At 53.8% G+C, this 141,303-nt stretch overlaps 1 protein-coding gene and 1 pseudogene across 2 annotated transcripts; one reads left to right on the top strand and one right to left on the bottom strand.

Annotated features, from left to right (window-relative positions):
• The first annotated feature begins 38,997 nt into the window (after positions 1-38,997).
• On the top strand, positions 38,998-57,279 carry LOC309675541 (electroneutral sodium bicarbonate exchanger 1-like; annotated as a pseudogene). The gene is made up of 24 exons: positions 38,998-39,041; positions 43,536-43,617; positions 44,329-44,463; positions 44,867-45,002; positions 45,194-45,354; positions 46,306-46,494; positions 46,658-46,746; positions 46,878-47,035; positions 47,409-47,496; positions 47,934-48,080; positions 48,245-48,336; positions 48,825-48,999; positions 49,134-49,267; positions 50,152-50,397; positions 50,500-50,605; positions 51,489-51,650; positions 52,352-52,465; positions 52,819-52,980; positions 53,342-53,593; positions 54,408-54,476; positions 55,758-55,931; positions 56,033-56,167; positions 56,584-56,681; positions 57,192-57,279. The product of its transcript is annotated as an electroneutral sodium bicarbonate exchanger 1-like (transcript).
• Positions 57,280-74,918: 17,639 nt separating this feature from the next.
• On the bottom strand, positions 74,919-134,666 carry LOC309675613 (acrosin-like; the record flags this gene model as incomplete). Its single annotated transcript, XM_082487940.1, has 4 exons — positions 74,919-75,278; positions 75,752-75,897; positions 76,164-76,361; positions 134,606-134,666. 4 exons carry the CDS (start codon positions 134,664-134,666, stop codon positions 74,919-74,921), a joined length of 765 nt encoding a protein of 254 aa, XP_082344066.1.
• Between the last annotated feature and the right edge of the window lie 6,637 nt (positions 134,667-141,303).

Below are 141,303 nucleotides of genomic sequence, written 5' to 3'. Positions count from 1 at the left end.
ACGCCTGGGAGAAATCTCAGATGCATCCCAGAAGACGGAGCATTGTCCAAGGAGAAAAATCATCTCGGGTATCTTCCCTGGAGGAGTCTGGGGTTGCTACCCGGGATTACAGGGACCCAAACCACAGGAAAAATGTCTGCAGGAGACGCCTGGGAGGAATCTCATATGCATCCCAGAAGATGGAGCATTGTCCAAGGAGAAAAATCATCTCGGGTATCTTCCCTGGAGGAGTCTGGTGTTGCTACCCGGGATCACAGGGCCCTAAAGCACTGGAGAAAACTCTGCAGGAGACGCCTGGGAGGAGTTCTGGGTAGATCCCGCAGGATGGACCACTGTCAAGAGAGAAAAATCACATCGGGTGTCTTCCCTGGAGGACCCTGGGGTTGCTACCTGGGATGACAGAACCCTAAACCGTGAGAAAAAAGACTCGGGGACATAGCTGCGACAAGTCTCAGATGCATCCCAGAGGATGGAGCATTGCCCAAGGAGAAAAATCATCCCGGGTATCTTCCCTGGAGGAGTCTGGGGTTGCTACCGGGATTACAGGGACCCAAAACACAGGAAAAATGTCTGCGGGAGACGCCTGGGAGGACTCTCAGATGCATCCCAGAAGATGGACCATTGTCCAAGGAGAAAAATCATCTCGGGTATCTTCCCTGGAGGAGTCTGGTGTTGCTACCTGGGATTACAGGGACCAAAACCACAGGAAAAATGTCTGCGGGATACGCCTGGGAGGACTCTCAGATGCATCCCAGAAGATGGAGCATTGTCCAAGGAGAAAAATCATCTCGGGTATATTCCCTGGAGGAGTCTGGGTTTGCTACCCGGGATTACAAGGACCCAAACCACAGGAAAAATGTCTGCGGGAGACGCCTGGGAGGAATCTCATATGCATCCCAGAAGATCGAGCATTGTCCGAGGAGAAAAATCATCTCGGGTATCTTCCCTGGATGAGTCTGGGGTTGATACCCGGGATTACAAGGACCCAAACCACAGGAAAAATGTCTGCGGGAGACGCCTGGGAGGAATCTCATATGCATCCCAGAAGATGGAGCATTGTCCAAGGAGAAAAATCATCTCGGGTATCTTCCCTGGAGGAGTCTGGGGTTGCTACCCGGGATTACAAGGACCCAAACCACAGGAAAAATGTCTGCGGGAGACGCCTGGGAGGAATATCATATGCATCCCAGAAGATCGAGCATTGTCCAAGGAGAAAAATCATCTCGGGTATCTTCCCTAGAGGAGTCTGGGGTTGCTACCCGGGATCACAGCGCCCTAAAGCACTGGAGAATACTCTGCGGGAGACGCCTGGGAGGAGTTCTGGGTAGATCCCGCAGGATGGACCACTGTCAAGAGAGATAAATCACATCGGGTGTCTTCCCTGGAGCAGTCTGGGGTTGCTACCTGGGATGACAGAACCCTAAACCGTGAGAAAAAAGACTCGGGGACATAGCTGCGACAAGTCTCAGATGCATCCCAGAGGATGGAGCATTGCCCAAGGAGAAAAATCATCTCGGGTATCTTCCCTGGAGGAGTCTGGGGTTGCTACCTGGGATGACAGAACCCTAAACCGCGAGAAAAAAGACTCAGCACATAGTTGTGACAAGTCTCGGATGCATCCCAGAAGATGGAGATTTGTCCAAGGAGAAAATTCACCTCGGGTATCTTCCCTGGAGGAGTCTGGGGTTGCTACCCGGGATTACAGGGAACCAAACCACGGGAAAAATGTCTGCGGGAGACGCCTGGGAGAAATCTCAGATGCATCCCAGAGGATGGAGCATTGTCCAAGGAGAAAAATCATCTCGGGTATCTTCCCTGGAGGAGTCTGGGGTTGCTACCCGGGATTACAGGGAACCAAACCACGGGAAAAATGTCTGCGGGAGACGCCTGGGAAAAATCTCAGATGCATCCCAGAAGATGGAGCATTGTCCAAGGAGAAAAATCATCTCGGGTATCTTCCCTGGAGGAGTCTGGGGTTGCTACCCGGGATTACATGGACCCAAACCACAGGAAAAATGTCTGCGGGAGACGCCAGGGAGGAATCTCAGATGCATCCCAGAAGATGGAGCATTGTCCAAGGAGAAAAATCATCTCGGTATCTTCCCTGGAAGAGTCTGGGGTTGCTACCCGGGATCACAGGGCCCCAAAACACGGGAATAAACACTCAGGGACATACCTGCAAGGAGTCTCAGATGCTTCCCAGAGGATGGAGCATTGTCCAAGGAGAAAAATCATCTCGGGTATCTTCCCTGGAGGAGTCTGGGGTTGCTACCTGGCATGACAGAACCCTAAACCGCGAGAAAAAAGACTCAGGGACATAGTTGTGACAAGTCTCGGATGCATCCCAGAGGATGGAGATTTGTTCAAGGAGAAAATTCACCTCGGGTATCTTCCCTGGAGGAGTCTGGGGTTGCTACCCGGGATTACAGGGACCCAAACCACAGGAAAAATGTCTGCGGGAGACGCCTGGGAGGAATCTTAGATGTATCCCAGAAGATGGAGCATTGTCCAAGGAGAAAAATCATCTCGGGTATCTTCCCTGGAGGAGTCTCGGGTTGCTACCCGGGATTACAGGGACCCACACCACAGGAAAATTGTCTGTGGGAGACGCCTGGGACAAATCTCAGATGCATCCAAGAAGATGGAGCATTGTCCAAGGAGAAAAATCATCTCGGGTATCTTCCCTGGAGGAGTCTGGGGTTGCTACCCGGGATTACAGGGACCCAAACCGCGAGGAAAAATACTCAGGGACATAGCTGCGACAAGTGTTGGATGCTTACCAGAGGATGGAGCATTGTCCAAGGAGAAAAATCATCTCGGGTATCTTCCCTGGAGGAGTCTGGGGTTGCTACCCGGAATTACAGGGAACCAAACCACGGGAAAAATGTCTGCAGGAGACGCCTGGGAGAAATCTCAGATGCATCCCAGAAGATGGACCACTGTCAAGAGAGAAAAATCATATTGGGTGTCTTCCCTGGAGGAGTCTGGGGTTGCTACCTGGGATGACAGAACCATATACCGCGAGAAAAAAGACTCAGGGCCATAGCTGCGACAAGTCTCGGATGCATCCCAGAGGATGGAGCTTTGTCCAAGGAGAAAATTCATCTCGGGTATCTTCCCTGGAGGAGTCTGGGGTTGCTACCCGGGATCACAGGGCCCCAAAACACCGGAATAAACACTAAGGGACATACCTGCACGGAGTCTCGGATGCTTCCCAGAGGATTGAGCATTGTCCAAGGAGAAAAATCATCTTGGGTATCTTCCCTGGAGGAGTCTGGGGTTGCTACCCGGGATTACAGGGACCCAAACCACAGGAAAAATGTCTGCGGGAGACGCCTGGGAGGAATCTCAGATGCGTCCCAGAAGATGGAGCATTGTCCAAGGAGAACAATCATCTCGGGTATCTTCCCTGGAGGAGTCTGGGGTTGCTATCTGGGATTACATGGACCCAAACCACAGGAAAAATGTCTGCGGGAGACGCCTGGGAGGAATCTCAGATGCATCCCAGAAGATGGAGCATTGTCCAAGGAGAAAAATCATCTCGGTATCTTCCCTGGAGGAGTCTGGGTTGCTACCCGGGATCACAGGGCCCCAAAACACCGGAATAAACACTCAGGGACATACCTGCAAGGAGTCTCGGATGCTTCCCAGAGGATGGAGCATTGCCCAAGGAGAAAAATCATCTCGGGTATCTTCCCTGGAGGAGTCTGGGGTTGCTACCCGGGATTACAGGGACCCAAACCACAAGAAAAATGTCTGCGGGAGACGCCTGGGAGAAATCTCAGATGCATCCCAGAAGACGGAGCATTGTCCAAGGAGCAAAATCATCTCGGGTATCTTCCCTGCAGGAGTCTGGGGTTGCTACCCGGGATTACAGGGACCCAAACCACAGGAAAAATGTCTGCGGGAGACGCCTGGGAGGAATCTCATATGCATCCCAGAAGATGGAGCATTGTCCAAGGAGAAAAATCATCTCGGGTATCTTCCCTGGAGGAGTCTGGTGTTGCTACCCGGGATCACAGGGCCCTAAAGCACTGGAGAAAACTCTGCAGGAGACGCCTGGGAGGAGTTCTGGGTAGATCCCGCAGGATGGACCACTGTCAAGAGAGAAAAATCACATCGGGTGTCTTCCCTGGAGGACTCTGGGGTTGCTACCTGGGATGACAGAACCCTAAACCGTGAGAAAAAAGACTCGGGGACATAGCTGCGACAAGTCTCAGATGCATCCCAGAGGATGGAGCATTGCGCAAGGAGAAAAATCATCTTGGGTGTCTTCCCTGGAGGAGTCTGGGGTTGCTACCCGGGATTACAGGGACCCAAAACACAGGAAAAATGTCTGCGGGAGACGCCTGGGAGAAATCTCAGATGCATCCCAGAAGATGGAGCATTGTCCAAGGAGAAAAATCATCTCGGGCATCTTCCCTGGAGGAGTCTGGGGTTGCTACCCGGGATCACAGGGCCCCACAACACCGGAATAAACACTCAGGGACATACCTGCAAGGAGTCTCGGATGCTTCCCAGAGGATGGAGCATTGTCCAAGGAGAAAAATCATCTCGGGTATCTTCCCTGGAGGAGTCTGGGGTTGCTACGCGGGATTACAGGGACCCAAACCACAGGAAAAATGTCTGCGGGAGACGCCTGGGAGGAATCTCAGATGCATCCCAGAAGATGGAGCATTGTCCAAGGAAAAAAATCATCTCGGGCATCTTCCCTGGAGGAGTCTGGGGTTGCTACCCGGGGTCACAGGGCCCAAAAACACCGGAATAAACACTCAGGGACATACCTGCAAGTAGTTTCGGATGCTTCCCAGAGGATGGAGCATTGTCCAAGGAGGAAAATCATCCCGGGTATCTTTCCTGAAAGAATCTGGTGTTGCTATCTGGGATTACAGAACCCTAAACCGCGAGAAAAAAGACTCAGGGACATAGCTGCGACAAGTCTCGGATGCATCCCAGAGGATGGAGCTTTGTCCAAGGAGAAAATTCACCTCGGGTATCTTCCCTGGAGGAGTCTGGGGTTGCTACCCGGCATTACAGGGAGCAAAACCAACGGAAAAATGTCTGCGGGAGACGCCTTGGAGGAATCTCAGATGCATCCGAGAAGATGGAGCATTGTCCAAGGAGAAAAATCATCTCGGGTATCTTCCCTGGAGGAGTCTCGGCTTGCTACCCAGGATCACAGGGCCCCAAAACACCGGAATAAACATTCAGAGACATACCTGCAAGGAGTCTCGGATGCTTCCCAGAGGATGGAGCATTGTCCAAGGAGAAAAATCATCTCGGGTATCTTCCCTGGAGGAGTCTGGGGTTGCTACCCGTGATCACAGGGCCTCAAACCAGAGGAAAATTGTCTGCGGGAGACGCCTGGGATGAATCTCAGGTGCATCCCAGAAGACTAAACATTGTCCATAGAGGAAAATCATCTCGGGTATCTTCCCTGGAGGAGTCTGGGGTTGCTACCCGGGATTACAGGGACCCAATCCACAGGAAAAGTGTCTGCGGGAGACGCCTGGGAGGAATCTCAGATGCATCCCAGAACATGGAGCATTGTCCAAGGACAAAAATCATCTCAGGTATCTTCCACGGAGTAGTCTGGGGTCGCTACCCGGGATCACAGGGCCTTAAACCCCAGGAGGAAAACATTCAGAAACAGAGCTGGGAGGAGTCTCGGGTGCATCCCGCAGGATGTACAATATTCCAAGGAGAAAAATCATCTCGGGTATCTTCCCTGGAGGAGTCTGGGGTTGCTACCCAGGATTACAGGGCCCTAAACCACCGGAATAAAGACTCAGGGACATACCTGCAAGGAGTCTCGGTTCCTTCCCAGAGGATGGAGCTTTCTCCAAAGAGAAAAATCTTCTCAGGTATCTTCCCTGGAGGAGTCTGGGGTTGCTACCCGGGATCACAGGGCCCTAAACCCCGGGAAGAAAACACTTCGAAACAGAGCTGAGAGGAGTCTCGGGTGCATCCCGCAGGATGGACAATAGTCCAAGGAGAAAAATCATCTCGGGTATCTTCCCTGGACGAGTCTGGGGTTGCTACCCCGGATTACAGGGCCCAAAACCACCGGAATAAAGACTCAGGTATATATGTGCAAGGAGTTTCGGATGCTTCCCAGAGGATGGAGCATTGTCCAAGGAGAAAAATCAACTTGGGTATCTTCCACGGAGGAGTCTGGGGTTGCTACCCGGGATCGCAGGGCCCTAAAGCACTGGAGAAAACTCTGCGGGAGACGCCTGGGAGGAGTTCTGGATAGATCCCGCATGATGGACCACTGTCAAGAGAGAAAAATCATATTGGGTGTCTTCCCTGGAGGAGTCTGGGGTTGCTACCTGGGATGACAGAACCCTAAACCGCAAGAAAAAAGACTCGGGGACATAGCTGCGACAAGTCTCGGATGCATCCCAGAGGATGGAGCATTGTCCAAGGAGAAAAATCATCTCGGATATCTTCCCTGGAGGAGTCTGGGGTTGCTACCCGGGATCACAGGGCCCTAAAGCACTGGAGAAAACTCTGCGGGAGACGCCTGGGAGGAGTCAGGGGTACATCCCAGTGGATGGAGCATTTTCTAAAGAGAAAAATCATCTCGGGTATCTTCCCTGGAGGAGTCTGGGGTTGCTTCCTGGGATCACAGGGCCCTAAACCCCAGCAAGAAAACTCTCAGAAACAGAGCTTGGAGGAGTCTCAGGTGCATCCCGCAGTATAGACAATAGTCCAAGGAGGAAAATCATCTCGGGTATCTTCCCTGGAGGAGTCTGGGGTTGCTACCCGGGATCACAGGGCCCTAAAGCATTGGAGAAAACTCGCGGGAGACGCCTGGGAGGAGTTCTGGGTAGATCTTGCAGGATGGAGTACTGTCAAGAGAGAAAAATCATCTTGGGTGTCTTCCCTTGAGGAGTCTGGGTTTGCTACCTGGGATGACACGGCCCTAAACCACCGGAAAAAACTCTCAGACACATAATTGCGAGGAGTCTCGGATGCATCCCAGAGGAAGGAGCATTTTCCAAGGAGAAAAATCTTCTGGGGTATATTCCGTGGAGGAGTCTGGGGTTGCTACCCGGGATCACAGGTTACCAAAACACTGGAAAAAACGACTCAGGGCCATACCTGGGTGGGGTGTCGGGTGCATCCCAGAGAATGGAGCATTGTCCAACGAGAAAAATCATCTCGGGTATCTTCCCTGTATGAGTCTGGAATACCTTCCTGGGATCTCAGGTCCCTAAAGCAGTGATCAAATGGCTCCAGGAGTTGCCTGGGAGGAGTCTTGGGTGGACCCTGGAAGATACATTTTCATAGAAAAAGAGTGTTTTGGTAGAGAAAACCATGTCAGGTTTCCGTGCTGGGATTGCCCTGAGGTGCCCCCAGTGGAAGCAGAGGAGGGGTTGGGCAGTGCTGGTGTCCCCTGGAGCCACGGCTGCACCGGGGGCCGGGGAAAAGGTCTTGCTCAGGGAACAGCCCATCGCCACTTTTGGGGTCAGGAAGGAATTTTTCCCCTGGGGCACACTGGCACGGGCCCCCGGGGGTTTTTCGCCCTCCTCTGCAGCCCCGAGCACGGCCCCTTGCCAGGGCTCCTCGGGGCCAGTTGTGGCCAGCGGTTCCCTGTCCTGGCAGGAGCGGGAGTCCAGCGGTGCCCTCCATCCCTCCGCCTCTCCTCCCTGTGCCAGCTTGGCAGGGGCACCTCCAGGACCTCCCTGCACGAGCCCCCCGGGGGTCTTCTGCCCTGGGCCGGGCACGGCCTGCTTGCACAGGCTGCAGGCGCCATGCTGCCTCAGGACGGAGCGGGCAATCGAAGCGGAGCCTCCGTCTCCTCTGCCAGAGCCGCCGGCTGTGCCTCGTCTGTCCCGGCCGCAGCCCGAGAGCGTCTCCACCGGCCCGGGCCCGACCCTGTGCCCCGGGGGAGCCCCGCAGCCTCTGCCCCGCCGCCAGCCCGCCTCTCCCCGTCCCCGTCCCCGTCCCCGTCCCCGTCCCCGCCGGCACCGGGGGCAGCGCAGCCAGCGGCCGCAGCCCGGCCCCTCTCCGCACCCCCGCTGCCCGCCGACGGCCGCCCCGCCAGACCCCCGGCAGCCGCGGGCAGGGGCGGGGCCGCGCCCGGGGGACGCCCGACGGCTGCGCCGCTGCCCGCTCCCGCGGGGACCCGCTCCCGGGCCCGCCGGCCCCGCGCTTCTGCCCTCAGGCCCCGCCGCGGCCTCCGCAGCCTCCGCGGAGCGAGGCCCACACGCCCCCTGCCCGCAGCCCCCGCACGCACCCACCGGGACCCCTGGCCCCCTCCGCGCCCACACCTGCCCCGCCGCTCCGCCGGGGCTCCCGCCGCACGGCCCGGCCCGGGCCCGCAGGGCCGCAGCCCACTCGAGCCGAGCCCAGCCGAGCCCAGCCCAGCCCAGCCCAGCCCGGCCCAGCCGATCCAGCCAGCCGTGCGGGCAGAGCCGGGCCGAGCCGGGCGGGGGGAGCAGGCGGCAGGCGCGGCCGGAGCGAGGCAGTGCCGCCTCCCCGGGACTCCCTCCCGCCTCTGCCGGGGATGGGGGGCGGGTGGCCGAGCAGCGCAGCGTCCCCGCAGGGCCCTCCCTGCCCTCTGCACCTGCGGGAGCAGACAAGTCCCCCCCAGGAGAGGCACTCCACGCTGTTCCATCCTTCCCCCGCTCTCTGCCCCCCTGCCCATCCCCAGCGTCTTCCCGTCCTTTGGGACCTGCTCCTTGCTGCCCGGCCAGCTCCTCTGGGAAGCCCCTTCCCTTCCCGGGCACTCTTGGGCCAGCAGGCAGTGCCAACGGCGTCCCTGGCAAGGGCCTGTGGCCCAACGCCTGTGGCAACCCAGCCCCGTCCTGCTGGGGAGGGCGAGGATGGGGCTGTGCTCGTGGCCGGGCGAGAGCAGTGTGGGTTGGGGGGATGCTGCCATGCCCCCAGGGATGCCACACCCGTGGACATGCTGTGCCCGCAGGGATGCCGTGCCCGTGGGGGTTGCCATGGCCATTGGGGTGCTGTGCCTGGGGGATTGCCATGTCTGTGGAGATTCTGTGCCTGCAGGGACGTAGGTGCTGTACCCATGGGGATGCTGTGCCCCTGGAGATGCTGTGACCATGGTGGTGCTGTGCCCGTTGGGATGCTGTGCGTGCAGCGTGCTGGCACTGTGCGAGGTCTGCTGGTCCCTGCTGCAGGACTGGGTGATCAGTGTGACCATCAGCTGGAACTGCAACCTGGACCTGCCCGACAGCGAGTGCCACCCTCGCTACTCCTTCCACTACCTCCACCCCAAAAGGACTTCGGCTTCCCCTTGGCTACAGCTACAGGTGATGGCCCTGGCCCTGCCCTGGCCCCGCATCCTTTATCCAGCCCTGCCCCACCATCCCCACAGCACCCATTGGTCTGAGGATGCTCTGTGGTGGGGGGGCATCATCCTGGGGTGCTCCAGCCTCAGGCCAGCCCATCCCGTCCCTGCCCGGGTACCGCCGGAGCTGCAAAGGGCCATGGTGGCAGGCTGCGGTAACACTCGCTCTGCCCGAGACCATCCAAGTCCCCCCCAGCTCTCAGTGACATGCTGCCCCCAGAAGGAGTTGCACCCCTGCCTGGGGGGGACATGTCCTACAGCCCCCATGTGTCACCACTGCCAGCCCCAGGCCTGTCAAGAAACCCCCGTGCTCAGCATCCCTGCCTGGGGCTGCTCCCTGCAGGCAGAATGGAGGGGGGGGACGGGACGGGACAGGACGGGACGGGGGGGGGTGTCGTCCCCATCCTTGAGCCCTGCAGTGCTGACGTGCGGAAACAAACTCCACAACTCACGCAGAGGTATAAAGCAGCTATGTCTATTGCAGCGCTGGGTGCAAGGGGGATCGCTCCTGCAAACTTGCACACCGTAAAGGGTTAGTTATACAGCTTATAGACATGCCATATATACACATTCACAAGAGTTTCGGGGAAATGATTAACATGTTCATGACTTTTCCAGGAACTCATTACCATAGGCTACTACCCACCCCGGTATGCGCATTATAGTCTCTCGGTGGTCCTTCAGAATCCTCTGGGAGTCGTTGACTCCTTTTTAATCACTGTATTGTTTTGGTCAACTGTCCTTATCTGGTTGCCAAAGCCGCTGCTCTATGGCTCCAGATGGCTCTGCTCTCTGCCACTTCCAAGGTAGAGCTGCCCCAGGGTCACCATTCAGGAGCCTCTCAGCTACGACTCTCGCTATGCATTTTGCCATGTTGCAATGTCTCACTGGATGTTGTTTCCCCGTAGCGGTGCCATGGTGGGGACAGGCACATCCCCCAGCGCTCGTGGGGAGCTGGAGGGTCCTGGGGCTGCTTGCCCTGCTGCAGGCATGTGGGAAGAGCGCGGGGTCCCCCCAGCCCCCTCCGGGCACCGTCCCTGCCCACAGGCTGCCTGCAGAACCTGACACAGGCAGGCACCTTGGTTCGGGCGGCATTGCCCCCCCCGCTGCTACTGCAAGAGGAGGTCGCCCCTGACGGCACCTTGGCGTTGTCCCGAGAGCCCCCGGGGAGCACAGGAGGGGCTCTGCCCGCAGCCCCGGGGACCCTTTTCCCCCGGAGGGGGGCAGGAGCAGGAGCCGCCTGTCCGACGCTGGCAGCCCCTTCCCCTAGAGCTGCAGGGGGACAGCCGGGGGGGCTGCAGGGGTCAGACACGGACGGGTCCGTGGTCCTTCCTGCCCAGCAAGGACACAGCTCCACCCCCTCAGCTGCATGCACCCCCCCACGGCCACAGCTCCTGCTTCTCCCCTCCCCAAATCTACACCTGCCTTCTACAAGCCAGTTCTTTACAGAAATTCCACATTAAAACCACACCTGGGGGCCAGCACAGCCCTGCGGAGCACAGCTCCAGCCCTCGGTGCCCCCAGAACCCCGTGCCCGGCAGCGGGGGGCAGGACAGCCCCATGGTCCAGCTCTTCTCCCGCAGCTCCTCCGCGTTCGGCTCCCCTTCCCCCTCCTCTTCTGCCCCCGCCACCTCCTCCTCCCACACTCCTCTCTTGCCGCTGTCCTTCTGGAGGGAGACAGGGACGGCGCAGCAGTTCCTCCTGCCCGGCCAACACCTCCCTGCTCAGCTCAACCCCCCCCGCTGCTGCCGGGGTACGGAGCGCTTCCCAGCTCTGACCTCCCCGTAGCGGACGCGAGAGTCCAACTTCCCTCGATACCTCCATAACCGGCTGGATCCATCCAGAGCAGGAACTCCCCGCAGCGGGAGCAGGAGATGGTCAGAGAGCGGAAGATCCCCTCGGAGTGGGTGCGGGAGGGCAGAGACTGCAGTCCCCCCCCGCGTTGGCATCGTCCCGAGTTCAGAGCCTTCTCTGGGGGACACTGTGGGGAGGAGGCGGTGCTGGCAAAGAGGGGGGGTTCCCTTCTCCCCTCCCACCACTGGGGGATGGATGGGCCGACCCCATCCGACCCCCGCCGAGCGGAGCCGACCCCATCCGAGCGGAGCCGAGCCCCGCCGGTGCCCGCGGGCGCGGTGCGGCTCCTCCCGCCGCGGGTGACGGCGCGCAGGAACCGGCCCCGCGGCACCGGGCGCTGCAGCTGCTCGTCCCGCTGCGCTCCGGCGGGGCGGCGCGGGCTCGGGGAGCTCCTGCCCAGGGCGGGGGCGGGCGGGCGGAGCGGGGCGCTGCCGGGGCCGGGGGGCGGCCCGCGGGGGAGGGGGCGTGCGGCGATGGGAATGCGCGGACTGCGATATGCAGGATCGAAACCGGAATCCGCTGTATTAAGCAAGCGTGCTCTTTACATACTTTTCTACCAAGGCAGTAATTTTCTACTGTACTTGTTTACACCATCGCGTACTCCAAAAGATCACGTTCCCACCGAAAAGGGAATCTCTCTTCCCTGTGAGCAGCACCTCCTTATCTCGGGAGGAGCTTCACACAACTTCGTAGTCTGCCAGAACAGTGCTGCAGCTGCTTATTCCTCCCGATTAGTTCTACCCCACTTAACCCTTCTTTTGCCTCAGTCCCCACATCTCCTCCTTTTTTGTTTTTCAATTAGAAACGCCGAGTTTATCATCTTCTGCAGGGCCCTTTGCAGACAAGAGTATAAACATGGAACAATTAATGCTATAAAAAAAATTGTGATCATGTCTTAATAATTGCAGCTATCCATCCTGTAATTCCCCAACCAGATAACAAAACGTTCAACCAATTCCATTCATTGTCTACTTGCAACTTTCTGACCCCCTCCTTTAACATGTGAATGCTTTTACGCACAGATTCTGAATGATCTGACAGATTCACGCGACACACTTGTGAAAGACCAAAGTAACCGCTGGGCTATAGCCGGCCCACACAAAAACCAACTTCCTCGTACTTTCACCACTGCAGCAAAAGTTGTCGCCAGCATCTCCATGTTATGAGAGTTAGAACCGATTCTTTGACATGCCTCAATCATTTGGACTATCGTTGGATTTTGTAACGAACGCAAAATACACTGACATTCATAATTAGCATTTCCCACAACAAGCTGCGTTAACAAAGACTCTTTCGCAGCAGCATTCGCTGCTTGCAAGGGCTGCCACTTGGCAAGCAGATTTCCACGTTGACTCAAATAATACCATTTGCGTAGGAGTAAGTATTAAACATGTAATTTGCCAAATATCATAGGGTGTTAACTCATTCCCCCCAAATATTCCTTGTAGCAAACTTTGAGTATGTGGTGCACTTAACCCATTTTGCATAACAGTTTGTCTCAAGTCTTTAATTACTCCATAAGGAAAAGGCGAGTGCTCATTAGGCTGATCCGTTCGTCGTAAGACGGGACACGCTATTGCATTTCCACATGCTGTATCTCCACTGTCCAGTGCCTTTTGCTTTATTTGCCTCCATTTTTCAAGTGGATCATATCAAAAAGGGACATCTTCATTAAAGTCTGCTAACATAGTACCTTCCCCTGTGAAACTTGCAGTATTAGACTTCTTCATAGGTGATTCATAAAATCCTGGCAAATCAGAGGAGGCTGTCACTTAAGTTTTGAAGCATCTGCGTTAGATTTTGTTGGATCAGGGCAATCTCGTAACTCTGAACTTTCCTTAACCACGAACTCAGTCTGAGATGCCCGATCTCCTGGACTCTCGTGCAGTTAATGCTGTTTTAGCAATTTCCGCTATGGAATCACGGAATCACGGAGTTTTCAGAGTTGGAAGGGACGTCTAGAGATCATCTAGTCCAGCTCCCCTGCTAAAGCAGGATTGCCTAGAGCACATGACTCAGGACTGCATCCAGGTGGGTCTTGAAGATCTCCAGAGAAGGGGACTTCACAACCTCCCTGGGCAGCCTGGGCCAGTGCTCTGACACCCTCACCGTAAAGAAGTGTTTCCCTGTATTTGAACGGAACTTCCTGTGTTCTAACTTGTGCCCATTGCCCCTCGTCCTGTCACTGGGAACCATTGAAAAGAGTCTGGCTCCATCCTCCTTCAACCCACCCTTTAGATACTCATATGCCATAATAAGGTCTCCCCTCAGCCTTCTCTTCTCCAGGCTAAAGAGTCCCAGCGCTCTCAGCCTTTCCTCATAAGGGAGATGCTCCACCCCACCCAGTTTGGTATCATCAGCAAACTTGCTGAGGATACACTCTGTCCCCTCATCCAGGTCATTAATGAATATATTAAACAAAATTGGACCGAGTATTGACCCCTGGGGGACACCACTGGTTACAGGCCTCCAACTAGACGCTGTGCCGCTGATCACAACCCTCTGAGTTCTGTCCCGCAGCCAACTCTCAATCCACCTCGCTGTCACCTCATCTAGCCCATACTTCCTCAGCTTCCTAATGAGGATGTTATGGGAGACAGTGTCAAAAGCCTTGCTAAAGTCAAGGTAGGTGACATCTACGACTTTCCCCTCATCCAGCCAACCAGTTATAACATCACAGAAAGCTATCAGATTGGTCAAGCATGATTTACCCTTGGTAAATCCATGTTGACCACTTCCAATAACTTCCTGTTCCTCAATGTGTTTGGATATGACATCCAGAATGAGTCGCTCCATTACCTTCCCAGGGACAGAGGTGAGACTAACTGGTCTGTAATTCCCTGGGCCCTCCTTCTTGCCTTTTTTGAAGATCAGAGTGATGTCAGCCTTCCTCCAGTCCTCAGGCACCTCTCCTGTTCTCCATGACCGTTCAAAGACGATGGAGAGTGGTCTAGCAATAACATCCGCCAGCTCTCTCAGCACACGCGGGGTGCATGCCATCAGGGCCCGTGGACTTATGAATGTCCAGCTTGGCCAAGTGGTCTCTGACCCGGTCCTCCTCAACTGAGGGAAAATCTTCCTCTCTCCAGACCTTCTCCTTTGCCTTCAGAGTATGGGATTTGTGAGGGACAGCTTTAGCGGTGAAGACCGAAGAAAAGGCGGCATTCAGGAACTCTGCCTTCTCTGTGTCTTCCACCACTAGGGCACCTGTCTCATTCGCCAGTGGGCCTACATTTTCCCTAGTCTTCCTTTTTCTATTGATATACTCAAAGAATCTCTTCTTATTGTCTTTAACTGCAGTGGCCAAGCTGAGTTCTGAAGTTCACTTGTGCTGTTGTCTGAAGTTTACTTGTGCTGTTTTCTTCTCCTGGCAACGCCAGCAGCAGAGCGGTCGGAGGAGAAGGGTGAGTGCCAGGCTGGTGGTGTGGAGGGGCGTGTGAGTGTGATGTGCGCGGTGGCCCCGGAGGGCACTGAGAAGGGTTGGTTGGTCTGGCCGTGCGGGAAGATGCTCTGCCCGCGACGACCGCACGAGCAAGCGCAGCCTTGGGGAAGTGTCTGTTTGAGCGTTTGTTGGTGTATTGGAGAAGAGCTGGGCAGGTGTCCCAAAGGTCAGCGTTTGGTGGGACCCCCTTCAGCCCAAAGCTTTGTGGGACCTTTTTGAAGCCACCCTGGTGAGGCCTCTGCTCCTTCCACCCAAGTACGTTTCACACCATGGAGTGGTCATTTCTGACTGCATCCTCAGCAGGACCTGGGGCCGGTGGCAGTAGCTTCAACTGTGGAGCTGTAGAGACCTGGCAAGGATGGAGGAGAAGGAATGAGGCTCCTGGTGAAGGGAGGGAAGTGAGGAGGTGCGGTGTCCACGCTGGCGTTGAGGACTGGCTGGGCAGGAGAGGACATGTTGGTGTAGGAGCCATGGAGCAGCCCATGGCCAGAAGCAGAGGGTGGACACGGGGAGCATGGGCTCAATGTGAGAGGGAGCACAACCTCGGCGCAGCGGGTTTAACTAGAGGGCTGGGAGCGAGAGCGGCGTCCAGCATGGGCAGGGGAGCTGGGTCTGCTCCTTCTCCACGTGAGAAATGGTGGTTTGCAGGTAGCATCTGGTTGCACTTGCTGGAATGCAGAGCAGGAGAGAGTTGTGTCTACTGCCAGGGGAAGTTTCTGATGGATTTGAGACATGGAAGAGTTGACGAGGCTTTGGGCTGGGTTGACTTGAGTTGGAATGCTGGCACGCACCACTTGCTGCTTTCCCCCCTGTCCCCAGCCCATGTCTTGGGGGAACATCTTCCTCAGCCTTGGCTTTCTCTTCTCTTGGACCTGGAAAAGTGAAACGATGATGGAAATCAGAGCCAAACCAGACATGGTGCTCGGTTCTCGCCAATCCCCTACTTTCTGCGCAGGGGACTGATGGTGGTCACAGCACGGTTTCAGCTTTGCGGGATTTTGGCTGCTCTGAAAGGCCGTTGGGGCCGGTTTTCCCCTACAAAGGCAGGACACAGGCAGAAACATGGCATCGGGGAACTGGGGGTACCTGGGTGCCCCCATCCGCCTCCCAGCCCCATCGCGCTGGGTCGGGGCCGCAGCTCACCCCAATGCACCCTCGGGTGCCTCCGTGCTCTGTGAGGGGGGTTTCAGGGCCTGAAGGGTTGTCCCTGTGTCCCTGCCGGGCTCACGGTGGTGGCACGCTGCTCTGCGTCTGGCTGGGGGTGGCGGGGAAAGGTCTGGCAGGCTGGGGCCGTCACTGACCCTCGTTTTCTCTCCCACCATGGAGCTCCTGGGTGTACCTCTCGGGTCTGTACGGAGCCCCCCCAGCCGGCACCTGCTCCAGGCTGAACAACCCCAACACTCAGCCTGTCCTCCCAGCAGAGGGGCTCCAGACCTCACAGCATCTCCAGGGCCTCCTCTGGCCCCGCTCCAGCAGGTCCATGTCTTTCCTATGTTGGGGGCTCCAGAGCTGGACACAGTACTCCAGGTGGTGTCTCACCAGAACGCAGCAGAGGGGCAGAACCACATCCCTCGCCCTGCTGGCCCACTTCTTCTGATGCAGCCCGGGATATGGATGGCTTTCTGGGCTGCGATCATGTGTTGCCGGCTCATGTTGAGCTTCTCATCAGTCAGCACCCCCAGGTCCTTCTCCCCAGGGCTGCGCTCCATCCATTCTCTGCCCAGCCTGGATTTGTGCTTGGGATTGCCCTGACCCAGGTGCAGGACCTTGCTCTGGGCCTCATTGAACTTCATGAGGTTGGCATGTGCCCACGTCTCCAGCCTGTCATTAGTAGAAGGCCAGGCCTGCAGCACCCCGGTTATCAGCCTGGCTCGGGTGGGAGGGGATGCTCCTGCATGGGGGTGAACGTCCCACCGAGGGAAGGTCTCGCCAAAGTGGGGGCCGCGCTCATGCTCCCTTCCCCCATCCCTCCCCAGATCGCCCCGGCAGAAGGTCCCGAGGACAGCGAGCAGATGGTCATCATCACAGGGCCGCCCGAGGCTCAGTTCAAGGTGCGCTGGGTGGGGGCTGTGGGTGGGGGGGACAGTAAGGGACAAGTCGCGGGAGTCCCTGTGGTCACCACTGTGCTGCCAGCCTGGCTTGGCCTCCCTCAGCGCCGGGGGGGCTCTTTGCTGGGTACAGTGGTTTTGATGCTGCTGGACGTGGGGACATTATCAGCTTTGGGGATGGAGAGGCACAGCGGGTGCTGCCTGATGGTTTTCCTTCCCGTCCGTCTCCTCCCCAGGCCCAGGGGTGAATATTTGGGAAGCTGAAAGAGGAAAACTTCTTTAACGCAAAAGAAGAAGTGAAGCTTGAAGCCCACATCAAGGTGCCTTCCTTCGCAGCCGGCCGTGTGATAGGCAAAGGTGGCAAAACGCTGGGGGGTGGTGCCCCGGGGATGCAGAGTTGGGCATCACCCATCACCCCTGCCCACCCCATGGGGACAAATCCCGGGTGCTCAGTGGTTTCAGCGACGCCTTGACCCTCAGCCCCCATGTTCTGGTGGTGGTTCTCGTTGGTCCCAAGGAAGGGGGAGACACACAGGGTGCCTGGTGCCGTGGTGACACCGACAGTGGAGGATTTTGGCTCTTCCACAACAGAAGCCTCTTGTGGTTCGCTCCAGGTGAATGAACTGCAAAACTTAACCAGTGTGGAAGTCCTTGTGCCATGAGACCAAACCCTGGACGAGAACGAGGAGGTCATCGTTAAAATCATTGGGCATTTCTTTGCCAGTCAGGTACGGTTTGGCTGTGGCTTTACCTGATCTTCCCCGGCCGCTTTCATCCACCGAGGAAAGGTGTCGGGCTTGCTGAGCCCAGCACCACCCGAGCGACCTGCTGCTCTTCCTTTGGGAGGTCCCTGTGCCCCCAAGAGGCACTGAAGGTGTTTTGGTAGCTCCCCCCGGCTGTGCGAGCGCTGAAATTGAAGATTGGCTTGATTGAGCTAAAAATGGGTGTTTTGGATGCTGTGCAGAGCAGCACCCAGGGTGTGAATGGACTCCCCAGTGCGGGCAAATCCATGCGCATCCCACCTGGGTGCATCTTCCATAACCTTGTCTCTTGTCCACTTAGGCGGCATGGCGACCCCCCAAAAAATTCAGGCTCTCTCGAGGAGTGAAGCACAAGTTAAAAACAAACAAACAAACAAACAACCTGAAATTAATTACAGCTTGTCCAGAGTGACAAGTTGGGAGCATTGAGATGCTCGGTGGGGGCTCGGGTGTGGTTGGTGGGGGGAGAAGCAGTGCCCTGACCCCCACCTCTTGCTTTTCCCCTCTCCTCCCCAAGACTGCACAGCGCGAGATGAGGGAAATGCTCCAGCAGGTGAAGCAGCAGGAGCAGAAACACGCTCCGGGAGCCCTGGCCTCGCAGCACAGCAAGGGAGGCTCCCGCCGTGCCGCCCAGCACCGCCCGATGAATGTAACCCTGCCGCCGGACATCCCCCCCTCCCAAATCCTCCTCCTCCACCCCCAGGGTGCTCAGGGGAGCAAACCAAAGACCCCCCCAAACACACAGCCCCCCATTCCCCGCGGCGCTGCGAGGATGCACAGCCGAGGGGTACGGGGAGGGCTCTCTCCATCCCACAGCCTCCCCCTTCCTCCTCCCTCGCCTCCCGACGCTCTCCCTTTAGTTGGACTAACGTGGGCAGGTTTGGGTACCTCAGCACCTCACGCTTGTGTCTCCCTTTTAGAGATTCTGTGTGCCTTGGAAACCTGAGAGTTGGAGATCTTTTTTTTAATTAATTTTCTAATAAAAAAAGAACCGAGTTGGAAAAGCGATGGGGATAGGCAGCACTGTGGTCATTCTCTCCGGGGCGTTGTGGAGGAAGGCTGCCAGTCTTCCTCCCAGTGTACTTTTCCCCGTTGGCTCCAGACTGCTGCTGGGGCTGAGCTCTGAGCCGCCAGAGCGGTTCTCAGCAGACGGTCACTCGGCGCAGACAATGAGGCCCTGAATAGCCCTTCCTGTGCTCTTGATGGCTCCGGATGGCTCTGCTCCTCTGCTGCTTCTAAGGTGGGGCTGCCCCAGTGCCCTCACTCAGGAGCCCTTTGTCTGTGCAGGTCTCACTTGTGACAGGCTGTGGGGGTGTTGCCAAACTAACTGCTGTGTTGCGATGTGTGAGTGGGTGTTCCTGCCCGTGTCAGTGCCAGAGCTCTTCCGTAGGCTCCTTCTGCCAGCGGAGAGCCAGGGGCCGCTCCTTCGGGAGAGAGCTTGTTTAAAAAGAGAAAAAAAAAAAGGGAGGGGGGGGGGGGGAAGTGGGGAAAGAAAAAAGGGGAAAAAAGAGAAAAAAAATGGGGGGTGGGAAGGGGAAAAAGAAAAAAGGGGGGAAAAGCAAAAAAAAAGGGAAAAAAAGGGGGGGAAAAGAGAAAAAAAGGGGAAAAAAGTGAAAAAAGAGGAAATAAGGGGAAAAAAGGAAGGGGAAGTGAAAAACAAAAGGAAGAAAGAAGAAAAAAGGAAAAAGAAAAAAAACCCCACATATTAAAAAAGAAAGGTAGAAAAGAAAAAAAACCAAACAAACCAAGGAAGGAAAGTGAGAACAGCCGCCGGGCAGGAGGAGGGACAGGAGCCGGGGGAGGGGGGGCCGTGGGGGGAGGTGGCGGTGCCAGCGCCGGCCCCGGGGGCTGCGACACCACGTTTTTGTCCTCTACTGCAAAGTGTTCTGTGAAAAACAACCAACCAAATCCCACCCAACGACAACATCAAAACCCAAAGAGAAATCTCTCCAGCTCACAAGAGCCTGAGCTCGCTCTCCGTTGCTCTCTTTCCAGTGTCTCGGGGAGGTGTTGGCATCAGGAAGCCTGTGCTAAAGCGGGGTGGGGGCCTCGCCGCAGTTGGTTAGCAGAGCCAAAGTGGTTATTAATGATTATTAACAGCACAGTAATTAGGCCCGTGTAATGGGGAAGCTCAGATGCCCCCTAAGCACCCCCCGGTGCTTCTCTAGCCAGGCAAGCGCTGGGCGTCCCCCCCCGCAGGAGAGGAGCGCACCTCCGGGGTGGGTGGAAGGGCATCACCCAACGGGGAGAGGATCAAGATGGGGCTTGGGTGTCCCTTGGGGTGGCCGGGTGACGGGGTAGGGCTGCTGGGGCTGCCACGATGAAGGACACCCCCACGCCTTTCTCCATGGCTCCCACAGCTCTGCTCCCTCCCTCCCTCCCTCCCACCCATCCAGTGCCACCGGAGAGGTGGTGTCCCCCTCCCGGGGCGGGCAGGGGCTGTGCCACCCCATCTAACACCTCAACGCACCAAAGCACCTCACTGGGGGAGGGACTCTGTGCCTGGTAGCCCCGTGCTCCCCAGCACTGTAAGGATGGGGCTGAGCCCCCACCACAGCCACCCTGTGCAAACCAAAGACCCCCCAAACACACCCCACCCCCCCCATTCCCCGCGGCGCTGTGAGGATGCACAGCCCAGGGGTACGGGGAGGGCTCTCTCCATCCCACAGCCTCCCCCTTCCTCCTCCCTCGCCTCCCGACGCTGTCCCTGTAGTTGGACTAACAGAGGCAGAGAGAGAGAGAAAGAGAGGTTTCATTATTCTTTTTTTTTTTTTTTAATTTTTTATTTCCTAAAAGCCACCCGGTTTTCATCCCAGGCATGGCCAGAGGAGCTCGCCCAGCATTGAGGGGGGGAGGTTGGGCTGCGGCACACAGCGCATCGGCTCATCAGCTTTTAGAATTAATGTAACAATAAGGAAACTAACGGCGATTTTTAAGTTTTATAAGGATTTTATTTATTTATTTATTTCATTTCAGAGGGGGTGGGGGCGGGAGAAGGATGTTTGTTTTTTAGCACAAGCCGGCTTTTCTAGAGGTTAAAGGAAAGGCTGTGCTCGGCCGTAAACGCTTTGCGGAAAGATCCTGGTTGCAAGGAGAGAAGGGGGGAAAGAGGGGCAGGGGGGGAAAAACAGATTTCCAAGAGGTTGTCAGCCCAGGGCTGGGGGGAAAAAAACCCAACACTAGCAAAAATATTAATTTTTTTTTTTGTTTCAAAAGTAACACACACAGAACCCCCAACCCCCGATGAAACACACACATCCACACACAAAAACTACCTCAGGTTTTCATACCTCAGCACATTGCGCTTCTGTTCCTTTAGAGAGATTTTGTGTGCCTTACAAAACTGATAGCTGGAGCATTATTTTTGTTTATTTTCTTAATAATAATAAAAAAAAAGAGTTGGAAAACATGCTCTCTACTGAGTGCGAGGCGGGAGAAGGAAAGCAATCCCACGGGTGCCAGAGCTCTTCCATAGTCTCCTTCTGCTGGCTGAGAGCCAGGGGCCGTTCCTTCGGAGAAAGCTTGAGAGATGTTTAAAGAGAGAAAAAGAAAAAAACCCAAAGAAAAAAATGGGGGGAGAAGAAAAAGAGGGGAAAGAAGAACAAAGAGAAAAAGAGATAAAAGTGGGGAAAGAAAAAAGGGGGAAAAAGAAAAAAAGGGAAAGGAAAAAAGGGGAGGAAGAGAAAAAAAAAGGAAAAGGAAACAAAACCCCCAAATATAAAAAAAAGAAAGGTAGAAAGGAAAAAAAAAACAACCAAACCAAGCAAGGAAAGGGGTGAAAGCCATTGGGCAAGACGAGGGACAAGAACCGGGGGTGAGGTGGCGGTGCCAGCGCCGGCCCCGGGGGCTGTGACACCACACTGCAAAGTGTTCTGTGAAAAAAACAACCAAATCCCACCCAACGACAACATCAAAACCCAAAGAGAAATCTCTCCAGCTCACAAGAGCCTGAGCTTGCTCTCCGTTGCTCTCGTTCCAGTGTCTCGGGGGGTCACAGCCGAGCTGAGATTGGGGGTGGTGGTGGTGGGAGTTTGCCCCATGGCTGTGATGGGGGGAGAAGGGGTGGGTGGGGAGTGGGGGATGTGGTGTGGGGTTTTTGCGGGGTGGTGGTGTTTTTTTTGAGGTGGTGGTGGTTTTTTTGCCAGGTGTAGCTTTACCCAGTGGCTCGGGGAGTGTGACAAAATGGGAAAAAGGGCTTCACTGAGAGGTTCAAATTAACAATTTCTTTGGACTTCGCTCACAGGTCCAATACATCACTATTGCAAGTTCTGTGTGTGCGATGGCGATTACACTATTGCAGTTTAGAAGCAATTAGCGGGATCCACTACTGTGAGCTACAAATGCCCCTGACAAGTAGCAACACAAACCACAAGGGCGCTAGATATTAATGCCTTAGAAGAGTGCACCAGTCACAAACTCAATCGCATGCCCTATACCATACGGATGTTTCTTAGTCACTTACCCTCTCTCTCTCAGGTGAGGTCACTCCATCCCGGGGAAGTTACCCTGTACAGCGTCCTGGATGGGGGGGACAGATCTCCTAGGGGCCAGCTGTATCCTTGGAGGATTCCCCATTTGTCTCCCCAGACCCCGCGGTTTATATTTCCTGACTCGGTGAGGGTGCAGGATTATGCCCGAGTGGATTACACTGTCTGGGATATTTCCCTCTGGTGGTGCCATAGCGAAGTCTCTGTTGCCAACTTGTGATGTCCGGCGCTCACTGTCACGGGAAGAGTGGTGGGATGGGACTCAGGGCATTTTGTTTGTTAAGGGCCATTTGGTTTTGGTTGTTCTGTGCCATCTTGAGATAAGCCCGGGCTGAGCTGTTTTGCAGCTCCCCCCAAGTTCTCTCTGCACAGCCAAGGCACGGCAGGGATGGAGCTGAGTGGGATGGCAGCTCCCTGCCTCTCACCTCTTGTGCTCTGAAACCGGCTTGGCTGGCTGCTCCCACACAGTGTGTTACTGGCTTGCCCAGCAGGTAAAGAACCCAGATTTGGGACGCCACTGGGGTGTCCGTAAGGGGTCCTGGGCGGCCCTTATGGGGTCCTGGGGGGGGACTCCTGCAGGCCAGAGGGAGTCTGGGGCAGCCCTTCAAGGATCTGGGGGTCCCCTCTGGTGCCTCTGGGGAGGGTTTTGTGGCTGGAGAGGGCCGAGCTGGTTTCAAGAGGTGCTTCCTCCCTTTCTCCAGCCCACCCAGCTCCCCCAACACCACCACCCCCAGGTTGGTGGGTGCCCGCAGTGCCAGCCTGTCCCACTGGGTCGGGCACTGAGGGGGGCACAGCCCCAGCCGCGGGATGGGAGGATGAACCACAGCACCAGGGATAGAGACCAACATTTTATTTCTTTAAGATTTCCCATGGGGGCACCCCAGGGTTGCGCGGCTGCACCGCAGCTGGTGCCAGGAGGGACTCCAACATCCCTCCCTGTCGTGGCCTCAGCCAGCAACAAAGAACCACGCAGCCGCTCGCTCGACTCCCACAGCTGTGGAAAAATCGGCAGAAAAGGGGCAAAACTGTGGGTTGAAATATTATAATTTAACAGAACAGACAAAGGGAAGAAGAAAGAGAAACAATAACACCGGTAAAGGAATATAAGAACGCAATTACAGTACTGCCGTGCAGCACACCGACTGCACCCGCACCACCGCAGCCCGCCCCCGAGTGGCGACTGACTCCCTCTATCCGGCTAGCGCCTCTTATCCCTGGCCATGGGTCACGTGGTATGGAATACTTGCCTCCTCTGCCGGCTCCTTGGGCAAATTAACCCCATCCTTGCCGGAACCAGGACACTCCCACAGCTCACCTGGCTCCGCTCGTGATGCTTTTGATGGGGCTCAGCGCGGTCTCTTCTGTGCTACGGACCAAGTGGCTCCAGGTAGGCGACTGCTGCACCGCACTGTGCCGCAGCGTGGGGTGGGGTGGGGGGCTGCGGCGCGGGGCTGGGAGCTGCTCCCGTCTCACCCAGCTCCCGGGGTCCTGCAGAGGGACTGGAAGAAGCCAAAGCAAGGGACGACAGACATGAGAGCCCACCCAGAGGAGCAGAGTGGTGAGTGGCCCTGGCACCGAGCAGCTTCTCGGCTAGCGGATGAAGGATGGGAGCTCAAGTCAACACAGGAGAAGCAGGGAGTGTGGGGGAGACCCCCAGATCCTGCCCCAGACCCTCAGCCCGTGCTGGGCAGACCTGCCCGCCTGCTGAGGAGGGGGTGCTGCCCGCAGGCCCCAACGGAGGAGACGGGGTGCAGTGGGTCTCTTCTCTCTCCTCCTCTGCAGGGCAACCGAGGAGGCAGCAACGGGCCCCGCAGGACCCACTGGGCTCCCTGCCAACCATATACCATCTGAGCAGTGATGCCTCTCTCTACCCTCTGCCCCCCCCAACCCCCCACGTCCCCCTGCCCTCCTCTGCCGCCTATAGCTCCTATCAATGGGGACAGCTCCTTCTGGTCCAGGCACCCCCCGGGCTCCTGGGCCCCCCGAGGGCCACCGCAAGAACCCCTGCAGCCTGTGCTCGCTGGCCAACTCGGAGGACTGCAGCAGCCTGTTGAGGAGCAGCTCCTCTTCCCAGAGCTCCCTCTACCACTTCCTGGAGCCCTGGCCCAGTGCAGCAACAGAGCCAGTGGTGCTCACACACTCAGGACACCCCCGCTCTCCCATGGCTGCTGGTGGGGCAGTGGGGAAACTGGGGCTGGTCCTCAGCCAGGAGCCTCCACAGGAGCTGCCAGCAGGGACCGAGAAAGAGGGGGTTCCCCAGCAGGGGATGGACAGGACACAGAGGCCCATGGACGAGCACCTGTCCCCTGGAAGCCCCCCACCGATGGACATGGACAAGGTGGAGCGGGTGCAGGAGATCACCCGCGCTTTCCAGGCCTTGAAGGCAAAGACGGAGGAGTCCTGCAAGACCACGGGCAGGGAGTGTGGCCAGGCAAACCCAGGGCTGTGCAGGGCAGGAAGGTGCCCGTGGCAGGGCTGCGCCCGGCTGTGGGGCTACCTGAAGGGCTGGTGGAGATGCCACTAGCTCTGTCTGCTTCTGCCAGCCCTGCGAGTGGTAACAGCGCCAGGCCCAGAAGACCAACAATGCCCCTAATACTGAGCGGCTGTGGGGCCGGGAACCCCTCTGGGGTACCCTCTATGTGAAACGTTAAAGAAATAAAATGTTTGTCTCTAGCCCTCGTGCTGTCCTTCCTCCTCCCATCCCACGGCTGCGGGTGCCCCCCGAGGGAGCAGGCTGCAATCAGCAAGCACTGTGTGTTGAGCTCCCCTGCTCACAGCCATGCTCCGCCTGAAGGCGGCGAGACAGGAGCAGTCCCCAGCCGACTTGGGCGCAAAAAGGTTCATCTGACTCAACGGGTGAGGAAGGGCCCGTTTCAACTCCGTACCTTTGGCATTCTCAGGTCGGAGGATTTGATGGAGCCAACTGAGAGCGGCAGCATACGCTGTGGGGCTCTGAGCTGCTGCGTGGTGCCAGGTCTATCCAACGTCAGGCAGTACGTTCCCAGGAGACGTCACCGCTAACAACTCTTCCGAGGAAGTGGGGCCGTTTCTGTAGTCGTAGCCTGCCTGGAGAAACAGCCCCACGGAGCTAATAGTCTGCTGAGCAGCAAGGGAGCAGAGTCGCTGACTCTCAACCCAGGACTGAAGTACAGCAACTCACTCTATTGCCTTCCCCCTTCGCCCGCTGCCTCCCATAGTTTAGAAGAAAAGAACCAGGGAGCTCCAAGTGAGGGGACCCCTCCCCCACTCCCCCAAATCTGCCCAACATCCCCAAAGCTCCCCAAAGATACGGGACTCCTCCCACACACCTCCACTCCCCACACCGACAACCCTCCCCCTCCCCCAACGCTCCAAAAAGCAGCAGTCCTTAGGGCAGACTCCTTAAGCTGACTCCACAGCTACGGCTCCCCGTGGGCTCTGGGGGAGACAAGGCGGCCCCGGGGGGTCTCCGTGGGCTTTAAGGGGGTCCCAGGGCTGCCCACGGGCTCCCAGCAATGCCCGTGCCCACCACCCACCCCCGCTTCAGGGGGCCCAGCGCTGACACCCCCCACCCCATCTCGGGGGTACCTGGGGGGACTCGGCCGTGGGCTGGAGGCGGGCGAAGGGGGCACGGCCGGGCTGACCTGCCGGGGGGGGCTGAGAGCGGAGCCCAGAGCGGAGCCAAGCGCCCGGCCAGGCCGGCCCCGGGCACCCTGCGCTGCGGCCGGGGCTGCCGCCACCTGCGGGGAGCGAGGGGGGGTGAGGGGGCGGCAGCGGGGGACGGGGGGGGGGGGGCCTGAATCGGCCCTGTTCCCCCCGGGGACCCCCCACTCGGCTCTGCCCCCCCCAAAAAGGCCCAGGCTGCCCCCCGAGCCCCCCAGCCCGGTCCCGACACCCACAAACCCCCGAACTGGCCCTGGACACCTCCGCGCCGCCGCAGCCGCCGCCGCCCCGCCCGCCCGCGCTCCCGCCTTCCTCGGCTCCGGTTCCCCCCGTCTCCCCCCGTACCGACCGTCGCAGCTCCCGCGCGCCACCGCACATCAGAAGTGCTCCCCTTCCCCTCAGCCCAACCGCGCATGCGCCGAGGGACAAACCCGGGCCACGCCCCCCAGCGTCGCCGCGGCAAACGCGGGCGAGAGGAGCGGGGCCGCGCCGAGGAAAACGAGGGGGCGGGGCCAGGTGGGGACCCGCGATCAGCCCCGCACAGCCGCTTCTCTCCGCCTCGGGCAGTGCGAGGCTGAAACCAGCCCGGCCCTCCCCAAAATGAGTCGGACATCCGCCTGCTGAGCTCCGCCAGCCCCCCCGACGGACATCACGGGGATGGGGGGAAAGAAAACAACCAGAAAGGTACTGAAAATAACGTGGAGACGGTGCTTAGAGATCCTTCCGAGAGGCAAAACCCGGCCTTTGTTCTCATTTTTGAACACGGGGTTTCGCAGTGCTTCGCGGGCAGTGGTTATCCAGGGGCATCAGCTATCCCGCGAAGTGAAAGTTCCCATCCCGTGTGGCAAAAATCCACTCGCATGAATAACTTAGACAAAACCAGCCCACAAAAGGACAAGAGGCACCTTTGGTCACCCTTTGCTTGAAGCTTCGCTAAAACTGTATACTCAGATTAGCCCTGTCCTGCAGTTTCTTTCCCAGAGTTTTGCCCCAAACCCACGCTTCTAGCCCCGCTCCCCAAGCCCTCCCTCAGGGCCCACCACCTTTCCCCAGCCCAGCCTGTCCTTAAAGCTTTTCTTTTCACACACAGCCCTTTCCACTCACCTCCCTCCGGGGCCTCCTCTCTCACAGACACCTCACAGCCCTGCAAACCTCCTCTCCTTCACCTCTCCCGCTCACGAAAACCCATTCCCCCCTCACAAACACCCATTCCCCTCACTCCCTCCTCACACAGTCGCTCCCACACCCCCACCATCCTCCCTCCCCCTTCCCCTCCCCCTCCCCCTCCCTCTTCCTACCCCCAACCCCACTCCTGGGCAGCCTTTTCCTCCCTCCCACCTTCTCCCCACACCTCTTCCAGGGCTGGGAAAACACTCCTGCCCTTTCTCTTCCTGTGGGTTTTGAGAAGAAGAGCCCCCTGTCTGCCCAGCCCACACGTAGGGTCTGGGCAGCTCCACGCCTTGTGTTTGAAGCGGGAATTGGGATATTTCAGTTTTCTTCTGCGATCAGGCATGGTTGTGAAAGGGCCAGTTGTAGTGGTTAGGCTTTGGTGGGTGAGTAACAGCAAATCTTATTTAACTTTTCCTTTTTTCAGATTTTGTGTAGGGGGCTCGTTGTCCTCACGCCCTCGAGTTCTGCTCCAGGTCAAGCGAAGCTCCATGGAACTGGCCCTAAGGGCGGCGGCGGCCATGCACCAGCGCCCCTTCGGCATTGAGAACGTGGTTTATTTTGAGGTGAATCTCCCTGTTTTTCTTGAAAAGCGGGGGTCTGGTTTGTAGCGAGGCTTAAAACCCCGGGTTGTGCCTAAACGTGAGGCTGATTTCAACCTCAGGGGCTGCGACTCCGTCCAGCTCTGACTCACAGCCCTGGCAGCACCGTCAGTGCGCCGGGCTCAGCGTTCTCTTGTATTTTGTAGGGTTTCTTACGGATCGGCAGCAGCCGGGGATATTTAGCAGCTGTGTATTGGTGGTGGAATCCGTGTGGTGAAAAGATCTTTGGGGTAAAGAGGTGAATAGGTGATTTTTTTTTTGCACCTCGAGAATGTTTCTTGTTTCCTTGTACCTGTAAAAAGATGTTCAAATCGTTAAGGTGTTCAAATCGTTTCATAAAATTACCCCCTAGACAGGAATATGTTTTGTGGTTGGTTTGGGTTTTTTTTATGAGTCCTTTCAGCCTGCTCTCCAGGTGGAAATGGGCAATGCAAAGGCATTACAATGATAGATTTGCTAAATATGTTGCCAAGGTCTCTATTAGTGGCTTTCCCTGAAGCGGGGAAAAGACGTCCTGTTTAATTATATTTTGCATTTGAAGTTCTCTGTGAAATGGATTAAGCAGAGAGGGCTTCTTTTTGTGGGTCTGCCCTTGGAAGGAGAACGCCTTTAGGAAAAGACTTTTCTGGCAGGGCCGGAGAACTTAATTGCTGATGGCTATAAAAGCACACCCTGTTTGGGTGGCTTGAAAACAAAACCCGTGAAAACCCATGACTGAAAAATGAGACTTTCTCCTAATGATTGGGGCTGGTGTTTCTACTGATTCGCCAGTTAGTAACGGCTCGTTCCTTACTCGTGGCTGGGGAACCTTGAATTGTTTCCCAAAGCCTAATCCAGCGGGAAGTACTGGGGTTGTCGAATCGCTGCAGGTCAAATAAAACAGCGGTTTGGAGTTGTCTCGTTCCCTCTGTCTTTTCCCAAGAAAGAGGGGTGGAAAAATGGTAAAATGTTTTGCAGCAAAGTTCAAAATGGCAAAGGATGTACCGTGGGGGGGGTGGGACGTGGGTTTAGGTGTTGGTGGGGACCCCAGCAATAAACCGTAAGAGGTAGAGCAGCTTTGTGGGACTTTTGGGGCTTGTTTTTGTGTGGATATTCGCTCGTTGCAGACCACGGACCGGAGCCCTCCAACAGAGGCGTTAGAAAAAGAAGTCTTTTTATTAGTACTAATGCTTTGAATTTTCCAGTGTGGGAAAAGCCTCAGAAGTGTGTATTTCTGTCCAGCTGCAGAGAAATGGGTAATACTGAGCCCTACAATAGCTTGGTTGGTTTTTTTTCCCCTGTGTGATGACTGGTGTGGAGGGAGTTTGTACCATAGAGTCAATTCCTGATTGTGGGCAGCCCCTGTTTTAGGAACTGTTGCGCAGATTGCTTATCGATGCAACTGCTGCCGCGACTCCCGCACTCCCTGCTGCTGTCAAGCTTTTATTACTTGTTCTGAAAAGCTCTCAAAATACGTGCTGAGCTGCGCGGCTCCCCCGAGCCAGGTGGCCATGGCCACTGCCTCCTCGGCTCCTGTTGGCCATGGCTGACTATTTTCAGCAGGATTCGAGTATGTCTGTGTGCTCCTCCTTCCCTTTTAGCCATCTGTTATTTGAGTTTGGGACTCGGAGGCCTTACTGTCTTCCTGCACTCTGTTTTTTATCACTGTTGACAGTTCTGGATTCACCAATAACAGTACTCAGCGCTTACATCTGGAACGCCCTGAAAACAATGAACTCATTAATCCAGGGCCAAAGGTTTAGAAATAAATGGAACAAGGTCAAGCCTTGGGATCTTTAGTAACGTGATTCGGAGCCTTTTACCTGGCTTCTTGGTGGAGCTGGCACAGAGTTTGGTGATAATCCAAAACTGCAGAGCGAGCTGGGTGCCCGTGGAAGGGGAACTGCACTCTCAAGTGGCAATACTTGGGGTCTCGTTGCCTGTGGGAGGGAAAGGGACGTCAAGAGTCAACCTAAAGGAACTTCTCACCTTCAGAGGTCGCACTCTGGAGGTGACGGTTAATTGAGGGGAGTCGTGGAAGCGTGCCTTACTGAGCAACATGCTGCTGCTGGCCCGAGACTAAATGTCTCCAAAGTTTGGGGTTGGTTTAAGTGCTCTTTGGTTATTAGCGGGATGTCACTCTTACAAGCACCTCTTGCCCTGTCTGGAGGGGTTTGCTGCTGCCTCCTGCATTGGGCCAAGGGGACCAGCAGCCCTCAGGACAGGGACTTTCTCAGGCGTGGAGGTTAAACCCAGTGTGTGCTGCTTAAAACCTGCTCTGGGTGTTAGTGCGGCGGTCACGGTGAGAAATGTGTTGGCTTAGGGGAGCCCGAGATTTGCATTCCTCTTAACTGCGGGGGATTTTGGGGAGCCTGGGTGGTACAATCCCCTTCCTGCTCCCAGATTCCTGTCACTGACCCGGCAGCGGGGTGTTAGCAGAGCTGATGCCCGCAGCGGCTGAGGGTCGGCATGATCCCGGCATCGCCGGAGCTCTGGAGCCAAGGAATGGGAGCGTGGCCCATTTCCATCACAGCTTGTGCACGCACATGTGTTACGCGGAGTGTTTCTTAATGCCTTCGAAGCTTTATGAGATTGGTTAATGAGCATTGCTTTGCTGTGCAAGTGCAAAGTGTTATTTTCCTGGAGAAACCAGCTCAGATGTTCCGTTTATTTTTCTTTTTTTAAAGGCAGAATGCCTATTTTAAAGCTTTCCTTGCAGGCAGAATAACATCTGCTTTTGAGGATTGTTTCTTTCCCTGCAGGGTGGAAAATTCTATAGCCTGGCTAAGGCCGCAGAGGAAGAAAACTTGTCAGTTTGCTAGAGCAAACTGCAGTTTGGAGAGGGGGGTGGTTTGCCAGAGCGCCTTTTAGCCCCTCGTCGGGCACATTTCTTTTCCCTGGGGGCTGAGGTTTAACATGGCCTTTTCATTTGCCTAGCTTTTGGTTGTATGAATTAATGGGTGTTTCAATGGGAACCACAAGACCTAATTTCTGAGTCGCTGTCTTAAAAATTGTGCAGGGACGGAAGTGGGACAGGGAGGTGACCGGAGTGAAACGCTGAAGGCTGTTAAGGCTGGAATAAGGAATGGCAGGGCTTGTTCTGGTCACCCAATATGACAATAAAAGGCCACGAGTTCCTCGTGGAGGTAAAGAACCGACAATCTGGGAGGGCGTTCAGGGATTTGCCTCATCGAAGGGTTTCCAGGGGAATATGGGGGTCACTCTCCATCTCATTCCTGGTGAGCTGCCTGCCTGTTAAGACCATTATTACATTATAATCACGGAGGCAGGCCCTGAATTCAGGTTTGGGAAGCCATTAGCTAATTTTGTGGTTAATGCTTTTTTTTTTTTAGAGTGAGTCTGACTCGGTTCTCTCTGCTGAAGATGAGACACGTCCTTCCCTCTGCTTTGGCAATGGCTGCTTTCCTTGGGCGCAGGGACCGCACACCCCTCTGGTCCTTTCTCTGTAAGTAAATCGTGGCTGTGCCGCCTTCCTGCCCGGCCTGGGGAGCTTGTCCTTTACTGAATGAGAAAGCAAGTTTTTCCCTGGAAGAAAAAAAGAGATTTAAAAATCTCTGTCCTTCTGTGCAGCACTGCCATCCCAATGCAGCCTCGGGAGAGGCACCTTTCCTCCAGCACTGGAACCATGGCAGGGAAGGGACCTGCTATATCGTTAGATGGATGAATTTTATCGTTCTTTGGCAAGAAACGAATATGGTGACAATCGTTACCCGGTCCAGCCGGCCTTGGTGGTAAGCCCCCTCCTCCCTTTCCCTGTGGGAAGGCTCCGAGGATCTCCCGGGCTATAGGAACAGGCAGGCAGTAAGGATGCTGTGCTGGGAAGCTTTTACCGGCTTTGCTATCTTCCTCCTGTGAATGGAGAGATGGATCCGCAGCACTTTGGAGCTCACCTTCCCCAAATGCCGAGTTCGCCATTTGTTATCCACAAATGATGCAATTTTCTGTGCAGGAAACAGGATTTTTCAGAAATTCCAGCACAGTATGGGAAGAAAACGCTCCTGGAACTTTTAATGCAGGTCATTCCTTTTCGGTGTCGCAATTAAAAAGTGACGTCTGTAACTTTGAAACAAATATTTGTACGTATTTGTCAATGGGTGCAATTCACGTAGTCGCTGGAAGGAGAAGGGATCTTAACCACCTCTCTTATTTCAGGCTGTATCCTGATAACGCCGGGGATTGATGTCCCGCTGGGGATTTTTCTCCAGTTCCCATCTTTTGCGGCTAATTGAGCGGCAGAGATTTCCCAGCTAGACAGGCAGTGAGCTCTACGGAGGGAATGCGAGCGCGGATCTAACGTTGACGGTGATTGTACTATATTGTTAAAAGACTCGTGCCTTGCAAAGAAAGTCTGGAAAAGTGAAAAAGGAGGTGCCTTTCTCCTTTGGGATTGCTTTTGTGGCAGAGGGGATTGAAACAGCCCACCAGGGTTTTGCTCCGCTCCTGGCTTTGGCTTGGAAAAAGCCCCAAACGGCTCAATCCCTGCGGGGCCGACTGTAACCCAGGTGAGGGGCAGATGTGCCAGGAGATCCGGAGGGTCCATCGCCACACCTTCCGTGTCCAGTGAGAGATTTCCCCGAAAAGAGGGAAGTTCTGGGAGAATGGGGAGTGGTGCAATGATGAGGGTGGCGAGGAAGGCTAAAGGATGGTCTTGATGATTTTTACCGTGAGCGGGTTTTTTCATATATCTTTTGGGCAGAATGGCCGGGGACTTTGTGTTTAGGCCGATGAAGGTCAACTCTAAAATCCGCATTGGGCCATGAGTTCCAGCCCAGCGGTCAGAATAACTGCAAACCCTGGGGAAAGGGGGCTGAGGAATGGGTGCGTGGTTGGTTCGGCGCCGGGGCTCTGCCAGCCCTCGCTGTTGCCGTTGACCTTCTCCCCATGGCTCGGCCACTTCTCCCACTGCCCCACAGCACTGCGGAGGGTAATGGAGGGTTATTTTTGGCTGGAGTATACCCCTGTGCTTGCCATAAATGGCCAGAGCTAGCCCAGGCTGGGCTTGCCACTCAGGCTGACCTCATGATGCCAGTTGCCGGCCTCCCGCCTTCTACACAACATTCCGACGGTGGTCTTGGCCCACCGTCGCAGCTCTTCTGCTGCTGGCTGTGGCTCTCGGAGTGAACCTCGCCAGTTTGCTCAGGGTTTTGAGGAAGGAAGCGGCAATTTTCTTGCCTGATGGGGCGCAAAAGGGCTCACGTGGTGGAACGGTAATGCTGTTGGTGGCGAGAAGGGGCTGTGGGAGTTGTCAGAGGGCAGTTGGTGATGCTGTGCTGGGAAATAACTGCCGTACCTGACACGTCCCCTCCTTCGAAGCGGGTGCGTGCTATCGTGCTGTTCCCAGCTCTGCTTTCTCACCTCCTCTGCCTTAACAATTTCAGACACGTCAACATTGGCAGCGACTTTCAGGCAGAGATCCCAGACCTGCAGGAGAGATCCCGTTTGGAAGAGGAGGAGGAGGGAGCGTCGCTAGTGTGGAAGCCCTGGGGAGACATCGCAACGAACCCGGAAACACAGGACAGAGGTTCTCTTAACGCTTTTCTTCCCAGGTTCCCCCCAAGATACTAAGGGTAGAAAACTGCACGTTTTCACAGCAGCTGTTTGTCCGTTGGGACCCTCTCCCTCCTTTCCTTGACTGCCTTCGTGGCTGGTAGCACCCAAGGGTGCTCAGATGTGGTGGGACAGTGAACAGATAACAACCGGTGGCGCTCTCAGTCGCGTCCTCTGGGAGAGACGGTCAGGGGTGTTTGTAGCTGTCCCACCTCAACTGCAGCGACCTCGGGAGAGGGGAGATCTGTCTCTGGAGCTTCTGGTCCCAAAGCTGCTCTGAAGGGAGAGAGAGCGATACCGGATAACCTGCCTTTTTTTCGGTGCCTTTTCTGGGTCTCCAGTCTGTCTGTTCTGTTTGCCCGCTGCCCTGTATCGTACCTTTTCCTCTTTCTTGATGGGAACTGACTTTCTGTTGGTTTTTGTTGCATTTCTAGTGACAAATCTGCTCAATTTCGCCTGCTCCAATGTGGTGCCGGGGGGAAGAGCCAACCTGGAGCACGCCTTGCACCGCCTGCATGAAGCTTTGGTAAGAAGCAGCTATTGTCGAATTCCTGCTGGAGTAGGGCAGACTTTGGTACTGGGGTGAGCTGGGAGTCGCTCCCGAGTTTTCTGTTCCGCAGGCTCCAGTCCCTTTGCTAAAGGGGCAGAGTTCTTGCGTGCTGCCTGTTGGCCGCCCTCTGCATTAAGGTCTTGTGGGATGACAGACCCTGTGTATCAATAAGAGCTTGTTCTGTCTCTTGTCAATTCTGACAATTTGGAGAATAGAAGTCCTCCTACTCCTGCAGGCAGCTCTGCCTGCAGCAGGGACGAGCCCAGAAGGACTCCAGCAGCGAGCAGTGGCCGTTGGGGTGCCACAGCTTGGTCCCCGGAGATCTGCGCGGGTTCTGGTTTCTTAAAACACATCAGTGTGGATTGAGGAAATATTCCCATTGACTGCCGTGGGCGGAGGTGACCCCGACGCGCTGTTGCTGAGCATCGACTGAGCACCGTGTTCCCACAGTGGGCTAAAGAGTTGAGGTCCCTCCTGAGGGAGAATCTAAGTCTTGTTCTCTGAACTCCTGCAGGAGGGTCTGGAGATGCTGCAGTCTGGGGCACCCCAGGGACCTGAATCCCATCCCCTGGCTGATTATCACTACGCAGGTAAAGCGGAAGCAGAGCTTGTTGCTTCTCCGGGAATGAGAGCGGGTACTGCCGTTCCCTTTGTTCTGATTGAAAGAAGTGATTTTTTAGAAACGTGCGAGCAGCGGTTCGTGTTCTTCGGGGCAGGGAAAATAGTCGTTTTAATCTGTTCCGGGGGTCTTTTGGCATGGGGAGTGCCTTGTCCCTGTGTTCCAGCCCACTGCTGTCCTGTGCAGTGATGCCCCATGCTGCCGTACGCTCCTCCTTTTGCACGCCGGCTTCACGGCAGCTCTGCTGGCAGCCATAACTGCTCGTGCTAACGAACTCCCTGCGGCATTGGCTAATCACTTTCCAAAGGAGGAGAGATGTGGATGTGTGATGAATAACTTGTGCGGATTTCAGGTAGGCTGCGAGTGGTCTAATCATTTGCACGTGGCTGTTTCTTCCCAGGCTCAGACACTTGGACGCCCCTGGAGGAGCAGTTGTTTAAAGAGGCTTTTTATGTGCATAAGAAGAATTTCCACCTGATACAGAAGAAGGTAAAGCAGTTAGTCCGAGGCAGGTCACGAGTTGGTCGCGTGGAGGGGAGTTTTAACCCAGAAAAGTCTTTTGATCGGCGTGTCAGAATCCTGTCTTTGGGATGCAGCTTCATGCTAAAAAGACACTGGTACAAAACATAATTTTCCCTAATGTGTAATTACCAAACAATATTTAATCTCTCCGGTACAAAATATGGGAAATATTAAAAGAATAATGACACGTTCCGCTGACCATCGGCGTGTAATGCACAGTTCTGCTCTCCCAAGGCTTCTTTACAGCCCTTTCAGAAGAAGGGGGCTCGTTTTCGGCCTGATCTCACCTGTGGGAACTGCAGATGCAGGGGGGGACAGACAAAGAGCACTGGATAGATCCGTCCTGGGTCTGTGCCTTCGGTGTTTTGCTGCGCTATTTCCCTCATCGATCGCTTCTGGTTTTCTCCCGACAGATTCAGACGAAGACCGTGGCCCAGTGTGTGGAATATTACTATACCTGGAAAAAACACGTCAGGTTTGGCGCCACCCGACCTGGACGGATAGCCAAAAGGCTCCAGGGAGGCACGGATGAGGTGGAGGAGGCTGAAGAGAAGGTAGGAAAACCGCTGGGGGTGGGTGCGAGATGCCGCTCCTCCATGATCGCCTTCTCCCGGGCTCTGGGAAACAATACCCTTCGCATTAAACTTGCTGCTGATGATGATTTTCGGGGATGTTTTGTAATGTCCCAGTGCTCTGGAAGAGGAACTGCCGGGGACCCGCCTCTGCGCGGGTGTTGCCAAAACGTTCCTTGCCAGGAAGCAGAAATGTGGCTCACAGAAATATATATTATTTAGGGGTTTTTTTGGTGGCAGCCACTGGGTAAGCATGTCACTTCAGTTCTCAGAAATTCTACTGTTCTGCTGAGGACAGTGGAAATAATACGGTTTTTCTTTCACCATCTGTCTTTGCACCCCATCCTCCCTGTCGAATTTCGGCATTGTTTTGGCTGTTTTAACGTTCAGAGGAGCTCAGCGGGGCAGGCTGGGGCTGATAGAACGCATTCCACCCAGCACACAAATAAACCCCTCAGTGTCTGGGCCGTTTGGGGATGTTTCCAGCCAGTTTTTCACTTTAGCTGTCCCCCTTGCTGAGGAGATGGAGAAATGAGCACAGGCTGTCTGCTTTACAGGCTGGTTGCAGCCTGAAGAAGAGGCGCCGGCTCGGGCCGAAGGAGGATGCCCAAAGAAAGCGGAAGAGCAGCGAAAAGACACCCCGTGGCACAGGCAGTCCCTCCCGCCATCCCGGGGACGCTCCGCGTGGGGCTGGAGGCGCAGGCGATGCAGCTGGGTTTCCCTGCGGGCAGTGTGGAAGGTGAGCTGCTCGCTTTTTCTTCTTGAAACTCACTGCTTTGGGCTCAAACAGATGGAAACTCTCCAAGATGGCTGGGGGGAGCAGAACTAAGGGCAGCTGGAGGATTCCCCCTGTCCCGCCGCCACCTGCTGCTTTTGTTGGACTTTTAGCCGAAACCGCTGCGTTTTCCTGTGCCTTTGAACGCCTCACGGTCTCTTCCCTGAGGTGTTGGGGCACCTGTCCCACGCCGCACGCTGCCACGTGTTGTCACCACCATTTGTTTAACAGCCGCTTTTCCTCTGTGCCCGTTGGAGCAACGAACCTGTCGGGATTGTTCCTGCTCAGTTCCATCCTCCTCCCGTCTCCCCTGCACTCGGGGCTCCTCCGTCTCCCGCTGACTGCAGCCTCAACGGTTTCTCTCTCTCTCTTTGAAGGCCCTTTCCTCCCATTACAGGCTCAGGGTGGTTCATCTCCTTGGGTGAGAATCCCAGCGTTTCTCCTTTGTTTGGCTGAGAAAAAGGTTCCACTGAAGTTTCTTCTTGCGGTTTGCGGCCCGAGGGCTCCCGCGCTGCAGTCGCTCGTGCCAAGCGACATCACTCGTGCCACGCAGAGCCACTCGAGTTTCAGTCCGACCCGATTTTAATCCATCGTGATGTTAATTCTCCTATTTTAATCCCCAATGATCTGCCGTGTTTAACCACCTAGGTCCCACCCAGCTGGGGGTACCGGCAGAGACTGTATGGCACCACGCAGCAAAACGCACAAGAAACTCACAAAATTAGAAGTAATGAAACGTCGTCTAACGAATTTTTTTTTCTTAGAAAAGGAGTTAAAAATCCCCGTTTGTTTTTTCCCTTCCAGGGTGTTTGGGACAGTCAACGGGAGGAACGCGCATGTGAAATACCATCGCCCACGGGAGGATCAGAAGGCCCTGGAGATGTCTTCAAAGGGCAGCGAAGCCGGCAGAAGCCCAGAGGGTGACCTCCTCCCTTTGGCAACTGGGCAACTGCCGGTGCAGCCCAGCAACCAGGTCCCTTTCCACCACTAAGAAAACCCCACCCACCATCTCTCGCCTCCGGCAGCGCCTGAGCTCTGCGGAGGGTCCACCACCATGAGGTCGCCCCCGCTCCAGAAAGACCCAGAAGATAAGAACAGCAGAGAATAAGGTATTGTATTTAATAGTGTTTCCCCCTTAGGTGATAGTGACGTGTAGATTTTCGGTCTTAGTTAGGCATCTTTTAGCTCTTAGTTTTAGGCTTTAGTGTTGTTCTGATAGGAGTAAGGTTTGTTGTTCTTCTGAGAGGAGTAAGTTTTTTTTTTTTTTATGTGTTCTCCTCAATTTATTAAATTGAGCTGTTGAACGTTCAAGTCCTGGGGCTGCTCTTGCTGGGTTTGAGCCAGAAATAATCGAAGCCGTCAAAACCCGTTCTGTGCGGTTGGTGGTGCGAAGCAAAGGAGAACCTGGGCCTGCGCCGCACAGTGCTGTTCCCCAGTTGGTTTTCCCACCGGAGAGCGCAGCGGCACTGCCATGACAAAGCCGGCAGCAGGATTGGGGCGGGTGAAGGCGTTGGATGTCTGCGAGGCCTCTTGGTTATTTGCCAGAGTCGGCGTTGGCCTTTCGTGCTGCGCTGTAGCGCCCATCGGTGTTTGTTTGCACAAATAACGCAGCGTTTGGCAGTGACAATGGTGGTTGGGTTAGTTCAGGGAATGACATCTAAAGAAGGGGGCTGGTCTCTGCCGGCGGTGTACCGGGAGGGAGAAAAGGTTTACTTTTCGTTGCCAGGCCACCCGATTTTCATGGCTTTGGTTTTTTTTTTTTGTTTGTTTTGTTTTTTTTTGTGTGGCTGAATATTCCCGCCTGGTTGAAGCAAATCTGTATTTTGGTTCTGTTTTGTCTTTAAAGGATTGATCTTCAGGTCTGGGCCATGGTAAACTTCTTTCCCCGAAGCGCCCGCTTTGCAGAGCGGGTACGAACATTCTCCTTTTGTTTCCCATCACTTGTATTTATAAAAAAACTACCCTAAAAGTCAGAAGAGCCATCGGCATGTTCACACCTCTTCCCTAAGCCTGCTCCTCACTGCCGGTGCTGCCCAAGCGATGCCAAAAAGGCGGGAGTTTGGGAAAAATACCCGGCACCCTATCTAACTGTGGTGTCCAAAATCCCGCGGGTCGATTTAACCCCCCACTGACCCAGGGAAGGGCTCCACGTGCCAGTTCCTGTTCCAAGTCTTGTTGCTGTTTCACATTGATTCTAAAAAATCAGAATGCGGATGCAAGAACAGAATTTGGACCAGATTCTCCGGCGCCAGGACAGTGCACCGATGCTCCAGGGCGCTTTCCCCGGCAGCGAAGGCCTGGTCTGGCAGGAGGGCGGTGGCGGGGATGGCGAGGTACTGCCGGCTCAGCCGCCCCACGGCCGGGAAGCGATGCTCGTTCTTCTTCCACCAGCTGGTGCTGCGCTTGCAGAGGGGCTCCAGGATGTAGTTTTCCAGTTGCTGATGGATCTCGGGCATGCTCTCCATCGGGTCCTACCCCAGAAGGATGTCGTAGCTGCTCTGAGACGGGGCGCTGGCGCATGGGTCCTTGCGAGCAGGCAGCTGGCTGCCGGCATCTGCGCCCGTGGCTTTGGAATCTGAGTTTGGCACCCCAGACTGGGTGGCAGATGGGGACTGGTGGTTGCAAACCTGCAACAGCGTGGTTCTCACTGGCTGGTGCAGCTCGCTTCTCAGGCTGGGGCTGAGAAACTGCATCTCCTTGAAGCGCGGGTCCAAAACAGAGGCGATAACTGCTGGGCTTTCGAGCACTTTCTCGAATGCAGTTCCCTTCAGTTTGGAAGACGGCAGAACATGGAGAATGGCATTACATGCGATCTCCTCCTTGGTGTATTGATTGGACAGGGAATCAGTCAAAAGAGAAAATAAGAAAAATTAATTTGTTTTCTACTTGGATGGCAGAAATCTACGAGAGGCAATAGAAGTCAGATGGTTGAACAAAATCTTGCATGGCTTTGAGTTTGCCCTGAGCTGACAGCTGCAAAGCCTATTGTGAAACCTACTCATTTTTGTGATCGTAGTGATTTTTGTTCGTGTTTTGTTTGGATGTCTTAAGAGTATCGTAATCAAGCAATTATCTCCCCCCAGCCCCGTCATGCCCGCCGGCAGCAACGGGCCGATGGGATCCTCAGCTGTCAGGTGGGGAGCAGTGGCACCAGGGCAGGGAGGGCGATGCCCGGTACCCCCGGGCGGGCCATGCCGACGGTGTGGCTGGAGAATGCTCCATGGCTGCTCACTGCGGCATTTCTCATGGCTGGGGGGAAACACGTTGGGAGCAGGGGGTGGGGGTGAATGGGGGAGGCAAAGCATCTGCAAAGGGGTAGGCTGTGAGGGCCGTGGAAAGGGGAGTGAAGGGCATCTGCAAGGTTGGAGGGGGTAAGATGGGTGGTAGGTGTCTAAAATAGGGTGCTGGGGGTGTGCAAGGAGAGGGGACAGCAGGCCACTGAAAGGGGGTGTAAGGCATCAGCAAGGCATCTGCAAGGCAGAGGGGTGGGGGCTCAAAGGGGGAGGCGAGGGGTACCCAAGTTGGGTGCGGGAGGGATGTGAGGAGGGGAGGAAGGCACCTGGGCAATGCCTGTTGGGGGTCTCCCCACCAGACCCCCCCTCCTCCGCATCTCGATGTGACCCCCTGGTGATGCTGTGGCCCTTCAGAGCAGGGGGACAAAGGCCACTGTCCCCACAGAGCCCCATGCCACCCGGTCACCTCAGCTATTGTCCCACCGGGCGCTTGCAAGGATGCGCCCGGTGTTGGGGTGCAGGCAGGAGGTGGCTGGGTGGTCCCCCCCTCTTTCTGCATCTCCTTGGCCCGGGGGAGGGCCTGTCCGCCTCCCCGCTGCACCCATGGGACCCGGCTGCAGGAGCTGCTCTCGGGGGCAAACGAGAGGTGGGGAATTAATTAATCTGCCCTGAAATTACAGCTCACGGGAAAGACTGAGAGGAATTTGCGTCTCTGCCAGCAAGGGAAGACGGTCACGTCCTGGTGATGCTCAGCTGTGACCTGCGTGTGTCCCCCCCTCACAGCCCCACTTTGGGGCTCTGGAGATGTGTCCTCTCCCGGGTCCAGTCCCCGTCACAGCCCAAATCCTGGCTCAGGAGCCGGAGGGGTCCCTGCAGGGGATGGTGCTGACCCCCACGATAGCAAAGGAGGGAGCCACAGGACCGGTGGCTTCGTCTGGGTAGGATGGAGATGGAGAGGGGCGAGGAGGGGAGTCTCGTGCTCCGCCACCAAAGCAGCTCCCCCAGTTTGGCCCCTCATCCCCTTATAACACTGGGATCAGTGTTATTAATTACACTTTGCGCGAGATTAATTCCATCAATCCTCCCTCCTGCTGCTAGTGGCCAGTCCAGCTTGCGTGTGACGGGATGAGGGGGCTGAGGTGGGAAGTTTGCCTGCTCGTGCTATGCTTTTGGCCTCCCCCGGCACCGGGAGGACTCAAAGCCGGACCTGAACCTCTGCTTTGTGCTTTTCCTCATCCTCAATTACACCAAAGCTTCCCCAGGGAAAGATTTTTCTTTCTAACCGGAGGAGTTGCACTGAGACAGGTAAACTGAGGCAGGACAGTCAAAAGTCCCTCTCTCTCCTGCTGGGACAAAAAAAACCCTGCAGCAAAATAATAATTTGGAGAAGTTTTCTTGAGATGGAACAACACCCTCTGCTCCGAAAGTCAAAAGTGAGCTCGCCATCCCCTTTCCCAGCCGAGTTTCGATGATTTGATGTTTTCCAGGCGCCTGGTAGTGGCGGCAAAGGACAAAGAGGGAAGGCGAAGCATCTGTGAGTGCTGGTACCCATCCTGGGATGGGATAATTCGCTTTCTGGAGGCATCTCTCCATCCTGCTCCATCCCATCCCAAGCCCACGCGTCCACAGATCCCATAGACTTATTAAATCCTTAAATCCTCCAGCGATTTCCTCAATGAAATAACCTTTCTGAGTCCATTTGAGTGGCTTAATCAGGAAAAAGAGGGTTTTGAGTGGCACCGGTTCCTTCGGTGGCATCTCTGTGCGAGGTTTGCCGCGATTTCTGCTGCAACAACTGGGGAAGGGCGATGGGATTCTCGGAGCGTCTTGCCACGGACCCGCTTGGCTTCTTTCTCCTGTCTTTGCGCCTGAAGCTTTAATACTAAATAATAAAAAAGCAGCAGAGATCTGAGCTTGGATCCCGATGGGATTTTAACGGATTAGACCTCGGTGTCACCCTCCTTCGCTGTGTTATTTTACACCCCGTGTCACCTTTCAGGGCGAGCCGGGGCCGTTAACCTTTGTGCTGAGCAGCGCCGGGGAGGAAGTTCATGACAGCAAATGGATCTGTAGGCTGGAAATGAGGGATTAGCTCCGCTCGGAACATAAAGTAGGGCTGGAGATAGCTGGCGGAAGCGAGGAGAGTAAAACATGGGGCTTCCCTGGACATTTCCGTACGACGTAGGACTTGGTCTGGCTAACGAGGCTTTATGGAAGCCGCGAAGGGATGGAGGCTGTGCCGAAGGGAGACCTCCCTGAAACACCCTGATTTGATGCAGGAAATGTTGATGAAAATCAGGGCTGCCCCATAACGGGCATTTCCCCAAGGGTTTGTGCCTCACGTGGTCTTTTGGCAGTTTGGGCTTTCAAATACACCCAAACACTGTGTAACACCTTTTGCCCTGCCGAGATGCAGCGTTTCCACCCCTTTTCTCTATTCTGGAGAGTTTTTCCTCAAAACAGAGCAGGTTTCTCCCCATCCGCTAAGTTTTCCAAGCGGGATCAGTATTGGGGTGTATGGCTTTAAATAACTGCCGGGGTCACCCTGAACATTCCGATCCCAGCAACGGTCGCTGTTTATGTGCTGGAGATGGTGCAGACTGGGAGTCACTGGTCTGCAGTCGGAGGGTTTGGTCCTCTGATTGATCTGGAGGCTCAGTTATCCCCCAAAACCGGTGACCGACTTGAGGATGAAGCAGGACGAGGGTCCCAAAATGACACTTCTGGAAGAGTTACAGGTGGGAGGGCTGTGCCGAGGGGCTGTGCATCCCCCAAAAAGGGGGGGAGACTTCCCAAAATCCCAGTGGCATGTCGCCAGAGCAGGGAAGGATGCGGGGGGACGATGCTTTGTGCCCTGCTGGGGGCAGGTTTAGCATCGTGGGTGGGAGCACGGAGCCAAAATGGTTTTTGAGAAAGAAGCAGACTTTCCCCACGTCACTCGGGGGGGATTTGGGGAGCTGTGATGCCCAAATCGCTCCGTTTATTCCCACTCTGACACCCCTGTAACACACTCAAGCTCGCCGTTGTATTTAAATTGCAATTTTATTTCAATTGTGATTGTATCTAAGTTGTGATTTAATTTAAATAGCGATTTAATTCAAATTGGTGTTTTATTTAAGTAACGATTTTACTAAAATTGCCATTTAAAGCGATTTGATTAAGCCCCTTTTGTCCCGTGCCTTTTCTGAGGATGGGGTTTGGGTTTTTGGTTTTTTTTTTCTGGTAAATCTGGAGGGGAGCAGACACATTGCTAAGAAGGGACAAAGGGTGGCGGAGGTCGGCGTGGGAGAGAGGACGGGAAAGCCACAGGCGCGTCATAATCCGGCTGCCGGGTGACGCGGGCGAGTGCCAGGAGCTGGCGGGGAGGTCGCAACAAGTCAGCTTTGAAATTAGTACTCGGGCGCCAGAAAAAGCTCATTCCCAGATGGGAACGTTTGTTCCTTTTGCTCGTTAAATTGGCTGGTGAGCGGGAGGTGTGAGCTTCCCGAGCGTCGCTGCTCCACAGCGGCAGGTGATGCCATTCGGTCGAAGCAGGAATTCAGGGGATAAAAAGCAGATTTCCGGTATTTTGATCTTCTCTAAAGAGAAGGGTTTCTTGGAGGCCCTTTCAAAGCTGCAGTTGCGATTCGAGTGTGAGGCGTGGTTGGGTTTTTATTTCTTTGAGCGTGGTGATCCCGGTGATGCCCTTCCCCAGCCCAGGGGCAAGGGGAGAAGAGAACTCCTGTAGTTCTCCTTCAGCTTTTAAGGCACAGATGCTCTTTGTGCAGCGCTGGCAGTGGTATTTCAGCCAAGGAGGGCATTAGCTGTCAGCCCTTGGCTTTTCTTTTGAGGAGAAAAATGCAGTTTTGTGTGGAAAGCGGGCTTGCAGCAAGAGAAGCCCGAGCCTGGTTGGGCTGAAGTCGAAGCTTCACCCTTGCAGGTTCTTGAGGGCCTTTGGAGGTTGGTGGTGGCCATGTCCTGTGGCCAAGCGCCATCTAGTGAGTCCTGCAGGTATCACTTTTGGAGAATGAAACTGGCTGTGCTCAAAAGTGTGGGGTTGGGTTCCCCCACCCCACCCCCAGTTTGGAAATCCCTATTTTAGCTTTTTGAAAGGAAACACAAGAACGAAGCAGGAGGTTTGGTTTTGGTTTGAAACACTCAACTGTCTCCCCTTTTAGTAAATCCTTCCAGACTCACGGTGTATACAATACAGGTGACGTTACAGGTGGTTTTATTTGGGTATGGGAATAAAAACCTCCTCCAAGTCCGTGTTTTTAGGGCTGTGCCTGGAGGAGGAGACACGCAGAGGTGTGATGCTCGTGGGCTCGCATGGCCGCAGGGATGGGTGATGGCTGGGAGGATGTAAGGGAGCTCTCCTCACCTGGTCCCAACTTGTATCTTCTCCTCACTAAACAGAGACACGACGAGGAGGCGGTGATTGACCAGGGAAGAACGAGCACCGTTGCCAATATTCACTATGAGAAGGAGGAGCTGGAAGGTGAGTCGGGAGAGGTGCCACCAGCCCCACGCGTTTTCCCGTCGTGCAAAGTCCCTGCCGCGTCCTGTGCTCAGCATACGCATCACCTGCAGCAAAACGTGGTGTGCTTCTAAATAAACAAGCACAGTTTTTTTCACATTTTTTTAATGTTGTGGCTTTTAGACAGAGGGGAAAAAGCCCTCATGGCATCTGCGGTGTGAGCGTTGGCCACAGAGCTGGGTAGTTCCCAGCTTGTTTTCTCAGAGGCTGCTCTTGGCTTGGAGAGGTCAGGAGAATAATTTGATGGCTGCAGACACAGGGCTGTGATTTTCTTTTTTTTTTGTTCCAGACTTCATTATCACAGGACTGATTGGATCTCCTCTTGTTGCCTTGTGCCATACAAAGATTTTAAAAATAATTACCTTCTGTCGCTGCTTAATGAGCAGGTCTGAATGTTGTCCAGCCGAAGCTGGAATTTTAGACAAGGGTTGATACTTTCAGGGCACTTTTAGGTGACCCGGAGCCATCGCTTGTTGTTGCTCTGTTGTTGCAAAGTTAGAGTAAAACAGGCTTGGAAAAAGGGAGGGGTCTCTGACATTCAGGGATGCAGTGAAACTAAAATGAAGAGAAGTTGGTGTTTCCTCCTGGGATGGCTGTGCTGGTTTAGTCATGGCATCAGTGTCAACCATCTCCGCAATATTGGGAGTGATGCGGACACTGCTTTTTTTGCAGGCCACCGCACCCTGTCCGTGGGCGTGCGGATGCCGCTGGTGAGGCAAAGCCACCGGCACCACCGACCCCACCGCCAGAAGCATCGGAAGAAGGAATGGGAGAAGGACTGTGCCCCGATGGAGCAGGGCTACCACTGTAAGTCCCGCCGCAGTGTTCACGAGCCTCCTTGGGGCTGCATGGGTGCCGGGGTCCTCTGCAAGCAGGTCCGTGTGGCTGATTGGTGTGGTTTGCTGTTCTTCTGAGGGAAAGTGGCGTTATTTGGGAGGCAGGTGAAGGCACAATGGATTGAGGCTGGTCTTCCTTAGAGGGATCCTGCCTTTAAAAATGGAAACGTGGGGAAGGAAAGTGGCCCGTCCTTATGCAGAGGTGCAATAGATGGTTCTCCTTCTCCGTGGCTCTGTGCAAGCCTGGCTAGACCTGGGGGAGAGGGGCCAGCCCAATATTTAGGGCTGAACTGGTGCTGATCGATGGCCACTTTGCGTGTGAGCGTGACGGGTCGAATGCAGGTGTGGTAACGGGATTTATCTTCTGCCCCCAGACACCCCATCCCAGCGGGTGCAGTTCATCCTCAGCACGGAGGAGGACGAGCAGCATGTTCCCCACCACTTGTTCACCGAGCTGGATGAGATCTTCCTGAAGGAGGGTGAAGATGCCGAGTGGAAGGAAACGGCAAGGTAAATCCCTGCCGCCGGCTGCGGTGGCAGCTGTGGGCTCTGCCTTCCGCTCTCCGGGACGTGAAGCTTTTGCAGCTGCAGGTGCCGATGCGCGGAGCCTTCTCCTCTTGCCACCCCGTAGCTGCACCAAAGGGGTTGCAGAGCTGAGGCCGTTTTCTTGCAACGGGACTGATCGTGCCCGATGTCCGCAGGTGGCTGAAGTTTGAGGAGGACGTGGAAGATGGTGGCGAGCGCTGGAGCAAGCCCTACGTGGCCACGCTGTCCTTGCACAGCCTCTTTGAGCTGCGGAGCTGCATCAGCAACGGGACGGTGCTGCTGGATGTTTGTGCCAACAGCATCGAAGAGATCGCAGGTACTGAGCACGCTGCGTCCCGCCGGGAACGGCCGAGCTCAATTTGCCGCAGTGCCCTTCACTCCCGTATCAAGCCCTGCCCCAATGGCACGTCCTTTTCCAGAAGTCGTGCTGCGTTTTTAAATCGTGGGTTGCTTTTTGGATGTAGACTGGGTGTACAACAGTCACATCAGCTTTTTCTCCCAGTATGGGAGCCTTTTGAAAGCAATTTGTGGGGTCAGAGAGGCGATTAGAGAATATTCTCTGGCCAGAAAGGAGTGTCAGGGCTTGGCAGGCTGCTCTCAGGAACACGGAGTCTGCCTAAGAGCTGAACCTCCTTAAATAAGCTACTTACTACAAGCTGTTTCCTCCTGTTCTTTGTTGTTTTTTTTTTTCCTATTGCCTTAACATCCAGGATTTAAGAGCTTTAAAGGCAGAGTTTATCTGGCAGGTGACCAAGCAGCATATTTCTGTGGGGAAGATAATTGAAGTTAATTGAAAAAGCGGCTTTGGAGAAATTATCTTTGATTGGCAGGTCTCCATTCAGCCCTTGCAAGAGCTGGAGAAGTCGGAGCCGTTCTTAGCACGTTTCTCCCTGGGCTTGGCAAATTGCAGTGGATGGGCAAAAGAAACTCTGGGAAAGTCTGCGCTAGAGATTGCTTATAATTTGTTGAAATGTGTCGAGTCTAGAGAGTCTGTCTAGAAACGCCAGATCAGGAAAAAAAATGGCATTATCTAGGATGGGGAATAATTATCTGAGCGGAGTGATGAATAAGCACTTTGATGATGGCTTTTAGCAAAAGAGAATTCTTCCTTTCGCTGCAAAGGCTGAACTGCGTTAAAACGTCTTGCTAAGCAAGGCTGAGCCCGCGTTAGGTTATCCTGCGTGGTGCAGCCTTCGCCGGGGGCTTGAGGGGTCGGGGCTTGGGGACTTTCTGCTCTGACGGCTTCGTTTCCCGTTGCCATCTCCAGATATGATCCTGGGCCAGCAAGAGCAGTCTGCAGAGTTTGATGAGCGCATGCGGGCGAAAGTTCGAGAAGTGCTTTTGAAGAAGCATCACCATCAGAACGAGAAGAAAAGAAACAACCTTCTCTCCATCGTCTGCTCATTTGCTGACACGAGCAAGAAGCAGTTAGATGTGCATCCCCTCGACAAGCCAGGTGAGGGTTCCTGCAGGGTTTGGTACCCGGTGAGGGTTTCTGCCAGGCTTTGGCACCAGGTGAAGGTTTCTGCAGGGCTTTGGCCCCATTAGACTTCTCCCGGCAAAGGAGAAGTGTCCCGATTGCTCCTTGCCTGTCTTTCTGAGTGTCTTTCTCCTCCCAGCCCACTCACTCACTCCTCATCCATCTCCCACCACTGCAGAAGCTAAAAATGGGGTGAACCGTGACACCAATGCAGTGGATCTAAGCAAGGTGAGACACTCGTAGCTTTCTTACGCTTTTAGGCCAGATTTGCTCTTGCAAACTTGGCTGCAGAGTGTTCTGCAGAGTGCTGTGGGCTTTGCTTTTGGGGTAATGGCCTGAAAATCCCTTGTCGTGCCCAGGCGGAGCTGCGCTTCATGAAGAAAATTCCCACCGGGGCTGAAGCGTGCAACGTGCTTGTAGGAGAGCTGGATTTCCTTCGCCAGCCCATCGTGGCATTTGTCCGCCTGACCCCAGCTGTCCTCCTCTCGGGCATGACGGAAGTTCCCATCCCAACGAGGTCTGAATGAGAAGCGCAAAGTTTTTATTTAAAAAAAAACCACCACAACAAAACACCAAATTCATGCATCAGTTGGGCGTCCCAGGGGAACACGGCCAGTGGGAGCAAGCAGGTTTCTCCCACCCACATCTCCGTGCTTTCATTTCTCCCTTCCCTGCTGGAGCTTTTAAACCCATTGGCCAATTTTAATGAAAGTTTGCCCAAAACTCAAATTTGCGTTTGGTTTTGATGCGTTTCAAATTCATCACCGGAGTCGGTGAGCCTACACGTCCCCCCTGGAGCCACGCTCTGGGGTGGGAGCTCCCAGGGATTTCCTTGGGCGCCCTTTGAGTGAGGCCATGTTCTTCTCTCTCATTTTGGTTTTCTTGCCTAGGTTCCTGTTTGTTTTGCTTGGACCAGGAGGAAAAGCCCATCAGTACCACGAGATCGGCAGGTCCATGGCTACTATCATGACGGATGAGGTGTGACGAGATAAGAGATATCTCCGGGTCATTTTTTTGGGGCTTTCTTCACCTCTTCCTGTCTCTGTAGTAGTGAGGAAGAGGGTTTGTTGTCCCTGTTAGCTGCCTGCTGGAGGCTAAAATCCCACCTGGGCTGCAGCCCGCGCCTCATCCTTCTCCCCAGGGTCCCCAGCATGCTGTCCCCAGTGGTGGCATTGCCAGGGCCAGTGAAACTTCTCCTCTTGAAGCAGAAGGCTGTGGTGTGCCATGGGGGACGGGAGCCTGGTGGAGATGGTTACAAATACTGTGATGCACAGATTTTTCCTTTGGGGGAATATTTCCTGCCACTTCCAACAGGCGATTTGGGGGAAATGACCTTGCATTTAGCCAAGAGCTTATTGCACTGGTTAGGACATCCGAGATGGGTCATCCTCTCACCAGGCTCTCTCCTACGGCAGGTTTTCCACGACGTTGCCTATAAAGCCAAGAACCGGGCTGACCTGGTGGCTGGCATCGATGAGTTTCTGGATCAGGTCATGGTTTTGCCACCAGGAGAGTGGGATCCCTCCATCCGAATTGAGCCCCCGAAAAACGTCCCTTCGCAGGTGGGTGCTGCGGCAGAAGGAGGCACAATGGGGACGGGCAGGAGGGCAGCACGGCTGGGGGTGCTGCTCAGGGGCCCAAATTCACAGGTCACGTACCCAGCCCAAAAAGCAAAACAAGCCAGTGGCTGCAAAGACATATCTTTATCTTATTTCCATTTTAACAGGAAAAAAGGAAGGTGCCAGAAGCTCTTGATGACAGCGCTTCTCACAGCAAGCCGGAGAAACACAGCGGTCCTGAACTGGAGCGGACAGGAAGGTGTGAACTGAAATAGTTTGGTGGGGTGTTTTTCTGTTTGCCCCTAAAATCTGAGTGCGCACCTCCCTTCTAGCAGAGTTTTGGGGTTAACTGGGTCAGTGAAGGGGCTCCAGGTTCCCAGCTTGGTCCCCTGGGCTGGGTGGGTGGGAGATTTGGGCAGCTGGGCTCAGCTGCAGTGTGGTTGCACAGAGGTTTTCTTGCTTTGGGGTGGAAGCAGATGTGTAAGTACCTCCAGGTAGAGCTCTGCTGCTTCTCAAAGTGAGGGACTGTTGCAATAAGAGGGGACGGGCTCTCAGGTTTGGTCTCCTTTTCTTTTTGTTGGAGGGGTTTTTTGTATGCCTCAGTTTCTACTGGGGCTAAAATGGGAGAAGGAGACTTCTTTTTAGCAACGGAAGTTACTCTGTGCTTGTGATTGTCCTTCCTCAGCCAAGAAAATTTAACGCTGTCTTCCACGAAAATGTTGTTGTTTTTTTTTTTCCTTCCTCCAGGCTCTTTGGCGGTTTGATCCGGGATGTGAAGCGAAAAGCCCCCTGGTTCTGGAGTGACTTTCGGGATGGTCTGAGCCTGCAGTGTCTGGCGTCCTTCCTCTTCCTCTACTGTGCCTGCATGTCCCCCATCATCACCTTCGGGGGACTGCTGGGGGAGGCGACCAACGGCCACATAGTGAGCACCTCTCTCTGTTGGGTGGCACGGGGGAGGACAAAACTCATGCAAAAGTCCTTGCTGCAGTGAATTTGCACTTGTTTTTTTCCCCCTAATGATTTAATTACTCGCTGCTGCCTCTCTTCCCCGGACAGAGTGCCATGGAGTCGCTGCTGGGCGCATCCATGACCGGCGTGGTGTATTCCCTCTTTGCTGGCCAACCTCTCACCATCCTCGGCAGCACCGGCCCCGTCCTCGTGTTCGAGAAGATCCTCTACAAATTCTGCAAGTAAGGCTGGCTGCTGCAGCCAGGTGCTGCGAGCGCCTTTGGAAGAAGGCAGGGATGGAGAAAGGATGTTTTTCTTAGTGGTAGTTGGTAGATTTAAGTTGTCTTCTGTGTCACAGACATCACGCGCTGCTGCTTTAGTATGTGACGGTGCAGGAGCCCTCAGTCTCTGAAGGATGGATGGGTGGTTCGGGGTTTTTAGGGTTAAAGTGAAAGAGCAGGAGGAGGAGAAACCACAAGGATGTGGATGCCCGAGCTGGGCTGCACAGGGAAGATGAGACAAATGACTCTGGTTTGGGAATGAGGGAAGATTTGCTTTCCTCTCAGTACAAACTCGGGCACTTTTTTGCATGATTTTTGCTGGAAGTGGAAATATATTTTACCCACATATCCAAAGAGTTTTCTGGTCAAATGTTTTGATGATTTTTGAGAAAGCAGAAGCTTTTCAGGCGAAATGGATATTTTCCATGACAGTCTTTTTGTTGTGGCAACTGTGATGGGAGATTAACCCCCTTATTGCAATTAAATTTATTATGAAGCCCCAACTTGCTGGCAGCAGGTAACTGGGTGCAAACCCAGCCGGTTTCGCTGTTAGGGCATCGGGGTGATGTGGGAGAACACCACCTTCCACAACAGGGACCTGACCTCAATTAGCCTCCGAGGCATTAACACAAGGTCATTGTTAAATAAGGATTCATTAGCCTCTCCTCCTGCGGGCCCACACCCTGTGCCGCAGCCCCGAGGCTGTCTGTCGTAGGACCGGAAACTGCATTTACCATCCGCAGCCTTGACACGCTCCTGAATTGCTGCCGACTTTCCCCGAAGGAAGGCAGGGCTCGGAGCCTCTTGCTGCCCTCTCCACCCTGCGTTTTCTTTTGCTTTCCCAGGGACTACGCGCTCTCTTATCTCTCTCTCCGGGCATGCATTGGTCTGTGGACCGCCTTCTTCTGCATAGTGCTGGTGGCCACTGATGCTAGCTCTTTGGTGTGCTACATCACCCGCTTCACCGAAGAAGCCTTCGCCTCCCTCATCTGCATCATCTTCATCTATGAGGCTCTGGAGAAGCTGAGTCACCTGCGAGAGACCTACCCTGTGCACACGCACAGCAAGCTGGACTTCCTCACCATCTCCTAGTGGGTTTCTTCCTCCTAAAGTGCCGCTGCCCCTTGGCAGGAGCTCAGGGCTGCACCTCCATCGCCTTCCCCTCACCCCTGTCTTGGCTTCTCTCCTCCCAGCTGTAAGTGTGAGGCACCGACCCATCCCAGCAACAGAACCCTGCAGTTCTGGGAGAGCAACAAGATCAATGTGTCTGGCATCACCTGGGAGAACCTCATGGTGACTGTAAGTGCCCCGAGTCACTGCTTCCTCATGCCGCGGCCGCGGGGTCCAGGGGCACTGGCCTGGTGCAAAGCTCAGAGCCCTTCAGGTGATGGTGGGCTTCAACTTGTGCCAGTGCTGCTCTGAAAAGTCATTACTTCAGTGTGTTTAACCTCCTTGGGCCTGGGAAGGAGAGTCCACCTCATCCCCGACATGGTGGGCAATAACTGTTATCATCAGGACAGCGGTTCTGTCTGGGAGCAAGGTTCAGTGGGTGCTTTGGTTATTGGAGAAGTTGGAGGACTTAAGTTCATGCTTGAAGGCTGTAATTAGCTTCCTTCATTGGTTCCTAGTAACTCCAGGCCTTGCTTTCTTACTCAGCGCTGTCTGAAGGTACGTGCATAAACTTGCATGTCTGAGCAGCCCCTTGGGCCATTGTTGCTGGAAGCAGAGCTCAGGCACAGGGTGGGATGCTCTTATGGACATCTTCACCCCCCTTGGCCATGTCCTGTGAGCCCGACCCTGGGAAGGGACAATTTGTCTCTTCTCCTTTCCTGTCACTGTTGTCTTAGCCCTCCTTCCCCGTTCCCTCTTTCACTCTCCCCAAGAGTTCCCAGTGTTTCCTTCCCCTCTGGTGTCTTCTTCAGCCACGGTTACCTGCCGTTCAAGCGGAGGATGTGCCATGGGTCTGTGGTACAGTGTCCCATCACATCTCCTCTCTCCGCTGTCTGTGTAGTTCCATGTGTCACTTATTCAGCTGCTGTTGATCGTTAAATATAAATCTCCGCTAGCTGCAGCAGTCCCGAGGTCACGGATCTTGGAGCAAGATCCTCCAAACCCCCTAGTTATCCGAGGTTTCCTTGCCGCATGTGCACTACCTTTGTGTCCTGATGCTCTGTTTCCCCAGGAATGTCGGTATTTGCATGGAGAGTTTCGTGGACCTGCCTGTGGACACGATGGCCCCTACACGCCCGATGTCCTCTTCTGGTGCTGCATCCTCTTCTTCTCCACCTTTGTCCTGTCGGGCTTATTGAAGAAGTTTAAAACCAGCCGCTACTTCCCGACCAGAGTAGGTAGAAGACGGTGGCCAGCAGCAGTCTCCACACTCATTTCCCAAAATGGCTTTCCCGGAGCACTAAGCAGTGTTTGCCACCGCTTGGTCAAACTGGGAAATATTGGACCTTGAAGGCCAAACTTGGATGTCTCTCACTCATTTCCAGGAGTGCAAAACGATCGTAGCGTTTCCCACCTGCCTCGCGACCTGCCCCGGAGTGGTTTTTTCCCCAGGCAGTGGGAAATCGGTCTTCCAAAGTTGGTTGTTTGTTGTATTTTCATTTGTGTTTTTTTTCACCTGGTGTGCCCAAGGGGAAAGTTGATTCAAATGCGGAACTGCCATAGAAAAAGACACAAAAGACACTGTTTCTTCCTTTTGAGGAGCAAATGATGCCTCAGTGCCTTATTCCCATTGTAGCTGTGAGTGCAGCTGTAGTGGCAGACGTCTGTTTCGTTATTTTTTAATATTTATTGGCTTTTTTTTAAGTTTGAATTTAAACCACCCTTTTCCACCTAATTAAACTTTTTTTATTGCCTGACACCAGATCTTGCAGGTACAAACACAGCAACACTATCCAAACGAGGGATTTGGCTGCATCTTCTCAGAGTGGTGGGAATTTGTTAACCAGCCTTAATGCTGTTGATGTCTTTAACTTTTCCATCTCACGGTATGGCCCCGTTTGTGCTGTCCCTTTCAGCTCTGCTTTCTTGCCCCAGGTACGGTCCACAGTAAGTGACTTTGGTGTCTTCCTCACCATCGTCATCATGGTCCTCATTGACTTCCTGGTTGGGATCCCATCGCCGAAGCTCCACGTCCCCCACATGTTCAAGGTAATGGGGTGTTTTGGTGTGGAGCCGCTTTCGGCCCTTGGGGATGCCACAGGGTGATGCTGGGACAGGACAGGGCTGAGTCTGGGGATGCTGGTGGTGTTACCATCTCCTCTTCCACCTCCGAATGCATCGTTTCCTTCTGGAAAGAAGACGCCAGCCCCAAAACTTGATACCTACAGAAGTATCTATAGGTGCTTGCAACGAGGACACTGGCACTGCTGAACCCCGTAGGAGAGGGTGACACGAAGGCAGGGCCAGGAGATGAGGCGGCACAGCGATGGAGAGGAAAATCAAAGCCAGTGAAGTGGCTGGGCTGGGAGTTGATCCTGATGTGTGGTTTGGCTTTGTTGCAGCCTACCAGAGACGACCGCGGGTGGTTGGTCAACCCCATAGGGCCCAACCCTTGGTGGACAGTGTTGGCCGCGCCCATCCCAGCTCTGCTCTGCACCATCTTGATATTCATGGACCAGCAGATCACGTCTGTCATTGTCAACAGGAAGGAGCACAAGCTGAAGGTAAGGGGCTGCAAGAGCTGACCCCATCCCCACCCCACTCTGGGCTGCAGGTGTGGGGAGAAGCTCCTATGCCAAGTGCTTTGTGAAGGCATTGGTTTGGGACAAGGTCAGGCTGTGTGGCAGGATGCTCTGCTGGATTAGTGATGTCACAGGGAGCAAACGAGGGCAGTTCAGATGAGCAATCTTTTGGAGGAACAAATTAATTTGTTAATTAAGACCGGATCCATCCTTATTTTTGCCAATTCTTCTCTTAAATTTTCAAGAGGGTGACTTGCGCCCAAGTAGGGTTTGAGTCTGAGTCGCGACGTTGTCCTCGCTCTTGTGCTGTGGGATGCTCTGTTCCTTGTTTTGCTGCCCACAGAAAGGATGCGGGTACCACCTGGACCTTTTCATGGTGGCCGTGATGCTCGGGGTGTGCTCCGTGATGGGGCTGCCCTGGTTTGTGGCTGCGACTGTCCTGTCCATCACCCACGTCAATAGCCTCAAAGTGGAGTCTGGCTGCTCAGCTCCAGGAGAACAACCCAAGTTTCTGGGGATACGAGAGCAGAGAGTCACCGGCTTGATGATCTTTGTGCTCATGGGCTGCTCTGTCTTCTTCACTTCGGTGTTAAAGGTAAGAGGAAAATGCAAAACGCCCAACGAGCGTGAGCTTTTTGCAGGTTTGACAAAAACCATCCCCTCCCTCCAGGCCTGAGTAGGTGTGGAGCAGAGGAGGAGGCGATCCCAAACCTTGAGGCTTGGCCCATGGTGGGAACCAGCCTCAGTTACCCTTTCCACCAGTTTGGTGTCCTCGAGGCAAGCGAGCAGGACAACTGCTTTAATTCCCAGGTGTCTCTCAGGCCCACCTGTGTTTATGGGTTACGACAAAGCGGATTCAGACCAGTACACTGCTGTCTTTCAAGCAGGCAGCACCTTATGGGATGCAATTGGCTCCCCCAAATGCCTCCCAACAGCCTTTCCCAGTAGCTAAACACACCAAAATCATCCCCGTGGGCTTCCTTGTGTGCTCCTCCCACAAAGTCACCGCAGCTCTAGGCTAAAAGGAGGCACTTCGCTTTTGCGTGTTGCCACAAAAATGTGTAGAAATGTTCTTCTGCCGTCACAGAACGTGGCGTACAGTTTCATGGGTGAAATGACCTATTTTCCTCCAACCTTTCAGGAAAACAGGAGTATTCTAATGAAACGTAACTAAAAATTTATTAGATTATTCTAATGAAACGTAACTAAATGCTCTGCCTAAAGCAGAGCATACACTCACTCACTCGCACGCACAAAACCTCTACGGGTTGAGAGCTGAAACATCTCTAACCCTGTGGAAACTGGAAAGCTTTAGGCAATTTTAGGCAGTGCCTCTAGAAGAGAGCAGTAATACTGAAAAAGCAATTAAAAAAATAAATTATTGCATTCTTTTTTTTTTAATTTCCCAGTTTATACCCATGCCTGTGCTTTACGGCGTCTTTCTCTACATGGGTGTGTCGTCGCTCAGAGGGATTCAGGTACGGACTCTTACAGCGTGCAGCTCCCTGCTGTGTCATCTCCAGAGAAGCAGGAAAAAAGCAGTGGTGTGGGAGAAAACCTCCCCAAAAGCAGGCAGTGAAAGTATTTTGTATAAGGAAAAGATTGGTGGGGGCACAGGAGGTACGTAGGGCGGGAGGACCAGGCAAGTTCAGCGCGCTCTGCGTCACGGTTTGGGACAGGGCAGTGTTTGGTGTGGTGAAAATGGGGGAATTCAGTGCAAAGCGAAGGCGATTTCTACTGCCAGTGGGAATCCTCACTGGGGGATTGAGTGGGCTGAGAAATGCCAAATAACAAACAGAAGAATAGAATATATTAAACATATACTTTTATAGAAGAACAGGGAGGGGGAGGGGGAGATGGTATGAGGAGAAGGACCTGGGGGTGCGGACTGATGAGAAGCTCACCGTGAGCCGGCAATGCGCGATCGCAGCCCAGAAGGCCGACCGCATCCTGGGCTGCATCAGCAGTGTGGCCGGCAGGGCGAGGGGGGATTGTGCCCTCTGCTGTGCTCTGCTCTGGGGAGACCCCCTGCAGTGCTGCCTCCAACTCTGGGGCCACAGCACAGGAGAGCCATGGACCTGGTGGAGCGGGGCCAGAGGAGGCCCTGGAGCTGCTGGGAGGGCTGGAGCCCCTCTGCTGGGAGGACAGTCTGGGAGAGGTGGGGGGTTCATACCGGAGAAGAGAAGGCTCCGGGGAGTCCTCAGAGCCCCTTCCAGTGCCTAAAGGGGCTCCAGGAGAGTTGGGGAGGGACTCTGGATGAGGGAGGGGAGCAATGGGAGGAGGGGGGATGGTTTGACACTGACAGAGGGCAGATTGAGATGAGATATCAGGGAGAAATTTTTCCCTGTGAGGGTGGTGAGGCACCAGCACAGGTTGCCCTGAGAATCTGTGGCTGCCCCATCCCTGGAGGTGTTCAAGGCCAGGTTGGACGGGGCTTGGAGCAACCTGGGCTGGTGGGAGGTGTCCCTGCCCAAGGCAGGGGGTGGGACTGGATGATCTTCGAGGTCCCTTCCAACCTAAACCCTTCTGTGATTCTATAATAGAAGGACGTGGAATAATTGCAATTTGGTGGGCAGCTCTCATGGACACACTGGTTTATAGATGGAGCAAAGGGAAAACGGGTGCTGCTCCTGGGAGGAACAAAGTGGGATCCAGGATTTCTCACTGCACGCGAGATCCTGAAAACTCCTTCCACGTCCCAACAGGGCCGGAAACTTTCCGCAGCCCCAAGGGGTAACTTTTCCGCTTTTATTTTGCAGTTCTTCGACCGCTTGAAGCTCTTTTGGATGCCGGCAAAACACCAGCCGGATTTCATCTACCTGCGGCACGTTCCCTTGCGGAAGGTGCATTTCTTCACCGTGATCCAGCTCATCTGCCTCGTCCTGCTCTGGGCCATCAAGGTGTCCCGTGCTGCCATCATCTTTCCCATGATGGTAAGAGCCGGTGCCGCTCGGCAGCGGGACGTTTGCAGCATCGGAGTGAGACGTAGCATCATCTCACACCTCAACCCCCTCTTCCTTCTTATTTTGTGAAGGTTTTGGCTCTCGTGTTTGTCCGGAAAGTGATGGACTTCTGCTTCTCAAAGCGGGAGCTCAGCTTTTTGGATGACCTTATGCCAGAAAGCAGGAAGAAGTTGTCCGATGCCAAAAATGAAGCCAAAGAAGAAGAGGTGATGCTTGCTGGGTGCTCGGGGGTGGATGTCTCCCTCGGGCTCTGAGATTGCCTCTTTCCGTCACAGCTTCTTTTGAAATGTTGGGGGAAGATCCGAACTCAATAGAAAGAGATCCTGACAGCCTGGATCCCGCATCATAACCTTGTTTTTAAATTAGCAGTGTGCTTAACACTTGAATAGCGGTATAATTTTTAAAGGTGCCATTTATAATCAACATTATAATTATGATGGAAAGATTTGCTCGTAAGGGTGGTTTTAACCCCCCCCCAAAATGTTTGGAGTGAAAGGTCTTTCCCCGGCTGCGCTAACAGAAGGTCAGAAGGAGAGGGCAGCACGTGGGCTTTGCTGGGTGTTTAGTTTATCTCCACTTCGATCATAGACAGACAACTTTGATTTGTCCCTTTTTATGTCAGGAGTCCCAGGAGATGATGGAAGCTGCTGCTGCAAACTCCGTTCGGCTGCAGCTGGGCAAGACCAGCAGCGCGGATATCCCAAAGCCAAGCAGCGACAGGTAAAGCCCCACCAAGCAGCAGGACCCCCAGCAAGATCAGCCTGAAGGGGGTTGGCAGAATTTTCTCCACGTTTATCTTTGCTGAGCATCCCAGCGCCATGCACTCAGCTTGGCGGGAAGAGCAAATTTATGGGCAGGGCGGGCGGCAGAGTGCTGGCACAGGCTGCCCAGAGAGGTGGGGGAGTCTCCCACTCGGGAGCCATTCCAAACCCGCCTGGATGTGTCCTGTGCCACTGCTGTAGGTGCCCCTGCTCTGGCGGGGGTGGGACTGGGGGAGCTCCAGAGGGCCCTTCCAGCCCTGACCAGTCTGGGATTCTGTGCAGAGCCTTTGCACAGAGCTGTAGCTCTGCGGCTCTCCGGCTCGCCTTCCAAACCTCCTCATCCCGCCCAACCCGCTGTGCTTATGCGCAGCTTTGGTTCTCCTCCCCCCCGTTCCTCTTGCTGGTGCTGATGCGCTGGGTGGCGTCAGTTCCCGCAGTCACGGATTGCTGTCTCAAATATTTATTGCAGGACTGATCCTTCGGAGATTAATATCTCGAATGAGGTGTCGAAAACACCCATGTGGAAGGCTCTCACTATGAGCACGGAAACAGTCTGAATCTGGGGAGGAAAGAGGTAAAGGATCTCGTGGGAACGTGGCCGTGCTACTTTGCGAGCGGTGGCACGTGCCTACGGCTTTTTTTTTTTTTGCCGGCAATGCTGAGCAAGCGGCGAGGGCTGCGGCACACGAACCAGCTCCTCTCTGCCGGCGTGGTCCCATGAGCGGGACAACAGCCCCACTGATGACGCTCTCCCTCTTTTTCTCTCTCCTCCTCCCCCCCAACTCCAGTTTTCATGTTTAGGAATCTTGACTTTGAAGGAGAGGCGTGAGAACATGACTCGGGGATGTGCCCACGCAGACATGGGCAGAAACCGCTTTTATTTTGTTTTCCAGTTGGAGGATTCCCCTTTAAGCCATGGCGATGGTTTCAGCTGTCCTTGGTGTGCTTCAGGCATTCCCTCTCTCCAGAGCAGCAAACTGAGGTGCACATGACAGTCAGTGGGAGTTCGGTGGTGTTCCGCCTCCGTGTGTTCGTGTGTGGGTTGTTGCCATTTTGTAGCGGTAGAGGGACTGCTACTGCTTCATCGTTCAGTGCCATTTTTTTAATATCTCACTCCTCCTCTTCTGTTTCTCTTTTTTTTTTTGTTCCCCAAAAATAAACTCTGAATGTTTCTGTTGTATGTGACGCATTCTCCACTTTCTTCTTCATCGCGACCAGGTTCTCGGGTCTGGTTTGGGGTCCTGCCTTCAGTTCGCCCTCCTGTCTCTCCCTGGCAGGAGAGGGATGCCCTCCGTGGCGGGGCAGCGCGGAGCGCCCGAGCGGTTGGGCCGAGGCGAAGGAAAAGCATTTGCTCCCTGTGCTCCAGTTTTACACTGGAGTTTTTTTTTTTAATTTTTGTTTGTTTGTTTGTCTGTTTTATGATAATTATTTTTCTTGCTTTGGCTCTGCCGTCAGCCTGGAAGCTGCAAAAGGCAGAAATGGCGCCTTCTCCTCCCCCGGCTGTTAAATTAATATAAGGCAGCACTTCAGATCAAACCCCTCCAATCCGCCGGGTGGTGGCGGGAGCGGCCAGGCGAGACCTGGGGCTCTGTGTCCCCGGGCTGCCCCTCCGCTGTCCCTCCGCTTTCCTTCCTTTTCCCTCCCTGGCTCTCTCTCTGTGGTGTTTTTTCCTCCTCCCCTCTCCTCACAAAGCCGCGTCTCTCTCGCAGGGTGGGATGAGCCCGGAGGCAAGTGGGAAGGTGCCTTTTCCTCCTCCTTTTGAGGAGCCCTTAAAAAGAGGAAAAGAAAAAGGCTCGGAGGAAGGGAAAGGTGCAGCACCGGGTTTCCTTGCTGCTGTTCCTCCGGGATGCCCGTGCGCGTCCCCTCCACGCTGCCCTCCGGGCAGGACCATGCTCGCTGCTCCGGCTCTGCCTCCCTGGAGGGGAAAGGTCCCGGCGCAGGAGAGTCCCTGTCTCTCCCCCCTTCCCAAAAGAAACTTTAATTTAATCGTTACGCTGGTGACCCGCAGTGGCTGTGGGACTGGGGGCTGTGGTACCAGCCCTATTGATGCCCTGCCCTTAAAATGGAATTATACACTTCTAATATAGGACAATTTGGGTTTTTTTTTCCATTTTGTTTTCCTCCCTGTAAAAGGAGGGAGTGGGGCTGAGCTTCACTCCCTCCTGGCCGGGACCAGGGCCAGAGCCTGGGATTGTTTTCGGCACGTGCCGGGCATCACTCCAGCAGAGACAGAAAGGAAGAAAATCACCCTGGAGGGAAAACGCGGCCGGTTTTCGGGCAGAGCGGGCTGAGTCCGGCTCTGCATCTCCCCCCTCCCCAGGGGCCACAAAACCTTGGCGGCTGCCTCCAAAAGTCCTTACTTAAAAAGCAAAGCAGATTTCCCCGGCGCGGCCCTCTTCTGCATTCGAAGCTCAGGGGTTTTTGCTGCTTACGGGGTGAGATTTTTTATTTATTTATATATTTATGTATTTATTTTTAATTAAATGAAAGCTGAGGTCTTGGTTAACAACGTGACTCTGAGCCACCTAAAAGGCGGCTGTAACCCCCCGGGCTGACTGTGGGACACAGTGCTGCGCCTGTCCCCCAATTTGTGCCCCGTAATCCCACAGCCGGCTCTGTATTTCGGGAGGATTTAATATTTCCCTGTGCAGAGGAGAATTTTATGGGGAGGAGTCGGGAGGAAAAATCCCTCTCAAAGCTGCTGCTGGAGTCGCTTTAGGAATCAAAAGAGATATCCCTGCAGTGACCCGCAATGCTTTAGTTGGCAGCAAAGCCCCTTCCCAGCGAGGCGGGACGGGGGCTGCTGTGCGCTTCGGTGCCTTCAAACAGCTCCTCCCACCCCCGGGGGCCCCTCAAAAGAAGTTTCCTAAAATGATGCGCATAATAGAGATCCTTAAGCGGGGTGGGGGGAATGTAAAAAGGTAATTAAAACGGGTGTTTTTTTTTTAAATTATTTTAATTCCCCCTCCCCCAGTGCGCTACATGTAGAAATACAGTAATTATTTTTGTTGCGCAGATGCTGAAATATATTTATTTTATTGTAAGAGATGATCTAGTTTGGAAACGCTCCGTGTTGTAAATAAAACTGGGGGTGGGGGGTGGGGGAATCCCCCAAGCGAATCTGTGTTATTTATCACTTTGAATCTTTGTGTGGTTTTGTGTTTGGTTTTAGTTTTTTTGTTTCATTGGGTTTTTTAATTTATTTTGGGTTCATTCTGTGGAACACAAATGACACAAATCCCTGTCGCCGTCGCGTGGGTCCCGTCGGTGGAGCGTCACTGTGGACTGAGGGGTTCCCCCCGCCGGAGCCGGGACTGTCGGCCCTTTTTCTCTTGTTGCCCATTGAACGTAATGGGAAAAAGAATGGAATAAACCTCTCGTTTGTCTCACTGCGCCGCTGCCGTGTCTTTGGGAGGGCGGGGAGGAGGCGGAGGGGGCTGTGGAGCTTTTTGGGGGGGGGGCTGGAGGGGATGGGGGAGTGGGCAGCACTGATTTTTGGGGGAAAGCCCATTTGCCTGGGGCTGGGGGTGAGGAACCAGCTGACTGGGGAAAGGGCTGAAATTAGTGGGTTTGGGGGTTTGAAAAATTTAATGACTTCACTATGTTTTGGTTTTTAAATTTTGTTGTTTTGGTTTTTTTTTTTTTAATTTGGGTTATTAAATTTGGGGGTTTTAAATTTTGTTGTTTTCTTTAATTTGGGTTTTTAAATTTTTTTTTTAAATTTTGTTTGTTTCTCTGTGCAAGTAATTGCAATGAGCTCTGTGTTGCAGGAGGGAGGGGACAGCAGTGTCACACGTGTCCCCTCTGCCAGACCGTGGGGTGCTCAGGGAGCTCAGAAAGGGGACTGGGGGGAGGGAGGGGCCGGCACACAACAGAAATTGAGCATTTCTTCCTCCCTACATTCTTGGGGGTATATTTTTGCCCATCTGCAATACAGTTAATCAGCATTACATTAAATCCAAAGAGATTCTAGTTATCTTTCATATAGTATTTTTTTTTATTCATTTCTTTCAAAATCCCCTCTGGCACAGGTCTGTGGGGTCAGGCAGGCGCATCCCCAGTGCCCTTTTACCTAAAACTTGAGGAATTGAGTGAAAAAAGAGGGCACCTGAGCCAAGCCAGGGGTCAGAGCCTGGAAATCCCGGGGGACCAGCGGCTTGCGGGATCCCCATGCGATGCTCGGAGGCGTTGGAGACGTCAGAAACCTGCTGCCGGATTTAGGGAAGGTTTTATTACGATTTAGGGAAAGCTGCAGGATCCGCGGTGCTGTGGGAGCAGTTACAGAGAAAACTGAGCCAGAGAAATCGAGGTTTGAAGGGGCGGTCGAGCCGCGGGGGCACTTACCTTCTGCGAAGACAGCCGTTCCCCTAAAAGCAAGATCCTCTTTTCCTCCTTCGAGCTGGTTGTGGCTGAACTCTTCTCCTCACTGGTGCCTTTAAGCTGGTTAGCAGGATGCTAAAAGCTGACGGGTAGGTCACCGCTACTCCTGGTTTAAGTCGGATGGGTCGTTATGAATCATTACAGCATTTTTTAAGTGGGGCTGTTGCAAAAAATACAGTTGTTGCAGTATTTCCCACCTTACGCCTTCAGCGAGGGGCTGGTTTGGTGGTTGGGGGGGGTGGGGGGTGGGGGGGGGTAGGGGGTGGGTGGTGGTGGTGGTTCTCTTTTCTATTTTTTTCCACTCTTTGGACCAAAAGGAGTGACCTGTGGGTTTCCTCCTTTCAGGTGAGATGGCCCCGTGGTGCCACAGCCCATCTCGCAGGGAGGAATGATTTCTCTGCCCATGGGGCCACCCTTTCCAACACCTTTGGTTTGAGTTGAAAAAGTTAAGATACAAAAAAGAGGAAAAATGTAAAAGAAGCCTTTGGGTACCCAAGCACCGGCTGCTGCTTTCCGCTGAGTGAAACTCGGGTGGGAGCTCATCAGCTGGACAGACACCATCATAGACTCACGGAACGGTTTGGGCTGGAAGGGACCTTGAAGGTCATCGAGTTCCACCCCCCTGCCATGGGCAGGGACACCTCCCACTAGACCCAAGCCTGGTTTCATCCCCCAAGGTCAGATCTGAAACTGGGGCCGTTCCCCACCAAGTGTCAAGGACCGGCGCAGGAAGTGCAATTCCGGGGGCTCTGGTGGATTAAAGGAGCTGCTTCGGACCCTCAAGATACCCTAAAAAAAACAGAACAGGGGCAGAATCCACCCAGTGTGAAGGAGTTACAGCAAGTTCTAGGAACTTTAAGCTGTTGGCGTAAACACTCCCCTGGCTTTTCCATCATTGCTCGTCCCTTGATAATTTGCTCAGGAAGGGAAAATCCTGGGAATGGACTGACCAACATACCAATGCCTTGGAATTGCTAATAAAAGAGCTGAGGTTATTCCAACAACTTGGTCCTATACATCCAACTGACCCTGTCCATGTAGAATGGGGGTTCAGTGAATGTGGTTCTCACTGCACTTTGGCAGAAGGGACCCACACACCTCCACTCCCCACACCGCCAACCCTCCCCCTCCCCCAACGCTCCAAAAAGCAGCATTCCTTAGTGCAGACTCCTTAAGCTGACTCCACAGCTACAGCTCCCCGTGGGCTCTGGGGGAGACAAGGGGGCCCCGGGGGTCTCCGTGGGCTTTAAGGGGGTCCCAGGGCTGCCCACGGGCAGAGAGAGGGGTAGGAGAAGAAAAAAGGAGAAGAGAAGAGAAGAGAAGAGAAGAGAAGAGAAGAGAAGAGAAGAGAAGAGAAGAGAAGAGAAGAGAAGAGAAGAGAAGAGAAGAGAAGAGAAGAGAAGAGAAGAGAAGAGAAGAGAAGAGAAGAGAGAAGAGAAGAGAAGAGGTGGGTCGAGGGGGGAGGGGAGAATGGTGGGGGGAAGGGTTGGGGGTGTGGGAGTGAGCGTGTGAGGGGGGAGTGAGGGGAATGGGTGTTTGTGAGGGGGGAATGGGTTTTCGTGAGCGGGAGAGGCGAAGGAGAGGAGGTTTGCAGGGCTGTGAGGTGTCTGTGAGAGAGGAGGCCCCGGAGGGAGGTGAGTGGAAAGGGCTGTGTGTGGAAAGAAAAGCTTTAAGGACAGGCTGGGCTGGGGAAAGGTGGTGGGCCCCGAGGGAGGGCTTGGGGAGCGGGGCTAGAAGCGTGGGTTTGGGGCAAAACTCTGGGAAAGAAACTGCAGGAAAGGGCCAATCTGAGTATACAGTTTTTGCGAAGCTTCAAGGAAAAGGTGACCAAAGGTGCCTCTTGTCCTTTTGTGGGCTGGTTTTGTCTGAGTTATTCATGCGAGTGGATTTTTTCCACGTGGGATGGGAACTTTCGCTTCCCGGGATAGCTGATGCCCCTGGATAACCACTGCCCGCGAAGCGCTGCAAAACCCCGTGTTCAAAAATGAGAACAAAGGACGGGTTTTGCCTCTCAGAAGGATCTCTAAGCACCGTCTCCACGTAATTTTCAGTACCTTTCTGGTTGTTTTCTTTCCCCCCACCCCCGTGATGTCCGTCGGGGGGGCTGGCGGAGCTCTGCAGGCGGATGTGGGGCTCATTTTGGTGAGGGCTGAGCTGATTTCAGGGAGTCCCGGCTCATTTTGCGGAGGATTGGGCTGGTTTAGGGGGTCCCGGCGCATTTGGGGGAGGGCTGCGCTGTTTTCGGCCTCGCAGTGCCCGGGGCGGAAAGAAGCGGTGGTGCGGGGCTGAGGGGGCCTCGTCCTCCTCGGCGCGGCCCCGCCCCTCCTGCCCGCCGTTGCCGCGGCGACGTTGGGGGGCGTGGGCCCGGACATGCCCCATGGCGCATGCGCGGTTGGGCGGACGCGAAGGAGAACGTTTCCGTTGTGCGGCGGTGGTCGGGAGCTGCGGCGTTCGGTACCGAGAGAGATGGGGGGACCGGGGCCGAGGGGGGCGGGAGCGGGGTGGGGTGGGGTGGGGGTGGGGGTGGGGGTGGGGGTGGGGATGAGGGTAGGGGTGGGGGTGGGGGTGGGGGTAGGGGTAGGGGTAGGGGTAGGGGTAGGGGTAGGGGTAGGGGTAGGGGTGGCGTGGTGTGGCGTGGCGTGGCGTGGCGTGGCGTGGCGTGGCGGCGGCAGCAGCTGCAGGAGCGGTGCGGAGGTCTCCGGGGCCAGTTGGGGGGGTTTGTGGGGTGGCAGGACCGGGTTGGGGGGCTCGGGGGGCGGTCTAGACTTGTTTGGAGGGGGCAGAGCCGAGTGGGGGGGTCCCCGGGGAGAACAGGGCCGATTCAGGCCCGTCCCCCGTCCCCTCACCCCCCGCTCGCTCCCCGCAGGTGGCGGCAGCCCCGGCCGCAGCGCAGGGTGCCCGGGGCCGGCCTGGCCGGGCGCTTGGCTCCGCTCTGGGCTCCGCTCTCAGCCCCCCCCGGCAGGTCAGCCCGGCCGTGCCCCCTTCGCCCGCCTCCAGCCCACGGCCGAGCCCCCCCAGGTACCCCCGAGATGGGTCGGGGGGTGTCAGCGCTGGGCCCCCTGAAGCGGGGGTGGGTGGTGGGCACGGGCATTGCTGGGAGCCCGTGGGCAGCCCTGGGACCCCCTTAAAGCCCACGGAGAGCCCCGGGGCCGCCTTTTCTCCCCCAGAGCCGACGGGGAGCCGTAGCTGTGGAGTCAGCTTAAGGAGTCTGCCCTAAGGAATGCCGCTTTTTGGAGCGTTGGGGGGGAGGCAGGGTTGTCGGTGTGGGGAGTGGAGATGTGTGGGAGGAGTCCCGTGTCTTTGGGGAGGTTTGGGGGTGTTGAGCAGATTTGGGGGAGTGGGGGAGGGGTCCCCTCCTTTGGAGCTCCCTGGTTCTTTTCTTCCAAACTGTGGGAGGCAGCGGGCGAAGGGGGAAGGCAATAGAGTGAGTTGCTGTATTTCAGTCCTTGGTTGAGAGTCAGCGACTCTGCTCCCTTGCTGCTCAGCAGACTATTAGCTCCGTGGGGCTGTTTCTTCAGGCAGGCTACGACGGAAGAGTTGTTAGCAGTGACATCTCCTGGGAACGTACTGCCTGACGTTGGATAGACCTGGCACCACGCAGCAGCTCAGAGCCCCACAGCGTATGCTTCCACACTCAGTTCCGTCCCCTACCTGGGAACCCGCTCTTTCTCGGTCCCTGCTGGCAGCTCCTGTGGAGGCTCTTGGCCGAGGATTGGCCCCGGTTTCCCCACTGCCCCACCAGCAGCCATGGGAGAGCGGGGTTGTGCTGAGTGTGTGAGCACCACTGGCTCTGTTGCTGCACTGGGCCAGGGCTCCAGGAAGTGGTAGAGGGAGCTCTGGGAAGAGGAGCTGCTCCTCAACAGGCTGCTGCAGTCCTCCGAGTTGGCCAGCGAGCACAGGCTGCAGGGGCTCTTGCGGTGGCCCTTGAGGGGCCCAGGAGCCCGGGGGGTTCCCTGGACCAGAAGGAGCTGTCCCCACTGATAGGACCTATAGGCGGCAGAGGAGGGCAGGGGGACGTGGGGGCTTGGGGGGGACAGGGGGTAGAGAGAGGCATCACTGCTCAGATGGTATATGGTTGGCAGGGAGCCCAGTGGGTCCTGCGGGGCCCGTTGCTGCCTCCTCGGTTGCCCTGCAGAGGAGGAGAGAGAAGAGACCCGCTGCACCCCGTCTCCTCCGTCGGGGCTCGCGGGCAGCACCCCCTCCTCAGCAGGCGGGCAGGGCTGCCCAGCGCAGGCAGGAAGGGCACAGGCTGAGGGTCTGGGGCAGGATCTGGGGGTCTCCCCCACACTCCCTGCTTCTCCTGCGTCGACTTGAGCTCTGATCCTTCATCCACTAGCCGGGAAGCTGCTGAGGGAGGGGAAGGAGTGAGCAGCCAGCAGCCCCCGGCTCAGGGCTGCCGTGGGGTGTGGGCTGTTTGCATGGTGCTCGGTGCCAGGGCCACTCACCGCTCTGCTCCTGCGGGCAGGCTCTCGCGTCCGTCATCCCTTGCTTTGGCTTCTTCCAGTCCCTCTGCAGGACCCCGGGAGCTGGGTGAGTTGGGAGCAGCTCCCAGCCCCGCGCCGCATCCCCCCACCCCTCCCCACGCTGTGGCACAGTGCGGTGCAGCAGTCGCCTACCTGGAGCCGCTTGGTCCGTAGCACAGAAGAGACCGCGCTGAGCCCCATCAAAAGCATCACGAGCGGAGCCAGGTGAGCCGCGGGGGGGACATTGGAGTCCCTCCTGGCAGCAGCTTCGGTGCAGCCGCGCAACCCTGCGGTGCCCCCCATGGGAAATGTTAAAGAAATAAAATGTTGGTCTCTATCCCTGGTGCTGTGGTTCATCCTGCCATCCCGCGGCTGGGGCTGTGCCCCCCTCAGTGCCCGACCCAGTGGGACAGGCTGGCACTGCTGGCACCCACCAACCTGGGGGGGTGGGGGTGTCGGGGGAGCTGGGTGGGCTGGAGAAAGGGAGGAAGCACCTCTTGAAACCAGCTCGGCCCTCTCCAGCCACAAAACCCTCCCCAGAGGCACCAGAGGGGACCCCCAGATCCTTGAAGGGCTGCCCCAGACTCCCTCTGCCCTGCAAGAGTCCCCCCCAGGACCCCATAAGGGCCACCCAGGACTCCTTACAGACACCCCAGTGGCGTCCCAAATCTGGGTTCTTTACCTGCTGGGCAAGCCAGTAACACACTGTGTGGGAGCAGCCAGCCAAGCCGGTTTCGGAGCACAAGAGGTGAGAGGCAGGGAGCTGCCATCCCACTCAGCTCCATCTCCGCCGTGCCTTGGCTGTGCAGAGAGAACTTGGGGGGAGCTGCAAAACAGCTCAGCCCGGGCTTATCTCAAGATGGCACAGAACAACCAAAACCAAATGGCCCTTAACAAACAAAATGCCCCGAGTCCCATCCCACCACTCTGCCCGTGACGTTGAGCGCCGGACATCACAAATTGGCAACAGAGACTTCGCTATGGCACCACCAGAGGGAAATATCCCAGACAGTGTAATCCACTCGGGCATAATCCTGCACCCTCACCGAGTCAGGAAATATAAACCGCAGGGTCTGGGGAGACAAATGGGGAATCCTCCAAGGATACAGCTGGCCCCTAGGAGATCTGTCCCCCCCATCCAGGACGCTGTACAGGGTAACTTCCCCGGGATGGAGCGACCTCACCTGAGAGAGAGAGGGTAAGTGACTAAGAAACATCCGTACGGTATAGGGCATGCGATTGAGTTTGTGACTGGTGCGCTCTTTTAAAGTATTAATATCTAGCGCCCTTGTGGTTTGTGTTGCTACTTGTCGGGGGCATTTGTAGCTCGCAATAGTGGATCCCGCTAATTGCTTTTAAACCGCAATAGTGTAATCGCCATCGCACACACAGAATTTGCAATAGTGACATATTGGGCCCGTGAGTGAAGTCCAAAGAAATTGTTAATTTGAACCTCTCAGTGAAGCCCTTTTTCCCGTTTCGTCACACTCCCCGAGCCACTGGGTAAAGGAACACGCAAAAAACCACCACCACCCCAAAAAAAAACCACACCACATCCCCCACTCCCCACCAACCCCTTCTCCCCCCATCACAGCCATGGGGCAAACTCCCACCACCACCACCCCCCCACTCTCAGCTCGGCTATGACCCCCCCCCCCGCCCGAGTCACTGGAAAGAGAGCAACAGAGAGCGAGCTCAGGCTCTTGTGAGCTGGAGAGATTTCTCTTTGTTTTTTTATGTTGTTGTCGTTGGGTGGGTTTTGGTTGGTTTTTTTCACAGAACACTGCAGTGTGGTGTCACAGCCCCCAGGGCCAGCGCTGGCACTGCCACCTCACCCCCTGGCTCTCGTCCCTCCTCTTGCCCGATGGCTTTCACCACTTTCCTTGCTTGGTTTGGTTAGTTTTTTTTTTTCCTTTCTACCTTTCTTTTTTTTATATTTGGGGGGTTTCTTTCTTTTTCCCTTTCTTCTTCTTTCCCCCCTTTTCCTCCCCCCCCTTTTTTTTCTTTTGTTTTTTTTTTTTTTTTCTCTTTTTAAACATCTCTCAAGCTTTCTCCGAAGGAACAGCCCCTGGCTCTCAGCCAGCAGAAGGAGACTATGGAAGAGCTCTGGCACCCGTGGGATTGCTTTCCTTCTCCCGCCTCGCACTCAGTAGAGAGCATGTTTTCCAACTCTTTTTTTTTTTTTTTTTATTAAGAAAATAAACAAAAATAATGCTCCAGCTATCAGTTTTACAAGGCATAGAAAATCTCTAAAAGGGAAACAGAAGCGCAATGTGCTGAGGTATGAAAACCTGAGGTAGTTTTTGTGTGTGGATGTGTGTGTGTCATTTGGGGTTGGGTGTTGTGTGTGTGTTACTTTTGAAATTAAAAAAATAATAATAATTTTGCTAGTGTGTTTTTTTTTTCCCCCAAGCCCTGGGCTGACAACCTGTTGGAAATCTGGCTCTTCCCCCCTTCTCTCTTTGCAACCGGGATCTTTCCCTAAAGCATTTATATCCAAGCAGGGCCTTTCCTTTAACCTCTAGAAAAGCCGGCTTGTGCTAAAAAACGAACATCCCCCTCCCACCCCCACCCCCTCTGAAATGAAATAAATAAATAAATAAATAAATAAACAAAATCCTTAAAAAACTTAAAAATCGCCGTTAGTTTTGTTATCATTAAATTAATTCTAAAACCTGATGAGCCGCTGCGCTGTGCGCCGCAGCCCAACCTCCCCCCCTCAACGCTGGGTGAGCTCCTCTGGCCATGCCTGGGTTGAAAAACGGGTGGCTTTTAGGAAATAAAAAATAAAACAATTAAAAAAAAAAGAATAATAAAAACTCTCTCTCTGCCTGTGTTAGTCCAACTAAAGGGAGAGCGTCGGGAGGCGAGGGAGGAGGAAGGGGGAGGCTGTGGGATGGAGAGAGCCCTCCCCGTCCCCCTCGGCTGTGCATCCTCGCAGCGCCGCGGGCAATGGGGGGCTGTGTGTTTGGGGGGGTCTTTGGTTTGCTCCCCTGACCTGCTGGGGGTGGAGGAGGTGGGGGATGTCCGGCGGCAGGGTTACATTCATCGGGCGGTGCTGGGCGGCACGGCGGGAGCCTCCCTTGCTGTGCTGCGAGGCCGGGGCTCCCGGAGCGTGTTTCTGCTCCTGCTGCTTCACCTGCTGGAGCATTTCCCTCATCTTGCGCTGTGCAGTCTTGGGGAGGAGAGGGGAAAAGCAAGAGGTGGGGGCAAGAGAAGGGCACCGCTTCTCCCCCCACCACCCACCCCCGAGCATCTCACCGCTCCCAACTTTTCACTCTGGACAAGCCGTAATTAATTCTGGGGGTGTTATTGGGGTGGGTTTTTGTTTTTTGTTTTTTGGGTTTTTTTAACTTGTGCTTCTTCCATCGCTCCTTGAGAGCACCTGAATTTTTTTAGGGGGCTGCGATCCTGCTTGAGTGGACAGGAGCCAATGTTATGGTAGATGCACCCAGGTGGGATGTGGGTGGCGTTGATGGCACCAGGGAGTCCATTCATACCCTGGATGCTGCTCTGCACGGCATCCAAAACACCCATTTTTAGCTCAATGGAGCCAATCTTCAATTTCAGCGCTCGCACAGACGGGGGGAGCTACTGAAACACCTTCAGTGCCTCTTGGGGGCACAGGGACCTCCCAAAAGAAGAGCGGCAGGTCGCTCGGGTGGTGCTGGGCTCAGCCACCCCACGCCTTTCTTCGGTGGACGAAAGCAGCCGGGGAATATCAGGTAAAGCCACAGCCAAACGGTACCTGACTGGCAAAGAACTGCCCAATGATTTTAATAATGACCTCCTCGTTCTCGTCTGGCGTTTGGTCTCGTGGCACATGGACTTCCACACTGGTTAAGTTTTGCTCCATTCACCTGGAGTGAACCACAAGAGGGTTTGGTTGTGGAAGAGCCAAAATCCTCTGCTGATAATGTCACCACGGCACCAGGCACCCTGTGTGTCTCCCCCTTCCTTGGGACCAACGAGAACCACCACCAGGACATGGGGGCTGAGGGTCAAGACATTGCTGAAAGCACTGAGCACCCGGGATTTGTCCCCCTGGGGTGGGCGGGGGTGATGGGTGATGCCCAACTCTGCGTCCCCGGGGCAAAGAGTCGGGGGGCACCCATGCACACACACACACCCCTACTGTCTTGCCACCTTTGCCTATCACGCGGCTGGTCGCAAAGGAAGGCACCTTGATCACAGTATCACAGTATCACAGTATGCTAGGGATTGGAAGGGACCTCAAAAGATCATCTAGTCCAATCCCCCTGTCGGAGCAGGAACACCTAGATGAGGTTGCACAGGAAGGCGTCCAGGCGAGTTTTGAATGTCTCCAGAGAAGGAGACTCCACAACCTCCCTGGGCAGCCTGTTCCAGTGCTCTGTCACCCTCACTGAGAAGAAGCTTCTTGATGTGGGCTTTTTGATGTGGGCTTCAAGCTTCACTTCTTCTGGGTTAAAAAAGTTATCCTCTTTCAGCTTCCCAAATATTCACCCCTGGGCCTGGGGAGGAGACGGACGGGAAGGAAAACCATCAGACAGCGCCCGCTGTGCCCCTCCATCCCCAAAGCTGACAATGACCCCAATGACCCCACGTCCAGCAGCATCAAAACCACGGTACCCAGCAAAGAGCTGCCCTGACGCTGAGGGAGGCCAAGCCAGGCTGGCAGCACAGTGGTGACCACAGGGACGCTCTCATCTTCTCCCTTAGTGCCCCCCCCACCCCCACAGCCCCCACCCAGCACACCCTGAACTGAGCCTCAGGCGGCCCCGTGATGATGACCATCCGCTCGCTGCCATCGGGACCTTCTGCTGGTGCGCTATGGGGAAGGATGGGGGAGAAGGAGATTGAGCGTGGCCCCCACTTCGGCAAGACCTTCCCTCGGTGGCATTCCGCCCCTCAACGCAGGGCAACCCCCCCATGCAGGAGCATCCCCTTCCACCCGAGCCGGGCTGATAACCGGGGTGCTGCAGGCCTGGCCTTCTACTAATGACAGGCTGGAGACGTGGGCACATGCCAACCTCATGAAGTTCAATGAGGCCCAGTGCAAGGTCCTGCACATGGGTCAGGGCAATCCCAAGCACAAATCCAGGCTGGGCGGAGAATGGATGGAGAGCAGCCCTGGGGAGAAGGACCTGGGGGTGCTGACTGATGATAAGCTCAACATGAGCCAGCAATGCATGATTGCAGCCCAGAAGGCCACCTGTATCCCAGGCTGCATCAGAAGAAGTGTGGCCAGCAGGCGAGGGAGGGGATTCTACCCCTCCGCTATGCTCTGGAGAGACCCCCCTGCATTGCTGTCTCCAGCTCGGGGGGTTCCAACAGCAGCAGGACATGGACTTGTTGGAGTGGGGCCAGTGGAGGCCCTGGAGATGCTGAGAGGGCTGGAGCCCCACTGCTGGGAGCACAGGCTGAGAGAGTTGGGGAGGTTCAGCCTGGAGCAGAGAAGGTTCCGGGGAGACCTTAGCCCCCGTATCCCGGGCTGCATCAGAAGAAGTGTGGCCAGAAGGCGAGGGATGTGGTTCTGCCCCTCTGCTGCGCTCTGGTGAGACCCCACCTGGAGTACTGCGTCCAGCTCTGGAGCCCCCAACAGAGGAAAGACATGGACCTGCTGGAGCGGGGCCAGAGGAGGCCATGGAGATGCTTTGAGGGCTGGAGCCCCTCTGCTGGGAGGGCAGGCTGAGAGAATTGGGGAGGTTCAGCCTGGAGCAGGCGCCGGCCAGGGGGGCTCCGTACAGACCCAAGAGGTACGCCGAGGAGCTCTATGGTGGGAGAGATAACGAGGGTCAGTGACAGCCCCAGTGTGCCAGACCCTTCCCCACCACCCCCAGCCCGACGCAGAGCAGTGTGAAACCAGCGTGATCCCGGCAGGGACACGGGGACAACCCTTCAGGCCCTGAAACCCCGCCTCACAGAGCACGGGGGCACCCGAGGGTGCATTGGGGTGAGCTGCGGCCCTGACCCAGCATGACGGGGCTGGGATGCGGACGGGGGCACCCAGGTACCCCCAGTTCCTCCCCGATGCCATGTTTCTGCCTGTGTCCTGCCTTTGTAGGGGAAAACCGGCCCCAACGGCCTTTCAGATCAGCCAAAATCCCGCAAAGCTGAAACCGTGCTGTGACCACCATCAGTCCCCTGCACAGAAAGTAGGGGATTGGCGAGAACCGAGCACCATGTCTGGTTTGGCTCTGATTTCCATCACCGTTTCACTTTTCCAGGTCCAAGAGAAGAGAAAGCCAAGGCTGAGGAAGATGTTCCCCCAAGACCTGGGCTGGGGACAGGGGGGAAAGCAGCAAGGGGTGCGTGCCAGCACTCCAACCCAACTCAACCCAACCCAAAGCCTCGTCAACTCTTCCATGTCTCAAATCCATCAGAAACTTCCCCTGGCAGTAGACACAACTCTCTCCTGCTCTGCGTTCCAGCAAGTGCAACCAGATGCTACCTGCAAACCACCATTTCTCATGTGGAGAAGGAGCAGACCCAGCTCCCCTGCCCAGGCTGGACGCCACTCTCGCTCCCAGCCCTCTAGTTAAACCCGCTGCACCGAGGTTGTGCTCCCTCTCACATTGAGCCCATGCTCCCCGTGTCCACCCTCTGCTTCTGGCCACAGGCTGCTCCATGCTCCTACACCAACATGTCCTCTCCTGCCCAGCCACTCCTCAACGCCAGCGTGGACACCGCACCTCCTCACTTCCCTCCCTTCACCAGGAGCCTCATTCCTTCTCCTCCATCCTTGCCAGGTCTCTACAGCTCCACAGTTGAAGCTACAGCCACTGGCCCCAGGTCCTGCTGAGGATGCAGTCAGAAATGACCACTCCATGGTGTGAAACATAAAGTACTTGGGTGGAAGGAGCAGAGGCCTCACCAGGGTGGCTTCAAAAAGGTCCCACAAAGCTTTGGGCTGAAGGGGGTCCCACCAAACGCTGCCCTTTGGGACACCTGCCCAGCTCTTCTCCAGCACACCAACAAACACTCAACCAGACGCTTCCCCAAGGCCGCACTTGCTCGGGCTGTCGCCGCGGGCAGAAAATCCTCCCGCACAGCCAGACCAACCGACCCTTCTCAGTGCCCTCCGGGGCCACCGTGCACATCACACTCACACGCCCCTCCGCACCACCAGCCTGGCACTCACCCTTCTCCTCCGACCGCTCTGCTGCTGGCGTTGCCAGGAGAAGAAAACAGCACAAGCAAATGAACCCACATGAAAATAGAAGTTAAAGAGGACCGGCCAGTAAGGATACAACAATATCCCGTATCTTATGAGGGGAGGAAAGGTCTATAACCAGTAATCGATTCATTGTTGAAGGATGGATTGTTGGAACCCTGGATGTCACCTTACAATAGTCCAATTCTACCGGTCAAGAAGGCTGAGGGGAGATAGAGATTAGTCACAGACCTACGAGAAGTCAATAAATGAGTACAGACTCGGCAGCCTGTGGTTTCGAACCCATATACCCTCCTGAGTAAAATATCGCATAATCGTAAATGGTTTAGTGTAATAGACCTTAAAGATGCCTTTTGGGCCTGTCCATTAGCAGAGGAGAGTAGAAACTTATTTGCCTTTGAATGGGAAGATCTGGACACCGGGAAGAAGCAGCAACTCCGCTGGACCTCCCTGCCTCAAGGGTTCACAGAATCCCCAAATCTATTTGGACAGACGCTAGAGAAAATTTTAGGGGAGTTCCAGGCAGAACCCGCAGTAAGAATCTTGCAATATGTAAATGATCTGTTGGTATCGGGAGAGAAAGAGCAGAAAGTCAGGGAGACATCGATACGTTTGCTGAATTTTTTAGGAGAACAAGGATTAAGAGTGTCAAAGGCAAAACTGCAGTTTGTACAAAAGGAAGTAAGGTATTTAGAGCATTTAATTAGTGGAGGAAAAAGAGAAATCAATCCAGAACGAATTTCTGGGATTACAGCTTTAAGTGTCCCAAGAACAAAAAGAGAAATAAGGAAGATTTTAGGGTTACTAGGGTACTGTAGACTATGGGTTGAGGGATACACTCAATTAGTAAAATTTCTGTATGACAAACTAGTAAAAGAAGGTCCAATACAGTGGACAGAAGACAAACAGGAGCCATTACAAAAACTGAAACAGAAGCTAATAAAAGCCCCGGTTTTAGCCCTCCCCTCCCTAGAAAAAAAAAAAAAAAAAAAAAAAAAAAAGAAACCAAAACCATTTCACCTTCTTGTAAACGTGGAAGAAGGGATAGCGCATGGAGTCCTAATGGAGGGATGGGGCGGACAAAGGAAACCAGTGGCATATCTATCCAAATTAATGGACCCAGTACATCGGGGGTGGCCCACATGCATGCAGGCAGTGGCGGGGACCGAGGCAGTCCCAGGCGACCGAGCTACCAGCACCTGAAACACCCCATCTCTTCAGCGATGGAGCAAACCTTCTTCTGTGGGTACTCTGCTATTCCAGCACCACGTTTGGCAGGTGGTCAAGGAGGAATGATGAGAGTGGCCACACTGCACAGACAACTGGAGGAATGGTTGGGGTCAGTGTGGGCAGAGGCATCTAGCAGGGACAGCAGTGCCCAGGAAGCCGCATCAGTAATGCCATGGCGGTCCCAGGCGACCGAGCTACCAGCACCTGAAACACCAAATCTCTTCACCGATGGAGCAAACCTGGGAGGAGAGGGAGGAAGTGACCTGGGGTAGGTCCCTTGTTTGGGAGGAGAGACAAGGGAGGAGAAAGGGAGGAGTCAAGGAAGATGAGGGGGATGTTCAAGCAGGGAAAATGGAGACAAGGGGGGATCGATCCCCCGTTAACTACCCCTGAAATCCGGCTCTTCCTTCTGGGACTGAGAGCCCTGTTGGCTTCTCACTCTTTGCTGTGGTCAGCAATTTCTCTTGTCACACTCAGGAGTTTCACACCGTCTGTTCAATTAGCTACGGCTTACGCTGGGCCCTAATCTCCAGCTGAGTGCCTTAATGCATAGCCCCAAAGTTGTCTGCAGGTCACATCACTGTTTCCTATCCTCCACGTGCCAGTATTCTCCGTCCCATGGTGGCTCTGAGCACCCTCCTCTCTGACCAGGCACCGTTTCAGCCCTTCGGAGTCACTCTTTCCCTTCGTGCCCTGCTGTCTGCCTGCAGCCTCATTGGCAGGCGCCGGGCATGCAAGTCCTTGCCTTGCACCGGAGACTGAATTGGACTCAAGCACGCTCAGCTGTGAAAATCAGGAACTTTATTTCTACAACCGAGTCAACATCAGCCCTTCTGCGCTCAGAGGAGCGCGGGCAGGACAGAGCAGGCCTTGGCACTGAGGCTGCCTTTGGCTCAGCAGGCATTGCCCCGGAAGGAAATGGTCGTGGAACAGGGCGGCCTGCTCTGGAGCCTCTTCGTCACGCTGCTCAAGCCTTTTTCCCCCACAGGACCTGCAGCAGCTCCTGCAGCCGACTAAAGAATTCCACCAGCTTCTGGAGTGGAAATGGGCAGGAGCTAATCGTGCCCGGTGGTGTTGGTGTTGGCCTTGGCCTCTGATAAGGGGTTGAGGCGGTGAGAAAATGACTCCAAGCCCGTGCTGTTGGAGTACCCCTTACTGCTGGGCTCAGTCCCATCTGGACCAGGATCCAGTCATAGAAGTGCTGGGTGGAGGTGTAGACTCCGGGCCGTTTGGCTCTGGCACAGCCTCTCCCCCAGCTGGTCACCCCAACAAGCCAGAAGTAGTCCGCGTTGTTGTCTTTGCACACCAGAGGACCACCGCTGTCACCCTGCAGGGGAGGAGAGAGGGTTGAGGTGGTGTTGGGTGGCTGCTGTCAGCGCTCTGGCCGGCTCCTTCTCTCTCCCAGCACCTGCCAGAGCTCTGCTCACTGCACACAACGGCGCTGCTCCGGCGCTGGAGCCTACAGAGCCTCATCTGGGAGAGGGTGGAGGGCCTGTAAGGTCGGGCGCTCTCTCATCTCTGCACAGTGCTCCCGGCTGTGTGGAAGGGGGATGCTTTGGGATCTGGACCTATGGGCTGCCGGGAGCACGGGATGGGCTTTCTGGGCAGCGTCCCCGGGCTCTGGGACAAGGTGGGCACTGGGCAAGGACCTGCAGCTGGGGAAGGGGAGGTGAGCCCCAGCAGCGGTGGAGACCCAGCGGTGGCAGGGTGACTTGCCAGGCCAAGCACGTGCCGGGCGATGTTTGGGCGTTGCGAGAGGGCTGCCGGTGCTGCCGGGGCTTGACTTGCAGCACGTCCTACCTGGCAGGTGTCGATGCCACCCTGCGGATAGCCAGCACACAGGTTGTGGCTGTGGATGGCCCCTCTGTACCACCCGCTGCTGTTGCAGAGGTTGACATCAATGAGCTGGACCTTGGCCTCCTGCAGGACATCCGTTGACCCTGCAGCTGTGAGCACAGAAAGCAATGAAGCCCCAGCAGCTCCCCCCCTGCCTGGGTGAACCCCTTCCCTAGGGCTTGGCTTTGCGTCCTGAAGGCACTGTGCCCGTGTTTCCCCTCTGTCTGGCTTTGGGCGGTGGGTCAGCCCATTCTCCCTGGAGGCATACGTCCCTGCAGCCTGACTCCGGCTTTCGCCTCCGCTCTTGGGAAGCCCAACCCCTCTCCCCAGTGTGCCGAGCTTGCACTCAGGACACCAGCACTTTTGGGGAACTCACATCTTGCAGTGGTGGCGCCCCAACCGCTGATGTAGCAGGTGTGCAGCTCTGACACTCTAAGTGAGGCATCGGGCACACAGGCAAGCTGGGTGTAGTAGTTGCACTGGACCGGCTGGTCCAGCTCCAGCAGGGCGATGTCGTTCCTCTGCGTGATATTCCTGTAGTGCTCGTGAACCAGCAGCCGCTTAATGTGGCGCACTTGGGTCCCGGGGCCCAGCCGAGTCAACTGGGTGGCCCCGATCACCACGCGCCACATGCTGATGTGCCTGGAAGGCAGATGGAGAGGGGGGTCAGAGGGAGCGGAGCCACGTGCTGCAGCAGCCCCGCCGTTCCCTGCCTTCTGCTTCCCAAGGCAGAGAGGAGAGCAGTGCCACGCAGGCTGCCACCGCCCTGGCATGCCTTAGGCACGAGCCATGTGGCGCTGGAGGCTGCCAGGAAGCAGTGGCCCGAGCCCAGCCTTCTCCTGAGCAGTCTCTGGGCTGGGCTCGGCAGTGCCCAGGCACTGGGCGTACTGGCAGGAACGGGGATGGGAGTAGCAGGCGGTGCTGCGCGCAGGGCACCCGCGAGGGTGGTGGGGACAGCCCCCTTCCCTGGCCCTCCTTACCTGGCCTCGATGAAGCAGTGTGCCGCCGTGAGGACCCACTGTGGGCTGATGAGGGACCCTCCGCAGATGTGCCCTGTGCCTGCTTCCCAGGGGTCCTGGATGCTGACGATCCAGGGCCAGGCTCCTGGACGGGCATCGGTGCCACCCACCACGCGCGACATGCCGTACTGGTAAGCCATGGGCCGGAGCCCGCAGGTCCCTCTGTAACCAGAAACTCATGACTGTCCTGCTCCACGGCGTGCTGCGGTTCAGGCTGAAGGTCAGCCCTCTTCCCTCCCCACAAGGCGCTGCACGGACAGCAGGGCCAAGGAACCCCCTGGGGCGGGCATGCGTGCATGCGCCCCTGTTTCTGCCTGAGCCCTGTAGAGGAGCTGTGCCAGCAGCCGGGGTGCTGGCCAGGATCTGAGGCTCCCAGGCGGGGTTGGGGAAGCTGTGGCCACGGGGGACAAGCGGGCTCCCTCCAGTGAACCCCGTCAGGGTTGCCCAAGCTCCCCCCCAGAGCCTGGGGCCACTTACCCACAGCTGTCCCACGCGCCTTGCACAGGCCAGCACAGGGCCAGCAGGACGATGACGAGGAGCAGTTTCATTGCTGCCAGTGGCGGCACGTGGCACCTGCAAGAAGCGAACCGAGGGCCTGTCGCCACCAGTGCCGCAGCCGACGTAGTGCCCGCAGTGCTCACGCTGCCCACGGTGCTCTTGTTCCCAGGGCTGATGTCACAGAGTCGCTGGTTCCGGGCACTGGGCCCGGTGGCCTCTTGGCAGAAGGGGGGGCACCATGGGGGGTTCCCGGAAGGAGGAGAGGCAGAAGCCGGCATGGGACACCCCCGACAGACCCCCGCTGAACGCTCTGCCTGCGGGACGAGGCTGTGCAGGCCCCGCGGCAGGCAGCAGCGCCTGGCTGCGAGCGCTGCCTGCTGACAGCTGGCAGCAAAAAACCCCGTGTGGCATCGCGGCCTCTTGGGGAAGTTCACTGCCACCCCGCTCTCTGCAGCCCTTTGCCACCAGGGCCTTCCCAAAACACATACACCAGAGAACAGAACAGAACTGCTACAGGCAGCATGCACTGTTTTGGGTGTTGAGGGGCCCATCTGGCTACAGCCGCAACAGGCAAGCGGTGATGTGCGAGTGGGACGAGTCCAGCACACCCACATGCTGCACTCCATACCTATGCGCACGCCTGGGCACACACACAGAATCACAGAATGGTTTAGGTTGGAAGGGACCTTGAACACCATCAAGTTCCAACCCCCCCTGCCCTGGGCAGGGACACCTCCCACCAGCCCAGGTTGCTCCAAGCCCCGTCCAACTTGGCCTTGAACACTTCCCGGGATGGGGCAGCCACAGCTTCTCTGGGCAACCTGCGCCGGGGTCCAACACCCTCACAGTCAACAATTTCTTCCTAAGATCTATTCTAAACCTCCCCTCTTCCAGTTTGAAGCCCTTCCCCCTCATCCTGTCACTACACGCCCTTGTAAAAAGTCCCTCCCCAGCTCTCCCGTCGGCCCTTCAGGGACTGGGAAATGCTGGCACGTCAGTTTGTGTGCTGCACTCTGTGTGTGCACGCATCGTGTGTGCCCTGTGTGTGGGTGCACTCGGTGTCTGGGTGCACTCCGTGTCCCGGTACCCACACGGTGGGTGCACACTGTTTACGTGCAGTGTGGTGTAGATGAGCCTCTGAGTGTGCGCACTGCAGGTATGCGTTCACTGGGTCGAGCGTGTGCCGTGTGGGCGCGCATTTTGTGCGTATGCTGGCAGGCTGTGTGTGCCCGCACTGCGTGTGTGTGTGCGTGCTGCATGTGCATGCCTTCCACGCTCTGTGCATGACGTGCACGAGCACTGTGTGCATTACGTGGGGTGTTCCATGTGTGGTGGGGGCGTGTGTGGGGTGTTAGTGTGTGTTGGTCTGTAGTCAGTGTGTGTGTTCTTATGCAGTCGGGGTGTGTGTCAGTGTGTGATGCTGTTGTAATAAGTAATTTAGCAAAAGAATTTTGCTTCACCTCAAATGAATGTGTGCCCTCTATGGCTTCAGCTAAGATGGGTCTGTGCTCGCTGTGCGTTTGGGAAAGGGATAGTGTTAGACAGGATATCAGACGAGAGCAACAGTTGGAAGGACAGAAACTTGCAGGGCAAAGGGTGGTGTCGTTAGCTAAGATAACCACAGGAGTGTAAGGAATGAAGAAGCCACAAGAAGGACATGGTGATAAAGACTTCGAGCCTCCCTCCAATGACTGTCAGGAAGACCCCTGAGGCAGCACATCGCCTGCGCCGCTGGAAGGGAGGGGGCATGTTTGGGGGTGGGCTGCATTCCAAGAACTCATTGATTATGTATTTGGGGGTGGGTTGTGTTCCAAGAACTCAAGAGGAATCGCTGATGGAAGTTGAAGAGGCTCTGAAGGAATATTCAGCAGTTTTCTGGGACTGATCCAGAGACTGTGGCTGGCCAGCAATTATTAAAAAATAAATTTTGTCACCCATGCCTGGCCAGGTATTAGGAAAAAAATGGAAAAGATGGAAGACTGGCATGAGAGAGGAATGAATGAGCTGTTACGAGAAGCACAAAGAGTGTATGTGAGGCACGATGAGGAGAAGCAGAGGGCAAAAGCAAAACTAATGGTAGTGACTGTAAAAGAAATAACAAAGACTAAAGATAAAGGGCCCCAGAATCCGGGGCCAGGGATGAGAGCACACAAGATACAGGGAGCCCATCTGCTGCTGCTCAAAAAGCCCATGTGAATGAAATCAGGAGCCCCAGAGGGCGGAAAGTGCTACCATTGTGGGCAGGAAGAACATTTTAAAAGAGAGTGTCCCAGGCAAAAGAGAGATCAACGAGTGTTTAAAATCTGTCAACAGGAAGAATAAGGGTGTCAAGGGCTCTACCTGCTGGGGGAAGAAAGAATTAGTGAGCCCTTGATAAATTTAAAATTAGGCCCCCAGGAGGAAATTTACACCTTTTTAGTAGACTCAGCAGCTGAGAAGTCTTGTATTATGAAATTGCCTTTGAACGGGAAGATCCAGACACTGGGAAGAAGCAGCAACTCCGCTGGACCTCCCTGCCTCAAGGATTCACAAAATCCCCAAATCTATTTGAACAGACACTAGAAAAAATTTTAGAGGAGTTCCAGGCAGAACCCGGAGTAAGAATCTTGCAATATGTAAATGATCTCTTGGTATCAAGAGAGAGAGAGCAAAAAGTCAGAAGGAGACATCAATATGTTTGCTGAAATTTTTTTTTTGAAGAACAAGAATTAAGAGTCTCAACAACAAAACTGCAGTTTGTACAAAAGAAAGTAAGAGCATCTAATTAGTGAAAGAAAAAGAAAAATCAATCCAGAACGAATTACAGCATTAAGTGTCCCAAGAATGAAATGAGAAATAAAGAAGATTTTAAGGTTACTAGAGTACTGTAAATTATGGGTTAAAGGATACACTCAATCAGTAAAATTTTTGTATGACAAACTTGTAAAAGAAGGTCCAATAAAGTGGACAGAAGAAGAACAAGAGCAATTTAAAGAATTAAAGCAGAAGCTAATAAAAGCCCCGGTTTTAGCCCTCCCCTCCCTAGAAAAACCATTTCACCTTTTTGTAAACGCAGAAGAATGGATAGCGCATGGAGTCATAATGCAGGAATGCATCGGAGAAAGAAAACCGGTGGCATACCTATCCAAAATTAATGGACCCGGTATGTTGGGGGTGGCCCACATGCACACAGGCAGTAGTGGCCACAGCAATATTAGTAGAAAAAAAGCCAAAAATTAACTTCCAGAAGAACCCTAATCGTACATCCACACACACACTGTAAGAACTATCTTATCTCAAAAGTCTGGCTGGTGGTTAACAGATTCCAGAATTGTGAAGTACGAAACCATTTTAATAGAAAAAAATGATTTGACCTTCATAGTAGACGGAAACACGAATCCTTCACAATTCTTGTATAGACAGACAAGTGGGGAGATGGAACATGATTGTTTAGACTTTATAGATTACCAAACCAGGATAAGAGGAGACCTAATAAACACACTGATGCCCTATATATATTTATAAAACAAAAACAACAACAACAACAAAAATCTCCAAAAATTTTTTTATAGACGATTCCTCCTGATGTATAGATGGAAAGAGAGCAAGTAGTTATGTTGTCATCAATAGGGGAAAAAAAAAGCAGTAATTGAAGAAGGAGGATTAACAGCGAATTAGTCAACCCAGAGTTGTGAACTATACACTCTGAAGAGAGCTTTAGATTATCTCCAGAGAAAAGAAGGCATTATCTATACAGATTCAAAGTACGCATACGGAAATTAACCATGAGAAGGAAGTCTGGTGTTTTTGCTTTGACAGGAAAAAGCCCTGGAGAGCTTTCAGAAGGCGCGTAAGAATCAGTACTGCTGCATGAGAGCAACAGACAGCAAAAGCCTCGAGAGTGCCTTCAGACTAGAGTGGCATCCAACCCCTTTGACCCTACTTTGCTGCGATTGTAATTGTTGCGTGTATATACGGTTTAAGTGTAATAATTGTAATAAGGTCATTTTAGGTCCCCGTGGCAGACAGGAGCAGTACCTCTCCCAAGTCTTCGATCTTTAGTGTATCTGATGTGAGTATACCCCAATAGATAAATGTAAGTAAATTAGATATTATTGTTGCAGAATCCACAGAAAATTACGTAATGTGGACCGACCCAACCAGAATGTTTATAGATCCTTAAAATATCAACTCCAATACGAGTTCCAGGACCGAAGAAAAAACCCTACTGTGCCACAAGAATCAGAGATACTGAACTAAAGAGGATGGAGGGCAAGACCAGGTTGGCCTCTGGACTCGCTGCCAAGAAGAACTATTTCTCGGCTGTTGGAGGCACCCCAATAGGCACGAGAGGTAGGAGTATAAGCCATGCTGGACCTCCACTTCCAGTGGTATTATCACTAGTGGTATCTCTAGTACCTGGTGACGAATGCCAGAAGTGCTCTCAGACGGTCTCCTGGGGTTGATAGTCCTTTTATACTATGACTGTGCACATGCGTATCAATCACCAATATTATACCCTTGAGAGTTTAAAAGTGTGCAAATACGGCAGACAAGAATATTGGGTTGGACAGAATTTAGGAATAGGTAGAACAAGATTAAGAGTAAGGTGTCCTAAAAGGTAAAAAAAAAGGCTCTGCTTCACTGAGGCAGGTCACTGGGATATTCCAGACAAAGAGAGAGTACAAGATATGGTGAAAGAAGAACTAGTGAAGAGCGTGACAAAGGTCACAAAACAGAGAAGAAAAAAATTAAAAGTACAAAACGAGAGCATATACCAAGAAGCTGCAAAAACAGTTTCAAAAAGAGTTAGGATTCCCCACTCTTGGGCAAAACTTGTTTTTAAAATCTAGCAACAGACATAGCTAAAGAATTAAATGTGACTGACTGCTGGGTCTGTGGGGGGACCTTTAATGACTGAAGAGTGGCCGTGGAGAGGCACAAGTTTGAGTCCGATTGAAATCCTGGAATGGAATTATACCCTCACCATGAGAAAAAAAAAAAAAAAAAAAGGAGGCCTAACAAGTGGGTGATAAGTTCCACAGTAATTGGAAATGTCTCTTTGACCTGGGAGGAAGGGAACTTTTCAGATCGAATGGGGGAGACACCATGTAAAAAAATAAAGTCTTAAAAATAGATTCAAGTTTCACCCGAACTTGATTTCCTTAAAAACCAAAGTCGTACCTAACGTTTCAAAACGAAACCAAAAATTGTACCCGGTGTCCTGGTTTGAGGTAAAACAGAACCAATTTTGTTCAGTAACTTTGTTTCTTAATTAATGAAAACATTCTGTCGGTCCCATCTGGGGTCCGCCAGGTCCCCAGTAGAGGATTTTGGCCTAAACCACGATACCCGGGTACCAAAAAGTAGTCTCTTTAAACGTAAGAAGGAGGGTATGAATCCATTCTCAGGAATGAAAAACAGCTCACAATATTAAGAAAATGTAGAAGATACAATGAAAGAGTTTTGGCAGGCACCGGATGCGTTGTTCTGGATATGTAGAAACTGGGCATTCCCAGAATTACCACCTCACTGAAGAAAGACCTGCACCTTGAGAATAATTCAACCAGGACACACAAACCAGCCACGTGGGCCCAAGACGGTAGCTGGGGATATAAACCCCCACCTATATGCTGAATCCAATTATAAGACTACAAGCAGTAGTTGAGCTGATCACTAACAAAACGGCTTCAGGACTAAAACTGTTAACCCACCAACAACCTCAGACAAGGGCAACGTTCTACCAGAATCGGCTCGCACTAGACTATCTGCGAGCAGTAAAAGGAGAGGTGTGTAGAAAATTTAACATACCTGATTGTCATTTAAAAATTGATGATAATGAAAAAGCAGTATGAGAAATCACTGCTGATATCCAAAAAAATAACACGTGCTGGTGCAAAAAGGAAATTCAATGGTAAATGCCAGTTGGTGAAATGAATTACTGAAAATCGCTTGGTGGAAGAAATTAAGACTGATTCTGCTGTGTGCCTTTTGAAAGTTTCTTATTTCTGCCTTGTTTAAATACCCTGTTTCATAAGATTAATTCACAGTGTAGTCCAAAGACTGCAAGTGGCAGCCACTCCTCAGAAAATCATGATCTTGAGAAAAACCAAGAAAGAAGAAAACCTCGAAGAAGCCACTCAAATTCTTGCTAAAATAGAAGAATCCTGCGAGATAGATGTAAAACGCTTCAGCAAAATTAGATGATAAAAAGAAAAAGGGTGGAATTGTAATAAGTAATTTGGCAAAAATTTTGCTTCAGCTAAAAATGAATGTGTGCTCGCTATGGCTTCAGCTAAGATGGGTGTGCTCGCTGTGCGTTTGGGAAAGGGATAGTGTTAGACAGGATATCAGATGAAAGCAACAGTTGGAACTACCGAAAATTTGCAGAACAAAGGGTGGTGTAGTTAGCTAAGATAACCACAGGAGTGTAAAGAATGAAGAAGCCACAAGAAGGACATGGTGATAAAGACTTTGGCCCTCCCTCCATGGACTATCAGGAAGACCCCAGAGGAAGCATGCCGCCTGGGAGGGGGGCATGTTGCATTCCCAGAACTCATTGATTATGTATTTGGGGGTGGGTTGCATTCCCAGAACTCATTGATTATGTATTTGGGGGTGGGTCGCGTTCCAAAAACTCATTGATTATGCAAACTATGTTCCAAGAAGAAACATAAATAATTATAAGGAATATGAAATAAAAACAAGCGGTTGTAAAGGGAAAAATGAGGCACAGGAGGAGAAACCCCCTGTGTAACTCCCAGCGCTGTAATAAATATTCTTTGCTCCACCGAATTTGCCCCGGATTAAAATTCAATACAGTGAGCGCGTTTCTCACAAAGGGAGAAAAGGCAAAAAAAAAAGGGAGAAAGAAGAAAAGGGGAAAAAGGGAAAAAAGGAGGGGAAACAAAAAACAAAAGGGAGAAAGAAGAAAACCCCCACATATTAAAAAAGAATGGTAGAAAGGAAAAACCAAACCAAACCAAGGAAGGAAAGTGGGAACAGCCGCCGGGCAGGAGGAGGGACAGGAGCCGGGGGAGGGGGGGCCGTGGGGGGAGGTGGCGGTGCCAGCGCCGGCCCCGGGGGCTGCGACACCACGTTTTCGTCCTCTACTGCAAAGTGTTCTGTGAAAAACAACCAACCAAATCCCACCCACCGACAACATCAAAACCCAAAGAGAAATCTCTCCAGCTCACACGAGCCTGAGCTCGCTCTCTGCTGCTCTCTTTCCAGTGTCTCGGGGGGGTCACGGCCGAGCTGAGATTGGGGGGGGGGTGGTGGTGGGAGTTTGCCCCATGGCTGTGATGGGGGGAGAAGGGGTGGGTGGGGAGTGGGGGATGTGCTGTGGGGTTTTTTTGGGGTGGTGGTGTTTTCTTGCCAGGCGTCGCTTTACCCAGTGGCTGTGGGAGGTGTTGGCATCAGGAAGCCTGTGCTAAAGCGGGGTGGGGGCCTCGCCGCAGTTGGTTAGCAGAGCCAAAGTGGTTACTAATGGTTATTAACAGCACAGTAATTAGGCCTGTGTAATGGGGAGGCTCAGATGCCCCCTAAGCACCCCCCCGGTGCTTCTCTAGCCAGGCGAGTGCTGGGCATCCCCCCCGCAGGAGAGGAGCGCACCTCCGGGGTGGGTGGAAGGGCGTCACCCAACGGGGAGAGGACCAAGATGGGGCTTGGGTGTCCCTTGGGGTGGCCGGGTGGCGCGGTAGGGCTGCTGGGGGCTGCCACGATGAGGGACACCCCCACGCCTTTCTCCATGGCTCCCACAGCTCTGCTCCCTCCCTCCCTCCCTCCCACCCATCCAGTGCCACCGGAGAGGTGGTGTCCCCCCTCCCGGGGCGGGCAGGGGCTGTGTCACCCCATCTAACACCTCAACGCACCAAAGCACCTCACTGGGGGAGGGACTCTGCGCCTGGTAGCCCCGTGCGCCCCAGCACTGTAAGGATGGGGCTGAGCCCCCACCACGGCCACCCTGTGCAAACCAAAGACCCCCCCAAACACACCCCACCCCCCCCATTCCCCACAGCGCTGCGAGGATGCACAGCCGAGGGGTACGGGGAGGGCTCTCTCCATCCCACAGCCTCCCCCTTCCACCTCCCTCGCCTCCCGACCCTATCCCTTTAGTTGGACTAACAGAGGCAGAGAGAGAGAGAAAGAGAGGTTTTATTATTTTTTTTTTTTTAATTTTTTATTTTTTATTTCCTAAAAGCCACCGGTTTTTCACCCCAGGCACGGCCAGAGGAGCTCGCCCAGCATTGAGGGGGGGAGGTTGGGCTGCGGCACACAGCGCAGTGGCTCATCAGTTTTTAGAATTAACGATAACAAAACTAACGGCGATTTTTAAGTTTTGTAAGGATTTTATTTATTTATTTATTTATTTCATTTCAAAGGGGGTGGGGGCGGGAGAAGGATGTCTGTTTTTTAGCACAAGCCGGCTTTTCTAGAGGTTAAAGGAAAGGCCGTGCTCAGCCGTAAACGCTTTAGGGAAAGATCCCGGTTGCAAGGAGAGAAGGGGGAAAGAGGGGCAGCGGGGGAAAGCCACATTTCCAAGCGGATGTCAGCCCAGGGCTGGGGGAAAAAAAAAAAAACAAAACACTAGCAAAATTATTATTTTTTTTTTAATTTCAGAAATAAAACACACACAACCCCCAACCCCAAATGACACACACACATCCACACACAAAAACTACCTCAGGGTTTCATACCTCAGCACATTGCGCTTCTGTTCCTTTTAGAGATTTTGTGTGACTTGTAAAACTGATAGCTGGAGCATTATTTTTGTTTATTTTCTTAATAAAAAAAAAAATGAGTTGGAAAACACACTCTTACTGAGTGCGAGGCGGAAGAAGGAAAGCAATCCCATGGGTGCCAGAGCTCTTCCATAGTCTCCTTCCGCTGGCTGAGAGCCAGGGGCCGTTACTTCGGAGAAAGCTTGAGAAATGTTTTAAAAGAGAAAAAGAAAAAAAAACAAAAGAAAAAAATGGGGGGAGAAAAAAAAAGAGGGGAAAGAAGAACAAAGAGAAAAAGAGATAAAAGGGGGGGAAGAAAAAAGGGGGAAATGGAAAAAAAGGGAAAAGGAAAAAAGGGGGGGGGAAGAGAAAAAAAAAGGAAAAGGAAACAAAACCCCCAAATATAAAAAAAAAAAGAAAGGTAGAAAGGAAAAAACAAACAACCAAACCAAGCAAGGCAAGTGGTGAAAGCCATCGGGCAAGAGGAGAGTCGAGAGCCAGGGGTGAGCTGGCGGTGCCAGCGCCGGCCCCGGGGGCTGTGACACCACAGTGCAAAGTGTTCTGTGAAAAAACCAACCAAACCCCACCCAACGACAACATCAAAAAACAAAGAAAAATCTCTCCAGCTCACAAGAGCCTGAGCTTGCTCTCCGTTGCTTTCGTGTGTGTCTCGGGGGGGTCACGGCCAACCTGAGATTGGGGGGGGGGGGTGGGAGTTTGCCCCATGGCTGTGATGGGGGGAGAAGGGGTGGGTGGGGAGTGGGGGATGTGGTGTGGGGTTTTTTTTGGGGTGGTGGTGGTTTTTTTGCCAGGTGTCGCTTTACCCAGTGGCTCGGGGAGTGTGACGAAACGGGAAAAAGGGCTTCACTGAGAGGTTCAAATTAACAATTTATTTGGACTTCGCTCACGGGTCCAATATGTCACTATTGCAAGTTCTGTGTGTGCAATGGCGATTACACTATTGCAGTTTAAAAGCAATTAGCGGGATCCACTATTGCGAGCTACAAATGCCCCTGACAAGTAGCAACGCAAACCACAAGGGCGCTAGATATTAATGCCTTAGAAGAGTGCACCAGTCACAAACTCAATCGCATGCCCTATACCCTACGGATGTTTTTTAGTCACTTACCCTCTCTCTCTCAGGTGAGGTCGCTCCATCCCTGGGAAGTTACCCTGTACAGCGTCCTGGATGGGGGGGACAGATCTCCGAGGGGCCAGCTGTATCCTTGGAGGATTCCCCATTTGTCTCCCCAGACCCTGCGGTTTATATTTCCTGACTCGGTGAGGGTGCAGGATTATGCCCGAGTGGATTACACTGTCTGGGATATTTCCCTCTGGTGGTGCCATAGCGAAGTCTCTGTTGCCAATTTGTGATGTCCGGCGCTCAACGTCACGGGAAGAGTGGTGGGATGGGACTCGGGGCATTTTGTTTGTTAAGGGCCATTTGGTTTTGGTTGTTCTGTGCCATCTGGAGATAAGCCCGGGCTGAGCTGTTTTGCAGCTGCCCCTAAGTTCTCTCTGCACAGCCACGGCACGGCGGAGATGGAGCTGAGTGGGATGGCAGCTCCCTGCCCCTCACCTCTGGTGCTCTGAAACCGGCTTGGCTGGCTGCTCCCACACAGTGTGTTACTGGCTTGCCCAGCAGGTAAAGAACCCAGATTTGGGACGCCACTGGGGTGTCCGTAAGGGGTCCTGGGAGGGACTCCTGCAGGTCGGAGGGAGTCTGGGGCAGCCCTTCAAGGATCTGGGGGTCCCCTCTGGTGCCTCTGGGGAGGCTTTTGTGGCTGGAGAGGGCCGAGCTGGTTGCAAGAGGTGCTTCCTCCCTTTCTCCAGCCCACCCAGCTCCCCCGACACACCACCCCCCCAGGTTGGTGGGTGCCCGCAGTGCCAGCCTGTCCCACTGGGTCGGGCACTGAGGGGGGCACAGCCCCAGCCGCGGGATGGGAGGAGGAACCACAGCACCAGGGATAGAGACCAACATTTTATTTCTTTAACATTTCCCACGGCGGGCACCCCAGGGTTGTGCGGCTGCACCCTGCAGCCTGTGCTCGCTGGCCAACTCAGAGGACTGCAGCAGCCTGTTGAGGAGCAGCTTCTCTTCTCAGAGCTCCCTCTGCGACATCCTGGAGGCCTGACCCAGTGCAGCAACAGAGCTAGTGTTGCTCACACACTCAGGACAACCCCGCTCTCCCATGGCTGCTAGTGGAGCAGTGGGGAAACCGGGGCCGGTCCTGGGCCAGGAGCCTCCACAGGAGCTGCCAGCAGGGACCGAGAAAGAATGGTTTCCCACGCAGGGGACGAGACTGAGTGTGGAAGCATATGCTGTGGAGCTCTGAGCTGCTGCGTGGTGCCAGGTCTATCCAACGTCAGGCAGTACGTTCCCAGGAGACGTCACCGCTGACAACTCTTCCGAGGAAGGGGGGCTGTTTCTGTAGTCGTAGCCTGCCTGGAGAAACAGCCCCACGGAGCCAATAGTCTGCTGAGCAGCAAGGGAGCAGAGTCGCTGACTCTCAACCAAGGACTGAAATACAGCAACTCACTCTATTGCCTTCCCCCTTCGCCCGCTGCCTCCCACAGTTTGGAAGAAAAGAACCAGGGAGCTCCAAAGGAGGGGACCCCTCCCCCACTCCCCCAAATCTGCCCAACACCCCCAAACCTCCCTCAAGACACGGGACTCCTCCCACACACCTCCACTCCCCACACCGCCAACCATCCCCCTCCCCCAACGCTCCAAAAAGCAGCATTCCTTAGGGCAGGCTCCTTAAGCTGACTCCACAGCTACGGCTCCCCGTCGGCTCCAGGGGAGACAAGGGGGCCCCGGGGCTCTCCGTGGGCTTTAAGGGGGTCCCAGGGCTGCCCACGGGCTCCCAGCAATGCCCGTGCCCACCACCCACCCCCGCTTCAGGGGGCCCGGCGCTGACACCCCCCGACCCATCTCGGGGGTACCTGGGGGGACTCGGCCGTGGGCTGGAGGCGGGCGAAGGGGGCACGGCCGGGCTGACCTGCCGGGGGGGGGCTGAGAACGGAGCCCAGAGCGGAGCCAAGCGCCCGGCCAGGCCGGCCCCGGGCACCCTGCGCTGCAGCCGGGGCTGCCGCCACCTGCGGGGAGCAAGCGGGGGGTGAGGGGGCGGCAGCGGGGGACGAGGGGGACGGGGGGGTGAATCGGCCCTGTCCTCCCCGTGGACCCCCCACTCGGCTCTGCCCCCCCCCAAACAGGCCCAGACCGCGCCCCGCGCCCCCCAGCCCGGTCCCGCCACCTCACAAACCCCCCGAACTGGCCCTGGACACCTCCGCACCACAGCTCCTGCCGCCGCCCCGCCTGCCTGCCTACCCAGTCTCCCTCTCCCGGTGCCGCTCCCGCTCTCCTCCGTCCCGGTCCGCACGTCTCCCCCGGTACCGGCCGTCGCAGCTCCCGACCGCCGATGCACACCGGAAGTGCTCCCCTTCGCGTCCGCACACCCGCGCATGCGCCGAAGGGCAAACCCGGGCCACGCCCCCCAGCGTCGCCGCGGCGAAAGCGGGCGAGAGGGGCGGGGCCGCGCCGAGGAGAACGACGGGGCGGGGCGGGGCGGGGCGGGGCGGGGCCCGTCCCACCGGTTCCCACCGGTTCCCACCCCACCGCTTCCCTACGCACCGGGCACTGTGAGTTCGAAACCATCCCTGCCCTCGCATCCCTCCTTCGCCTCTCCCACTCACGAAAATCCATTCCCCCCTCACAAACACCCATTCCCCTCACTCCCCCCTCACACAGTCGCTCCCACACCCCCCACCATCCTCTCTTCCTCTCTCGCCCCCCCTTATCTCTCGCCCCCCCTTCCCTCTCCTCCCATTCAAAATGGCGCCTCCCTTCCCTTCCCCTTCCCTGCCCCGCCCTTCCCCTTCCCCTTCCCCTCCCCCTCCCCCTCCCCCTCCCGGATAGTTCTTTGGGTTTCGTTTTTTGTTTTTTTTTTTTTTTTTTTACATAGGGCATTGGTGTGTTTATTAGCTCTTCTCTTACCCTGGTTTGGTAATTTATAAAATCTAATCAATCATGATGCGGCTCCCCACTTGCCTGTCCCTACAGGAATTGTGAAGGATTCAGGTTTCCATCTACTATGAGGGTCAAATCATTCTTTTCTATTAAAATGGTTTCGTACTTCAAAGTTCTGGAATCTATTAACCACTGGCCAGACTTTTGAGATAAGATAGTTCTTACAGTGTGTGGGGGGGTATGTATGATTAGGGTTCTTCTAGAGGTTAATTTTTGGCTTTTTTCTACTAATATTGCTGTGGCCACTACTGCCTGTATGCATGTGGGCCACCCCCAACATACCAGGTCCATTAATTTTGGATAAGTATGCCACCGGTTTCCTTTCTCCGCCCCGTTCCTGCATTACAACTCCATGCGCTATCCCTTCTTCCGTGTTTAGAAGAAGGTGAAATTCTTTTTTTTTTTTTTCTTAGGGAGGGGAGTGCTAAACCCGGGGCTTCTATTAACTTCTGCTTCAATTCTTTAAATTGCTCTTGTTTGTCTTCTCTCTGCTGTATTGGACTGTCTTTTACAAGTTTGTCATACAGAAATTTTAATGAGTGTATCCTTTAACCCATAATTTACAGTACTCTAGTAACCTTAAAATATTCTTTATTTCTCATTTCATTCTTGGGACACTTAATGCTGTAATTCGTTCTGGATTGATTTTTCTTTTTCTTTTGTTAATTAGATGCCTTAAATACTTTACTTCTTTTTGTACAAACTGCAGTTGTGTTGTTGAGACTCTTAACTCTTGTTCTCCAAAAAAAACTATTCAGCAAACATATCGATGTCTCTTTCTGACTTTTTGCTCCCTCTCTCCCAATACCAACAGATCATTTACATACTGCAAGATTCGTACTGTGGGTTCTGCCTGGAAATCCCCTAAAATTTTCTCTAGCGTCTGTCCAAATAGATTTGGGGATTCTGTGAACCCTTGAGGCAGGGAGGTCCAGCGGAGTTGCTGCTTCCTCCTGGTGTCCGGATCTTCCCATTCAAAGGCAAATAAGTTTCTACTCTCCTCTGCTAATGGACAGGCCCAAAAGGCATCTTTAAGGTCTATTACACTAAACCATTTATGATTATGCGATATTTTACTCAGGAGGGTATATGGGTTCGAAACCACAGGCTGCCGAGTCTGTACTCGTTTATTGACTTCTCGTAGGTCTGCGACTAATCTCTATCTCCCCTCAGCCATCCTGACCGGTAGAATTGGACTATTGTAAGGTGACATCCAGGGTTCCAACAATCCATCCTTCAACAATGAATCGATTACTGGTTTTAGACCTTTCCTCCCCTCATAAGATACAGGATATTGTTTTATCCTTACTGGCCGGACCTCTTTAACTTCTGCTTTCGCGCGGGTTCATTTACTTGTGCTGTTTTCTTCTCCTGGCAACGCCAGCAGCAGAGCCGTCGGAGGAGAAGGGTGAGTGCCAGGCTGGTGGTGCAGAGCGGTGCGTGAGTGTGATGTGCGCGGTGGCCCCGGAGGGCACTGAGAAGGGTCGGTTGGTCTGGCTGTGTGGGAGGATGCTCTGCCCACGGCGACGGCCCAAGCAAGCACGGCCTTGGGGAACCGTCTGGTTGAGCGTTTGTTGGCGTGCTGGAGAAGAGCTGGGCAGGTGTCCCAAAGGGCAGCGTTTGGTGGGACCTCCTTCACCCCAAAGCTTTGTGGGACCTTTTTGAAGCCACCCTGGTGAGGCCTCTGCTCCTTCCACCCAAGTACTTTACGTTTCACACCATGGAGTGGTCATTTCTGACTGCATCCTCAGCAGGACCTGGGGCCGGTGGCTGTAGCTTCAACTGTGGAGCTGTAGAGACCTGGCAAGGATGGAGGAGAAGGAATGAGGCTCCTGGTGAAGGGAGGGAAGTGAGGAGGTGCAGTGTCCACGCTGGCCTTGAGGAGTGGCTGGGCAGGAGAGGACATGTTGGTGTAGGAGCCATGGAGCAGCCCGTGGCCAGAAGCAGAGGGTGGACACGGGGAGCATGGGCTCAATGTGAGAGGGAGCACAACCTCGGCGCAGCAGGTTTAACTAGAGGGCTGGGAGCGAGAGCGGCATCCAGCATGGGCAGGGGAGCTGGGTCTGCTCCTTCTCCACATGAGAAATGGTGGTTTGCAGGTAGCATCTGGTTGCACTTGCTGGAACGCAGAGCGGGAGAGGGTTGTGTCCTGGTTTTCCCCTACAAAGGCAAGACATGGGTGGAAACGTGGCAGTGGGGAGGGACTGGGAGTAACTGGGACCCCCCATCCGCCTCCCAGCCCCATCGCGCTGGGATGGGGCTGCACATCACCCCAGGGTTTCAGGGCTTGAAGGGTTGTCCCCGTGTCCCTGCCGGGCTCACAGTGGTGGCATGCTGCTCTGCATCGGGCTGGGGGTGGCGGGGAAAGGTCTGGCACGCTGGGGCCATCACTGACTCTCATTTTCTCTCCCACCATAGAGCTCCTTGGCGTACCTCTCAGGTCTGTACGGAGCCACCTGGCCGGCGCCTGCTCCAGGCTGAACAACCCCAACTCTCAGCCTGTCCTCCCAGCAGAGGGGCTCCAGCCCTCACAGCATCTCTATGGCCTCCTCTGGCCCTGCTCCAGCAGGTCCATGTCTTTCCTATGTTGGGGGCTCCAGAGCTGGATGCAGTACTCCAGGTGGTGTATCACCAGAGCAAAGCAGAGTGACAGAACCACATCCTTCGCCCTGCTGGCCACACTTCTGATGCAGGCTGGGATATGTGTGGTTTTCTGGGCTGTGATCATGCATTGCCATCTCATGTTGAGCTTCTCATCAGTCAGCACCCCCAGGTCCTTCTCCTCAGGGCTGCTCTCCATCCATTCTCCGCCCAGCCTGGATTTGTGCTGGGAATTGCCCCAACCCAGGTGCAGGACGTTGCACTGGGCCTCATTGAACTTCATGAGGTTGGCATGTGCCCACCTCTCCAGCCTGTCGTTAGTAGAAGGCCAGGCCTGCAGCACCCCGGTTATCACCCCGGCTCGGGCTCCTGCATGGTGGGGTTGTCCTGCGCTGGGGGGGTACATCCCACCGAGGGAAGGTCTTGCCGAAGTGGGGGCCGCGCTCATGCTCCCTCTCCCCCATCCCTCCCCAGATCGCCCCGTCAGAAGGTCCCGAGGCCAGCGAGTGGATGGTCATCATCATGGGGACACCCGAGGCTCAGTTCAAGGTGTGCTGGGTGGGGGCTGTGGGTGGGGGGGACAGTAAGGGCCAAGTCGAGAGCATCCCTGTGGTCACCACTGTGCTGCCAGCCTGGCTTGGCCTCCCTCAGCACCGGGGGAGCTCTTTGCTCGGTACAGTGGTTTTGATGCTGCTGGACGTGGGGACATCATCAGCTTTGGGGATGGAGGGGCACAGCGGGCGCTGCCTGATGGTTTTCCTTCCCGTCCATCTGCTCCCCAGGCCCAGGGGTGAATATTTGGGAAGCTGAAAGAGGATAACTTCTTTAACCTGAAAGAAGTGAAGCTTGAAGTCCACATCAAGGTGCCTTCCTTCGCCGCCGGCCACGTGACAGGCAAAGGTGGCAAAACGGTGGGGGGTGGTGCCCCGGGGATGCAAAGTTGGGCATCACCCATCACCCCTGCCCACCCCATGGGGACAAATCCCGGGTGCTCAGTGGTCTCAGCGATGTCTTGACCCTCAGCCCCCATGTTCTGGTGGTGGTTCTCGTTGGTCCCAAGGAAGGGGGAGACACACAGGGTGCCTGGTGCCGTCGTGACTGTGGCAGTGGAGGATTTTGGCTCTTCCACAACAGAAGCCTCTTGTGGTTCGCCCCAGGTGAACAAACTGTAAAACTTATCCAGCGCGGAAGTCCTTGTGCCACGAGACCAAACCCCGGACAAGAACGAGGAGGTCATCGTTAAAATCATTGGGCATTTCTTTGCCAGTCAGGTACAGTTTGGCCGCGGCTTTACCCGATCCTCCCCGGCCGCTTTCATCCACCGAGGAAAGGCGCGGGGTGGCTGAACCCAGCAGCACCCGAGCGTCCTGCCACTCTTCTTTTGGGAGGTCCCTGTGCCCCCAAGAGGCACTGAAGGTGTTTCGGTAGCTCCCCTGGCTGTGCGAGAACTGAAATTGAAGATTGGCTCGATTGATCTAAAAATGGGTGTTTTGAATGCTGTGCAGAGCAGCACCCAGGGTGTGAATGGACTCCTCGGTGCGGGCAAAGCCACGCGCATCCCACCTGGGTGCATCTTCCATAACCTTGTCTCCTGTCCACTCGAGCAGGATCGCAGCCCCCCAGAAAAATTCAGGTGCTTTCAAGGAGCGATGGAGGAAGCACAAGTTAAAAAAAACAAACAAACAAAAAAACAACACCCAAACCCGCCTCCAGAATTAATTATGTCACTCCCAGAGTGACAAGTTGGGAGCAGCAAGATGCTCGGTGGGGGCTCGGGGGTGGGGGGTGGCGGGGGGGAGAAGCGGTGCCCTGACCCCCACCTCTTGCTTTTCCCCTCTCCTCCCCAAGACTGCACAGCGCAAGATGAGGGAAATGCTCCAGCAGGTGAAGCAGCAGGAGCAGAAACACGCTCCGGGAGCCCCGGCCTCGCAGCACAGCAAGGGAGGCTCCCGCCGTGCCGCCCAGCACCGCCTGATGAATGTAACCCCACTGCCGGATATCCCACCCCCCCCCTCCCAAACCCTTCTCCCCCACCCCCAGCAGGTCAGGGGAGCAAACCAAAGCCCCCCCCAAACACACAGCCCCCCATTCCCCGCGGCGCTGCGAGGATGCACAGCCGAGGGGGACGGGGAGGGCTCTCTCCATCCCACAGCCTCCCCCTTCCTCCTCCCTCGCCTCCCGACACTATCCATGTAGTTGGACTAACATAGGCAGAGAGAGAGAGAGAAAGAGAGTTTTATTATTATTTTTTTTATTTTTTTTTATTTTTTATTTCCTAAAAGCCACCAGCTTTTCATCCCAGGCATGGCCAGAGGAGCTCGCCCAGCGTTGGGGGGGGGAAGTTGGGCAGTGGTGCACAGCGCAGCGGCTCATCAGTTTTTAGAATTAATATAACATTAATGAAACTAACGTCAATTTTTAATTTTTGTAAGGATTTTATTTATTTCATTTCAGAGGGGGTGGGGGTGGGAGAAGGATGTCTGTTTTTTAGCACAAGCCGGCTTTTCTAGAGGTTAAAGGAAAGGCCGTGCTCAGCCGTAAACGCTTTAGGGAAAGATCCCGGTTGCAAGGAGAGAAGGGGGGAAAGAGGGGCAGGGGGGGAAAGCCACATTTCCAAGCGGATGTCAGCCCAGGGCTGGGGGAAAAAAAAAAAATTCACTAGCAAATTTTTTTTTTTTAATTTCAAAAATAAAACACACACAACCCCCAACCCCAGATGACACACACACATCCACACACAAAAACTACCTCAGATTCTCATACCTCAGCACATTGCGCTTCTGTTTCCCTTTTAGAGATTTTCTATGCCTTGTAAAACTGATAGCTGGAGCATTATTTTTGTTTATTTTCTTAATTAAAAAAAAAAAATGAGTTGGAAAACACGCTCTCTACTGAGTGCGAGGCGGGAGAAGGAAAGCAATCCCACGGGGGCCAGAGCTCTTCCATAGTCTCCTTCTGCTGGCTGAGAGCCAGGGGCCGTTCCTTCGGAGAAAGCTTGAGAGATGTTTAAAAAGAGAAAAAGAAAAAAAAAAAAAAACAACAAAAGAAAAACAGGTGGGCAGAAGAAAAAAGGGGGGAAAGAAGAAAAAAAAGAAACAAAACCCGCAAATATAAAAAAAAGAAAGGTAGAAAGGAAAAAAAAAACCAACCAAACCAAGCAAGGAAAGTTGTGAAAGCCATCAGGCAAGAGGAGGGACGAGAGCCAGGGGGTGAGGTGGCGGTGCCAGTGCCGGCCCCGGGGGCTGTGACACCACACTGCAAAGTGTTCTGTGAAAAAAACCAACCAAAACCCACCCAACGACAACAACGTCAAAAAACAGAGAAATCTCTCCAGCTCACACGAGCCTGAGCTTACTCTCCGTTGCTTTCTTTCCAGTGTCTCGGGGGGGTCATGGCCAAGCTGAGATTGGGGGGTGGTGGTGGTGGGAGTTTGCCCCATGGCTGTGATGGGGGGAGAAGTGGTGGGTGGGGAGTGGGGGATGTGGTGTGCGTTTTTTTTTGGGGTGGTGGTGGTTTTTTTGCCAGGTGTCGCTTTACCCAGTGGCTCGGGGAGTGTGACGAAACGGGAAAAAGGGCTTCACTGAGAGGTTCAAATTAACAATTTCTTTAGACTTCACTTACAGGTCCAATACATCACTATTGCAAGTTCTGTGTGTGCGATGGCGATTACACTATTGCGGTTTAAAAGCAATTAGCGGGATCCACTATTGCGAGCTACAAATGCCCCCGACAAGTAGCAACACAAACCACAAGGGCGCTAGATATTAATACCTTAGAAGAGTGCACCAGTCACAAACTCAATCGCATGCCCTATACCGTACGGATGTTTCTTAGCCACTTACCCTCTCTCTCTCAGGTGAGGTCGCTCCATCCCTGGGAAGTTACCCTGTACAGCGTCCTGGATGGGGGGGACAGATCTCCGAGGGGCCAGCTGTATCCTTGGAGGATTCCCCATTTGTCTCCCCAGACCCTGCGGTTTATATTTCCTGACTCGGTGAGGGTGCAGGATTATGCCCGAGTGGATTACACTGTCTGGGATATTTCCCTCTGGTGGTGCCATAGCGAAGTCTCTGTTGCCAATTTGTGATGTCCGGCGCTCAACATCACGGGAAGAGTGGTGGGATGGGACTCGGGGCATTTTGTTTGTTAAGGGCCATTTGGTTTTGGTTGTTCTGTGCCATCTTGAGATAAGCCCGGGCTGAGCTGTTTTGCAGCTGCCCCCAAGTTCTCTCTGCACAGCCACGGCACGGCGGAGATGGAGCTGAGTGGGACGGCAGCTCCCTGCCCCTCACCTCTTGTGCTCTGAAACCGGCTTGGCTGGCTGCTCCCACACAGTGTGTTACTGTCTTGCCCAGCAAGTAAAGAACCCAGAATTGGGACGCCACTGGGGTGTCCGTAAGGGGTCCTGGAGGGGACTCCTGCAGGCCAGAGGGAGTCTGGGGCAGCCCTTCAAGGATCTGGGGGTCCCCTCTGGTGCCTCTGGGGAGGGTTTTGTGTCTGGAGAGGGCCCAGCTGGTTTCAAGAGGTGCTTCCTCCCTTTCTCCAGCCCACCCAGCTCCATTTAACATTTCCCATGGGGGGCACCCCAGGGTTGCACGGCTGCACTGCAGCTGGTGCCAGGAGGGACTCCAACGTCCCCCCACAGCTCACCTGTCTCCGCTCGCGATGCTTTTGATGGGGCTCAGCGCGGTCTCTTCTGTGCTACGGACCAAGCAGCTCCAGGTAGGTGACTGCTGCACCGCACTGTGCCACAGCGTGGGGTGGGGTGGGGGGCTGCGGCGCGGGGCTGGGAGCTGCTCCCGTCTCACCCAGCTCCCGGGGTCCTGCAGAGGGACTGGAAGAAGCCAAAGCAAGGGACGACGGACGCGAGAGCCCGCCTGCAGGAGCAGAGCGGTGAGTGGCCCCGGCACCGAGCACCATGCAAACAGCCCACACCCCACGGCAGCCCTGAGCTGGGGCTGTGCCGGGGGCTGCCGGCCGCTCACTCCATCCCCTCCCTCAGCAGCTTCTCGGCTAGCGGATGAAGGATGGGAGCTCAAGTCAATGCAGGAGAAGCAGGGAGTGTGTGGGAGACCCCCAGATCCTGCCCCAGACCCTCAGCCAGTGCCCTGCCATGCCTGCGCTGGGCAGCCCTGCCCGCCTGCTGAGGAGGGGGTGCCGCCCGCGGGCTCCAGCGGAGGAGACGGGGTGCAGCGGGTCTCTTCTCTCTCCTCCTCTGCAGGGCAACCGAGGAGGCAGTGAGGAGGGAGCACCGGGCCCCGCAGGACCCACTGGGCTCCCTGCCAACCATATACCATCTGAGCAGTGATGCCTCTCTCTACCCCCTGCCCCCCCCAAGTCCCCACATCCCCCTGCCCTCCTCTGCCGCCTATAGGTCCTATCAGTGGGGACAGCTCCTTCTGGTCCAGGCACCCCCCGGGCTCCTGGGTCCCCCGAGGGCCACCGCAAGAGCCCCTGCAGCCTGTGCTCGCTGGCCAACTCGGAGGACTGCAGCAGCCTGTTGAGGAGCAGCTCCTCTTCTCAGAGATCCCTCTACCACTTCCTGGAGCCCTGGCCCAGTGCAGCAACAGAGCCAGTGGTGCTCACACACTCAGGACACCCCCGCTCTCCCATGGCTGCTGGTGGGGCAGTGGGGAAACTGGGGCTGGTGCTCAGCCAGGAGCCTCCACAGGAGCTGCCAGCAGGGACCGAGAAAGAGTGGTTTCCCACGCAGGGAACGGAACTGAGCGTGGAAGCATACGCTGTGGAGCTCTGAGCTGCTGCGTGGTGCCAGGTCTATCCAACGTCAAGCAGTACATTCCCAGGAGACGTCACCGCTGACAACTCTTCCGAGGAAGCGGGGCCGTTTCTGTTGTCGTAGCCTGCCTGGAGAAACAGCCCCACGGAGCTAATAGTCTGCTGAGCAGCAAGGGAGCAGAGTCGCTGACTCTCAACCAAGGACTGAAGTACAGCAACTCACTCTATTGCCTTCCCCCTTCGCCCGCTGCCTCCCACAGTTTGGAAGAAAAGAACCAGGGAGCTCCAAAGGAGGGGACCCCTCCCCCACTCCCCTAAATCTGCCCAACACCCCCAAACCTCCCTCAAGACACGGGACTCCTCCCACACACCTCCACTCCCCACACCGCCAGCCCTCCCCCTCCCCCAACGCTCCAAAAAGCATCAGTCCTTAGGTCAGACTCCTTAAGCTGACTCCACAGCTACGGCTCCCCGTCGGCTCTGGGGGAGACAAGGGGGCCCCGGGGCTCTCCGTGGGCTTTAAGGGGGTCCCAGGGCTGCCCATGGGCTCCCAGCAATGCCCGTGCCCACCACCCACCCCCGCTTCAGGGGGCCCAGCGCTGACACCCCCCGACCCATCTCGGGGGTACCTGGGGGGACTCGGCCGTGGGCTGGAGGCGGGCGAAGGGGGCACGGCCGGGCTGACCTGCCGGGGGGGGCTGAGAGCGGAGCCCAGAGCGGAGCCAAGTGCCCGGCCAGGCCGGCCCCGGGCACCCTGCGCTGCGGCCGGGGCTGCCGCCACCTGCGGGGAGCGAGCGGGGGGTGAGGGGGCGGCAGCGGGGGACGGGGGGGGGGCTGAATCGGTCCTGTTTCCCCCGGGGACCCCCCACTCGGCTCTGTCCCCCCCAAACAGGCCCAGGCCGCCCCCCGAGCCCCCCAGCCCGGTCCCGCCACCCCACAAACCCCCCGAACTGGCACCGGAGACCTCCGCACCGCTCGTGCCACCATACCCCCCCGCTCCCCCATCTCCCCCGGTACCGACCGCCGCCGCACACCGGAAACGTTCTCCTTCGCGTCCGCCCACCCGCGCATGCGCAGAGGGGCAGACCCGGGCCACGCCCCCCAGCGGGGGGGGTGGGGGGAGTGGGGCCGCGCCGAGGAGAACGAGGCTCCCTCAGTCCCGCGCCGCCGCTTCCCTCCGCCCCGGGCACTGCGAGGCCGAAGAAACCAGCCCAGCCCTCCCCAAAATGAGCCGGGACCCCCCCGAAACCAGCCCAGCCCTCCCCAAAATGAGGGTGTCCCTGGCACCCTCCTCCCGGCTGGGATGTGTCACCGCGGGGGCGGCCAGGGGCACCAAAAGGGCCCAAAATGGGGGAGTTCATGGGGTCTTTGGACCCCCTGAACGGGCGTTTCCTGCGGGGCGACCCCCCCCAGCACTGGGGCAGAAGGAGCCCACCCCTTCGCCTCCTGCCACGGGATCGGGCCCTGCCGCCACAAAAAAGGGGGTGTCAGCACCATTTTAGAGACAGAATCCATCCAAAGGTGCTCCAGGAACATTTGGGACGGATGCTGGGTACGGGCATCGATACGGAGCTGGTGGGGAGAGAAAAAACCCAAATCGGGCTGGCAGAGACCCACGGGCAGCTCTGAAGGACTCGGCGGGGGGGGTTAATTACAGTTCCCCAAGTTATTGTAGAGATCGATAAACCAATAAAATACTCTCAATTCCTTTTAATACGCTGTGACTGCGTCACCCGGACAAAGAACACATGCACGGGATGCCAAAAATGGTATTGCCCAAAGCAGAGACAGACTGTCACCGATCGCATTTGCATCCTCCAACAATTAATGGCTTTCTCCCCAAAAATGCTTTAGCTTCTGCGCACCTTCATCAAATCAATATCTCTGAATTGTGGCTGAAAAACCTAAAGAAATGGGCAATGAAACCGGGAAGGGAGGAGCGGGTTTGCCAGTGAGACGGGCGCTGCTCCTTCTATTTGTCTGATCCCGTGTGTGAAGCCAGAAAAAAGCAGACGGAGGCAGCGCTGCAGGGACTTGGCACTGATTTAAAACACTATGAACAATATCTTTACGGATATTCACTTACCAGGAAAAAAATTGTACTTAAGAAGGGTTCAAAACTGCTTTAGGGAGGCTGAAAAACTGCTTTGGAAGGGTTAACCAACTGCTTTAAGTAGTGTTCAACACTCCTTTCAGGAGGGTTCCAAACTGCTTTTTGCAGCAGGGAAGCTGGGAGAAACCCCGCATTTCCCATCTGGAAAACCAACAAAAAGAAAGAAATAATCCACAGCCTCACTGAGGCCGCAAAGGAAGAAAACTTGTCAGCTGGGAGCCCAGCGGCGGCACTGCAGTTTTGGGGGTGGGTTGTGTGTGCCAGAGCGCCTTTTAGCACCTCCTCGGGCACATTTCTTTTCCCTCGGGGCTGAGATTTAACAAGGCCTTCTCATCTGGCCAGCTTTCCATTGCGCTCATTAATAGGGGTTGCCATTAGAATACCCTGGGAACCTTTTGATGGTTGTGCTTGTGTTGTTAAGTTTTGCGGGTTTGACCTTTGTCATTGTCTGGATCTGTGGTAGAGGGAAACGTCCGGCAGAGACCCCGCCGGCTCCTACCGGCCACAGCCGCCGCCGGCCTCTATGGCAGGCGGTGATCCCATCCAGACTCCGCCGGCTGAGATCCTGCTGGCTCCTACGACAGCCCCCGCCGCCCCCCTGCTGTACACCGTACCGGCACAGCCCCCACCAGCCCCCCCGACGGACATCCCGCCTGCACAGCCCCCGCGACATACATCATCCCTGTGCAGCCCCTGCTGGCCCTGTGACAGACACTGATCCCATCCAGACCCCACCACCTCCCATGACAGCACCCGCAGCTGCAACAAGGACCAGACCTACTCTGACCGTGGTGATGGCTGACGCAGCTGAGCTACAGACACAGTCGGTGCCGGTATCAGTCACCTCTGTGCATAAGAGGAAACGTGCAGTAGGGCCAGACAGCAATGGTCAACCAGGGACATCATACAATGAAGGAACAGAGGAAACTACTCCATCATTAGCCCCAAGTGAGCTGCGAGACATACGTAAGGATTACGGCCGTCAGGAAGGCGAGCGAGCGATTCCTTGGCTACTCCGATGCTGGGACACTGGAGCCGAGAGTTTGGACTGAGATGGTAGAGAAGCCAAGCGGTTGGGACCATTGGCTAGAGATTTGGGTATTGACAGGGCTCTTGGAGGACCACCACAATCCCTCACCCTCTGGAGGAGACTCTGTGACGAAATGGGAAAAAAGTACTTCACGGAGAGGTTCAAATTAACAATTTATTTGGACTTCACTCACAGGTCCAATACGTCACTATTGCAAGTTCTGTGTGTGCGATGGCGATTACACTATTGCAGTTCAGAAGCAATTAGCGGGATCCACGATTGCGAGCTACAAATGCCCCCGACAAGTAGCAACACAAACCACAAGGGCGCTAGATATTAATACCTTAAAAGAGTGCACTGTGGGAAACCTCGGCTGGTCCGAGGGATCAGAATGTGAGTTTAATGTTGACCTTGAGCAGATATCCGTGTACCCTTGAAGAGACTGGGGAGTCCTGAGAAGAGCTGAGTAAAAAGATAAGGGTTGGCAAACATCCTGGCTCTGACCAGAGCATGAACAGCGTGTGATGTGAGAGCGTATGGGGCAAAAGTAGAATGCTGAATATATGCATAGATAAGCACCCGGGTAAAAGAATATAAAAAAGCACTGCTTGTTAAATAAAGAAATTGGATTGCTGCAACTTGATGTCCAGTGTCGTGTCCGTCCCAACAACAACTGGTGACCCCGACGTGATTCTAAGGAAGAAGACGACTGGAAATAGTCGTGGGGACGGAGCCCAGTGAAGCTGAGGACAGTGGGCAGAGCTGTTGATGGATCCGGATCATATTTAAGAAGACACCTGTAGTAGGTGAGCCACCAGGGACATGGGAGGGAAGTTAACTAAGGAGGAGCAGACTATCCTCTCCACATGGATGCTGTTGTTGAAACGGCAAGGTGTAATCCTCCCTGAAGTGACTTCGCGAAAAATGCTACTGTGGGGAAAAGAACGGGGAGTAAAAGTAACATCGGTTACAGCATTTAGTATAACGCAATGGACAAAGCTAGGGCAGACTTTATTTGAGGAAGCTACGCGCGGCTCAAAAACGGCTGTTGAGTTGTTAACTACGTGGCGACTTTTATTAGAGACAATAAAGAACTTTTATTGTCTCTAATAAGAGCAGAGAGATTTAGCAGGAGGGAGTGAACAGCCGTCCGCAGCCCCTGCGCCATTTGTCTCTAAACCTCGTGTTGATGATTTAAAGGGGCAGGAGATTGCTGCTCGGGAAAATAAAGGACTGCTCCCGATGAACACAAAAGATAAACAATATAAATATGTATTACCTCGCGACCAAGCTGCAAGTGAAGGTGCTAACCGATCGGGATTTGTATTGCCTAGAGACCAAATCAAAAGCAGTGAAGAGGTCCAAAAGACCCCTCCGGAGGAGGTGCTCATCCCTTGTGAACCTCCTAATCCACCCTTCCCTTATCCACCTTTGCCTCCTGAATCGGACAATGAGGAGGAAAGCAATTTGATCGACTGGGGCAATTCTCCTCCAGTTTCTGTCCCTTCTGCCCCACCTCCCCCTTGTCCTTCTCACACTGATGTAAAATCACAAATAGAACAAGGGGGTCCTCTCTGTTGTTCAAAGTATCCCCGAACTTGGGACTTACCACCAGTTTAAGTGACGGTTAAACCCCAAAACCCTGTCCGATTTTGGAGGGAGGTGAAGCAAAAAGCGATGGAATTGGGTGAATGGGACTTGTCAGAGAAAATACCTGTTTCACTTTCTCATGCCGAGTCTCCTAGTACTGAAATTGCCGAGCCTGCTGCTTTTCCTGTAGTATACAATGACCCTGCATCAGGCAGCCCCATGAACATATGCCCTGTTCCTGGAAAGTGATTCAGGATTTGCAGAACGCTGTTGCTCAGTACGGCCCTAACTCTCCTGCAGTAATGCAACTCATAAGATTGCTGTCCTTAGAAGCGATGACTCCTTATGATACTCAACACCTCGCTCAGATTATTTTTCAGCCGGTGCAGTTAACAGTTTTTAGAAGCATTTGGCAACAAAGAGCTGAGGCACAAGCTGTGGCTAACTTACAGTTTCCGCAAGGGGACCCTCGCTATGGTAATGGTGCTGAAGTATTAATAGGGACGGGTCAATTTAATAATCCACAGCACCAGGCGCAATGGCCCCCCCTTGTGTTAGAACAAGTGAAGCAAGTAGGAATTGAATTATTAATCCCTACTGCCGAGTTGGCAGAGCCAAAACAGAAATATACCACTATTAAGCAAGGTACTCGTGAAGCATTTCTTCCGTTTGTTGAGAAACTGCAGGCAGCCATTGAGCGACAGGTGTTTGGCACTCACCTCCGTGAGATGCTACTGAAACAGCTAGCCCGAGGTAACGCGAACGCGGACTGCCAAAAAATAATTGAAGCTTTGCCAGGTGATCCCACCTTAGAGGCCATGATAACCGCATGTGCTAAAGTTGGGTCTATGGAACATAAAATGACTGCACTTGCAACAGCAACGGCAGTAGTGCATGTGCAAAGCCTAAAATGTTATGGGTGTGGTCAGTCGGGCCATGTAAAAGCAGAGTGCCCTGGAAAGAAGCCACAGAGAACTGGCCCTCAAAAGCAGAGTACAGGAGGTGCTGCAAGCATGATGTGTCATCGATGTGGAAGAATGGGACATATTGCTAAGCAATGTCACTCAAAATATCACTTTAATGGGCAACCTATACCATCGGGAAACTGCAAGAAGAGCACGAAAGGGCGTGCGCAGACACAAATACCCCGCCTCGACAATCCGTTCCTGGGAGTAGTGCAAGAGCAACCCTCTGTGACAGGCTATCAGGAGAGACAAGAGGGGCAGCCAGGATGGATGTATCCACTGCCGACGCAGTGACAATAAGTACGAAAGAGGTACACAAGGTGCCCCTGGATGCTCGGGGACCAATTGGCAAAGGTTTAAGTGCCTTACTGATAGGAAGATCTCGTACCACCTTACAAGGCCTCATGGTACATGTTGGAGTGATTGATGCTGATTACACAGGACAAATATGTGCCATGGTATCAACAGCTACACCACCTGTGACTATTGAGAAGGGAACTCGACTTGCTCAGTTAATCCCATTTCAAAGTTGTGTTCCACGAACAAACAACGTTACACGTGGTAATGGTGGTTTTGGCTCTACAGGAAAGCCACAAGTCTATTGGGTGCAGAGAGTATCTAATCAACGCCCACAAATGCATTGTGTTCTTGAACTTAATGATGCCACCCCCAAGAAGATCCGACTGACTGGATTATTAGACACTGGAGCAGATGTGACGATCATCTCTTTACGGGAGTGGCCTGTTGCTTGGCCATTAACCTCCAATGCCTTGGGAGTGGCAGGACTCGGAGGAGTTGCCAATAGTTATATGTCCACTAATCTATTGTGATTGTAAACTCAGAAGGGCAAAGGGCTACAGTGCGGCCATATGTGACCTCAACTCCTTTAAACCTATGGGGAAGGGACTGCTTAGGCCAATGGGGAGTTCGCATAACTACGGATTTTTAGTCGGGGCCACTGTATTGCAGGGTGTTTCTCAACCCACTTTAGCTCTAAAATGGCTAAGAGAAAAACCTGTGTGGGTTGATCAGTGGCCCCTTGGCCAAGAGAAATTAACGGCCCTGCAGTCTCTGGTAACGGAACAACTTGTTGCAGGACACATAGAGGCCTCACACAGCCCTTGGAATACCCCAGTATTTGTTTTCAAAAAGAAATCGGGGAAATGGAGATTGTTGCATGATTTGAGAAAGATTAATGATGTCATGGCAACAGTGGGAGCACTACAACCGGGATTACCTTCGCCTACTATGATACCTACGGGGTGGGAAATTGTTGTAATAGATTTAAAAAAAAATTTTTTTTACCACTCCTCTGGCAGAACAAGACAAATTAAAATTTGCATTTACTGTTCCCTCTGTGAATAACATGGAGCCTACCAAAAGGTATCAGTGGAAAGTGTTGCCACAAGGTATGAAAAACTCACCTACAATTTGTCAATGGTCTGTAGCAAAAGCGTTGACCATTTACCTTCACACCCATTGCTTAAATTGGGCACACAAATAACCTTTGGAAAAAAAAAAAATCTCAGTCGTAGAAACCCAGTGGAGGGCCCCATGGTGTTCACAGATGGGTCAGGAAAAACTGGAAAAGCTGCCATTGTCTGGAGACAAGGAACACAATGGCGACATAAGATCGAACATCAGGAAGGTTCGCCCCAAGTCGTAGAACTACAAGTGATGACCATGGTGTTTCAGAGTTTCCCCGGCCCAGTCAACATTGTGACAGATTCAGCTTATGTGGCCGCTCTGGTACATAAAGCTGTTTTAGGTAATGTAACTAATGAATTACTGTTTGGTGTATTGAAACTGTTATGGATAACAATGCAGAGGCGACAGCAGGAATATTATGTGATGCACATTAAAAGTCATACCCAGTTACCAGGATTTATTGTAGAAGGCAATGCACAAGCTGATGCTTTAGTGTCTGCAGTGGCCCTGGGACCTGTGCCCAACGTTAAACAGCAAGCGATAGCATCGCATAGTTTTTATCATCAGGGATATCGTGCTTTGAAACGTCAGTTTAATCTTAGTAATACTGAAGCCCGCAATATTATTGCGGCCTGCCCTGATTGTCAAGATGAACATGTACCTGTATATTATGCCACCAATCCACGAGGATTACGCGCTTTACAGCTTTGGCAAACTGATGTCACACATATTACTGAATTCGGCCGTTTGAAGTATATACATGTATCAATGGACACCTTTTCTTCTGCCCTCATAGCCACTGCTCACACTGGAGAATCAGCTCGAGATGTCTTACGCCATTGGCAGCGTGCATTTTCTGGTTTAGGTGTCCCACAACAGATCAAAACTGATAACGGTCCTGCTTATGTATCGCAAAAGGTAGCTTGTTTTTTACAACTCAGGGGCGTGACACATGTCACAGGCATCCCCCACTCACCCACGGCTCAGAGTATTGTTGAGCGTGCACACGGGACTCTAAAACGCCTTTTACAAAAACAAAAAGGGGGAATGATAGGGGAAACCCCTGAAGCACGATTAACTAAAGCTGTATATGTATTAAACTTTTTGCAGTTTGCTGATGATACTCCTGCTGTGATGCCAACCCTTCTTTGGCACTTTGGTTCCCTTGTGACCCAGGAACGGGTGGGTCCTGGAGCAAAAGTGCTGCTGCGAGACCTCAGGACAGGACAGTGGTTGGGTCCGCATGACTTGATCACGTGGGGAAGAGGTTATGCTTGTGTCTCCACAGATCACGGACCACAGTGGGTGCCGTCCAGGTATATTCGTCCATACCTAAAGTCTACAGACAACGACTCCTCACGTGAACTCGCAGGATGAAGGCTTTGCACTTGATCCTGGCATGCGTGACTCTAGTTACTCCTGTCTCAGGATTTTGGATGCCCGCACAGTGTGGGTCACCCTAGGAAACTTAACGGGCCAGGACACACTTTGTTTGTCAACCTCATCACCAGAAAATCCTTTCTCAACATGTCTGCTGGGACAGCCCTTAGACACCTGGCCTGTGCCGGAGTTAGAGTCTCTGAAGCACTTGACAAAAGGGGGTGAGGTAGTTGACAATTGGGATGCCTGGGTACCCTATCTGCAATACAGTAACCTCAAACCACAAGAACTAGAATGACTGGGTTCTGTTAAAATGGATTACTGCTTGTATTTTAATTATAGTGGCAAAAATCAGTCAAACATTCAATGTATTAATTCTAGTCTGATTGTTTATAGAAACGAATCTGCTTGGTGCAACTACACATCAACTAATATCTCTAAATCTACTAATCATCCTCTTAGCTTGCCAGCGGGAATCTTTCTCATTTGTGGAGATAGAGCATGGCCTGGTATCCCCTCTCATATAAAACGGGGACCCTGTAGTTTAGGAAGATTAACCTTACTAACACCAAATACATCTATGATTGTGTAACACTATAGGTGCGCAAAATGAAGTGCTCATGCATTCAAAAATAGCTGCGATGACAATGTACAATTTTGGAACCCTGGAGAAATAATCATGGCATCCTTTTTAGGCCCCAGAGTGGCGTCAGCTAAAGCACTCGCTATGCTTAACAAGCTTGGGTGTTGGTTGGCTAAGCAATCTAATACTACATCTTCAGCTTTAAGTAGTTTACTACTAGATGTAGACTCAGACATGCCACACTGCAGAATCGAGCTGCAATAGATTTTTTGTTGCTGGCTCAAGGTCATGGTTGTCAAGATTCTGATGGGATGTGCTGCATGAACTTATCGGACCATTCTCAATCCATTCATGCACGCATACAAGAGTTAATGGAATGAATGAAAAAATTAAAGGAAGAGGATGGGTTCTTCTCTTTTGATCACCTTTTGCAAAACTGGGGACTCTCGGGATGGCTGGTTTCAAAGGTCAAAGCAGGATTAATAATATTGTTGATAGTTGTAGTTGTGCTAATGATGGTGCCATGTCTCATCTCCCTACTGCAAAGGGCCCTGCAGCGGGTGATGGGGGCGGCATTTGTAGCACAAATACAAAAAGGGGGAATTGTGGGAAACCTCGGCTGGTCCGAGGGATCAGAATGCAAGTTTAACATTGACCTTGAGCAGATATCCGTGTACCCTTGAAGAGACTGGGGAGTCCTGAGAAGAGCTAAGTAAAAGGATAAGGGTTGGCAAACATCCTGGCTTTGACCAGAGCATGAACAGCGTGTGATGTGAGAGCGTATCGGGCAAAAGTAGAATGCTGAATATATGCATAAATAAGCACCTGGGTAAAAGACTACAAAAAAGCACTGCTTGTTAAATAAAGAAATTGGATTGCTACAACTTGATGTCCAGTGTCGTGTCCGTCCCAACAACGACACCTCCCCACATGGGAGTTGATGGGAATATTTCCTAAATCCACACTGATGTGTTTTAAGAAACCAGAACCTGCGGAGATCTCTGGGGACCAAGCTGTGACACCCCACCAGCCACCACCTCCGGGAGAAGACTGCTTGCTGCTGGAGTCCTTTTGGGCTCATCCCTGCTGCAGGTAGAGCCTCCTCGTGCAGACGCAGCAGACGCCGAGTACTCTGCCACACGTCAGCGGTGTGAAATCCCTTCTTCGAAGAAGAGGGAGCAAAGCAGACCCGCTCAGGGGTTCACCGGGTTCAGGCTGGAGGCGTTTGCTCAGCAAGGAGCACCCAGGGACGGTGCAGTTGTCAAGGACAGGACGTTTCTCCGGGGTAGACCTCGGGTTTTAGCGAATATTCCTTCATTCCCAGCACTGGGAGTAGGAGGACTTCTATTCTCCCAATTGTCACAGAATTGACAAGAGACAAAACAAGCTCCTATTGATACATGGTGTCTGTCACCCCACGAGACCTTAACTCTGCCCCTTTAGCAAAGAAATTTGAGCCTGCGGAACAGAAAACTTGGGAGCGACTCCCAGCTCATCCCAGTGCCAAAGGCTGTCCTAGACCAGTAGGAATTCAAAACCAGCTGCTTCTTACCAGAGCGTCATGCAGGCGGTGCAAGGCATGCTCGAGGTTGGCTCTTTCCCCCAGCACGATCTTGGAGCAGGTATCCAGGTTTGTTTCGATGTCTCCCCAGGGCTTCCACACCAGCGACGCTCCCTCTTCCTCCTCTTCCAACCGGGAACTGTCCTGCAGGTCTTGGATCTCCGCCGGAAAGTTGCTGCTCATGTTGACGGATCTGAAATCGATAAGGCAGAGGAGGTGAGGAAGGCAAGTTGGGAACAGCACGATAGCACGCACCCGCTTTGAATGAAGGGACGTGTCAGGTACGGCAGTTTTTTCTCAGCAGAGCATCACCAACTGCCCTCTAACAACTCCCACAGCCCCGTCTTGGCACCAACAGCATTACTGTGATGCCCTTTGAGCCCTTTTGTGCCCCATCAGGCAAGAAAATTGGGTATTTCTTCCTCAAAACCTGATCGAAATGGCAAGATCTACTCTGAGACTGAAAGCCAGCAGCAGAAGAGCTGCGACCACAGGCCAAAAAGAGCGTCAGAATGTTGTGTAGAACGCGGGAGTCTGGCAAACAGCATCATGAAGTCAGCCTGAGTGGCAAGCCCAGCCTGGGCTAGCACTGGCCATTTCTGGCCAGCATGGGGGGATCCTCTGGGCAACAAAAACCCTCCGTTACCCTCAGCAGCGCTGTGGGGCAGTGGGAGAACTGGCCGAGCCATGGGGAGAAGGACAACAGCAACAATGAGGGCTGGCCAAGCCCCAGCACCAAACCAACCACGCACCCGCTCCTCAGCCCCTTTCCCCAGGGGTTGCGGTTATTCTGACCGCTGGGCCAGAACTCACGGCCCAACGTGGATTTTAGGGTTATCCTTCATCGGCCAAAACCCAAAGTCCCTGTCCATTCTGCCCGAAGGATATATAAAAAAAAATCCACTCAAGATAAAAATCATTCCGCTGAGACCGTCCTTTAGCCTCACGGCACTCATCATGGCACACCACCCCCTATTCTCTTGGAATTTCCCTGCTTTCAATGAAATCGCTCACTGGACATGTAAGCTGTGGAGATGGACCCTCCGGATCTCCTGGCACAGCTGCCCCTCACCCGGCACAGAGTCGGCACTGCAGGGATTGAGCCGTTTGGGGCTTTTTCCAAGCCAAAGACAGGAGCGGAGCAAAACCCTGGTGGGCTGTTTCCATCCCCTCTGCTACAATAGCAATCCCAAAGGAGAAAGGCACATCCTTTTTCATTTTTCCAGACTTTCATTGGAAGGCAGGAGCCTCTGAACAAAATAGTTTAATCACCGTCAACCATGCTCATATTGCGTAGACTTAACTGCATATCTAGCAGGGAAATCTCTGCCCCTCATTTAGCGGCAAAAGGTGGGAACTGGAGAAAAATCCACAGCGGGACATCAATCCCCGGCATCATCATGATACAGCCTGAAATAAGAGAGGCGGTTAAGATCCCTTCTCCTTTGAGCGGCTACGTGAATTGTACCCATTGACAGAAGCATACAAATATTAGTTTCAAAGTTACAGACATCAATTTTTAACCAGAACATCAAAAAAGAATGACCTGCATTAAAACTCCAAATGTGTTTTTCTTCCATACTGTGCTGGAATTTCTGAAGAGTCCTGTTTCCTGCACGGAAAAATGCATCGTTTCTGGATAACAAAAGGCAACCTAAGCTTTTGGGGAAGGTGAGCTCCAAAGTGCTGCAGATGGATCTTTCCATCCGCAGGAGGAAGACAGCAAAGGCAGTCAAAGCTTCCCAGCACAGCATCCTTACTGCCTGCCTGTTCCTATAGCCCGGGAGATCCTCGGAGCCTTCCCACAGGGAAAGGGAGGAGTGGGCAGACCCCCAAGGCAGGGTGGACCAGGTAACAATTGTCACCACTTTCACTGCTTGCCGAAGAACAATGAAATTCGTCCATCTGAACAAGACAGCAGGTCCCTTCCCTGCCATGGTTCGAGAGCTGGAGGAAAGGCACCTCTCCCGAGGCTGCATTGGGACGGCACTGCTGCACAGAAGGACAGAGAGTATAAAAATCTCTTTATTTCTTCCAGGGCAAAACTTGCTTTCTCACTCAGTAAAGGACAAGCTCCCCAGGCCGGGCAGGAAGGCGGCACAGCCACGATTTACTTACAGAGAAAGGACCAGAGGGGTGTGCGGTCCCTGCGCCCAAGGAAAGCAGCCATTGCCAAAGCAGAGGGCAGGATGTGTCTCATCTTCAGCAGAGAGATCCGAGTCACAGACTCACTCTGCAAAAAAAAGAATTACCAAAAAATTAGCTAATGGCTTCCCAAACCTCAATTCAGGGCCTGCCTCCGTGACTATAATTCAATGATGGTCTTAACAGGCAGGCAGCTCACCAGGAATGAGATGGAGAGTGACCCCCGTATTGCCTGGGTAACCTTTCGATGAGGCAAATCCCTTAACGCTCTCTCAAATTGTTGGTTCTTTAACTCCCCATGGGGAACTTGTGGCCTTTTATTGTCATAGTGTGTGACCAGAACAAGCCCCGCCATTCCTCATTCCATCCTTAAAAGCCTTCAGCATTTCACTCGGGTTACCTCCCTGTCCTGCTTCCGTCCCTGCACAATTCTTAGGAGGGTCTCAGAAATTAGGTCTTGTGGTTCCCATTGAAACACCCATTAATTCATACAACCAAAACCCAGCCAAATGAAAAGGCTATGTTACATCTCAGCCCTGAGGGAAAAGAAATGTGCCCAACCAGGTGCTAAAAGGCGCTATGGCAGACCACCACCCGCCCTCCAAACTGCAGTTTTCTCTTGAAAACTGATGAGTTTTCTTCCTCTGCAGCCTTAGCAAGGCTGTAGATTTTTCCACCCTGCAGGGAAAGAAACAATCCTCAGAAGCAGATGTTATTCTGCCTGCAAGGAAAGCTTTAAAATAGGCATTCTGCCTTTAACAAAAGAAAAATAAAGGGAACATCCGAGTTTCTTTCTCCATGAAAATAACACTTTGCACTTGCACAGCAAAGCAACGCTCATTAACCAATCTCATAAAGCTTCGCAGGCATTAAGAAACACCTATGTGCACCCTGTAAGCACACGTGTAAAGAGGAATCGCCATTTCCACACCGCAACTATATCAAAACGCATTATTTCCCTCACAAGCCATGATGGAAACGGGCCACGCTCCCATTCCTCGGCTACCGAGCTCTGGCAATGACGGGATCATGCCGACCCTCAGCCGCTGCGGGCATCAGCTCTGCTAACACCCCGCTGCCGGGTCAGTGACAGGAATCTGGGAGTAGGAAGGGGATTGTACCACCCAGGCTCCCCAAAATCCCCCGCACTTAAGAGGAATGCAAATCTCGGGCTCCCCTAAGCCAACACATTTCTCACCGTGACCGCTGCACTAACACCCAGAGCAGTTTTTAAGCAGCACACACCAGGTTTAACCTCCGCGCCTGAGAAAGTCCCTGTCCTGAGGGCTGCCGGTCCCCTCGGCCCAACGCAGGAGGCAGCAGCAAACCCCTCCGGAGAGGGCAAGAGGTGCTTGTAAGAGTGACATCCAGCTAATAACCAAAAAGCACTTAAACCAACCCCAAACTTTGGAGATATTTAGTCCCCGAGCCAGCCGCAGCATGTTGCTCAGTAAGGCACACTTCCGCAACTACCCTTAATTAACTGTGACCTCCAGAGCCTCATCTCTGAAGGCGAGAAAGTCATTTGGTTGACTCTTGATGTCCCTTTCTGTCCCACAGGCAACGAGACACCAAGTATTTCCACTTGAGAGCGCAGTTCCCCTTCCACGGGCACCGAGCTCGCTCTGCAGCTTTGGATTACCACCGACCTTCAACGTAACAAATTCTGCCATTCTTCCACCCCTCTTTCTTGGGAAAAGACAGAGGGAACGAGACAACTCCAAAACGCTCTCTTTTATTTGATTTGCAGTGATCTGACAACCCCAGCCCTTCCCGCTGACTTAGGCTTTGGGAAACAATTCAAGGGTCCTCAGCCACAAGTAAGGAATGAGCTGTTATTCATGGGCGAATCAGTAGAAACAGCAGCCCCGATCATTAGGAGAAAGTCTCATTTTTCAGTCATGGATTTTCACGGGTTTTGTTTTCAGGCCACCCAAACAGGGCGCGCTTTTATAGCCATCAGCAATTAAGTTCTCTGTCCCCTCCAGAAAAGCCTTTTCCTAAAGGTGCTCTCCTTCCAAGGGCAGACCCACAAAAAGAAGCCCACACTGCTTAATCCATTTCACAGAGAATTTCAAATGCAAACAAGAATTAAACAGGACGTCTTTTCCCCGCTTCAGGGAAAGCCAGTAATATAGACCTTTGCAACTTATTTAGCAAATCTATCATTGTAATGCCTTTGCATTTCCCACTTCCAGCTGGAGAGCAGGTTGCAAGGACTCATAACAAAAAACAAACCAACAGAACATATTCCTGTCTAGGGTGTAATTTTATGATAGTGAAGTTCCTGCAAAACAGAGGTGTTATGATTCTTACCGTCTTCTTCAGCCTTATCGATTTGAACATCTTTTTACAGGTACAAAGAAACAAGAAACATTTTTGAGGTACAAAATAACCCCACTTATTCACCTCTGTACCCCAAAGATCTTTTCATGACACGGATTCTGCCACCAATACACAGCTACTAAATATCCCCGGCTGCTGCCAATCTGTAAAAAAACCTCCAAAATACAAGAGAACGCTGAGCCCGGCATGCTGATGGTGCTGCCAGGGCTGTGAGTTGGAGCTGGAAGGAGTCGCAGCCCCTGAGGTTGAAATCAGCCCCACGTTTAGGCACAACCCGGGGTTTTAAGCCTCACTACAAACCAGACCCCCGCTTTTGAAAAAAACAGGGAGATTCACCTCGAAATGAACCACGTTCTCGATGCCGAAGGGGCGCTGGTCCATGGCCGCCGCCGCCCTTAGGGCCAGTTCCATGGGGCTTCGCTTGACCTGGAGCAGAACTCGCGGGTGTGAGGACAATGACTTCCCTAAACAAAACCTAAAAAAAGGAAAAGTTAAATACGATTTACTTAAATAAATAAAATATAAATAAATAAACAAATAAATAAGTGACTGTCTGCGAAGCCCGTGCGAATACTACAGACGTCAGTAATGCAGCTCGGTTACAAATGCGCTAAGCTATAAAGCCACTCTGTAGAGATCTCTAAGTGTCCCGGGGAAGTGTTCGAATCTTACCCAGGAGCGCCCTTCTGGGGGGAAGAGAGGCTCAGGCCGCCGACGGGTACCTGAGGCCCGGGCAGGCTGTGAGGGACACCTCCTCCACTGGTTCACCACGGGGTCTTCCCTCGCCGTGCCATTGGCCAGGGCTGAGCCAATCAGCGGAGCCGGTGTTGGGCTGTCAGTCACAGCCATCCGGGGGCGGGGCCGAGGGGCCTGAGGAGAAGAGGGCCTGAGGGGAGGGAGGGGTGTGTGGGATATGTGGCTGTGAGTGCTGCTGGACTTTGAGCTGGAATTGCTCGCTGTGTAGGCGAATGGTGCCTTAATGTAATTTTGTGCATATAGGCAGGACCATGAGAGTGCTACTGTGCAGTCCCCAAGTTGGTGGGTGTCTGCTTTTCTGTGTGTTTGTGACTGACCTTTCTTGTTTCTTTGAGTCAGGAAAATCTTGATATGTACTCCGGAGGGAAGAAAGAAATACAAAGAACTGAGAAAGACAGTTCTGGCAGTCAAAGGGGGAGTGCAGGTTAGTTCTGGCTGTAAATTGTCTCAACTGTCTTGTAGCTACAAGCCTTGTCTTAAACGAGTGAAACAAGTTGAATCACGGGGTATTTTTCATGCCTGCGCAATTCTGTATTGGAATCACGGAGTTTTCAGAGTTGGAAGGGACCTCTAGAGATCATCTAGTCCAACTCCCCTGCTAAAGCAGGATTGCCCAGAGCACATGACTCAGGACTGCATCCAGGCGGGTCTTGAAAAGCTCCAGAGAAGGGGTCTCCACAACCTCCCTGGGCAGCCTGTGCCAGTGCTCTGTCACCCTCACCGTAAAGAAGTGTTTCCCTGTATTTGAACGGAACTTCCTGTGTTCTAACTTGTGCCCATTACCCCTCGTCCTGTCACTGTGAACCATTGAAAAGAGCCTGGCTCCATCCTCCTTCAACCCACCCTTTAGATACTTGTACGCCATAATAAGGTCTCCCCTCAGCCTTCTCTTCTCCAGGCTAAAGAGTCCCAGCTCTCTCAGCCTTTCCTCATAAGGGAGATGCTCCAAGCCCTTAATCATCTTAGTTGCCCTTCGCTGGACCCGCTCCAGCAGTTCCCTGTCCCTCTTGAGCTGGGGAGCCCAAAACTGGACACAGTATTCCAGTTGTGGCCTCACCAGTGCAGAGTAGAGGGGGAGAATGACCTCCCTCGACCTACTGGCCACACTCTTCCCTATGCAGCCCAGGATTCCATTGGCCTTTTTGGCAACAAGGGCACATTGCTGGGTCATGGATAATTTACTGTCTACTAGGACCCCCAGATCCTTCTCCTCAGAGCTACTTCCCAGCAGGTCTGCCCCTAACCTATACTGGTGCCTAGCATTCTTCCTCCCCAGGTGCAGGACCTTGCACTTGCTTTTGTTGAACCTCATTAGGTTCTTCTCTGCCCAGCTCTCCAGCCTGTCCAGGTCACGCTGGATGGCAGCACGGCCCTCTGGGGTGTCAGCCACTCCACCCACTTTGGTATCATCAGCAAACTTGCCGAGGATACACTCTGTCCCCTCATCCAGGTCATTAATGAATATATTAAACAAAATTGGACCCAGTATTGACCCCTGGGGGACACCACTGGTTACAGGCCTCCAACTAGACTCTGTGCCGCTGATCACAACCCTCTGAGTTCTGTCCCGCAGCCAACTCTCAATCCACCTCGCTGTCACCTCATCTAGCCCATACTTCCTCAGCTTCCCAATGAGGATATTGTGGGAGACAGTGTGAAAAGCCTTGCAAAAGTCAAGGTAGATGACATCTACGACTCTCCCCTCATCCAGCCAACCAGTTATAACATCATAGAAAGCTATCAGATTGGCCAAGCATGATTTACCCTTGGTAAATCCATGTTGACCACTTCCAATAACTTCCTGTTCCTCAGCGTGTTTGGAGATGACATCCAGAATGAGTCGCTCCATTACTTTCCCAGGGACAGAGGTGAGACTAACTGGTCTGTAGTTCCCTGGGTCCTCCTTCTTGCCTTTTTTGAAGATCGGAGTGATGTCAGCCTTCCTCCAGTCCTCAGGCACCTCTCCTGTTCTCCATGACCGTTCAAAGACGATGGAGAGTGGTCCAGCAATAACATCTGCCAGCTCTCTCAGCACTCGCAGGTGCATCCCGTCAGGGCCCATGGACTTATGAATGTCCAGCTTGGCCAAGTGGTCTCTGACCCGGTCCTCCTCAACTGAGGGAAAATCTTCCTCTCTCCAGACCTTCTCCTTTGCCTTCAGAGTATGGGATTCGTGAGGGACAGCTTTAGCAGTGAAGACCGAAGAAAAGGCGGCATTCAGGAACTCTGCCTTCTCTGTGTCTTCCACCACTAGGGCACCTGTCTCATTCGCCAGTGGGCCTACATTTTCCCTAGTCTTCCTTTTTCTATTGATATACTCAAAGAATCTCTTCTTATTGTCTTTAACTGCAGTGGCCAAGCTGAGTTCTGATTGAGCTTTGGCCCTTCTGATTTTCCCCCTACATAGCTTTGTTATATCTTGATAGTCCTCATAAGTTGCCAACCCCCTTTTCCAGAGAATGTAAACTTTCCTTTTTTTCCTGAGGTCCAGCCAAAGCTCTCTATTTAGCCAGGCTGGTCTTCTTCCCCGTCTGCTTGTTTTTCGAGACACGGGGATGGCCTTCTCCTGTGCTTCTAAGAGCACCTGCTTGAAGTATGCCCAGCCTTCCTGGGCACCTTTGCTCTTCAAAACTGCCTCCCGAGGGACACTCTCGACCATTCTCCTAAAGAGGCTAAAGTCTGCCCTTCGGAAATCCAAGGTGGCAGTTCTGCTGGCTCCCCGCCTTACTTCATCAAGCCACAGCCACTTTACCAGCCACAGGCATGGCCTCTGGGCCTGTCCTGTAGGGAGGTCAGAGCAGGTCTTCAGAAGAAATAGGGTGCTTTTCCAAAACGCTGGTGAGAGAGAGGGCAACAGCTGTTGTAGGCAGGTGGGAATCCACAGGGCCGGGCAGTGTCCCTGGGGATGAAGAACAGGGATGTGGGTGCAGGCGCAGCGTGACCGCCGTCATGGCCTTGAGCAGCATGTCAGGAATTCTCGGGCCGCAAGGGGCGCGAGAGCAGCTCCTCCCGAGCGAGCGTGGAGATGGGCAGGGGAGAGGACAGGGCTGTTTGTTCTTGCTGTGAGCAGGGGACAGTGGGTGGAAGCTGCTCTGTGGACGTACAGTGTAGAGCTGCCATCTTGGTACTCAGTGGGAAGTCCCATGAGGAAGGAGGCTGCGTCAAGAAAGGCCGTATGAACTCCATGTGTGCAGTGACAGAAAACAGCTTCAGGGTGCTGAGGCCACCGCTAGTTGTGATTAAGGCGGTGAGTGAGATGGTCCTTGTGGGCGCTTTCTGAGTGGCTCAATGTCGTGGTTTAGGCCTTAATCCACTACTGGTGACCTGGGGAACCCAAGATGGGACCGACAGATGCTCCCCTCTACCCCTCTTCAAAGAGAGAGGCAGAGGAGGAAAGAGACTTATGAGTTTAGAAGGAACTAAACTACTTTAACGAAATATTAATAATAAAATAAAAAGCAATAATGAAAAATATATACAAAACTGTATCAAGCTCCCGAGATGACAATCGCAACACCGGCTGGCACTGGGGCAGTCCCAGGCTGGACTCAGTGACGGACGGGAACTGGATTCCGGAAATGGATTACGGATGGGGATCACAGGCAGATGAACAGAGTCCTCCTCAGACGTTGGCCATTGAAGGAAGAGCCCGTGACCCTTTGATCCCTCAGCTTTTATACTGAGCATGAGGTAGATGGGATGGAATACCCTGTTGATCAGTTTTGGGTCACCTGTTCTGTCCTCTGCTCCCTACAGGTGGGACCCGACTATGCTTTTCTGCTTCTGACCCTCCGACAGGGCAAATAACAAAGTTGGTTGGCCGTGGGGGTTATAGAAATAAGTATAAGCAAGAGCCTCTCTGCATACCGTGCCTGGGCATCAGCTATAAACAATTGGCCTTATCATTCTGAGAGAGTGAACTGTCTGCACAATATGCAGTTAACTTCCGGAGTTAGAAGAGGCCCAGCTAAGAAGCGAAGTAACTAAACAGAATTGGTTCTGTTTTACCTCAAACCAGGACACTCAGAATGGGGCACGACTGCTCATAGGGACAGAAAATGCTGTGGCAGTGGTTGAGCTGCTCAGATCTCGACAGTCCTACTCTGGTAGTTTTCCGTTCTCCTTAAAAGAGCGGGTGTGTGCTTTTTCACTTGTGCTGGGCAGTGATTAAAAAAGAAAAAAACAAAAACTCTTGAAACTTCCTGTGAAATTAGGGGTGGCTGAGACACATCACATTTCTCACCTCTTTCACTAACTATGCTGCTTTCTCTGAAACTTGTTTGTATCCTTATTCTAAATGGTTTGGCTTCAGTAGAGCCAGGACACCCTAAGATCCAGTTTTGGGGCCGGTCGTCTCTTGTCAGGCAGAGGTGTCCACGTTGACATCTGTGAGTGATGGTTTGGAGGGGTTTTGGACCGGTGGTAATGACAGTATAATCGTCTGATTATTACTGGTTTTGTCTGAGGGTAGGAGGGAAACAAAGATTTGTGGAGGAAAAGATACTTTGTATTAGCTGTCATCTTTCTTTGCAACACAGTGTTTGTGGGTCGCTGACAAGAGGCTCCTGGAGGTGTTGGCTGAGATTCTGTAATGGGAATTCTTTTGTTCTGGGACTGAAGCCCAAATCGCCCTCTCATGGTGTGCGACTACATAAGCTCTTCTTAAAAGGGAAGATCCTTGCGGTAGCGGGAGAGCCTGTTTGGCAGGTGTAGTAGTTTGGGGACAGAGTCGCATTGTGGGCTGGGCCTTCGGGGGTGGGGGCTGTTTGTGCCCTGAGCCCTTGGCCCGGTGCTCACAGCTGGAACAGGCTCTGCAAAATCCTGTTGGAAGGAGCCAGATGCTGGACCTGTGGCTGAGCTGGAGGAGTGGAAGAACCCCTGGAGCGGCCTGGGGACCTGCGGCAAAGCTGCCTTCAAATCAGCTCTTCCCAGGAGGCACTGAGTGCTGTGGTTCTCCTTCAGGAAGCATGGTATGCACGAAGCACGGCCAGAGCTGTTGCTGTGCCAAGAGAAGACTTCCCGCCATGCTGGGGCTGATGGTGACAGTTCCCACCAGCTGTGCATCTCAGGCAGGTGCTGGTAAGATGCCACAGAGGGGGCACCGCCTGGCTGTCACTTCTCTTGCAGGTTTAAGAGCAGAAGGGAGACAGGATGAGAGGGTGCATGAGGTGCAAAAGCTCATCAGACAGCTGGCGCAGTAATGATGAGAGCAGAAGGAGATGCAGGTGATGTGGCTGGGACAATGCTTCTGAGGTACCATCTGCCACACAAACACAGCGACAGCTGGAGATGTTGGGATGTCATGGAGCAGGTGAGAAAGGTGCCTGGGAGAGGGGAGAGCCTGGGGAAGTGGGAGACAGAAATGGAGAGGGAGATGGAGGGGCAAAATCTTAGGGGTTGGCAGTAAGGGTGCTCCTGCTGTGCAGGTGCTTGTGAGGTCACTGGTGGCTGAGCAGGATTTAAGGCAGGAGAAGGCCCTGGCTTGTGCAGCTGCTTGTGCTGCCACAGCTGGGTGAGTAGGTGATAGTGTAGAAGGTCACACCTGGCTTGTTCATGTGCTTGTGCTGTCCCATGTGCCTGAAGAGGTGCCTGCCTGAGGGCAGGAGCAGGATCTGGCTTGCGCAGCTGCTTGTAATGTCATCTGTGTTTGAGTAGGTGTTTGGGCAGGAGAAGCCTCTGGCTTGTTGTTTCAGGAATTACGCAGCTGCCAGTGAGACTGTGGTAGGAATTATGTGTGTGCCACCCCAACAGGGCTCAGCCCCAGGTTGCCCCTCGCAGAAGACGAGTCGCCAGTCTGCTGAGTAACTCGGTGGTTTATTTACCCAACACACAGAGCAGTTTGAGCTGTTGCCTCCAGGGAGGGACCCCTACTGCAGATTGCGCACCCCAATTATACCCTTACAGACAGATTCCCCAGAAAATACCGCCCATCACCCAATGCCCAAGTGCAATCGCTTCATTCTGGTTGGTGGTCTCTTGATTTCTTATTGGTTTTCTGGGTTGCTGGGTGGCCGCCTTCTGAAGTTACCTCATTCTCTCACAATTGTCTCCTTGCTCCTTTTGCAGAAGGAATCACTGATGTTCCCTTTCTCAGCTGGGGTCAAAGGCTTCTTTCCAGCAGTGTCATTTCTCCTTCCAGGAAAGCAGCTGGGATGAGAATTGCCTTGCAACATGTCCCATCGTTAGGCAGGACACTTGGACAGTGCCAGGGAGGGATCTCCTTTACCCCTGTGGAGGGAAGGGATTCAGCTGAGTCAATTGAGGCACCTTTTGTGGTGTTTTCAGTCCTGGGGACAGGAGGGAACTCGGTTCCCTCCCATGCACACTACATATACATCAAAGGAGGTGGGATTCCTCTTGCCTCAGCTCCGGTGTGCACAACACAGCCGCCCTGGTGGGAGCTCCTTGTCTGGGCTCTGCTGCTAATGACTGGAGGTGGAGGGCAGTGGTGAGCTGCTCAGACACAAACACCTGGTAACATGGGAGGTACTGGAGTTGGTCCAGGGTACGTGCAGGGAACTGCAAGCTCTAAGGGAGCAACTCTGAGAGATGGAGCAACATCTGGGGTCATCTCCTTGGAGGTTGTTGGGAAATTCCTTTGTCCAACTGAGATGACAGCAGATGCCAAAATTTAGAGCAACTGCACCTTTTGCTACTCATTATGTTCAGGGCTCCATCACACATAACAGTCACTTGGAAGGACAAATGCCATAGCCTTCAACAGACCTTCCCCCAACATCTTGCTCTATCTTTTCCCGACTTTTATTGCTGAACATGACGTCCTATGGCGTGGGATATCCCTTTGGTCAGTTGGGGTCAGCTGTCCCATCTGTGTCCTCTCCCATCTTCTTGCCCACCCCCAGGCTAGTTGCTGGTGGGTCAGCATGAGAGGCAGAGAAGGCCTTGCTGCTGTGCAAGCCCTGTTCAGCGACAGCTAAAACTGCATTGTGTTATCAGGACTGTTTTGGTCACGGATCCAAAACAGGGCACCATTTAGGCTGCTGTGGAGCAAACTAACTCCGTCCCAGGCAAAAGCAGTGCCGTAAAGCCCATCCTACTCCTGCCGCACCAGCCACAGGCAGCAGAGAGGAGTGTTGGAGCACGCTGGAGGGGCCGATGCATCCCAGAGGCCTTCGGTGCCCACTCACGTAACTTGGATGCACACAAGTCTATGGGACTGGATGGGCTACACCCCAGAGTGCTGAAAGAGTTGGCAGACGTGCTCGCCAAACCGCTTTCCATGATTTACAGAAAGTCATGGCTAATTGGGGAGATCCCAATGGACCGGAGGGTGGCAAATGTAACACCCATCTATAGGAAAGGCAAAAAGGAGGATCCAGGTAACTACAGACCTGTCAGTCTAACCTCGATACCAGGGAGGTTACCTCGAGTATTGTGTCCAGTTTTGGGCACCTCAATACAAGAGAGATATCGAGGTGCTGGAGGGAGTGCAGAGGAGGGCAACGAAGCTGGTGAAGGGCCTAGCAAACAAATCATACGAAGAGCGGTTGAAGGAGCTGGGACTGTTTAGTTTGAGGAGGAGGAGGCTGAGGGGAGACCTCATCACTCTCTACAACTATTTGAAAGGGCACTGTAGAGAGGTTGGTGCTGGTCTCTTCTCACAGGTAATTAATGACAGAACAAGAGGGAATGGCTTCAAGCTCCAACAGGGTAGAGTTAGACTGAACATTAGGAAAGAATTTTTCACAGCAAGAGTGGTCGGGCATTGGAATAGACTGCCCAGGGAGGTGGTTGAGTCACCATCCCTGGATGTGTTTAAGAGACGTTTAGATGTGGTGTTGGGGGATATGGTGTAGGGGAGAACTTTGTAGAGTAGGGTAGATGGTTGGACTCGATGATCCCAAGGGTCTCTTCCAACCTAGACAATTCTGTGATTCTATGATTCTAAGCAGAAAAGCATAGAGATGTCGCACCTGTGGGGAGGAGCGGGCAGGACAGGTGACCCAAAACTGACCAATGAGGTATTCCATTCAAGGAAGCTGCTTTACACTGACTGGCAAAAATCATTTCAGAACTGTCTGAAAGACTCTCGTAACAGTGGCTTTCCAGTTTCGCTAACTGGCAATACTAGGAAGCCTCTGCACTCCTACAAAAATGATACTCAAGTTCTGAATTAGTTTAGTTTTTAAGAGTTGTCTTCATATGTAGCATTCTTTTTGGCTATTTTATTCCTTTTTCTATGTGTGTTTATTTCATGCCTCTGTAAATTACTCTGTATTACACCCCACAAGTTTGAATGAACATTTCCAACTTTGTCAGCCCCAGCAGAAGCGGTCTCTTGAGCGTGGGGGTGGAATGTGGGAAAGTAACAGAAGATTGGTGAGGAGGACTGCTGAAGTGCCACGCACCTGGGGTGCTGGACAACACATCTGTCACACTAATTGTTGTTCAGCCCCATGTGTGCTCTCAAGTGGAATATCCGCACTTAGATACCGTGAGCCTGGGATGGGCTCAGGGACACCTTATCTGGCATACAGGAGATCACTGCTTTGGTGTTGAAGAAGATCAAAGCGCACTGGAAAGCTATGCCTGCTTGAACCCTTGAAAAGCAGGCGAGAACAGCGAGTTGGAGCTCACGCTGCTGCTAACAAGGACTTTCTCCTGCCCTGTGGTGCCTGCATCCCCTGCTTGTGTCCCTCTGCCCGGGCGTTGCTGCGGAAACTCCCCGATTCGCGAGGTATTGAGATCACATTTGTTCTTTGTCTTTCATCCGTGGTCTTGTGGTCGTTCCTGCATCCTGCCCAAGTCGGCTCACACAGAAGCCTTTTGATTGTATCCCTTTCCTTAACGTGTGACCAATGCTGTATTATTGACCATTTTTATTAATCTTTCCACGGGGGGGGGGCGTTGCAGTCCCTCCTGGCACCAGCTGTGGTGCAGCCGCGGGACCCTGGGGTGCCCCCCATGGGAAATGTTAAAGAAATAGAGACCAACGTTTTATCCCTGGTGCTGTGGTTCCTCCTCCCGTCCCGCGGCTGGGGCTGTGCCCCCCTCAGTGCCCGACCCAGTGGGACAGGCTGGCACTGCGGGCACCCACCAGACTGGGGGGCAGGGTGGTGTCAGGGGAGCTGGGTGGGCTGGAGAAAGGGAGGAAGCACCTCTTGAAAACAGCTCGGCCCTCTCCAGACACAAAACCCTCCCCAGAGGCACCAGAGGGGACCCCCAGATCCTTGAAGGGCTGCCCCAGACTCCCTATGGCCTGCAGGAGTCCCCCCCAGGACCCCATAAGCGCTGCCCAGGACCCCTTACGGACACCCCACTGTCCTCCCAAATCTGGGTTCTTTACCTGCTGGGCAAGCCAGTAAAACACACAGAGCAGAGGTATTTCTAAGTTTATGCCATTAATCGCAGAAATGGGTGCTTGTCCCAAAACGGGAGCGCTCACACCTTAGTTCCAAAAATCTCCACTTTTACACATTGATTATTACATATTCAAACAATTAATACATATTCACTGTCATTCCCTCTAATGATTGGTCGAGTTTTCTTTGCTTCCCACGTAAATGAATGCGCAGACTCTGTCTTCTTTTTCCACTCTTATGTTTTTAATAAGTGGTATCGTTTGGGGAGGTGGTCAATGAGTCGGTGGTCACCATCTCCCCCCGGCCGGAACCACCTTTTACCTCCTTTTCCTCTGATCTTGGCAGTTCCAAGTGGGTTTCTGGGTTTGCTGACCAGGCCTACAGTTTGTCGCTCTCTTGATAGGAATGCCCTGCTTATCAACAGTGCTACACTGTCTGCTGGGTAGTTCCTTAACTGAATCGTAGAGAAATCGTGTCTACTAACTATTTTTCTATTTTGAGATTAGGTAAATAAATAGAGTTGGGGCAGTATCTAGGGCTTGAGCAGCAGCAGGTTTCCTTTGTTGCTTCAATTACATTTTACATTTAATTTTCCTGGTTTATGTCGATTTTACTACAACAATTCCCTCCCTTTGAGACTTAGCCAAGTCTTTCTGTACTTCAGTGAGCCTCATTTCCTATCCCGTATCACTAATACATAAGGTTGAGATAATTGCTTGATAACGATACTCTTAAGACATCTAAACAAAACACAAACAAAAATCACTACGATCACAAAAATGATTGGGTTTCACAATAGGCTTTGCAGCCATCAGCAAACTCAAAGCCAAGCAAGATCTCGTTCAACCATCTGACTTCTATTGCCTCTTGTAGATTTCTGTCATCCAAGCAGGAGGCAAATTAATTTTTCCTATCTTCTCTTTTGACTGATTCCCTGTCCAATCCATACACCAAGGAGTAGATTGCACGTAATGCCATTCTCCGTGTTCCGCAGTCTTCCACACTGAAGGGAACTGCATTCCCCGAGGGAATCGATCACATGGTCCTGTTTGCTTAACCAATACAGGTTGCTGGGTCTCGTTAATATGCCAACACCAATTTTCAGAATCATTCCCCAGAACCTTCCATTTCCCTAATCCAAATCCCCTTTCCTTTTTCAAATTAAATCTTAATCTTCCAGTTCCATTCATGAAGCTGGTTTCAAAGGTCCAATTCAAAGCGAGGGTTCAAATTCCCTGCTCCAAAGGAGAGTTTGCTATCTTTCGTAAAGGCAGACATGCTGTAATTGAACCCATGTTGGGGATTTTACTACAGCACCAGGACACCGCAGCGGACACACAGTGTCCTCAAGGGCCCGTCCAGCACAAACCAGGAAACCATAAAGGGACCGACAGCACCATCAGGAGACCCCCAGACCTGAAGCAGCCTCTGTTTTAGGCAGCGCTTCCAGGAGATGCAGTTTCTCAGCCCCAGCCTGAGAAGCGAGCTGCACCAGCCAGTAGGAACCATGCTGTTGCGAGTTTGCAACCGCCAGTCCCCATCTGCCACCCAGTTGGGGTGCCAAACTCGGATTCCAAAGCCGCGGGCGCAGCCAGCTGCCTGCTCGCAAGGACCCATGCGCCAGCTCCCCGTCTCAGAGCAGCTACGACATCCTTTTGGGGAAGGATGCCATGGAGAGAACCCCGAGGTCCACCAGCAACTGGAAAACTACACCCTGGAGCCCCTCTGCAAGCGCAGCACCAGCCGCTGCACTGGTGGCAGAACAATGAGCATCGCTTCCCGGCCACGGGGCGTCTGAGCCAGTAGTACCTCGCCATCCCCATCCACCGTCCTGCTGCCAGACCAGGCCTTCGCTGCCCGGGAAAGTGCCCTGGAGCATCGGCATGCCATCCTGGTGCCAGAGAATCTGGTCCAGATTCTCTTTATGCGTCAGAACTTTGAGGGTTTGGAAGCTGTACGGAACAGCAGCAAGACTTGCAGCAGGAATCCACACGTGGAGCCCTTCTGTGGGGCAGCGGTGGTTTAAATCCACCTACGGGGCTTTTGGACCTGTATTTCAGTACCGTGCCGGGTGTTTTCCCCAAACTCCCGCGTCTTGGCATAGCTTTGGCAGTACCAGCAGCAAGGAGCGGGCTTAGGGAGGAGGTGTGAACACACCGCCGCTTCTTTGATTTTCAGGTTTTTTATGTACAAGTGATGAGGAGCAAAAGGAGAATGTGCTGTTAATGTTAATTACCTAATCTAACTCTACTAAACATGTTTATACTTCAGCTCCCGGGTTTCCTTGTTTTACCCAATTCCCTTTCCCAGGTGGGGAGGGCTCATCGGGTGATAGAATGATTGCCTAAATGAAAAAAAATTATGGGTCTCTCCAACTATAACAGCACCACCAACCAAGCGGAACGAGTTTTAATTGCTTAAATGATTTACAGCACAAACAGCAAGAGCAGTCCCAGAACTTTTACATTCACCAACCCAATTTAATAAGTTAAGGAGTAAACATATAAAATGTGTTGCTGTCGATTGCATGCTGTTGATTGCAGACGCAAGAGCAGTCGCACTCATGCCATGTATGGTGATGTTGCTCCTCCTCCTCCTCCTCCGATTGCGCTTCCTCCTCCTGGGAGGCGCCTTCCTCCTCCATGGTTGCCGGAAGCGGCTCTGTGGCATCCCATGCCAAGCTGAGCACCTATCCGCCTCGCTGCGCCGGCTGCTCCCTGGCAGGCAGATGCGCTTGGGCTCCACGCCGTTCTCTCGTGGGCCTGAATTCTAGTCTCTTGAATTCTCTGTTTAGAAAACTCTTTAGTTGTGCTTATCTTTCAATTTGTTTTCTGGCGAAAACATTTCTTCCACAGTTATGCCTTGTGGGAGTTAAAGCTCATTGGTGGCAGCTTGTACGTGGCATACAGTTGAGGAGTGTGTTTTGTTTTAAGGGTAAATCTTATCAGTTTCATTCTGTTCGTTCAAAACTCGGAAGAATCCCTCTTTGCCCCCTCTGCCCTTCCCCCACCCAATCATGGTACTTCCACTGGGGGAGGGACCAAGTGTGGCCCCGCCCCCTTCTCCTCCTCCCCCCTTCCCCCATTCGGGTGGGGGTCATGGGGTGGGGTATGGGATTGGGGGGGGTGGGGGGTAATTTTTGGAGGTGTATTTGGGTGGGGGATGGGTTTTGGGGGTGGGGGATGTACTTGCGGGGGATCATGGGTTTCCCTCCACGGGATTTTTTTTGCCCTGTTCCAAGACCCCTCCCCCTGCCCCCATCCTGGACAGTCTGGAACGGCCAGATCTGTGTCACGGGGGAGGGGAGAGGGGGGGAAGGGCGGGGAGGGGGGAATGTGGGGCCGCTGAGGGGACGGCGGGGGGGGAAATAGTAAAATAAAGTAAAATAAATAGAATAGGATAGAATAAAATAAAAGTATAATAAAGTAAAATAGAATTAAATTAAAGTAAAATAAAGAATAAAATGACATAGAATAAAATAACAAAGAAAAATAAAATACCATAAAATACGGTTAAAGAAAATACAATAAAGAAAATAAAATAAAGAAAAATAATGAATATAATAAAATAAAGAAAAAGAAAAAAATAAGTAAAATAAAGTAAAATAATGTAAAATAAAATTATACAAGAAAATAAGGTAAAAGAAAATAAAGTACAAGAAAATAAAGGAGAATAAAGCAAAATAATATAAAGTAAAAGAAAATAAAGTAAAACGTAAAATCAAATATAAAGTAAAATAAAGTAATAAAATAAAATAAAATAAAAGAAAGAAAAATAAAATTAATAGAGCAAAATAAAATAACATAAAATAAAATACCATAAAGGAAAAAACAAAATAAACGAAAGAGATAAAATAATACAATAGGATGAGATACAATAACGCAGCAGCACCCGCCCCACTCGTGGCACTACTTTTATTCTCGGCCACTGCAGTGATTGGGGGATTTGACAGGATGGACCTTCCAAGGTCCCCTCCCACCCAAACCAGTCTTTGGGTCCATGACTGGAAGTGTCTGAGGTCAGGTTGGATGGGGCTGCAACCAACCCTGTCTACTGGAACCCAAACCACCCAGAAATCCAATCCAAACTGTTCTTTGGGTCCGGTTGGAGGTGTTCAAGGTCAGGTTGGATGGAGCTGGGACCAACCTGGTCTACTGGAAGGTGTCCCTGCCAATGATGGGGAGGTTGGACTGGATGGACCTTCAAAGGTCCCCTTCAACACAAACCGTTCTGTTGGTCTATGACTGGAAGTGTCCAGCGTAAGGCTGGATGAGACTGGGACCAACCTTCTCTACTGGTTCCCAAACCTTCCAGCCCAAAAATCCAACTCAACCAACCCAAACCTTCTATGAGTCTGATTGGAGGGGTTCAAGGTCAGACTGGACGGGGCTGGGACCAACCTGGTCTGTTGGAACCCAAACCACCCAAAAATCCAACTCAACCAATGCAAGCCATTCTGTGGGTCTGAGTGGATGTATCCAAGGTCCGGTTGGATGGGGCGTTGAGTAACCTGCTCTACTGGAAGATGTCCCTGCCAATGACAGGGGAGGTTGGACGAGATGGACCTTCAAATGTCCCCTCCAAGCCAAACCAGTCTGTGGGTCCATGACTGGAAGGTCCGAGGTCAGGCTGGTTGGGGCTTGGAGCATCCTGAGCTGCTTGAAGCTCTCCCTGCTAATGGCCACCCCACCAGAGGGCAGCAGGTTGGCGGTTGCCGTGTCACCACGGTCAGTCAATCAGCGATGAACATGTCACCCTGATGTCACAAGGAGTGCATGACACACCCACTCAGAGCAGGGGGTATAAAAGGGCCCACCGGGTGGTGGGTCCCACACTTTGCAGGAACGTCCATAAGACGACCTCCAACATGGCTGTTGCCACCAAGAACCGACCCACCAGCGTGAGGCGGACCAAGATGGACTTCTGGGATGGGATGGAGCACACCTTCGCTATGTCCAGCGTCACCGCTGAAGGTACGGCCAACTGCAGCCACCTCTCCGGCAGCCAAGACTCAAGGGCTTGTCACCATTTTGGAGCCAGCCATGACACTTGGCGTCTGCCACTGCGTCGCGGCTCAAGGGGGAGGTGTTTGGGGTGGACCTGAGAGCTGGTGGAGATGGGGCCTGACCTGGTTCTTCTTTGTTTTTTCAGAGCGAACGGCCGTCTGGGATGCAGTGGCTGGCTACATTCAAGACCAACTCCTGCTCCACAAGGTGGTGCAACACCCGCGTCTTCCTCATCCACCATGAGGGGTGGTGGGATCCCCCTGGGGCGTGGCCTGCTGTCACCCTTCAACTCCTCAGAAAACAGGAACCTCACCCCGTTGTCCCCCCTGACAGCCAAACGGGGCCTGTGCAATGTTGGTGTCACCTCTGGTAGGGCTGATCCTGGCCACTGGAGACCCCCTGGGATGTCCTTGTCCTGGTTCTGCCCAAACTCCAGTGCTGTTTTTTTCTCCTGAGGAGGGGAAGGACTCAACATCTCCTCCCCAAAGTTCTCCCCACCGCCCAGCTCATGCCTCCGAACAGTTGGAGAGGGCAGGATCCAGCCTGAAGCACCATCCCTGGATGGGGGAGGTCACTTCCAGATCTTCCCTCTGGCCAATCCTCACCCTCCCACCCTTCTCGTCCACTTGCAGGGCGTCCGAATTCCCACCCTCGGCTCCTTCAGCACTGTCCCCAAATGCGTCCAGGTCGGAGATGAAACCCTGACTATCCAGAAACCGGTGTTCCACCTGGCCAGGAACCTTGCCGTTGTCCACAACCTGATGGACAACAAGGACTACCTGCCCGGTAAGATGGCTGACTGCACGGTCATCTTCTCTGAAGCAACTCCAAAGTCCAAAAATTGAGTGGTTTTGAGTTTTTTTGGGGCAATGCAATGATTGTGACGCACAAGCTGTAGGACACAGGCCACCGGGTGAGCATCTCCATCCTTCTGTGGTTTTTCCAGGCAACAAGGAGCTGGAGTCCCTCAAGTACTCCAAGGTGGCCGTGGCAGCCGCTGTGTCCCGGCAGAAAGTGGTGGACTGCATCCAAGGCACCACGACCCTCCTCTCACACTGCCTGGGGAAGGGGGAGAATGTGGCCCTCATCCTGAGGGAGGTGGGGGTGCTCCTCATTGAAGGCACGAAGGTGCGCATGAAGTTCTACCACGACTTTCTGGAGAGGCTGTCTGGGAAGGAGAACTTGAAGAAGGTTGCCTTCAAGGTGAGCGTTTCGGTTTCTCTGTGGCGCGTGCGGTCCCACGGCAGTGTTCCGGCACTGCTTGTGTGGGGTCCCTCAGGACACGTTCAGCCACTCGGTCCAGGTGAGAGTTATGGTCCTGCCAACACTTGCTGCCTCGAGCTCCTCCAACACTGAGTGCCTCAGCCATGTGGAGGATGTCCCGCCATCTTTGGCCTCCTCCAATGTGGGGTGCTTCAACCACGTTGAAGATGTCCTGCCATCTTTGGCCTTCTCCAGTGTGGAGTGTTTCAACCACGTTGAGGGATGTCCTGCCATCTTTGGGCTCCTCCAACACTGAGACCCTCAACCACATTGAGGATGTCCTGCTGTCTTTGGCATCCTCCACTGTGGAGTGCTTCAACCACGTTGAGGATGTCCTGAATCTTTGTGTTCCTCCATTGCAGGTCCCCCATCTGCTGGACATGATTGTGTCCCCAGTGGTACCCGTGGCCTCACTGAGTTTCTCCAGCCATGTCATCCTCTTTCCCAAGTGAGTACGTTGGCGGCTGTAGCCGCTCTTTGATGCCAATGCCCAAGATAGCATCTCCTCCTTGTGCTACCATGGGTGTCCTCCTCTGAGGACACCAGGCGGCGACTCTTGATGATGTCCCCAGGCCGCAGTCACTCCCATAAGGCGGCTCTGAGGGGAAAGACAGAGGAATTTGGGTGACATTTCTTCTCGTGGTGGCCTGGACTTCTTTGCTGGGCGACTCCATTTCCCAGGCCTGTCCTTGGGGATGGGATGTGGTAGACTTGGGAAGACAATGGCCTTCATGGCAATGCCATACCCTGCCTGCGGGCAGGTGGCCGCAGCAAGTGGCAAGTGCTGGTGGTGCCATGGGTCATGTGGGTGTCTTCTCCTTCTTTCCAGATTTGTGATGGAGTGTGTGCCCAAACACCCACCCAGGGCTCTCCTCAAGACCTCAAGACAAGTCCCTGGTGAGGACAAGCAGATGAGAAAAGACAGTTTGCCACCTCTTCAGCAAGGTGGGAAAGGTAAAGCAGCTCCCAGCTCCTCTCCATGGGACGGGCAACTAACATGCCATCTTGTGGGGAAATGGCTGACGCTGAGCGCCAAAAGGCTCCAACTTGTCCCAAAGCTTCAGGCCAACTCCTGAGGGCTTTTTGTCCTAACGATTCGTTGGCATCACCAAAACAGAGCCCCAGGGTGGGATGTGCCCAAGGGTACGGTGGGAGGATGGTGGGCCAAGGCCTTCTCCCCCTCTTCCCCTCAGAAATGACACCTACCCCCAAAAAATTAGTCCCTGTCCCCTCCCCGGCATCACCCGGCTCCTCCTTCCTGACCATGATGATGATGATGAAATCAGAAATTGGAAATGGTGCTGGTGTTGGGGAGGACACGATGGGGCTGCGAGAGGGGCAGAATGTCCACCCCTTGGACATTTTGGGAAGAGGCCTGAGCACCCCCTGCGTCACAGCGATGCTCTTCTGAGGAGGTGTCTCCTTTCTGGTTCCAGTGGGGTTTCCTGGTTTTCCCTTTCCTGCTGGTTCCGAGCCTGACTCAAACCGAAACGTCACAGTTCAGGGAAATCTCAGGGCCACAGAAGAGGAAGAGGACAAGGTCTCTGGCCAGGTGAGGCTGAAGGCTCAGGGCGGGCGGCCGCATGGGGCCATTTTACCCGGAGAGGTGGGAGATGCCCCATCCCCGGAGACGTTCCAGGCCAGGTTGGATGGGGCTTTGAGCAACCTGATCTGGCTGAAGACCTCCCTGCTCATGGCATGGGTGTTGGACTACGTGGACCTTCAAAGGTCCCTTCCCACCCAAACCGTTCGATCAGCCTGACTGGAGGTGTTCAAGGTCAGGTTGGATGGGGCTGGAACCAACCTGGTCTACTGGAAGGTGGCCCTGCCGATGACGGCGGGGGATGTTGGACTACATGGACCTCTAAATGTCCCTTCCAACCCAAACCATTCCATGATTTTCTGACCCAGCAAGAGCCCATTCCCCAGCCCTGAACACTCCTTGGCCATCACCACCCAACAGTGGTGAAGGCAGCACCTGGAGGGGTGGGATGGGGCTGCTGGGAACACCCCCGTTTCACAGGGCTGGTTGTTCTCCAGCTCTTCAGGAGAGCCCCAGCGTGGTCTGGGGACATGGGGACAGCTGTGTGTCAGATGAGGGTCCTGGCACAGGGGGTTTCCTCAGCCGACCTGCTGGTGGCTATGTGAGGAGGCACATGGCTCATGGGGAGGGGCAGAAAGCGGCCCCAAACCCATTGCATCCTCAGGTAGACCTCTCCCTTTGTGTCCTTCCAGGTGGCGGTTGGTGGTCCCAAGGGTCTCCTCCGCCATAAACCAGCCTGTGACCAGCCAACCCAAGGGCAAAGCCATGCCCAAAGGACAAGCACAGAAGCAGAGCCAAGAGCAGGCAGCAAAAACTCAGCACTACGGAGGAGGAAGAACAAGAGAAAGAGGAGGAGAAGGAGGAAGAGAAGGAGAAGGAGGAAGAGAAGGAGGAGAAAGAGGAGGACAAGGAAGAGGAGGAGGAGAAGGAGGAAGAGAAGGAGGAAGAGAAAGAGGAGAAAGAGGAGGAGAAGGAGAAGGACGAGGAGAAGAAGGAAGAGAAGGAGAAGGAGGAAGAGAAGGAGAAGGAACAGTGGAGAAAAACCTCACCGAACGCGCAGCGCTGAAGGCGGTGAAGGCCAAGTCCTCCCATCCTCAGGAAGCCTCGGCCTTCATAACGCCTGTAATAGCTGTATTATCAGCAACGAGCTCCGAGTCAGCCTGCTCGAGGAGCCCACCTACGGGGCCCTCCAACGGCCACCACCGAGCTTGAGGCAGCAAAACCAGCAAAGCTGTCCCTCCATGGACACCCCTGGTTTGGTCCAGCCGGTGGGTGAGGGGACCACCTCCAGGCCATTGTCTGGCGCTGAAGACCACTTTGGTGCTCCCTTGGCCGTAGAGGCCACGGTTGGTCATCATGAAGGAGATGAATAAAGAGATGTTGTGAAAGAACATTGACCACCTCCCTCAACAAGCCTCCCCAACTCTTGGAGCACAGGGCAGAGGGCGGCTGCAACAAGGAGCTAGTGGTGGCGGTGATGCTGGCGGTTGGCAAAAACACCTTCCCTGATGACCCCGACAGCTTTGCCCGCTCCACCTCCTTTAACAAAGTCCAGGACTTCTTGGAGCCTAGGGTGGAGGGTGACTGCTCCAAGGACTGCCTGGTGCAAGCAATGCTTGGAGATAATGACCCTTTCTGGGGAGTGCCAGACACCCCCTTGCAGGACCCCAAGGGGAAGCAGGGTGGGGTGGCGGCAGGCCTTCCCACCTGGCTGACACCGAGTCCTTTGGAGACTTCCAAGAGGAGCTCTGCGGAGAGTTCAGAGAAGACTTTAAAGGACAGTCCTGTGAAGAGTCCCTGGAAGGATCCCCTGAAGGGTCCTCCAGAGAGTCCCCTGCTGAGAACCCTCCGTCACCTGCTGCCAAGAACCCTGGCCAGACCCCCGGCTGTCCCCCAGCACTGGCCACCCCGCATGGCCCAACTGTTGAAGGAGCCGCTGAGGAGGCAGCCCCGTGAGGTTTTGACCTGCTCGCTGCTGCCACCAGCCATTGTCTCCTGCCAGGCTGTGCCTAGATCGGGAGAGGTGGGTGGCAAGCAGGCCAAGCGCCCCACGCCACACGGCACCCCCAGGACTCAAGAGACCTCCCCATGGGACAACATCCCACCCAAGAAGAGGAAGAAGATGGTGGTGTGCCAGGTAGAAAAACACTCCAAACCCCTGTGGGAGGGGACACCGGAGCAGGACGGTGCCGCAGTGGGCAGCAGCAGGCAGCACATGGGCAGCAACAAGCAGAGGGCATCTGATGGCAACACCATGGCCACCAAGCGACCCAGAACCCTGGGGGATGCAGGGGGGCAAAGTGCCCCACCCCCCCCAGCCGCTCTTCATGGGCTGATAGAGAAGGCATGGAGCACGGATCCCCACCGCATGTGACCCGCACCCACCCACTCCAGCCCCAGACCTCTCCCACATCTCTCTCTCTTAATTCATTAAAGGTTTGATGTTTGGTTCACAGTGTGTCTGCCTGCGGTCATTCCTGCAGTGGGAGGCGTGGGGGTGAACGCAGCCCATGCCACATGTGTTCATCTGACACTTCACCTCTTCATCCTAGTATATGAGGAATCCCCCGAGATTGTGGGTGGAGACTTAATCAGAAGCTTAATTCCCGGACTCAGGGCAAACAAGCTAGAAAGAGCTCTCAGAAATCTCTCCGCTACCATGGAAGGCACAGACAATGGCACAGCAGACGCCACTGTAGCCTTGCAACAGGAACACTCTTCTTTAGCTTTGAGAGCAGGAGAACATCATCTAGTACTCGATATGCTTACCCTGCAACAAGGAGGCAGATTTTCACTTTCTGAGCAGTTTCGTGCAAAAAATGTCAATGAGCATTTGCAAAAAATGTCAATGGAAACTCTTATTATTGTAATATTCTTGATCCTGTTACTAAGTTTTGTTTGGATTGTGATTAAGTGTTGCTTTGCCTTATGCCATAGAACCAAACGATCGAACACAGACAGTGATTAATCTCACGTTTGCCCCTCGCTTGGGAAAGTCCTCCTCCTCCTCCACCATCTCTCCCTTCACACCCAGCCATTTCGCATTTGTAGATGCCAGAGAGGCTCACAGCCTCTCCCTGCAGGACTGTCACCCAACCACTGGATCACGCCATTACCCATGCCATCAGGAGGGGAGTGTGGCGACACACACTTGGTACGACCTTGGGTATGGCATGGGACAGTGGAAAGCGCTTACATACCGTGCTTGCGCTGCTCACCGTAGCTGCACGGACCCACTCGCACACAGAAACTGGTGACCATCCCCGTAGAACTACTTGTGGATCACCAACCCTTTTGAGACACATCCAGCTGTGTACGTAAAGGACATGTCTTGGTCAACCAGTTGACCATAATAAGACTGAACAGAGAAGGGGCAATCCCATAAGAAAGGCACCCCAACGCTGACTCCGGGCAGCTCTTGTTGCCTGGTCCACAGCTACTGCCCAGCGAAGGAGATACCCTTACATTATGATGGAGAATATGAATAATCAACAGTTTCCCCGACTGTTGCTCAAAAGTGGGTAAGTTTAATTGTTAACACCGTTGTATGTTGCCTACATGGCAAGTGAGGTTCCCCCTTCTCACTTTCACTCATGCCTAGATTGTTTGAGCTCCGCTCAGTCTTAATTATATTGATTGTGAACTTATATTACTGTAATAAGGTTATCAGACTTGGTCCATAGACCATTGCTGTTTTATCGCCCGATACCCAAAGAACCCTTGCTGTGTGACAGGCATCCACCTCTCTTGGAAGTCGCAAGCAGTAGCTCCCAGTGTTTGGCAAAGAAAGCTGGCAATGCCAGGGCAATCCCAGAGCACAGTGACACCTGGTCATTCAGGTTAAGCTGATGGGGAGAAGGACCAGAAAGCAGACTTTGGCCTCTTCAGGGATCTGCTTGATGCAGCACAGTGGGATAAAGCCCTGGAAGGAAGAGGGACCCAAGACAGCTGGCTTATATGCAAGGACGACCTCCACCAAGCTCAGGAGCGATGCATCCTGACAAAGAGGGTGTCAGGCAAAAAACACCTGGAGGCCTGCGTGGATGAACAAGGAGCTCCTGGACAATCTCAAACAGGAAAAGGGAGCCTGCAGAGGGTGGAAACAAGGCCAGGTAGCCTGGGAGGTATACAGAGAAATTGTCTGAGCAGCCAGGGATCAGGTTAGGCAAGCTAAAGCCCAGATAGAGGTAAATCTGGCCCAGGGTGTCAGGGGCAACAAGAAAGCCTTCTATAGGTATATATGGGAGGCAAAAGGAAGACTGGGGAAAATGTGGGCCCACTCCAGAAGGGAACGGGAGACCTGGCCACCCGGGACATGGAGAAGGCTGAGATACTCAACAACTTTCTTGCCTCAGTCTTCACTGAGAGGGGCTCTGATCACACTGCCCAAGTTGCAGAAGGCAAAGGCAGGGACTGGGAGAATGAGGAACCACCCACTGCAGGAGAAGACCAGGTTCGAGACCAGCTGAGGAACCTGAAGGTGCACAAGTCCATGGGACCTGATGAAATTCATCCATGGGTCCTGAGGAACTGGCAGATGGAGTTGCTAAGCCACTATCCATCATATTGGAGAAGTCGTGGCAGTGTGGTGAAGTTTCCATTGACTGGAAAAGGGGAAACATAACCCCCGTTTTTAAAAAGGGTAGAAAAGAAGACCCGGGGAACTACAGGCTGGTCAGTCTCACCTCTGTGCCTGGCAAGATCATGGAGCAGATCCTCCTGGAAACTCTGCTAAGGCACACGGAAAATAAGGAGGTGATTGGTGACAGCCAACACGGCTCCACTAAGGGAAAATCCTGCCTGACAAATTTGGTGGCTTTCTATGACAGCGTTACAGCATTGGTGGATCAGGGGAGAGCAATACGTCATCTACCTGGACTTGTGCAAAGCATTTGACACTGTCCCACATGACATCCTTGTTTCAAAACGGGACAGACATGGATTTGACCAATGGACAGAGGATAAGGAACTGGATGGACAGTCACAATTCAAAGAGTTGCAGTCCACAGCTCCATGTCCAAGTAGCGAGCAGTGATGAGTGCTGTTCCTCAGGGGTCAGTACTGGGACTAGTACAGTTTAACATCTTTGTCAGTGACATGGATGGTGGGATCACATGAACCTTCAGCAAGTTTTACGACCACAGCAAGTTGTGTGGAGTGGACAACACACTGGAGGGCAGAGATGCCATCCAGAGGGACCTGGACAGGCTGGAGAGGTGGGCCTGTGCAAACCTCATGAAGTTCAACAAGGCCAAGTGCAAGGACCCGCACGACGGTCAGGGCAATTCAAGCACAAAGAGACACTGGGCAGAGAACGGATTGAGAGCAGCCCTGAGGAGAAGTACTTGGGGGTGTTGGTGGATGAGAAGCTCAGCACAAGCCAGCAATGGGCACTTACAGCCCAGAAGGCCAACCGCATCCTGGGCTGCATCAAAAGAATAATGGCCAGCAGATCAAGGGAGGTGATTCTGCCCCTCTACTCTGCTCTCATGAGACCCCACATGGACTCTTTGGAGACTTCAGCTTTGGAGCCCTAAACATGGACATGGACCTCTTGGAGCAAGTCCAGAGGAGGGCACGAAGATGATCCGAGGGCTGGAGCACCTCTCCTGTGAGGACACGCTGAGAGAGTTGGGCTTGTTCAACCTGGGGAAGAGAAGGCTCCGGGGAGACCTTATAGCAGCCTTCCAGTATCTGAAGGGCGCCTACAAGAAGGCTGGAAAAGGACTTTTGACAAGGGCATGTACTGACAGGATGAGGGGGAATGGCTTCAAACTAGAAGAGGGGAGATTTAGACTAGATATTAGGAAGAAATTTTGCACCCTGAGGGTGGTGAGGCACTGGCCCAGGTTGCCCAGAGAAGCTGTGGCTGCCCCATCCCTGGAGGTGTTCAATGCCAGGTTGGATGGGGCTTTGAGCAACCTGGTCTAGTAGAAGGTGTCCCGGCCCATGGTCGGGAGTAGGAAGTACATGATCTTTAAGGTTTCTCCAACCTAAACCGTTCTAAGATTCTCTGACGGTAAGGAAGAGGCGAGACAAAAAGGAGGACGAGCCCCGCTGTGATAAACTCAGTATCGTTTGTTCACCAAACCTAAAAACTTACATTTCCACAAGAAGGCAACTGCTTAACAAGAGGTGGCAAGATGGCCAACATTTTACTGTGTAAACAGGATATGCATGATTGTGCAGGCAAGACTAAGCCGCAAGGTCAAGTTATGTAGACAAAGTATAATAAATTGTGAAAAGACTTGAAGGAAAGAAACTTTCACCCCAAGACCACTGGCAATACTAGTGTTTAAGATATTCATTTGTGGAATTTTAAGGGTGTTTGTTTAGTACTGCCAGAGTTTTAGAGATACCTATAGCACTTAGATAAATACTTTGAGAAAATGTTAGATGAAGAATCCTTATAGAATTTACTAACTCTTTAGAAAAAGGGGGGGACTGAGTCAAAGATATAGTACTAATTAACTAGTAGTAATTCATAACCTAAAAGACAGGCCTGATAAAAAATGGACGAAGCAAGAAGTCTTGAGGCATTGCCAAGGACAGCTCCTGATAACGAATAAGAGAAGGCCTTGAAAAGCGGCTGCAACCAACTCTGCAGTCTGGACAGAGACAAAAAAAGGAAAAACTGAGTCTGCGTGGGGACGAAAGGTTACTTGAAGTGATGAAGAAGAATTTGCAGCCTTCATCCTCAAGACCCTCAGCGACCACCACCACAAAGCATTGCGCAAGCGCAGTTAGGAGGAGTTTATGAAAATGACATCTTAAAGCTAATTTTAATACGAAGCGGGGATAGGTTATGCATATGTATAGCCATATTAAGAGATCTTATGATTATGTAAAAAGTACCATATATATTTGAGAAGGCCGCTGCATTGGGGGCGCGCCGTCGGTGGAGGGAGACTCCCGGGCCGCCCAGCGCTGTTTTGCTTGCTGCCGCTTGCTAATAAATACTTCAAATTTTAATTGACTCTGTCTCACATCAATTTTGTGAGATCAACATATAACAACGGCCAAGCTGAGATGGGGGGGGGGGGGGCGGGGGGGGGAGTTTGCCCCATGGCTGTGATGAGGAGAGAAGGGGTGGGTGGGGAGTGGGGGGTGTGGTGTGGGGTTTTTTTGGGGTGGTGGTGGTTTTTTGCCAGGCGTCGCTTTACCCAGTGGCTCGGGGAGGTGTTGGCATCAGGAAGCCTGTGCTAAAGCGGGATGGGGGCCTCGCCGCAGTTGGTTAGCAGAGCCAAAGTGGTTACTAATGGTTATTAACGGCACAGTAATTAGGCCCGTGTAATGGGGAAGCTCAGATGCCCCCTAAACAACCCCCCCCGGTGCTTCTCTAGCCAGGCAAGCGCTGGGCGTCCCCCCCCGCAGGACATGAGCGCACCTCCGGGGTGGGTGGAAGGGCATCACCCAACGGGGAGAGGATCAAGATGGGGCTTGGGTGTCCCTTGGGGTGGCCGGGTGGCGGGGTAGGGCTGCTGGGGGCTGCCACGATGAGGGACACCCCCACGCCTTTCTCCATGGCTCCCACAGCTCTGCTCCCTCCCTCCCTCCCGCCCATCCAGTGCCACTGGAGAGGTGGTGTCCCCCCTCCCGGGGCAGGCAGGGGCTGTGCCACCCCATCTAACACCTCAATGCACCAAACCACATCACTGGGGGAGGGACCCTGTGCCTGGTAGCCCCGTGCGCCCCAGCACTGTAAGGATGGGGCTGAGCCCCCACCACGGCCACCCTGTGCAAACCAAAGACCCCCCCACAGAACCCCCCACCCCCATTCCCCGCAGCGCTGCGAGGATGCACAGCCAAGGGGTACGGGGAGGGCTCTCTCCATCCCACAGCCTCCCCCTTCCTCCTCCCTCGCCTCTCGACTCTCTCCCTTTAGTTGGACTAACAGAGGCAGAGAGAGAGAGAAAGAGAGGTTTTATTATTCTTTTTTTTTATTTATTTTTTATTTCCTAAAAGCCACTGTTTTTTCATCCCAGGCATGGCCAGAGGAGCTCGCCCAGCATTGAGGGGGGGAGGTTGGGCTGCGGCGCACAGCGCAGCGGCTCATCAGTTTTTAGAATTAATGTAACCCTAACGAAACTAACGGCGATTTTTAAGTTTTGTAAGGATTTTAATTATTTATTTATTTATTTAATTTCAGAGGGGCCCGGGGCGGGAGGGGGACATTTGTTTTTTAGCAAAAGCCGGCTTTTCTAGAGGTTAAAGGAAAGGCTGTGCTCGGCTGTAAATGCTTCCCTCCAGCGTCCTGGATGGGGGGGACAGATCTCCTAGGGGCCAGCTGTATCCTTGGAGGATTCCCCATTTGTCTCCCCAGACCCTGCGGTTTATATTTCCTGACTCGGTGAGGGTGCAGGATTATGCCCGAGTGGATTACACTGTCTGGGATATTTCCCTCTGGTGGTGCCATAGCAAAGTCTCTGTTGCCAATTTGTGATGTCCGGCACTCAACGTCACGGGAAGAGTGGTGGGATGGGACTCGGGGCATTTTGATTGTTAAGGGCCATTTGGTTTTGGTTGTTCTGTGCCATCTTGAGATAAGCCCAGGCTGAGCTGTTTTGCAGCTGCCCCCAGGTTCTCTCTGCACAGCCAAGGCACGGCGGAGATGGAGCTGAGTGGGATGGCAGCTCCCTGCCTCTCACCTCTTGTGCTCTGAAACCGGCTTGGCTGGCTGCTCCCACACAGTGTGTTACTGGCTTGCCCAGCAGGTAAAGAACCCAGATTTGGGACGCCACTGGGGTGTCTGTAAGGGGTCCTGGGCGGCCCTTATGGGGTCCTGGGGGGGAGTCTTGCAGGCCAGAGGGAGTCTGGGGCAGCCCTTCAAGGATCTGGGGGTCCCCTCTGGTGCCTCTGGGGAGGGTTTTGTGGCTGGAGAGGGCCCAGCTGGTTTCAAGAGGTGCTTCCTCCCTTTCTCCAGCCCACCCGGCTCCCCCGACACCACCACCCCCCCAGGTTGGTGGGTGCCAGCAGTGCCAGCCTGTCCCACTGGGTCGGGCACTGAGGGGGGCACAGCCCCAGCCGCGGGATGGCAGGATGAACCACAGCACCAGGGATAGAGACCAACATTTTATTTCTTTAACATTTCCCACGGCGGGCACCCCAGGGTTGCGCGGCTGCACCCTGCAGCCTGTGCTCGCTGGCCAACTCGGAGGACTGCAGCAGCCTGTTGAGGAGCAGCTTCTCTTCTCAGAGCTCCCTCTACGACATCCTGGAGGCCTGGCCCAGTGCAGCAACAGAGCTAGTGGTGCTCACACACTCAGGACACCCCCGCTCTCCCATGGCTGCTAGTGGAGCAGTGGGGAAACCGGGGCCGGTCCTGGGCCAGGAGCCTCCACGGGAGCTGCCAGCAGGGACCGAGAAAGAGCGGGTTCCCAGGCAGGGGACGGGACTGAGTGTGGAAGCATACGCTGTGGAGCTCTGAGCTGCTGCGTGGTGCCAGGTCTATCCAACGTCAGGCAGTATGTTCCCAGGAGATGTCACCGCTAACAACTCTTCCGAGGAAGTGGGGCCGTTTCTGTAGTCGTAGCCTGCCTGGAGAAAGAGCCCCACGGAGCCAATAGTCTGCTGAGCAGCAAGGGAGCAGAGTCGCTGACTCTCAACCCAGGACTGAAATACAGCAACTCACTCTATTGCCTTCCCCCTTCGCCTGCTGCCTCCCACAGTTTGGAAGAAAAGAACCAGGGAGCTCCAAAGGAGGGGACCCCTCCCCCACTCCCCCAAATCTGCCCAACATCCCCAAAGCTCCCCAAAGATACGGGACTCCTCCCACACACCTCCACTCCCCACACCGACAACCCTCCCCCTCCCCCAACGCTCCAAAAAGCAGCAGTCCTTAGGGCAGACTCCTTAAGCTGACTCCACAGCTACGGCTCCCCGTCGGCTCTGGGGGAGA

The sequence above is a fragment of the Vanellus vanellus genome (genome assembly GCF_965231255.1).
Source record: "Vanellus vanellus genome assembly, chromosome: 9".
NCBI lineage: Eukaryota > Metazoa > Chordata > Aves > Charadriiformes > Charadriidae > Vanellus > Vanellus vanellus.
Note: the sequence above shows the minus strand (reverse complement) of the source record. Positions and strands in the feature narration are given on the sequence as shown.